Genomic DNA, 144,179 nt, shown 5'->3' with positions numbered 1-144,179 from the left:
CTGGCACATAATCAACCTAAGTCTGGGGGAATGGAATGAGTTTTACCCTGTGAATACTCCTGATCTGCATCATGGTACTCTCCACTGCCATCAAGGCACTGGGCCCTATGATGCAATGAGTCTGATCTGAATAAAGAAAGAAAATCTCATAAATGACTTCTACGTGTTAAACTGCTATGTTGTCAAAATTTGGTCCCTAGTTCTAAACAGTACCGTTGAGTAAAAAACAGGTTATTGCAGGAGCAGAAGGTGGTGTTTGCAGCTTTGGGATAGACTTTAGGCACATACTCATCATCTGCCTTCATGGCATTTTCTCAAATTTTCCTAAATATTAAGTTTATTGCCACTAAAACTTAAGAGTATTATGAGACAAACTACTGGGTCTCACATTCAATCAACCATTTTTAGTAGTGTATTTTTAGTCAGATCAATAACTTGGGAGGGCTGTGATGAGCATCTTCTCCCCATCCCAGAGCTACTCTGTTAAACAAATTCACTCTCTTTGTTTAAATCAACCCTTTGCTTTTTTCTATATAATATTATTATAAAATATGCAAAATATATTGTTTATAATGCTCAGAGGTTTCTTAATTATAGTGTTTGGGGTTTTTTTTTGAAAATGTATGTAACTTAATGGTGCTTTAAGTGCTCTCTATTACTTTGACACCTGTTTTTTCATTTGTTCTCCCATTGGAATTTTTGATTTTTTTTCTCCCATCTGAAATGAAAGAATTGCTTCTGCTATAGATGACTCAGTTGCCATGGTGTCTTTTCCAAGTTTCTTTCACTGAGAATTACCTCGTTTTCAATCAGGGTATTGGCCTGGCAACTAGATTTTTTGTTAAAGTATCTGGATTTTCTGGTAACTGGTTAATATAAAATTTTAAGCATATCTCAAAAGGGATTAGTCTAGAGAAGGTTAGCACTGAAAAATAATATTGTCACATTGTATATCCACAACCCATTTGATTTTGCATATCTCTGATTCCTGCATTAGATTCTGTTTTGCTTTTGATGAACACTTATTGCAAACATTTGGTCTTCACTTCTCACCTGACCTCTGATTGTTTCATAAAGATTTTATATTTTGAATCACAAAATGGTTTTGCTTGGTCTTTTTTTCAAAAATGGAAAGCCAAGCATTTTCAACCTGTTGTTAAAAAATACATTAAATAGCCTGTGTTCGAGTACTGTAGTTTTGTATCAGGCTAACAGGTGAACCCTGAATTCCCCAAATATGTTTTATCTTGAGCTTAATTTATTATAGATGTCAACTCTTTCTGTCCGTCTTATTTTTTTTTAATGATACACTTGATTATCTATTCACTAAGGGGAAATAATGCATTTTAGCTAAATGACAAAATAAGAGAGAGATCATGTTTTCATCTATGTCTCCAAGACATCCAGCTGGCACTAGACCAGTCTGATCAATTGGAGCAGGGCTTTGATAGTCAAGTCTGATTCATGTGGATGGTGTTTGTGGTTAAGTTACACGCAGTCACATGGCAGTTTTTGGTAACACAAATTATCACTGCAACTGGTTTGAGTCACTTGTCCTTGTAGACTTGAGCCTGGATTAATCTGGGGTGTGATCTGAGTTTTGCACAACTTGATGCTTACATCTCTATGGTTATTTTTAAGCAGCATCTATTTGTTGAAGGAGAATGATGTAATAGCAGTGTATAGACACAACAATTTCTTTAATTGCTTTACTATCACTTCTTGGAATCACACAACCCACAAATGATACACTTGTAAGCTGTTTTCTTCCATCAATCGACTTAAAATGTGGCATCAGAAATGCCACTCTCTTCTCAGCTGGTCCTGTGGTGCTGGGGTTTGTCTCCCTAGTGCCATGGGTTAGCTAGCCTAGTCTCGGAAGTGATGTTCTCGCAAAGGAGTGCTTACAGCTTTCCCCATAACCTGATAGAACCTATCAGCTGGCCAGTTTGAATATGGACAATTCTTTAAGCCACTTAAAGTTGTGACCGCCTCTGTGATACGCACTTAAGAATAGACAAACCCCCCACATCTCTCTCTCGTTTCCGGCGCTGGCACAGGTGGCTGCAGGCCCCGTGTGGGGGCCAGTGGGGCCGGCCAGGCCCTGCTTGGGCCAGGCCGGGCCGGGCCACGGCCAGCCTGGAGCCATGGGCCTGTTCCACCTGCGGAACACCCCCCCCCCCCCCCCCCCCGCCCCTTCCACAGCCTTGCTGTGGGCAGCCAGAGTGGCTCGGCTCTCCCACCTCTCCTATGTTGCACTTCGATAAGCAACATTCCAGCTGCAAGTCCTAGGTGAGATTAACCCTTTTAGTGCTGCGAAGAGCTGAAAACCTGAGGGAGAAGAAAGAGGAGATGCTTAAAGATGAAATTCTGTTGTAAAGCTATGATATATCAGAGTATCCCATTGTAATTTCATGAAGATATGGGGGGTGGAGTGTTCAACTTGTGAGCAAAAGCACCTGCGCTGAGATAGGCAGATGCTGACGCAGCTGTAATTTCATGAGAAGTTTGGACAGGGAGAGATGGAAGCGATGAGGACTTTTGTTCCAAATGGAAAAGGAGAAGACTTCAGTTCCTAGAGATGCTCCCAGAGATAGTCTTAGAGATGAAGATGAGGAGGACCCTTTGCTCCCAGGGAAGGAGAAGGGCCTCTGTTCTTAGAGATGAAATGCTCCCAGAGATGGGTGAAGAGAAATTTTGTTTCTGAATGGCTCAACCTTAAAATTGTAAAATTGAAGAGTGGATCCTCGAAAGCAGTTGTGGGAAAAGCTACAAGTCAGGGGGAAGGGACTCACATGCAAGCAGAGAGACCTCTTCCTAAATGGACTGAACAAAGTTATTTGGAAGAGGGGGGCTGTCTCATTGTGATAATGTTTTCATGGCATGAGCAGAGAGACTTCTCTTCCTAAATGGACTGAACAAGGTTATTATGGAAGTGGTAAACAGACTGAACATCTTAAGGGTCTTTTTACGTTTTCAGTGGGAGAAGGGAGGAAGGTGGGGGGAGGAGGAGAGTTCTGAAGGTGGTATAATTTTTTTTTTCCTTCTTTTAGGTCTGTTAATAAACTTCTTTATATTCTTTCAAAGTTGGTGCCTGCTTTGTGTTTCTCCTAATTCTTATCTCACAGAATATAAACAGTAATGAGTATTTTGGGCCAAACCACTACATTGAATTGATGTTTCTGCCCGGTTACAAACCCAACCCGTGACACCTAGATACAGCCTAGATATAAATATTTAGTTTGAACACAAAGAGGAAGCAAGACAGGCAGCCCGGTGCTTCAAGGGTTCTCGTTACTGGGACCAAGTCTACAAACAGATCTGTTTATCTGATTAAATACAAAAGTTTCTTATGACTTGTTGGACCTGAAACAAACCTAGTGGTACGTGGTGATGTGAGAATACCTACCCAGTATCACAGCTTAAAACATGGAGTGAATAAACCCCGTGGTCAAATGAAAAAAAGCTTACATGAACTGTGGAATGATATTTGGACTTCACACTTTAAGGAGAGTCAGACTGTTATGCTTATGCACATACAAAAAAATCTTAAAACCAAAAAAGTATAAAAAAAAATCTTGATAACTCTGCCTTAGTCCTAATAGTTGGGTGGGCTGTTCTAATTCAATGTGCTAGGACACAAATTCTGAATATCATGAAGTTATCTGTATGTTTAATGAGTGCTATCAGTAGGTTACTAATTTTTAATTAATTTATGGAAAAGATTAAGTGACATGTCAGGAATGTTTTTCAAGTTGAAGTGTAATCATACAGGTAAGTAGACACAGCAATATATATGAGCAAGGAAGATATATTAGAACATAGACATCATTCATTTAAAAAATTGCTTGTATCCACATTTCATGGAGTAAAACCTTCAAAATTCAATGCATTGTATCTGTAAATATATCACAGGAGCAAATAAAGCAATGAAGTCTTGCTGCTAAGGGGTTGATCACATAAAATGCTTAGTAAATCTATAGCATCAAATATTGTGAACTGTTATTTCAAATTCTAATTACTGCACATGTTATGCAAACTAGGTATATGTTATTTGATGACTTAATTGCTACAAGTTTTTTTCTTGATCAGGCTGTAAGACTGATCTTTTTTTCAGTATTCATGTCAGCAGATAAAGCGATATTAGCACCTCACTCTTGCATATTTTGTTCTTAATTACCATAGTTAATATTGATTAATCATTTTTATTAGAATATCCTATACAAATATATTATTCCTTTTTTCTATGTTGTATCTATATCCAGTCAGCTGTCAGTTTTGTTTATCAATATACCAATGCAGAATACAGCACAGTAGCTATCCCTAAAATTTCAGTGCATATGAAACAGAGAGTCACTACACAGGGCATGGGCACAGTATGTCATCTGAATACTCTAATGTCCAAAGGGAAGAAGCTGTTTCCCATAGTAATACGGAATTACTGTATCATATCTATGGTGGTTTGAACTTGGTTGGAAGCTAGTTGCCTGCACTCTATCACTCCTTTCCTTACCTGGTCAGGGAAAAGAACGTGGAACAAAAAGGTCATGGATCAAGGTAAAGACAAGGAGATCACTCACCTCTTACTGTTATGGGCAAAACAAGCTCAGCTCAGGGAAATTAGTTTAATTTCTTATCATTCAAATCAAAGTAAGGTAATGAGAAATAAACCCAACACTTAAAAACATCTTCAACCCATCCATCCCTCCTTCCTTGGCTTGATTTTATTCCAAATTTACTCTAACTCCTCCTTCCCACTGGTGCTGGGGGATGCGGAGTGGGGGCTGCAGTCAGCTCATCGCACATTGTCTCTACTGCTACCTCCTCCTCAGGAGGAGGGACTCCTCACACTGTTCCCCTGCTCCAGGATGGGATCCCTCCCATGGGATACAGTCCTCCATGAACCATCATGGGTCCCTTGCATGGGCTTCAATTCTTCACAAACTGCTCCAGTGTGGCTCCCTTCCACAGGGTGCTGTCCTTCAGGCAGTGTAGGTCACCCGCAGGGTCACAAATCCTGGTGGCAAGCCCTTAGCCCAACACGGGGCCCTGTGTCCCCAGGGCCTGCTGGCTAATCTTGATCCATAAGCTCCTGACTCATCCCAATGCCAAGCTCTGTGCATTTCCAATGGTAAGTCACAGAAAGGGTCACTCACCCTCTTCACCTTACCAGACTCTGCTGCCTAGAACTCACATATCCCTCCATTACAGCACTCCAGGCACTATCTACTTTCGTGTATGGGTAGTGCCAAGAACTTTGATATGAACTTTTGTTGAAAAAACCATGTATGCCTTACATGTTGGTATATTTTAATGTTTCTATTACGTTTTAACTGTGACCTTAAACTAAGATTCAGAATTGATTTGAGAAAAAATATCTATAAGACTAAAGCCCAGGCTGGTGTTCACAATGATGAAATCTTTTAAAGACTTTTTTGAGAAAAGCCGAATTAATAATTTCATGCATTCTTTTATTTTAACTCAAATATCATGAATATAAAATTTTTAGGTTTTTTTATAAACTATGGAACCTGTGAAAAAAAGAAAGAAGGTTTTCTTAGAAGGTTTGGGCCATATTTTTAAAGGGTGTTTATTCTATATGAAAATTTCAGCACCATAAGGCACAAAATGTAATCTCTCCCAATGTGTGTGTAAGATATGGGATATGAACAATTGTTTAAATTTTGTATGGATCATTACACAGAAGCTGTGGGTAAATGTGTTTACTGTCTACAGCTTTCTGAAAGCTGTTATAGGAGTAAATTTGATAGGCTTAGCCAACAAATATGTAAGTTAGAATGATTTTGAAAAATTACTTCTCCAGAACAATAGGCAATTTCACTGTCTCATTTAGAGAACAGTCAGCAGCTTGTGTCCATTATGTAAAACAGTCAGAAACTTTGCTTCTTTACCAAGTAGGCTATAAAATAACTTATTTAGCAAATGAAGTTAGAAGATTTCATTTGCTCAGTTTGCAAAATCATCCACCATGTGTAGTTTAAATGCGTTTTTAAATATTCTGGTAGAAATAATATGAATCTCTGAAAATTTCCTAAAGGAAACATGGCACTATATCTGCTGAATCATCATAATATCTTGTTTCTTTCTTTACAATGTAGTGTTTATAATTTTTTTCTTTCTTATGTTCTAAATAGTAGCCTTTGGCATGCACGGACTACCAATTTCCTCAGTGATTTTAATTTCTACTGTCTATCTATGCACATTATGTCAGACATTACATAGGTATTTGCATATCAATATTACTGGTTTTTTGCTACTGAATGCAGAAACACAGAAATGTTGCATATATTTTCCTTCTTGCATCTTTAATCAAATTCTTATTTCTGTAAGTATTGTTACTCAGCAGCAAGGCAGGGTGACATTTTAAACAGTCTTAAGTGATGACAAGATCAAGACAGATATGCAGATTTATCAGAGACAAAAGAGAGATGGGGGACATGCTAGGGACATAAGCACAGACATCTGTAGTTCAGAGTTAAGGGGTGTTCCCATTACTCTCACAGACCATGTGAATCTGTGCTGGCAGGACTGCTCTTACAACTACAGATGTCCAACAGCAGTCTGATCCCATACCTTCCCATGCTAGCTCCAAAATGATGATGGAGAACCTTCACTGGCAAAATGTGTCAGTTACTTTCTGTGGGTAGTTGCAGTCTGGGGCTTCTTGGAGCAGGTTAGCACAGAGGATACACAAAGACATTTGTCAGAAGTGCTTTCTTCGATGTGGTGCTCTTCTCCACTAGGAACTCAGCTGGCTGATGTAATTCTCTTATCTCCAAGGTTTTTCCAGTGATGGATCTTTACCTTCCTTCAGCCAAGCTGTATGCCTGCTACAGCCCAACATCCAGTTGACTAGTCTGGTTTCCAAAAAAGAAATAGGCTTTTAGAGTTGTTGAGCAAATAAACCTCAGGAATACCAAGCTACACTAAGATTTGTACTCATTGGAAGGTTAGAGACACAAACCTTTCTTTCTGCAATGAAGTAAAGGCCATAATGGGACCCAGCGGCCCAGTAGGTAGCTCACCCACTGAATGAATAGAGACAGTCACAGTCACGGGGAGTACAGATGGTAGGGGACTGCTTGGAAAACAGGTGGAGGTATATATAGAGATAAGCAGGTCTGTAAACTGCAGTGGGGAGAGGTGGTTTAAGGAGCACCATTCTGGTAGGACAGAATGAGTGTGAGGCTTTTCTGAAGCAAGACATTAAGAGGTTGCACAAGCCTGAAAGTGAACTGGTGGGAGAAATGAACCCCACACAAATACCTTGAGAGAGATTTCAGGTTGGAGGTACAATTTAACAGAAAGATAACAATAAATGTGATGATACACAGAAGAACTGGCTTAAATCCACAGTCAGAGCACAACCTGACACCTTCTTGGTCAGGATGGTGGTTGCAGTCCTGTTGAAGTGATGGTTGCAGCAGAATACTGTGGTCCTGTGGAAGGTCTGGTCCTCCTCTGGATCTGTCCAGTGGGTGTAATGTCCCAAGTCCCCAGTTTTATCTGCTTGGGTTCAGAAGGGAATGCTCAGTACCTCCCCAGGGGCAGGGAGTTTCACAATGGAATGATGTAATCCTGTGAGTCACAGGATATTTTCTGAAGTCCTTGATGGTCATTGCAGCTGCCTACTCTGTTGGTGCCACTGAGGTCATTATGGCCCATTAGCAGACATGGCCCCCTCAGGACAGGTGGGACTGTGCTGCTGCCTCCCTGGAGGGAGTTATCAGGGTTGAGTTACTGGTGTGAAGAAAAAGAAACATTACCCTGCCTGGCAGGGTTTGCCTCTTTATCTCATTTAGCATCCCACTTGTAACCTGAGGTGTCAGGTGTGCACTGGGCAGCTACTGTGAGCCACCCATTATTAACAGCTTTTCAGAAATGAAGTGGAAGGCAGTAGAATACACAGAGTGCATTACACACACATAGTGCTAAACTTCTCCAGGAACAACGACAGATGTGTACTCAAATATTCTGAAATGAAAACTCTCTTGGTCCTTCTGTTCATGGATGAAACTTAGTCAGCAGCATTTTTTTTAAAGCTTTACCACTCAGGGTTTTATTTGAAAGTTATTACGCATGATTAACTGAATTCTTGCATTCTGAAAGAGCCCAAAAGTACTCTCATAGTAACAAATAATTTGATTATTGCAAAAGAAGAAAAAGAAATCTTTTTGCTTTGGATGAAAAATATTCCTTAATTATATTTTAATCACATACTATTTTCTGTAGATTTTGTTTTCCCAAGTATGAAGGAAAGTTCTTTGCAGCAATTCTTGTAAAGCCATATAATTTTGAGCTTAAAGGTCAGGTTTGTTAGACTGTCTTGTTTATGCTTAGAGTCTTCTGATTTTAAAATAATTGCTATTTTTCTGCTGCAGTGATGTAAAAGAGCTTAACCTTGGATGTTAAAGTTTCCACTCTTGTCAAAAAGGATATCCATGGAGAATCCTAAAGTAAGCTTAAATCTTCTTGCACACTTTTCTTTCACCCCTGAATTTCCACTGATTGCAGGGAAGCCGTTGCTAATTATGGGCAGGTCTGTAATTTTGCTATTTGTCCATTGAAGGGAAACCCTCTCCTGAAGTGCTTTAGGTGATATCTAACTTACAGATGATGATTTGTGATATTACTGCCAGAATTCTTTGTCAATAAACAGCATTTCCTTTTTGAGCTACATTGTTCAGACATAGACTTGACACTGAACAGTTCTGCAGAAGGGAGATTAATAGTCTCATGGAAAGGATTCCCTAAACAGGACTGCCTGGAGTTTTCTGTATATGCATTGGTGATGATCTGTCCCTGCATGAGAGCAGAGTCTGTATGCAACTGACATTACTTCAGTTGTTAGACATACTGTATTTCTGCTCCCTCAGTCTCTGGTGGGAGTCCTTATGGCAGTATTCCTTGTAGCAAGAACAATTTTCTTCAACAACTAGTATTTCTCTCTGACTCCCTATGGGATTTCTTCCTTCTTACCTGTAGGCATTGTCAGCAATCCTGTATACGTGGTTTTTCTACAAGTCTCCAGTCTTTCAATTTTCCTTTTCAAGCTCCATTTAGCATGTCTCACACCAGTTGCAAAACTCTTATTAGCTTTCATCACTTCATATTTATTTTTATGTTTCTCAGATTGACTTTCTAGATCTTTTATATGATTATCTAGTCTTGTGCTTTCATTAAGGGAATGGTCTCTTGTGGTTCAAGTACTGAGGCTACCTGGACTGTTTCCACTTCTGTCAGGAATTTTCTTTGCAATCTTTTGTGCCATGGTGCCCTAGTATTAAGGTGAGGAAACAATTTTTTCATTTCCGGGCCCTAGGTGAAGTATGCTTTGCTAATGACTGTGATGAGATTACTGGATGATTGTGAAGCGCTATTATCCATGATTTTACTTAACTTTCAAAGTGCACTAGGCTTTTAACAACCATTTACTGAAAAGAGGTTAATATTAAGATTACTTGACCTGTTACAAGATACTCTTTTCAATGTTTTCATTTTGCAGCACTTCGGGCATTTTGATTGAAATATTCAGCTTGGTACCCCAGACTAAATAGCCTAAATACTCCCCAAAAACCCAAAACCTGCAGAAAAAGCAGTTCAATAGTTCTTAGAACAGAGTTAGCAAGAATATCTTGTCTTGTCCCATGTTACTAGCCCTACTGTTACTGCTGCTGCAAGACACAAAATCTTCTGTGGGGATACAGCTTTCCATATTTTTTTAATTTCCCAGGTTTCAGTGGCTTGATTTTATAGCCTTAATAGGTTCTTTCAATAGGTTCTTTTTATGTGAAAACAAAAATCAAGACCCAAAATTAGCAAAATACTGTCTTTGCTCTACCAAGTGCATCAAGATGAAAAAAATCAGTAAGTCCTTGTCAGTAAATTGCTTCCAAGCTATGTAACGAAGAACAATAGAGAACAAGTAAGAAAGGGCACACAGTGGGCAATAACACTGAGCACACACATTATTTTAACAGATGTTTCCTATTAATAAGGCTACTTAGCTGTTCTTTTAATGTGCTCTTTTATTCTTCCAAAAAGCAGAAAGTATTTTTGATTCAGTGCTGCTTTAATATTTGATAACAACATTAGTTGTGGAAAAATCTTATTAGAAAGAAATTCTCTTATGTGAATAGAAGGATGCTAAAGTGATGTCTGTCAGCACATAAAAGTAGTGGAGCAGATCAACTCCTTTACAATATATAATAATTCTAAAGCTATGTATGAAAACGTTTATAAGAAGGAATTATTATTTAGGGACATTGAGTTTGAAAGGAGTAAAGTGACTTGCTAAGGTTTTTCTGTCCTTTAGGCTAACAGATTTTTAAGCATTTATCCATCCTGCTGTTTTCTGGATCCTCTTGTTAACTGCTGAGGAAGATTGAAGCCATGTAATCAATAAACAACATTTGTTAGTTTTACTAAAACATGTCAAAAATAAAACAGAATTCTGTTACTAAAGAAGATGGTGACGGCATTGACTGATAGCATTTATATGTTCAGCTTCAAATCTTCTCTCCTCCACATTAAAATGAATGAAATTCAGCCAGTTGATGAAAATGAAGATGAAAACAAATGATAAGAGAACAGGCTCTGCATAAAATGTTTTAAAATAACTAGTTGCTAACAGATGTGATTAATGCTTATTAAGCAAACAAGGTTCAATGTGTATCTACAGAAAGTGAGAAACTAAAACTAATAATACCACCCAGAGGCGTGAGATATCTTATGAGGATAAGAGAATGAGGCTACGTTGTCCCTGGCCTTGCTGAAGCTGGCCACCGAGCCTCATGCACAGTCATATTTTTAAGAATGGGCTTGCATAATGTTTGATGCAAGAGCTTCTGTTCCAGCTGCTAAATGCTATTCTAATGAGTAGTCATAGTACAGTTTTAACCATGGATGTGAACACTGCTTTGGAAAAACTGTTAGGATCAGGAGGAGGTGAGATGGTAACTGAAGCCTGTAAAAAGAATCATCTATGTCAAAAATAGATATATCATACAAAATTCACCTTAATTTTCATGCTTCTGTATAGCATATAACTCCTTTTTGTGAAAGAATATATAAATAATACATATGATTAATAATGAAGAACTTCAGTGATAAGAAAAGAACATGATTACTGTTTCAATCCACAGAAACCAATTCTTGTCACAATATTTCTCAAGCCCTTTTTGAAGAGGAACAATTCTCATTCTTGAGACTGACAGACTGACTAATTTTCTCTTTTTATTGTACTTTCAGAACATTGTTATTCTAAATGTCTCTCAAAGTTCTCAGGTACTGACTAAGAAAGAAAGACTGAAACACCAATTGGCGGTTCATCAACCAGTCATGAAACCATAAATAGGAATTCTGTGCTTTGGACTGCTAAATAGTTTCCTCGACCTAATGAAAATATAGTCAGTGATCCTCATGATAGTTAGCTAAGGCAAAAGGGTTCTTCAGCTTTCTTCAAATTCCTTTGTGCATGACACCAGATCCACTAAAAACCTCAGGGTGGACAGGGAAATTATACTGAAAAAAACCTCAATTCAATCCAATCCAATCCAAGTGACTGATTTGCAAAAGCATTATGCCCATAAGCCAGGAGGCATTAAAAACCCACTAATGGAATCCTATCAACACATACAAAATAATGGCCCATATATTTGGATTTCAGTTTGCTCTCATAAAAAAATCAGTATTGGTAACTGACTTGGAGGAAAGAGGTATTATCACTCACTCATAGTCCCTTCCTAATTCTCCTGTCTGGCCAGAGAAAGATCTTAACAGCCAGTTGTGGTTTAGAGTTTGTTGCAGAAAATTTCATGCCAATGCTGTGTCTTTAACTGCTGCTGTTCTAAATTTTTCTGACCTGGTTGCTCTAATTCAGAAAGTGTCCCAATCATGGCTGGCAGTCCGGGATGCAAGAGATTTTTTTTTTATGGAAAGGGCACATCTTTTACATGCAAGATTTTCCCTGCTGGGACAGACTGGAGTGCCCATATACCTTTAACAGTCTCCTGCAGCAGTATTAACACTCACCCACAGTTGCACGCATGGTGCTTGCCAAAATTTTATGAACAGTCTCAATCTCTCTAGATATTTTGGTCCAAGGAGACCCCCCTGAAACTGTAGGAGAAGCTGCAACAGACATGAGGCAAGCACTTTGTGAAGTAGAAATTGAGATTCCACCTGAATCTCAAAACCTTCTTTTTAATTAACACTGCCGGTTGTATTTTCAACCAAGCACATTTCCATTCTTTTCTGTTTCACAGGAAAGCCAAGTGAACTGCACATGGATGGATGGGTTAGGCTACACCAGCTTTGTATGTATACAAAAAATAGTGTCATTAGTTTTGGCTGTAATACTATTTCTGCTGTGTGTCATCAGTTTTGGATGTAATACTATTTCTGCTGTGTGTAAAAATCTGGAAACCTAAATTTTAAGGACAGCAAATCGGCAGATTGAATTTATATTATTCATTACCCTGAAAATACAATTCCCTTTGATTCATAATCAAGACACAGAATGACTGTGGTCCCAAGCTTAAGATAACTATACTAGAAGTGCTGGGATTCCATCCTAAGGTAAGGCCAATTTGAACCTTGATGTTGTGGTTGTACATGAAGATGAATTCTATCTCCTAAGTGAGTGGGAATGAGGAAAAAATTATGAAAAAGAGATAAAAACCATTCATAACCGTGACATTTCTGAAATATTGGAAATCCAAACAATGTCCATGGAAGAAATAAAAAATAGGGTGCCAAGCAACCAATGGGTCTACTCAAAAAAATCCCACTGCAATTAAAATATACCATACCAATTTTATTAAAGCAAGTAACAACAAAAAATCCTGTTGTTAGGTATCAGAATCAAATTGTTAGTACAATTTTATAAAAGTAAAATTGCACTTTGTTAATGGTGAAAACAGGGTGTAGAAATTTTGATTTTCCTAATTGTAGAATGTAAATTGTGAAATTTGTGTATGATGTTGACTTCTAGAAATACCTCTGCCTAACCTAAATTTTTTTTATAGTGGCACTATACAACAACATCACCTTTTATGGGCAAAAGTAAATCATCACAGATGAGAGTGGAAATCAATACATACTATTTCCAAAGGGAATTAAAGGAGACATCATTTTGGTAGAATGCTGAATTCCAAATAACCTTAAATGCATGACAACACTCTTACACCTTGCTGTAAACTATGCCAAAGAAAAAGATGTTGTAAACTATACTGAAGGGAAAAAAAATTTACACATCTGCTGGTTTAATCACGAGTGCTGGCATATCTTTAAAATATCCCATCCAACACTTGTAATATTCCTTTGGATAGATCCCAACTCTCGACAGATTGTTGGCCTACAATTCAGAATTGTTGTTGAAGAGCCATATTTAACAACCTCAATCAAATCAAATTGTCTCCTCACATCTATAACTTTGGTCCTTAATAAAAAATACAGGTAAACAACAAATGTGTTTTAACACAGCATGGTCATTCAAATGAATTAAGCTGCTACTGCAGAATAATGTTTCCACAGTTCGATCAGCCTGGTTGCTATTGCTGAAAATCTCTTATGTGGGATGGACAGCAGGCAGCTATCAGTCACAACCAGCAGTGTCAGGCTGCCCTCCTCTTCTGCTTGGGTCCTGTGCATGGAGCAAAGGGAGATGCAAATAGCGGGAGAACTGCATTTGGAGGGGTAGCATGAGACAACCTGGTTGTTACGTTACTTATTGACTGTAAAACCTGCACCTAAATGTTTCGGTTTTGTGTCTGTAAGGCTAAGAGAGAGAGAGGAGAAAAAGCCAGCCCTTTCATGTCAACCTTTATTTTAGACACTCCGATCTCTGACCATCAGCATGTGGTAACCTTTCAGTAATCTTGCTGTGATGTTTATGGACAGACAAGTCATAAAAGCAGAACAGATCTGTTTTCTTCTTATCACTGCCCAATTCTTGCTCAGTAGTGTGTCTTAGAGCAGGTTTTAGCTTATCTTACAAATGGCAGAAGTCTGGTTTTGTTTATACTACACTTATTCATTAAATTGACAAGATTTTCAGGCATAACAACTGCCTCCAGTTTTCTGTTAAGAATTAATATACTGCCAGTCTTTGCAAGTGAATTCCTGTTTTAAGATTCTTGCATTCATTAATATATTAAGAGCAGTTTTGAATATTAAGTTGTAATATCATGTCATAATTGTAAATTTTGCTAGTTTGAATATAGTATTAATTTATAAAATTATTTTTGAAAATTCTACAAAATTCTTTAAGAGAGTGCTTTCTTTTTTGAACATTAGAGATGGTATCTTTAATAACATTCTCTGTCTCTACTTTTGGAATACCAAATTACTTTACTTCACATCACTCTGAACACACAACTGGAGTGGACTCCTTTTTTCTGAATCCTTCCAACTGAGGGTTCAGATTTAAAATTTGCCCTAAAACAAGTAGAGAGTTTTGAAATTTATTTGTATTATTCTGAGACCAAATTGAGATTTGTACGGTTTTTTAACTTCTTCAATGTGTGATTCTAACACCAAAGTATGCATTCTTCTGATCCCAGCTATGTTCTTTTCCCAATCATAGTTTTCACAGAGTAGCTTTCCACAACTTTTTCTTCTTTGTAGTGATCATCTTAAATAATAGCATCAAAATTTGTTGTGCCACCACTTCATGAAATTCTAGATTTTTTAAGGCACCAGAAATATCTGAAGATGACATGTAAAACTGGGTTCAACTTTGTTGCTTCACTGATTTACTTTTTCTAGCTATTATGCCTTAAGGCAACCTGAATGTTTTCTGTATTGTTACTGTTGCGAAAGGTAAAATTCAAAGCCCTGAGATTCAGTGTCTGTCCAAAGTCTTAGTTATAGTTATAAAAAGTCAGAAGAACAAGGGGCTGATATATAAAGCATTAATGGCTTTCAAAACTGGCCTAATATGATATAGAAATCAGACTTTTTATTAAATTGGGTCAGGTGTGGAAGCTCTCGTCTGTTTCCTATCAGGTCCATATGCAAACAATGTTTTCACTGATATGAATGCTGAGAATTGAGGAGGGAAAAAAAGAAAAAGGAACTTTCATACAGTTTATTACACACCTTGCTTTTTAATGCACAATTTTTACACTATGGAAGACAAGATATTCAGAGTCAACATGAATTTCTCCTCTCCCTCTCTACTCTTCTCAGATTTCACATATTTTTTTATCACGGTATGTAGAATATTCTGAAGGCATGTAAGACATGCTTGGCAAACATTCTTTGTAAGCTTTAATAGTACTGGCTGGTCAGGCTGATTACAGAATAGAAGATCCAATGTGAATGGTAAGGATTTTCTTCTGAGTAAATCTTGATGATTTACACAAGTAAAGATGACAATAATAGTCACCCAACATAGGAACTGATTAGGGTCTACCTTTGCACAGTCACTTCAAGTCTATGTATCTATGATGAAGATGTTTTCTGCCCCAACCAGGACCACTTTTGGCGATCTGACAGTTAGATGTTAAGAGAAAAGAGTGTGATGCCAACAGTCGAACTTAATGGGTTCAAACTACCAGTACACTGACAAATGCAATCAGCAGCTGCGGTCTTTAGAATATAGGCCTTAAATCTTTCAACTTTCAGTTAATTGTCTCTATTACATTCAGTGGTTCAGTGTTTCTGAGGTACTGCTAATGGTACTGCACGTGATAGACTAGTTGTGGTAATATGTAATGCATGCAATGTTGTTTATTTCCAACAGTAAGAAAGAATTATTTAAAAAAAAAAAAGTTTCTACTGTTTTATACTTACAGGGAGTGAAACAAAGAAATCATGGACAAGTTTTTAAACAAATGCTAAAAAGGAAATTCATCTTTGGAACTTATGCATGCTTGTGTATAAATCTGTTTCTGCCGTTTCATCTTTGCTCATGGAAAAGGTGGATAAAAACACAGCAGAAGAATGAAACTTTCTGCAGCGGATCTGTTGTGAAATAATTCTTGCATATTAGGTTTATGATTGCACAGGAAGAATTGCTGTCTTGGTAAGACAGAGAAAACTAGTGACCATGTAGCACAAGGAGATTTGAATGTTGGCACCCTAAGCTGCACCTTGTCAAATATCTCTCACTGTATGATGTTAAGCTCCTTCACAGAAGTGATATAAGTGCAAATATCAGGTCTTGTTTTATTAATCAAACAGCAAACAAACAAAAAAGTCCCCCAAAATCTCTTTCTTGGGTGATGTATTCTGTCCTCTAGAGTAACTACTACATTCATAGTTTCGAAGGAAAACCTTGAATTCATTATAATAACTTATTTTTAGATCTTATCAAACATTAATAAGGAATTTAAAAGTATATTGTCCTTCTTTTTAAGGTGCAGAATCATAAGATCATGTAATTTAAATCAGTAAGCTGCAGAATATATAAGCTAGTCCCATGAAATGGGGAATGTAAGCTTATATTGAGAAGAAAATGGACCAAGGAGAGCTATCAGACATAGTTCACTCAAGGAATGAATCCAATATCTAATACTGGCAATCTTGGCAATTTTACCAACCTAATATTTCTTCTTATGACATTGTAAATCTGGAGAATAATGAGGTGACAAGAAATCTACAGCATGGATCTGTCAAGATAAATCCCTTGTAACCAAACTGTTTTCTTCTCTTACAGAATAACTGAGTTAACTAGTAAGAGAAAAATATTTGCTCATATATATATATATATATAATTTACTCAAGTAAAAATTTAATCTAACAAGGAAATGCATGATCTGAAAGACATTGTTTTAAAATTAATGGACTGGGTGAAAAACTATAGTCAGAAAAAACTATCAAAGAACTGCTATCAACCTGAAATGAAGAAATTATGATCTTTGATGGCTTCAATTTTCTTTATTTCCTTAAAAGATGTAGTAGATATCCACATCAAAAGTGGAAGAGAATTGCAAATGCTTTGGGCACCATTCACAGAAAAAATATGATATTTAGTGAAGAAATGCTTCAAAAATCCATGGATGGCACTGGCTAAAGAAAGTACAAAGTGTTTCTCTGTAACAGAAAACTGCCACCTCCATTAAGAGGTGGAGGAAAATAGGGAGGCAGCGGCAGTTACAGTCTGTAAGTTTAACAAGTTAAAAAGGCGATGAAAGAAGTGGTCTGTTAGTAAAATAGAAAAGGAAAAAAAGAGAACAAGTGTTTGTGTGGACATCATCTGGAAAAAAACCAGTACAATAACTATGTAACCAACGGCAATTTTGCAAGAGGAACAAACATTTCCAGGAACAGGAAAGAGTCCCCTCTCAGAACGGTGCTATATAGTTGTAAACCAAATTGCAGAAACAACAGCTTTTGGCAGATGGTGCTTTACTTTTTGTTGAAGTGCCTTTTAAAACAATAACATGATTCAAAACATCACTGAAGCAATGTGAAGAAAAAAAGTGTACTCAAACAAAGAGAAAACAAGAAAGGCAAATTAGCAGATTTTCAAAACAATTGAATTTTATCTAGCAATAGCCTGCTGAAGGCAGTGGATGGTGAGTCACTGTCTTCTGGACAGAAGTCAAGGTGCAGCCTCACCAGTGCTGAGTACAGGGGAAGAATGACTTCCCTGGTCCTACTGGCCACACTATTCCTGATACAGGCCAGGACTCCTTTGGCCTTTTTGGCCACCTGAGCACAGTGCTGGCTCATGTTCAGTCTGCCAACAATCAGTACCCCCAGGTCCCTTTCTGCCTGGCTGCTGTCCTGTCACTCTGTTCCCAACCTGTAATGCTGCAGGGGGTTGTTGCAGCCAAAGTGCAGGACCTGTCACTCGGCCTTCTTAAACCTCATAGTTTTGGATTTGAACCATCTATCCACCTCTTCAGGTCTCTCTGAAGCACCCTCCTACCCTTCAGTAAATCAACACTCACCCCCAACTTGGTGCCACCTGAAAATTTGCTAACAGTAGACTTAACTCCATCACCCAGATCATCAATAAAGATATTAAACTGGGCCTGACACTGATCTCTAGGGACACCACTAGTGACTGGCCACCAACTGGATGAGTGTACTGCTATTCACACATTTTCACAGCTTCAGTTTTAGCATTGCTAAGTCAGAAAATTCCCTTGGGTGCTTTTCGGTCTCAGAGATATTAATTTAAAATCTGTTCATTTATTAGCAACAACTACAGAATGCACCTGGGCAGAAAAGCTCAAATCAACTCTTAATGATAAAACTATTCACGAGGCAAATTAGCAATGTGGGTGCTGTACTTCTGTAAGCTCTGCTTGCATGCAAGCAGCTATCAGTTAGCTGTTCTTTAATGGGTAGTATTTGTAAGGTTACATGTTGATTTCTGGGTTTTACTGAGAAGTGAGAAAGTTATTCTTGTAGGATTTGTTCACTGTTTTATTTTCATTTTCTTTTTTTTTTTATTTTCTTTTTTTTCCCCCTCTTTGCTCTAGTTCTTATTCAAAGTCTGTAGTACACAGAAGCTGGGGGAATTTCACTGTTAACTTTAATTCTTGTAAGAATTTAAGATAGGGAACTGCCTGCATCTTCCTCTGGTCACAGGACACTGCAGCAGATCACAGTTTCAGTGGTAATGAAAGTATCTGTAATACAGTTTGGGAGCTTAATTCAAACACATTTTTAGACTTCTGACAGATTTTTTTTTTTTCCTGAAACATATGAGATGATCTAAAATCTACTGGAAATATGTATCCAATATTATTCAGTAAAGTATCTGTATAGATGCAAAAGAATTTATGTGGGAAATGTCTGCACAAAAAAAAAAAAAAAAAAATTGGAATGTAACAGTGCCCACTTATTCTCTACCTAGATAGATAAAAGGATTTCTAAGCTATGACTTCTACATATTGACTCCTTTATGGAAGCTTGATAATCACACCCTTCCTAAGTTTGCTTTTGTGAGAAGAGAGGATACCTAGGATCCACTGTCAGGTTTTCCAATAAATAAATGTACTTCAGCCTTTGCTTTGTACTAAAACCTGCAGCAATTCTAATCAAATTCTAGGCAGAAATTCCTGCCATGGACACTGAAAAATTTGGTCCAGATTTTCTTATTGCTTTCTATACACTCATGGATCTGTTATTTTTAGTATTTCTACCAGGGCATGGGAGTCTGGTTATAACGCAGTGTTTCCACAAGTGTTGGCATTCAGTTTCAGTTAAATATGTGTAGCATATTTAATATGCCCTTTTTCCTATGTCCCACTCAGATTTTTCTTTCAAGTGTTCCAAATTCAGAGCCATGCTCTTTAAGGAAAATACTTGATTTAAGAAAAAGCTTGCTTTGTTATCTCAAGCTATACCAGAATAATCATTGCATCCAAAAGTTTTTAGCTGAAGAAAACTGCACCTTCTCTGGTTGTTTGTCTTTTCTGAGGCTGCAAATATGTTGATAGGTTAACAGCATTGCTTATAAAGAAGTACTGTCTTATAACAAGTTTTGGACGTTCTTGTGACTTTTAAAAGTGAAGATTAATAGAGCTGAATTCTGAATTGCATATAGATAGGGTTATTTGGGGTAATTCCTTTATCTTCTTCCACTTTGAGGGCTTTATTTTCCTTTGCTGTACTTAAAAACAGCTACCGAGTATTAATGATTTTCACACTTGATTTAATGTACTAGATAAACATACATATATTTTAAAAAAGGATGTGCTTATTTTATCTTAATGAAAAAGTTAAAAAAAATAATGGGGAAACTATTATATTTTCTCAGACCATTCCATTAAGATATTTCACTGTGTTTGGGGGCAGAGAAGCATAGGGTGAAGGGAAGAAGGGTGAAATATTCAGACACCTATTATTACCTGTATGCTGCCTTAGCTGTTTGTGTGCCCTTTGCAGATGCCATGGACAAAATCTGCAGGATTCAATTACTGGTGTTCTCTGGCTCCTTTTCATCTTTGTCTTTGATGCCCAATACATGCCTACTTAGGACAAAGGAAGGACTCATTAATATCGTAAAGAGGGGGCAAAGGCATTTTCTCAGAAAAGTACTCTTTGTCTCAGAAGAGTGTGATCTTTATCACCAGATGTACGGTTACTATTCTGCAGGCAAGTATTACTTGTTACTGGGAAACAGAGTTTGGTGACATAACAGGGGACAAGTGTGTGGTTTGGAAAGAGCATCATGAAGAGTCTTCATTTGCTAAATAAGGAGACTTGCCTTTTTGCAATGTGTCTGTGTCTGACAACAACAGATAAACCACAGTTTGTTAATCTTGGAGGTGTTACTTCCTTACTATAAAGCCATCTGATTCAAACCATTTCTGAAGTACCTTCCTTGCCTTTGGACCACACTGCAATTGATTTGTTTCTATGTTAGGTGGGAGATCTAATTTCTAGTGCCCTTAGCTTACACATACTGAAACAAACATAAAATGCTTGTATAATGTATTGGTTTGTTCAGTTTAGTTTAACAAAAAAAAATTGAGTTATGGGTGATTAACCTTGCCACTTTCTCCCTCTTCTACATGTTCCCAGCTTGAATCATCAGGTATCAGAAGACTGCAAGTCATTGGAAATTGTCTCTCAACCTCCAGAGTGTGTTTGCTTTGAATATATTTTTAATTTCTCCAAAACTTAAGAAAACACATTCAGATTTCATAAGTAATTTTTTCTTTTGTGCGAACTACTTTTGACTATAAATAGTAGGATACTGCAGTGGGTTTTTTTCAGGTTGGTATTTTTCCAGTGCAAAAGGATCAACCTCCCACTAAGATTTAAAAACATATATTAAATTAATAAAGGAGGCGGCAAATCATAAAAACTCCTCTTTTTACCTGAGAGTGACTTTTAGTATTTTCCCTTTTTCCCTTGTCTTTTCCTCTCTTTTCCTTTTCTTTTAAAAAATCTAAACCATGTGAAAGCATAAGACTCTGATGCCATGTATTTTCATCCTGAAGCACATCAATGACATTATGAACTGTATTATCAGTGTCATTAAATGATAAGGTGGGAAGCTCTATAGCAGAGTCAAAGTTTTTATACTTCTGTTTCAGAAAGGGTTTCAATAAATGATGAATGAGTCCGAAAAGTTTGTCTTTCTACATGAGAATTTTCCCACAGGATATTGTATACAGCTTGGCATCACCAAAGACATGTGAAAATCATCAAGTTAGGAAAGACCTAATATGAAAATGTATTCTGAGAACTCTATGCATTTCAAATGTAGTATTTGGAGTCTTAAAAATAAAGTTTCCATTTTCACCCATTTCCATTTGGTAGAAAAGGAGAAAAGAGATAGAGTGTGAGAAGGGAGGGTAATAGTATAATTTTGAAAATTCTTTTAAATCTGTTTCATAAAACTAGTGACAGATCACATTGGATGCCTTTTCTTTCGAACAGTTCCACATTTCCGGGTAGAGAACAAATATACAAATTAGACAAATAGTCTGGGGCCCAGGTTGTTGGTATTTCTCACTATCTAAAAGGGATTTGAATGTGAAACCTTGAGTAAATAAGCAGTAACTACAGTAAGAAACTACTTAAAACTGTACTAGTTTTAAGTACTAAAGAATTTTGTCATTTACAACAACAACATGAAACTTAACTGCATCTTCCAGTGTAGGATTCCCTGTTGATTCCAGATACAGAACCTGCTTTACCTCAGAGGTAATCTAACTACGTAATTTTCAAGTTCAATACTTGCCTTGCATTTGATGCAACTGGATATAGAACAAAGAATTAGAATCAGGTCTCTTGACCACAAGAGCTGAAGAGTGACTAGGAAAGGATGAAGAAGAGTTCCAGAAAAAGTGGTGCTACATCTGATCCATATTTTTGTGAGTGGTAGTTAAGGATAGCATAAATTCATGGGAGAATTTTAATTGTTTACTGTCACTTTCACTTTATGACTTTTAGCTTTGGTCCTACATTTAAGCCTTCCCAATTGGCATACATGGTTTCTATTCATAAAGCAATGTAACTCACTTGGGATGCTTGATGATCTGTTGCCTTTCTGCTGAGGGCTTTTCTGGTGATTAGGGGCTGACAATTCCAATCTCTTAACTCAGTGACTCCTGTGTTCTGATATGCCAACTATGGTATAATATCTCCTCATTTTTGTCTTACTGTTTTGGATCCTGACAAAAACAAATATTCCTCTGAGAGATGGAAAGGTAGGAGATGAGGTGGTATCTCAGAAACAGTGAAAACTTTGTTTCAACAGTATAAATTAATCCCATACCATCCAATGTAAGTGAAAATGCTATTTCTTGTTGTTAGCAGACATTAAACTTGAAAGCCACTGTATTCAAAAACCAAAAACCATATAAGTGATAGAGATACACTCTTCAAAGCCTTGTATGGTTACAAACCTTTACTTAGCAGTTACCTAGGTGAGGTATATCACAGCTCTTAAACTCAACTGAGGCAGCAGATGGAAACGCAGGTCATGTGTTTTGATTACTAGAAAATTCATAACTGCAGTATTTGATGGTCTCAGAAACACTCATGAGTTTGTCTTTGCAACGTCTTTGTGAATTATGGAAACTTGACCTTTGAAGTGTAGATATGAAAGTGGTGCACAGATTGATGAGAGGACTTCCTGCTGTTGCACCGTGAATCTGAAGCAGATTTAGGAAGAGATGAAGAGTTTCCCAGTCCCTGACTAGACATCTTTAGCAACTGTTGTAGGGTAAGAGCATGTCTTGAAGGAGGCACGACCAACACAACAACCTGATCAAGTAATTACCTGGAGCTTCCCCTGGTCCCACCCCACTGCATCTCTGTAGAGGCTATCTCCACTCTTGTACTGTGCTCCTGTCTTGTTCCTGTAGCTCGTTCTGTAAATGTTTTGCCCTCCCACCTGGGTTAGAACAGTGACGTCCTTCACCATAATGGACCTTAGGAACAATGACAAAACCTGGGAATTGTATAACCACCAAGCATCCTAGTCAGAAACACTGCAAACCCAGCCTTCTCATAAACGTGTTTATGCTGATAGGAGCTCCTGTGCACTCTGGAAGGCCCCTGAGTACTACCACAGTAACACATCCATGTCTCAGCCGTACGACATGTCCAAAACACTTACCAGTTCACAAGTCTTGTCATTCCTTAAATGTATAGGCTTTCCTGTTATGTTTAATCCATGATTCCCTTACACCATACAGCACTGCCGAAGTTAAGCAGCAAGTACCTTTCCCGAGTCTCCATAGGCTCAAAAGAAATTGCAAAAACCTGGTATGATATCTTGCATATGAAGAAGAAAAATACATGCATATGAGATTTTTGGTAAATTCAGCTTAAGCTTTCTGACTGTAGGCCAGCCTTTCAGACAATGCCTTGAGAGCTGCTGGAGCTCTTAACCGTCCCTGCTAGGACAGCTGATGTAAGGAATAGAAAAGCAATCAGACGAAATAGGCTCTGAAACTCATAAAGCAGATGTGGACATCATGATTCAGATTACATACTGTTGTAAATGGTACAATAGAATTGCAATGCTTTGCAAATGTGAGATAACCAAGCTTTATAATTTATATTTTTTCTCCCTTGCTTATAATGAATACAATTCCTTCACAAGTCAGCAGACAATAAGTTCTCCTTGTGATCTTAACATTTGCATTTAAATGTAAAAAAACATAGCTTGTTTTTGTATGGATTTCAGCAACCATGTTACACAATATGATGTTAGTACTTTACAGACTGATGCATATTTGCTTCCACATTTGTCCCTACTGTCACACTTTTATATGTGAACACCACACTCAATTTTTTTTAAATGGTAAGAGTACACTTTTGGCTGTGCATTCTTATTTGGCTGAAATATGTCTTAGGATGAGGGAGTGACACTTTTACTGAAGCAGAGGATCTTCCTAATGCATAACCAAGGGTGATGTTTTTCCACCCGGGTTTAATCACCCATACCGAATCTATAGGTTAGTAATAACTGAATGTTTTTCCTTTGTGGCTGGACCCACAGATCTATGTGATGGTTTCTTTTCAAAGTGATCCTTTTATAAATATTAATCTTATTCACTGTTGTGTAAAGTGTTTAAAGTAAGAGAAATGTTCTTTTTATAGATCCTGTCTCTGTTTGGCCATGTGCAATAAATGTCCTGTGTTATGTTAACTATTTCTAGAAATTTCTGTTTAGTGTCCTCCACTGCATTTTTGCATTTTAGTTCACATGTGTCTTTTGAAATGGTTTCACTTTTCTCTATCTTTCTGCTACCTTTTATCTTAATCTTGAACTGGATGGTTATAAAGACAAAAAAGTCTACACAGCAGCTTTTTTAGTAATAGTAATTAATGCAATCAGTTGTATATTGCTGCTGGACATATTCATCAAAGAAAAAAAAATATTGCTACTGTTTCTTAGAATATCATCAGACCAGTGTCTGAACTCCAGCCTTCTGCTCCAGCTGAAAAGAAATGTAAAACTGAGGTTTATGTTACAGGTAATTTTACCCATTTCAGGTAGTGCATATCTGTGCATGTTTAAGATCTTCTTATCAACACAAAATTAGTTTATTTGTTTTTTCTCTATCTGAATTTTGTTTCTCTGCAAGGTATAAGAGCAATTGCTGTTGTATTCTTAGCTATCAGTATTGCCCATGAGAGATATCATCCTTCCAAGGGCCCTACTTCATCTAATGTAACTCCCTTGAGCTATTTTAGCAACTAAAATAAGTGACTAGAGTATTTCATAGTTTAATTTACATACTATTCAAACATTATTTAGGCAATGCTTTCATTTGGTTAAATTTCCTTGAGCATGATGGACATTCCCTAGTTTTCCCTTGAAAATTTGAGTCTTCCATGATAGTAGTCTCTTCACACGCTTTCTGCGCAGTGATTTGCATAGAGTTGGAAGAGTTATGCACCTCTACATGCACCTATTACATTAGTAATAGGTGAAACTTTAAGGGTCTAGTGGAAAGGCCAACTGAAAAAAAGAAATTTCAGATAGTAGGACTTAAATTATTCCGGCCTTGCAGGTATACAAAGATGAGGTTAAATCTTGGTACAATAGTATTCCCTGTACTACTACCTTTAAACTAGGGTGATAGTATTTTTTTTTCTGTGTTTCAGCTCCTGCTGTTCACCACAGCCTTTCAAAATTTCTTAGTAACAATGACAACAGGACTTAGTAAGAAAGATAATTTTTATTAGCAGCACCGCTCCTGTAATGCATTCTTGATTCAGCCAGTATCTGTAATGTTGAAGAAGACTCTGTGTGTGCTTAGAAGATAACTAAATACAGCATATGTGTATTTTGCATTAAAAATCACAGTATCTGAGACAATACCTTGAACTGAAATTGTTCCTTGGTACTGCGCTGCTGTAATGGTGACTGTCATGGTTTAGCATAGTTTGGGTTTTTAGTAAAGAGGGCATCAGCCACAGAAGTGATTCTCTTGCAAAGATCTGCTTACAGCTTCCTCTATGGCCTGACAGAACCAATCAACTGGCTAGTTTGAATATTGGCAACTCTTTTAAGCCACTTAAGAAGCTTGACACACCTCTGTGATCCACATTTAAGAACAAACAAACCCCGGGAAAGCTCTCTTGCTTCTGTCTTTCGGACAGGTAACTGGGAGTGGCCCGCACAGTCCAGCGGGGCTGGGCCAGGCCCTGCTCGGTGCAGCCCGGCCGGGTTGGCTGTGGCACGGCTCGGCTGAGATCTCAGCCGCTTCTGCTCGCTGGACACCCGGAGCAGCCCCTCAGTGCGGGTCAGGCCAGCCCGGAGCCCCCGCAGCCCAGCTCCATGCAGGTGGCCCTGCAGTGTGGCTCGGACAAGCCCTCCCTCCCCCACCTCCTCCAGTGCAGCCAAAAATTCATCTGAGGCCACTGGCCCCGGCAGAGATCATGACACCAACAGCGAGAGGCAAATTCCAGCTGCGGGGCCCGGGTGAGATCAACCCTTTTAGTGTTGTAAGATTCTCCAGAACAGATGAAGCCTGCAGACATCAATTCTCTCCTGAGTCAGAGGAAGAGGAAAGGTAAAGGCACATGAATAAAACACCATAATGACACCAAAGTCAGTGAAGAAGGAAGAGCTGAAACCCTGAGGGAGGAGAAAGAGGAGATGCTTCAAGCCTAGGAGCTGAAATTCTGTTGTAAAGCTATGGTGGTGGACTGTGATACATCAGAGTACCCATTGTAATTTCATGAAAGCATGGGGGGTGGAGCGGTCAAATTGCAATTGTGAGCAAAAGTACCTGTGCTGAAATAAGCAAATTCTGAAGTAGCTGTGATTTGATGAGAAGCATGAACAGAGAGAGATGAAAGTGATGAAGACCCTTTCTCCCAGGGGAAGAGGAGGGCCTCTGCTCCTGGAGCTGAAGATGCTCCCAGAGATAGTGGCACAGAACCTTTGCTTCTGAACAGCTCAACCTTAAAATGGTACCCCAGTAGCTCAAGACTGGACCCTCAAAAGCAGTTGTGGGGAAAGTTGTAAGTTGAGGGAAGGGACTCTCACATGCGAGCAGAGAACCAACCCGGGCGGCTGGCTCGCTGTGACATTGAAGCCATGAGAGAACTTTTTGTGGAGATGTCTCCATAGCATGAGTAAGAGAGACTCCTCTCCCTAAGTGAACTGGAAGAAGATTATTATAGAGGTGGTAAACTGACTGAAAATATCAAGGGTTGTCTTTTTTACATTTTCAGTGGGAGAAGGGAGAAAGGTGGGGGGAAGAGAAGTGTTCTGAAGGTTTAGTCTGACTTTTTTTCTTTCTTTTAGTCTTGTTAATAAAGTTCTTTGTATTCTTTAAAGTTTTGTGCCTGCTTTGCTTTCTCCTAATTGTTATCTCACAGAAGGAAAATAAGTAATGGATATTTTGAACCAAACCACTAGAGTGACTCAGATTTTTCAAAGGATTTCTAGAAATTGACAAACAGGAGGCTGGGTGTAGACCCCTTTTCAAAATAGAGACTAGAAATTAAGTGAACTTATTCCTGTTTATCTAAAGAGCGAATGTAAACTAAAATGATTGTATTTTGTGTATGAACTGTTCATTCTGCACACATTTTAAAGATACCTGTGAAAAAAGTAATTCTTAGACGTGCTGAGACCAAACATAATACAATTCCCAGGACACCTTCATAGGAAATCTGGATGGGTAACAGTAAGTAGGGGTGAAGAAGCACATCTGTTCTGTACAGCAGGGTAAGAGTGTGGTATGAGATGGAAAGATGCTGCTGGTTTCTTCTGTGTGTGACTGTGTTGTGTTAACAGATTTTCACTGCTTATGGAACTTAATGATCACAACCTGCCAGGTACATCTGCTGCACTGCTAGCAATGGGTTGTCTGTGGTTTAAAGCTTGTGGATTTTTGTTTTGTACTTCTGTCTTGAGAGCTGGTCTTTGGGGGATTTGCCTGTCTTAGCTGGAGTGGCTACAGAGAGACAGAGACTCATGCAAGCACACACATGCATGCACACACATGCATGCACATGTATGCTGACAAGCACAGTTGGATAAAATAGGGATTAAGTATGATAGGAAACAGAAGGCCAAAATAATGACAAAGATAAAAGTATAAATGAGAATTTTAGCAGCTAGGCAAAGCTAAAGGCAAGAAATTCTCAGAAAAACTAAATCTTTTTACGTGGAATTTAATTAAAATCACAAAGCACATTATCTATCTGTGAAGTTCATCCTGGGAGATAAGCACTACCCAAGAAATAACACAGAAGGATATAAGTTAAAGTTGGCCTGAGTCAGGAAAATATTTTAAGCAAGTTTAAGCAGCTTGAACAGGTGACAGTCTGGGTGTTTCATGCTGAGACAATGAAACTTAGTTATAGCCATTTTCCTTGTTTATGAGCTCCTTCAGACATAAAACTCTGGTACCATACAGAAAACTGTAGTTTAGAAATATTTTTAAACCTCTTACACATCTGAATTATTTTTACCAGAGATTGTTTTTCCCTAAGGGCTTGGATCCTGGGAAGTATGGTTCAACTCCCACTAAACACTGCAGTCAAGGTCCTCAGCTGGTGTAAAACACTGTAACTTCTTTCATTACCTTGAGGCAAAGCACCCAAATTATTGACCTACAAGGATAAGTATCCCAGCTGTCACTTTCTCAAACTATTTTTGTCAATTAAAGTGTTTTTCAAACTAAGTTTATTTTTAATTAGTGCATTTATGTGGCTATATTCATCACGGGTGATCAGATGATTTACAGTAGTGGAAGACCTGGCTTGCTGAAAATATGCTTTGCTGCACTGTTACATGGCAGTAACAGCCTGTAGCTATCTCTTTGCAGGCCTGATCCCATTTTATTTCTGTTGAATTTCTCACAGTGGATGCTGTTACAAAAGAATCATGGAACATGTGCCTTTATTTTTTTTTTTTAATTGTTATTATTTTTTATTTTGCCTGAAGTCCTGCATTGAAGAACAGTGGGTTTATCTTCATCTTGTGAATATTTTGCTGAATTAGCACATTTCAAATTTCTTCACAGAGAATAATTTCTCTGCTATTATTTATTTTTAAAATCAATTGTGCCTAAAGTTGTATAGGAATCTTCCAACACTCTGTGAAACATGCACAAAGTGTGTGGAAGAGGAGGACATAAAGAAGAAACCCAACAATCAGAAATTCACAGGCATTAATGTTAAAAAGAGATCACATTTAACTGAATATTGTTTTCCCTTGATAATCCTTGTGTCGCTGACAACTCTGTTGTGTTTCAATCTCAATGTTTCACCCAGAATCACAAATTTTGCTAAATAGATTAAAGGCTAGATTTAATCTTGGATTCATTATAAAAGTGAGACCATTCCTATTGAATATAAGCAATGAAGAATGAATGTAAAATCTTCTGTGATGCCAGCTCAACACATCAAAGCAATAACTCCTCTGTGTGAAAAATCGACTACTCCTAAGACCAATGATAAGCAGAGACATGTGGAAAGTACTTATCAAACATTTTAATATTTTAGTAAAAGTTTCCTTTTCAGTTTTTTTTTTATGAGAAAGGAGAAAAACACAAACTACAGTATGTTATTTTGCATCACTTTATTACATTGATTGGAAGGACAGGGAAGTTAAAATTTTATCATTCTTACTGAAAGCCAATTTTAATCCGAGACTCAGCTCTAAAAGACCGAAAAAAAAAAAAAGTAAGCAACCTTATGCCCTATTTTTTTCACAAACTTTCACATAAAAATTCTTGGCAATATTGCTGTATTTCTAATGAAAATTAGTAGAGGACAGGAACAGGAATGCAGAATCCGATGGCAAGGTGAATGCTTTTACTTTCCTTGAATGAAGGATTCTCGTGCCAGAATTTGCCAGTCATCATGACAAGGATTTTCTTGCGTAATTTTTCTAGCTTTTTAAATCTTTTTTTCATCAAAGCATCTAAACTCATGGTGAGCTAGACTAAAATTTTGTTGCAAAGGCATTTGAATGGAGATTTTTTGACTTTGCTGAATTTGTCACATAGAGATCAAAACCAATAGCAAAATCTTTTTTTATGGTCTGCAATTTGGATGTGAGTTTTGTGGTAAAGTTCTGGCTTCTGAAATACTGTAAATTCTCTGTTAGCCTTTTAAGGAAAACAAATCTCCAAAATAATACTAAAAGTATTATGTAGAAAAGCTGAATGGCGTCGCTTACATATTCAGTTCATTTCATTTTCAAGTTAAAAATGATTCAGCTTCATAGGGCATTGTGTGAACAATTTCTAATTGTAGTATGAAATTTGCCAGCTTGAGGCTTGTTTTTTAGAATCTAGAGGAAACATAGTGATAATTAAATATTTGCATGGGTTGTTGTGTGCCTTAGGACTTGCAAGCAGTTGATTTTTTATTAGTTTTGTTGTTGATGTTGTTTTCTTGTGTCCTTCCATAAACCTGTTAAGATGAAAATTATCTTATTGAGGAATACACCATTATGACCATAAATCTTCCAGTTTAAAACTATTATTCTTATCCTAGTGCTATACTCCTTGTAATAGAGTCCCTCCTCATCTTTGTTGTAGGCCCCTTTTAAGTACTGTAAGGCTACTATAAGGCTTCCCTGTGCCTTCCCTTCTCTAAGCTTCCTCATAAGGGAGGTGCTCCAGTGGACTGATCATCTTCATGGCCCTCCTCCAGACTTGCTTGAGCAGGTCCATGTCTTTCTTATGTTGAGGACCCCAGAGCTGGATGCAGTGTTCCAGGTGGGCTCTCACCAGAGCAGAGAGTAGAGGGGCAGAATCCCCTCCCTCCCCTGCTGGCCATGCTGCTTTGGATGCAGCCCAGGGCCTGTTTGGCTTTCTGGGCTGTGAGTGTTCATGACTGTTTCACATTACGTTTTTCATCCAGCAACACACCCAAGTCCTTCTCTATAGGGCTGTTTTAATCCAGTTGAGATCACTCATAACCCATCTTGTATCCATGTCTGGGATTGCCCTGAGTCATTCAAGACTTTACTTGGTCTTGTGGAACTTTAGGTTCACACAAAGCACTAATATCCTGTCAATTTTCCTCTGGATGGCATCCTGTCCTTCTGGTGTGTCAGCTGCAACACACAGCTTGGTGTCATCCATAAATTTGCTGATGAAGGGCTCAATCTCACTGTCCATGTCCCTGACAAAGATGTTAAATAGCACTGGTGGACCCCTGAGGGACACCATGCATCACTGGTCTCTGCTCGGACATGGAGCCATTGACTGCAATATCTTTGAGTGAAACCATCCAGCCAATTCCTTATCCACTGAGTAGTCTACCCATAATATCCATGTCACTTCATTTTAGAGACAAGGATCAATTGCCTCCTCTGCAAGTTCACAGACAGCACCAAGCTGAGTGGGAGCATCGATGTGCAGGAGGGCAGGAAGGCTCTGAGGAGGGATCTGGACAGGCTGGATCAATGAGCTGAGGCCAACAGTTCGAGATTCAACAAGGCCAAGTGCTGAGTACTGCCCTTGGGTCAAACCACATGAAGTGCTACAGGCTGGGGAAGGAGTGGCTGTAAAGTGGCCCAGAGGAAAAGGACCATGGGGTCCTTTGACAGATGATTGAAAAAGAGTAAAAGGAAAAAAAAATAAAGAAAAAAGGTGTGGGGGACATATCAGCATAGGGTTAGAGATAGTTTGAAGAATATCACCAAGCATAGGGAGAGGGAGGTTAATTAACATCTCAGAAAAAACCACTAACTCAGTAGATATTAAATACATTTTTAGGAGTTGTCACATTATGTAATTCTTGTTACCACCGTACTGGAATGTCATACAAGGCTGAAGAAGTTTTATTTGGAATGCCACTATGACACAACAGAATCTGTCATGCTGTTGGAAGATATGATACGCCATGGAAAACAGGGAATTAAGTTGCTTTCCTAAGGGAACTGAACACCATCTCCACTGCTAGTTTGTGAAAGCATAGTATTTTTTTCATACATTTTTTCTAATTGAGAAAGAAAAGGGTCAGCAACATCCGTTGTGAAGTGTGCATTTCTGAGTTGTTTAAGTGTCAGTGAAGGATCCAAAGTATGAATACTTCTGTTGAGAAACTACCAAATAAACAAATTTTGTTCCAAAAATGGGGAGTCAATACATCTAATATCCTATTTTCATACCTGTGAGCCAGCAAAACACCGACTTACTTTTGGCAATCTTACTATTGAACTCAAATACTTTTGCAAATACAGTACTATTATTATCTGCTGTTCAGTATGCTCATGTCTGTTATTCTTCCTATGTCTGCAAATATAGCTCCAGAAAGCAAGAAACTGTACTCTTGTGAAACATTTTGATTGTAGTAGTAATAATAATAATAATAATAATAATAATAATAATATAATATTACTTAATCTGCTGCGTGCATCCAGACTGATACAGTAAGTTCAGCCTGGTAACATATTTCCTATGCACAACAGCACTCAAATCAAAGAATATGGTTTCCTAAAAACTCGTGAAGAAACATTTTTCCTTATGTGTGGCAGCACTTCAGTTAGGGGGTTTTGTATCACTTAAATATATTGGAAATGCCACAACCTATTTTTTTCCCCCCTCAGGAAGAATAAAAAATAAATATAAGCACAGTAATTATTACTGCCTGCATAAGGATATATTATCATGAAATGGAGGACACAGTTGCTGCATTAGATCTTCTTTTCTTTTGTTGAAAGAACTCACTCTGACAACTGTAAACTCACTTTCCGCTAAATTGCAGATATTTTAAACTTACTTAAAATGTAATGAGTAGATCTATTTGGAGCAATCTGAAAGAAACACTGAGTGCCTAGAAGGTCATTTAGGGTTCTGAAATGCCAAAAATGGTATATATGTTCATTCAACAATATGCAGTCTATATTGTGGTAGAAACTTCATGCTGCAGTAATATGAACTATGACTTCAGAAAGGGTGAAAGGTGTTTCCCTCTCTCTTTTTGTCCTTGTTCAAGGTCGTGGTGTTGTTAGAACATCTAGAATAGTTACAGACTGTGACTTTCAGGTATATAAACAAGACTTAAAGACTTAATAAGACTTAATAAATAAGAGTTAAATAACTATACTTGCTATTTGATTTAGTATGTGTACGTTCATATTTTTATACTAAATTCCAGGAATACAACAGAGCTGTAGTCTGTCTTTTGTGTCATATGTTGATATAATTCTACTGTATAGCTGCACCAAGCTTCAGCTGGAGTAAAACAAAAGGCCTGCCTAATGTAACAGAGGGTTACATACTATCCATAAACTCTCTTCCTTAGGACCTAAAATTTTCATCCTCTGCTCTTCCTTCTTCAGGTGGTATCCATAGGATTCTGAGCTCCTTGTATTGAACTCTATGAGCTGAAACAATTATTAACAGAACTAAGCATTGACTTAGAAACTTTTATCTTACTTAAGGCATGAGTCCCACTGGAATTTGCAGGCCTACTGGATTACATAGTTTACATTAATATCTGATTGTTATATTTCAAGAGATTTTTCTGATAAAGGAATACTTTTTTTTTCCCAGTTAGTTTTACTTTTATTTAAAGCAAAGCTATTAAGAGAAAGGGGACTACACTAGTAGTTATAGTTAATTAGAAAAAGAAAAAAATTAGCAAAATTCCTTTAAAGAAATTATAAATAAATTTCCATAGTTTCCAAAGTTTAGTGATGGTTGCATTGCTGAATGCATGTTTTGACTCCTCCCAGTGACAATAAATGTAGGATTAAAGTCATTACATTGAAAATTTCACTTTAGACTACTTGTTCTGATTGATTGATGAGAGAATTACCAATACTTCAAGGATTTTCAAGTCTTAGCTGTTTTAAATTACTTGAAAATGAAAAAAAGAATAAATAAGAGAGAGAGAAAGATGGAAATTGCAGAGTGAGCTAGAGAGAAAAACATGAACCTTGATTCTTTCTAGGAAAAGCAATAGAGAGATTGGCTAAAGGTCCATGATTGTGAGTACACTAAAAGAAGCTCTTGTTCAATAAAGATTTTTGATGATTTAATAGTTATGAGTTGACATGTAAACCCCAGTCATATTAAGTTTCAGAATCTACTATAGGCTGCCTAATTAATGTTAAATATGGCTTCATAGCACTAATTTCATAATTGAGTATATTTTTTATCAATTTTTCTCCCTCTCTCAAACATACCATGCACTGCTAGAATATGTCAGTCAACGTCACTGTTACCACCTTTGTGTTCACTGGAATGACCAGTAAAACCGACAGGGTTTAGTTGGGTAAATATATCTAGACCTGTATATACATGTACATCTGCTCATAAATATATAAACACATTGTGGCTTGGAAGTCCTTGGAAACTTGGGGGAAATTTCACAAAAGCCAACAAAATACCAAAGTCTTCTCAGATTCAACAGTTAACAAGCTGTCATATGAGAACCCTTAGAGACATCTCTTCCTTGCACACATCCACTCTTTGTATTTCTATTTAATTTAAACCAGGGTACAAAATTAAGAAGAACAAGCAAGAGAAGGGAACAAGTCAGTGAAGTAGGAACCTGCAGTGAGATCACACCATATATGTACTTATTTAAATGAGGAAATGTGGAAAAATTCTCTATTTTGGCTCCCCAGCTTGGCTGTCTACTAATCTGTGGTTACCTTCAGATCTTGCAGAAGATAAAATGTTAAGAAAAGCTTGGAAGAAAAGAAACAAATAGTGAAACGGATTCCCAGAGCAATTATATGATGTATAGAGCTTCCCCATATTTGGAGAATCTTTAATCTTTGGACCCCTAAATGCGTCTTCCAAAGCCTCACACTGTATTAAGTCTGACAGGGAGCAGAAACTTTAGTTCTACTGTATTGCCATCACTAAAAAAACCCAAAACATGATTCTTCGTCACTTGAGGTGAAGTTCCAATGCATTCAATCAAGCTTGAATAGGAAGTGCACATAAATCAACAGCCTTTCAGTCTCACATATTCTGTGCAGAACAGGATGATCTTTAAAATTTTGAAAGAATAGAGTCTTAGCTGTGTGGCACCTACATGACTTCATAAAAAATGGATACATTACTCAAATATTAAACCCAATTCCTGCAAAATTAATTATAGCCAGAAATACAAAGTATCGAAACATGAGACTCCAAGAAAGTACTCAGTGACTTCCCATTCTTACAACTCCCTTATATGCCATTTATGACTATCAAGGTTGTGGAAAAGAGGCACAATACTGTTGACTGGGTTTGATAAATCTGTCCCCAGCTAAGCAACCTCTCTTGCAGACTTCTTCCTGAAGGTGTGGTAATGTACACTCATCTATCCCTTTAGTTTACAAAGCCCCAGCCCAACCCCAATATTGACTGTACACGGATGTTGGTCTTACCTCTCCTCAAGTCCTAGTAAGCAAACACTACACTACCTGTTATGTGAAGACAGTGACCAAACATTTCCCATTTGGGCTTGTAAGAGTAGAAGACAAATGTCTTGCAACTGCACCGCCTATACTCAGCTCTGCAAGACAAAGGACAACTTTCCAAGTGTTAGAGTATCCAAAGTCGTATTACACTGATTTATCACTGTGTAAGTTCTCCCATTCTGTGGTGTATCAGAGAATACTCAACCTTTCTCTTTTACTTCTACAAGTAAAAGACACTTCCGTTCACTTTAGACCACTGACCTATCAAATCTAACACCTTCTTCCCCTGCAAGGGGAGGGACAGAAACAGAAAAATGAAAACCCCCTCCAGTGAATTAAGAAAGGAAGATGACCCAGTAATAGACCTTCTCTGTTGGAATTTAACAATGATGTAATGTGGTTTTTTATGTTCTAAATTGGCCCAAATTCAGATGTTTTTAAAGCTTTATTCCCAAATACCAACCATAAGCATTGCATATTATGCAAAAAGATTGCACTACTGTCTGTATCCACAAGTACCAGAAAATCTGTTAATACATCCCAAACTTATGGAGTAGGAGGGAGGGCTGAATCTGGAGAAAAACGCAAAGTAGTTTCTTTAATTTCTGGGGTTCCATTGCTGTTAGAAATGTGCAATTCAGCTTCAGGACCATGAAGAAAGAAAAATCAGCCTCTATTTTGCTCAGCACAGCACTCTGAAATGTCACAAGGTGAGGAGAACTTCTTGCCACATATAAGCTGCCTCACTGTTTCAGAGCATATGGTATGTAAGATCACACACTGTTCTGTGTCTCCCACCATGAGTAAGAGCAGCAGGACAAGTGGAGGAGTTGAAGGTAGCACTAATTTCAGACTTGCAAGCACTTATATTTGGATAATATTCCCTTACTTCAGTGACAATCGTACTAATCAGAAAATTAACCCACTGTGGCAAATAGTGGAAGAACACTAGGCTTTGAAAGGGAGGCTGATCTTAGGCAGGATAATTATCCAGCCTACTGGCTTTAGGAAGCCAGTGATTCATTAAAAGTGGAGGGATGACGATACAGACAGAGGCTAAATCCTCATCTTATGTTTCAATCCACATTTGGGACATTTGCAATTCCCTCAAGAATATCAAGCTGCTTATTTTCCCAAAGTACATATACATTTGTAAGTGTTGTTCCTTGTGTCTTCAAAACCTTCACTCTATTCATACCTTCACTGTAGTGAAGTGTTCATATGCAGTGTTCAACAGGTATGGCTTAAGCAAACAGTGTAGTTTATCAACAGAAGATTCAGGCTCTATTTTCTATTTCAGAGTGTTTATGGCAAAATGGAAGGACAACAATGGAAAGCCTTACTTTCAAAAATCCAGCCCCAGCCACTACACTAATTTGGACTGCTCAAACTATATACTCTGTGTAATGTTTGCGGTCTAAAAAAATACTCCTTTTGCCCTCTTTTCTTTCATGTTATAAGGCATGTTATGTATTTATAAACTGTCTCCCTCTGCAGTACCTTTAGGGTATTATCAGGCCACATTATACCTGAGGAAGCAATGCATCTATTTAAGATGGTTTTTGTTGCAACCCACCTCTGAAACAGGGTGACCAGGTTCATTGTTGAAGGATCCCATCAAAACTTGGGCTTACTAAAATCCTGGTTCTTCCAGTGAACACCCCAGTACCTCCTCTGTTCCGGACATGTGCAGTTTTCTTTCTGAAAAATTCTGAAAGTCTGGTGGCAGCAAGGGCAGGGCATGAGTGTGTGTGTGTCTGTGTGTTTGGGTGTGCCTGGACAAAGCTTCTGAGTGAATGCTCTGATTTTTGTGTCTGCGTTGCGGTGGCTCAAGGTATGATAAAGAGACTGGCATAAAAAAACGCACTACCCTGCCTCCGCAGGATCTATTGCTTAATGTGGTTTCCCCTTTAGTTTGAAAACAGCTTGTTTAAGGCAACATTTAGCCACAGGATCCAAGTGATTTACGACAGTTTTCAGAAAGATGAATAAGTGAAGCTGTACCTTTATACAGACATTTTTACACAAACTCATCAAATCTGTTGAATAAGTGGACTGCAAAAAAGCCCACAAAAAACATGGAGTGTTGTGGTTTGACACTGGCCAAGGCCAGACACCCATGAGAGTTGCTCACTCACCCTCCCCTGCCACAGCTGGGCAGAGGAGACAAAAAAAAATGAACAGAGGGTTCATGAGTTGAGATAAGGACCGGGAGAAAACACTTCAAGGGCAAAACAGGTTCACCTTAAGTGAAAGTGGATTTATTACTAACAGAATCAGAGGAGGATAATGAGAAATAAAATAAGCCCTTAGAACACCTTCCTCCGCCCCTCAGCCCCTCCCTCCTTCCCACCGACAGCGCAGGGAGACAGGGCATGGGGGCTTGGTCAGTCCATCACCGAGATTTCCTTCCGCTGCTCCGGGACAGGAGTCTTCCCCTGTGCGGCCGTGGGTCCCTCCCACGGGAGACAGTTCTCCTGAACTTCCCTGGCGTGGGCCCGCTCTCAGGAGCAGCAGCCCCACCGCCCCTGCTGCAGCGTGAGCCCCTCCCACGGGCACACGGCCCTCCCGAACTGCTGCGCCGGGGCTCTCTCTTTCCACGGGGTGCAGCCCTCCAAGGACAGGCTGCTCCCGCCTGGAAGCAGGGCCCTCTCTCTCCACCGGGTCTCCCGCGGGATCACAGCCCCCTCCAGGCATCCACCCGCTCCGGCACGGGCACCTCCCCCAGGGGCTGCGGGTGGATCTCGGCATCCCCCGTGGATCCATGGGCTGCAGGGGCACAGCGGCTTCCCCATGGTCTGCACCACGGCCTGCAGAGGAACCTCGGCTCCGGCTCCTGGAGCACCTCCTGCCCCTCCTTCTCCACTGACCCTGGTGTTGCCATGTTGTTTCCCTCACGTGTTCTCACCTCCTCCTCTTCTCTGGCTGGAATCCAAAATCTTGTGACTTTGCTTTGATTTTCTTCTTAAATATGTCATCACAGAGGCATTACAAACCTCTCTAACTGGCCCAGCCTTGGCCAGCGGCATGTCCATCTTCAGAGCCATCAGGGATTTGCTCTGCTGGACATGGTGGAAGCTTCCAGCAGCTTCTCACAGAAGCCACCTCAAGCTACTTAAAAACCAGGCCATGCAAAACCAATACAAGGAGTGAGAAATAAATGAACATATTGGAAACTGGGAAAACGCAGGTATTCTGAAAAGATAAAAGGAGGGATAATAAGATAGGCAAATACACTGAAATACTCTTCTATGAGGAAGCATTATAAAAAAGACTTTCAAAGAGAGCTCTGTTGATCAAATTGGAGGGATAGAGATAAGTATGTATTAAATGAGGAGGAAGATAGATGAGAGAGTCATGAAGACAGAGAGAGAAAGGAGAGAAAAGGCTTATGAGAAGATTGTTTTGATCTGGAGGAAAGGATGAAGGGATTTTAAGCAGAGATCTGAGGGGTAAATTAAAATAGAAACACAGTATAATGGATGTTTCTGGGGCCTTTCTCTACAAACAGGCTGGTGTTTCAGAATATCAAGGACTGAATGCATGTATTCAAATTCCTGTAACTTTATGATGATTAGTCAATAAGGAGTAGATTTTCATTTTAATATGACTGAACAGTTTTAGAATATAACTCTCATTTTTATAATATTTTTTTCAAATTGACATTACAGCGTCACAAGACAGTTCAGATCAGCAGGAAAGACTCCATTTTTACCTACAGCAAGCTCAGTTACATGATGAGATCAGCATTATAGGTCTTAGAGCATTATCTTTTATGTCCCAGTCTTGGAAACAGTACAGATAGTCTTCCATGATGACATGGCAGAATGGATCAACAAAGAAAGAGTGATGGTTGTTGCCCACCTTTTCTTCAGCAAGGCTTTTGGCACTGTCTCCACATCTTCATAGGTGAGCTTACAGAAGGTGAATTAGATGAAAGGACAGTGAGGTGGATCAAAAATTGGCTGAATAGCAAACCTCAGAGGGTTGTGATCAGTGGAGTACAATCCAGCTGGAGTGTTGAGGTAGAAGCTCTTGTTGCCGTTGATCTGTCCCACCAATCTCAGCTCCACCTGAGCTTTAACTTTCCTCATACCATCTCGGCATGCTTGGACAGTATTTCTAAATTCTTCCTTTGAATCCTTTCCCTTTCACCCCTCATATGCTGCCATTTTGTGTTAGAGCTTTGTCACGAGTTTCCCACTAACCAAGCAGCTCTCCTGAGATGCCTGTTTTCCTGCCTAAGCATGCATTTACTTCCCCATCTTTGAAACCTATTCCTTAGTATTAAGCTACTTTGTGCTTGAAATTTCATTTGCATTTATGATTGATGTGGTGTATTGTTTTTCAGTTTATTCTGTCAGTTGGAGTCTAGCACCCTGGGAATAATGATTTTATCATTGTTTTAATTCTACTTTGGTGATGAGCATGACCTAGTGCTCCAACGAGTTAACTGTGAGGCTTGTCTTTTTCTGGCTTGAGAACAGTTTTTAATATAATGATATATATTGCTAGGCCATGAGCATTGTTTTTGAAGAGTGGCAGGCTTTGTTCGTTGTTATCAGGGTTGCAAAAATTGCTTCTGAGATAGAAATTTGGTTTTTACAGATTGAACATGTACAAAGAATGAACTTACCTAGGATAGGGCAGATTCTCATATTCAAAAATTCTTGAGATTTAATTATTTTTTGTTTGGTTTTCATTATTACACTCCTTTTTATGGTAGCTACTCTGTGAATGAGAGGTATAAGCTGTGTGAAAAAAAGAGGACTTGTTCCATTTGAGGGGAAAAAAGTAAGCAACCATGTAAAGACAATTTTTCCCATTTTCCCCTCTTTGCTCAATCCTTTTTTCTGAGGATACCCTTGCTCTTGCCAAGAGCCAAGTATTTTAACTGAATGGCCCTGAGATAGCAGGGTTCAAGAACCATCTGTACTTTATCAGTGTAAGATTTCAATGAAAGAGAGGAGGGATTCCACAAATGATAGGCTTCTCTAGAAGGGTAAGTGACTGCTCCTAGTTGTTCCCATGTTAAGGGTTAAGATTAGCAGGAATTATAGACTTTTTTATTTAATTAGTTTGTTTAGGGAATAAACAATTTTTTTCTCCATTTCCTTTTCTATTCAAGTCTTTTATTGCTTTTTATTCCTATGATAAATAATAAAAAATACATTGATGAAAAACACTTTTCACTTACAGAAAATACTTCTAATCTAAGCACTGCCTTTTTTCTCCCCTCACTTGTTCTTTCTTTCTGATCTTTTTACCTGTCTACTACATCACATAAAAAAACACTATCAACATGTCAAGGCGAGGTTTTATAAGGAAATATTTATTTACAGAAATTGTGGTATTCATTCCTTTTGTGAATTCCTTTTGTCTAATAGTGTACATCTCACTTCTATGGTTTACTAAATCTTGCAGGATGTCACCCTGAATAAAAATTACTGTATATTTCATTTTGTTTCCATAGCTGAGAGCTGGAAATGGTTTAAATGCTCAAGGTGATTTTGAAAGAATTGGAGCTCGATATGCAATAAGGCTGTCGTTCAGTGGAGGGGTGTTTTGGCTCCTCGTTTTTCACACAGGGACCTGTGAATCACAGTAGATTTATTATCTAACAGCCTCAGGTCATTATTTTAGAGTTGTTTCTGAATTGCTGTGACACCAGTAGATGTACCTGTGCGCATATTAGGAATGGTGGTCAAGGAGGATATAATCTGGCTCTTCAGTTATGGCTCTTCCTCTCTTACCTATTGTAACCATCCTGAAAAGATATTAGGACATACTGTTAGTGGACTGGTTTTTTGTTTATAATCCTGTAAAGATAATAGGGCATGTTGTTAGTGGACTGTTTTTTATTTCTAATTATTTCTATAAGTTTTATGTGTGAGTGAAGTTATACTATTTGGCCATAATGTCCACAGGTAAAACATAAAAAGGAGAGGTTTGGTTTATTAAATACACAACCCAGACTAAAATACTCACCAAGCAGAATGAAATGCAAGAAAACATGCTTATACCTAGATCCAAATTTTTGTCCTTGTTTTTTAAGGAAGAGATCGGAAAGCAGCACCCACAGAGATTTCTGTCTATCCTCAGGAAACTATACTTTTGGTCACTTCAGATCTTTTAACATTTAGATTAAATACAGGGTCATTAAATTTTAGACCTGTTTTTCATGGTTCTTGTTACAAACTGTGTCTCAAATTTGATGGTATATTAAAAATAGCAGGAATAGCATCTGATATTATTATTCATCTCAGTGAATTCTAAACACATTAAGATTTATTCTTTTCTCATATTCCTTGAATAGTTTAGGTGATGAATGCTTTTTGAGAGGCGATTGCCATGTTCAGTATTTAACACAATTGGGCTATTTAGGAATTACGTGAATTTACATGTACATATAATGCAGTGGGAATAATCTGAATAATCTGAACTGTTAAAACTATATAAAATTATGCAGATTTCCTTGAGAACAGCAAATTCTACTTCGTAAATACTGTGAGTTTCACTAAAGCATTGCATGCTCTGAAGCATGTCCACATCACTTTGTAATAATATAGAGAAGAGTTAGTGGGAAGTCGTCTTGGCCACCATGATGATTCTGTGCTGTTTCTTCCAAGTAGTGGCACCCTTCATCAGATTGTAGTTAGCAGTTGGGGTCAGGCCTGCTCAGGGAACCAAGGTCAGATCCTAAAGAAGTTTTTGCAAGTTCCAATCACATTTTCCCTGTCTACGCCTTTCTCCACTGACTTGGTACTAGAATTTGTTAATTGCAGTATCCTCCTTTTATTTTCCTGAAGCTTGATATGGTGTCAGATCCATGTACATTTGCAGACTACATAGTATATTTATTAGTTATATATTTTTTCTTAACCATAACTCAGACCAGTTAGTTGAAATACACTTGCTATGTCCGAAGTGCAGCTGCTGACTTGGCATTCCTTTTTGTCCTGCAGTGCAGTATCTCTGTTGTGTGAGTATTGACCTTCTTTTTCTTTTCTACATCATCTTTGACTCTCCAGTTGAAGTCTTTCATAGTAAATGGTGATAAAACCTTGAGCGAACCATGTTTATCTCTCTAGTGCTGCATATAGTATTAGCTGATCACTTGAGACATCAAAGCATTTGCCCCCTTTTTGAAAGTGGGATACTGTGTAGTGTCATTTGTATTCACCTCGGGCCAATGCTAAGCCTCTGTTCATTTCATCAAAGGACTATTTATGAGGCTGTAAAAAAGATTAGTTTCTCTGAATAGTCTCCAAATTAAACTTTTAAAACTTTAATGTTGGCACACAAGAATAATTACAGTTATAAACCATTAAACATTTAAAGGAAACTTATAGTATTGGAAGAGAAAATTTGCAGCTGTGGTTAAATGCAATAAATTTCCTCTGAAGAGCATTTCCACAGAAACATTTCTTTCTAAGAATTAAAAAATGTAGTTCTTTATTAACAACAGTAAAATTCACAGATGATGTCTTTAGACATTAATAAGATAGTAAGACTCATATTTTTTATAAAATGCTGTCAAAACCATATAATACATAGTCACCTGTATTTTTGTTTGTTTGTTTGTTTTTAGATCAGCAAGTACAGCTCTCTGAATTCAGTTGTTACGTTAAACCACATATGCTATGTGATCTTAGAAGGGCAGTTCACAATAGTTCACAATTTTCTTCCACAAATTACCAAATGCCTTTAGAGCAGCTAACATCTATGAGGCTTAGTCCTTCAGACAGTTCCTAGTTTTTCTCTCTTACCATGCCTGTGATTTAACATTATGCAAAGTAATCTCACTTCGATTGTCCAAATTTTTCCAATCATAGAGAAAATTTTATGGAACTCTACCTCTGCTCAGCCTCTTGGTACCTAATAACTCTGTTTTCTAGAAACACTCTCAAGTTAAATTAGTTTCTTTGAGACAAAGTTAAATGCCTATGAAAGGAAGTAAAAGGGTTCACATTAGTATATCTGGTCTTTGATTCATGCTTATTTTGCCTTTAATAATTGCATGAATGACACTCTTGGAAATATTGGAAATTTGTCATTTCAAATAAAATAGGACAAAATATATTTCCTTTCAACACTTTATGTCCAAAAAGGAGCAGAACTATTTCAGATTCCTTGGCTAATTTTCAGGTTGACTGAGTTATAGGATTCATTATTCAGAGCAATCAATCGTATACATACAATTGTTTAAAGGGGACAGTAAAACATATCACTGAAATAACTAAACAGGTAAATTAGACTGTAAACATTTATAAACTGTACTTTTTATGAGTATATGTTTGCACATTACAATAGGACCATGGCCATGATCTTACAGTATAAGCAATGATGTGTTGATATTTTGCAGTGAATAATCATATAAATAAATATAGTTATATAATTTATTGTGCAGTCTTTGTGACAAATTCTGTTGCATGTTTACATTATTACAGGCAACGCTATCTAGCATAAAAATTTCAAATTTACTTTAACAGTTCAATGCTTTTTTTTGCAATCCTCTCTTAATGAAGGCCATGGGATTATTAAAATCTTATTGATAAAAAATACTGATTTGGACAGTATTTTCTAGTCTATTAATCTGTGAATGAGAAGTAAATGAATAAATTTGAATGGAGAATCAGACTGTTAGTTGTCTTCCCTAGGTTTAGATGTACTTTTTTCAAAAGTACTAGGTGTTAACACAGTATTCTTGCTGAGACAATTCAGATGTCACAGGTCTCAACCCAAGGTCTCTAAAGAACGTAAATGAAGACAACACAATGGTTTCCTGCAAAAATGAAGACAACACAATGGTTTCCTTATTATTGTAAGAGACCTAAAATACCACAATTTTAATGAAAAATAACCTCATACACTGTTAAGATCACCTAAGGATTTTGCCCGCTGTAGCAAAATGTGCAAAGAAGCAACTGCTCATCTGCACCACTTAAGCCCACTCCCTCTGTAGGACATGCCTCCTGGATTCTGGGAATTTGGACTGTGAGTTAAGCCACCTAATTGGAACTTGAGATAAGATAAAAGTGGTATTATTGTCCAAATATCTCAGGTCTAGGGAGAAGAGCATAAGGCTGGGGGACAAGTATGTATCCACAAGGAAAGCCATCTCAGGAGCTGTGGAGAAGGTCATCTCTGGCTGGGTCAAGAACAGGGAGGCCATAGCCCCCAGAATATAGATCGGAGGCCCACCCACATTTAAGACGAGAAAGAGGGAGCATGGGATTAATTAACTTGGAAGCAAAGAACCATTTAACAAGTAGATGAAGAAAATGTGTAGCCAATGTGCTTTAATTACTTTGTTTGCTAAAATGTGTAAGTGGTGAGAAGTTTTGAGACACGTCCGGAACACCGCCACTGAGAAGTCAGGGTGAAAATGACCAACAGAACATCATCTGCATCCACAGGATGGTGCCTATCTTTCTACTTAATCTGTCTCTCTCTCACTCTCCTTCTTACCCCACTCCTCTTTTCTATCTACCTTATATTTACTATTAAATAAAATCTATTGACTTCAGCATATGGTCTTATTTACACCTTAATTCTGGGAGGGACATCTCTCTCAAGTAACCAGATCTTAACAACTGTAAGCAAAATGGAGTGAACATAATGCATATTTACATACATGAGACCACAGCTCAAAGATTAATTGATGGACCCAACAGACTTTTGTATCATCTCATTTTTCCTTCAGTCCTGCTTTCTCTCATCACCTTTATTAATTTCACATATTTGCAAACTTTTACAATAGTTCCTAAAATAAAATTAATATTTTAATTTAAAAAGCAGTGAAAAATGTTTTGAAATTACTTTTGTACTCAAATGTGGAGATTTTTTCTGAGCAAGGATATAAGAGAAGGTGACTTGTCTCACATAATTTATTCATTTATGCCAATTGACAGAGAAAATGAATCAGAAATTGCTGCCTGGCAGCATTAATAAGGGTTCAGATTGATCAAAAGGTCTGGACAGGTGAAATCAGGTCATTCTAGGAACATATTGATAGGTATTGACTGTAGTCAGGACTTCAGGTTTTGTTTGTAGGGGCTTTTTATGATTCTGGTTGTACATTACATACACAATCAAAACCAGATAGACCAGATAAATACTGGTCCATCTAAATAAATAGAATATGGATATATTATGTAATGAGAATTCGTATCTCACTCTCAGATTTCCCCACACAGAAAATCAAGGCTTCAATACTGTGAATATTTTCTACTAGTCACCAGGAAAAAATTTCAGTCTTATACCTCCAGATCTAAAGGAACATGTATTAAGCATACTGTGGATGGATGTATTCTTTGTAGAGGATGGAGAAGAAAAATGAAAAAAAAAAAACCCAACTGGGAAAAAAGCCCAGTGAAAACAGTAAGTGAAAGACCTTCAAATAACCTCAGCACTTTAGGCTTACATTCTGGAAAAAAACAAAAGGAAAAGATAAGTGGAAAAGAGAACGTTGATTTTAACATTGTTAATGTTTACTTTTATAAGGTTTGTATGCACAGAAGTTGCATTACATATCAATATTATGTATTGTAATACATTTAGCTAAGGGAAATACAGTGATGGATGACAGATTACTATCATGTCTGTGCTGCAAAGCTATTGTAAGGCTGAGATGCTTTCAAGAGGTACCACAGTTGCAACTGATGCCATGATTCCTCAGCAACGATCGCAAAATTTTGCAAATACATATTGATTAGTACATTAATAAAATTCAACTTTGTAATCGAGAAGTAGGGCAGCTCAATTGTAGCTAGTGAATGTCCAGTCTGCTGAGAGCTGCAGATAGTCCTGTCTGTGAGGGCAGATGCAAAAGATCCTTTCACACTGATATAATTACAAATGATAAAATGAGTATCTCCGTAAAAATTACTCCTCTAATTCCTTCTCCTTCAAATAATGAAAAGAAACCTGTTTCGGAATGAAAACTGAGGTTAAAGTTTCTTTGTGCAGCAGATGGGCGAAAGTGTTGACTGACTGATTGAGCTAAGATAAAGGTAATAGTTATGGTTTTTATGTTCGTGTGATAGAAGAACTCCCAAGAAATCGATGCCTGATAAGGTTGAGCTCTTTGTTTTCATTAGTTTGATACACAGTCATCAGCAACGTGTCATAAATCTATTTCCTTTTTTGTCCTAGGGATGGTTATAGACTTTTTACCACGACAAGAAAATAGTTGTTTCCTTATTTACGCATGACTAGTTCTCCTTCTCTTAAGAAGTTAATGTATGGGAAAGTCCTATGTTATATATTGGCTTCCCTAATAATTGGGGAGTGAGGTGAGGATGTCAGTCTAATTGAAGTGCTTATTTATTACATTACTGATAATTTTTAAAATTATTTTCGTAATTAAGAGAACAGGCATATTATCTGAAGGGCTATGTTTGGCATATTCTGGTATCTTCTTCCCCTGCATAAGTTTGTGGGACTTTCTTTTCTCTTTCTTCTACACTAAATGCCAGGTTAGGGAAACCTGCCAAAGAGAAACAAGAATTCAAAGTTTCTAAACTGATTCTGTCTTACTTTTTCAATAATGAGTGTTACTGCATATTACATAATTAATCATATTCTTAAAAAATTACCCATGCCTGAAGTTCTTTCAACTTTAGGAAGATACTGTATGTACTACAGCGCTGAAACACAGGATTGTGCAGGGATAGTGGAGGTATGATAGTACTAACTACCTTAAGTAAGAAGATGCTGATTATTTATAGCTGGGCGTCCTGTTAGGAAACCAAAACTTTATTATCAAAGAACTATTGAACCACTAATGCAATATAATTAGTTATTGAAGACCGAGTTTCAAGCTAGAGTTTAGTTTATGATGGCATAATAGGTGTCAAACTTTTGTGAATTACATAGGCCAATATTCTTAGCAGACATATATAACACGAATGTGAGTAGATTAAGCTTCCTTTTTATTTAATGTGCATGTTAACAAGATAGCTACTACTCCTGTGGCCAAAACTAAAGAATGGTGGTGGATCATATTAAGATAATGCTTTTCATCCCAAGAGTTTCCCGCACTTCAAAAATGCAGATATTATGTTCTTTTTTTCCCATTTCATTAAAAGTGAATTGTAGAAGTATGTGTCTTGTGTAAAGGAGTATCTGTAAGTAATCCTAATGCACATGATGAAGTACAGTCATCCCTGCAATAAAACTCAGCAGCTACACCATAGGTCATGCACAGTGGCAAAGAACGATAGAAATAGAAGATGAAAACATTACTTTTTTTTTTGCTGACTCTCTTGTCACAAGATGAAAATACTAAACTTCAAGCAGTATGAAAGAAATTACTTTAAAGTCACGATTTTCCCCACTTCTTATCCTGTGCTCGTATCTAGCACATCTTGACAGGCATGTAAAATCAAATCTTACCATTTCAACAAGTTTTTCACATCAACATTAAGAGCTTTTGCAATTGTTTCATAGCAATCATGTAACCAGGAACTCATGGTCCAGTAGTTTCTTGGGCTTATTTTGAAGGATGATATTGTTTTTCAGTAAGAGTAGAGAGCAATTTTACCCACTAAAAGCTTTCCAAGCAATAATTAGCACCTGCTCAAATCACTGTCATTAAATATGGGAACTGAATTACATTTTCCAAAACAAGGGGTCCTTGCATGTAGGAAATGGAGGGAAAAACTAACTGATCTTCTTTAGCCTGTACAGTTAGCAGATAAATGAAGCAAGAAATCCTAGTGCTGGTCTTGTATTGGTCTACCTGTATTATGTCTGCAAAGCCACCTGGAGAGGCCAGAGGGATTTAGTGTCTCTGGGCAAAGTCAACTTCCATACAAACTTCTCAACTTGATCAGGTGAAGCTAGTGATTAAAAAATAAAACCAAATCTTGGGCAACAGTAACTCCAGGGCAAGCAGCAGGACAAGAGGAGAGAAAAATGGAAAATAATGTCGAGTGGAAGAAGAAGGTGCGGGGGCAACTGGGTGAGATAAATAATGAAGAAGTGGATTAGTAAATTTTGAATAATTTTATAAGTGAATTTTTTTTCTGTCCTCTGTGAAGGGAAATTTTGGACTCCAAGTATTCATGAAGTACAGCAGCACCTCTCCAGTTCAGCAGGATTGCACTAGTTCTAGATCACGATTGTTCTTCAAGTCATTGGTCTTCACCTGCACCTAGTTATTTGGGTCTGAAAGGCCAACTTTGTCCATCAAACCAATTAGGAATTAGGTTCATGAGGAGATGCTAGCAAAAAGCATTAGAGCATTAAAACACTGCAAGCAGGCCGTGGTGTTCATATGAACATGGAGGATACAATAGATCAAATTGTTCACCTATCCATGAAAGGTAAGAAATGTCTGTGGTTTTATGACAGTGATGTCAATTAAACATCAATTGACATTTGATCAAGATTAAATGATTAAAAGAGCATTTACTGAGACTTAATAGGAAAGATCATGTGTAATCAAGTCAAAATATAATTAGATTTTCCACACATAAAAATTGTAACGAATATTTAGACTTTTAATTGGATTTTTAGAAGCTGGGTATATTGAGTTAATAATTGTGACAACTAATAGAGTATCTAAGTAAATGTCAGTATTTTTATTAATTGATATTTAATTTTCTGTAGGCTGTCTTGGCAAATGTTAATTAAATGCCAGAAAATTCCTTACAAATTTTTAACATATTAATAACCTTATATTATGCCTTTATTGCTTACATAATTGGAAGTTAACTACACAGCTACGTACTTTCTCTCTACCATTTAGACACAGCTCAGGAGGGTGAGGTTTCTTATGGGTCAATAAACTTACCTGCTTATTAGCTACACAAAGGAGAAGTGAAGGCTAATGCTATGTAACTGTGTGGTGTAGAACATATTAATGTCTGAGGATCTCCTACTTCCAGCCAAAGGAATTTAAACCGGGCACAGTGTATATTTTTTGTGGTTTCCAGAATATATGTGGTAAAAGTTCATTAACTGGGGCTGTAATGTCTGGGATTCAGAGCAATAAGAAGTTAGAATACTTACATTCTTAATAATCAGAACCTTGCGGTTGTTTTTGATGTAACACTGCCATTAACTGGTTTTAGCATTTGTAGTTTAAATCATTCAGGAAAAGAGAAGAAAATTCAGGTCAGCATGACCAAATACTTTGTCTTTTGTCAAAATACAGCACATATTTATTACTTGTAGAATGAGTATTTCTGAGAAATTCTTTACCTCAGTCCAGAAGGTACTTCCAATCTCCTGACAAAGCAAGTTCCTCACAGGCAAGACTCACTACTAGCCAAAAAATGCAAGCAGGTCCAGGGCTCTTTTCTCTCTTATGGCTAGAAATTTTCAGGATCCTTGTTGAGATACTTAGGGTTCCACATCTAAGAGGCAACTAGGATCATGAACTTTTAGTGCTGTGTGTTAGATATTTTGGGACTTCTCAGCTTATGTCCTATTCATTTTAAGTTGTCTTACTTGCAAAGGAGAGGACTTTACAAATATTAACTTATATCTGAGTCTATTATGTCTCTACATACTGTTTTCTTTAATTAAAAGATGGAATGCAGAAAAGGAGACATCAGAAATGTAGACCTAGGCTTTTTTGGAGTAATTGTTTTTTGAACTTTTATTGTGTGACTTAGCAGTGGCCAGTCATATCAGTGATTTACATGAAAAATTTCAGCACCTGTAGTTTGATCTTTGTTCTCCAAAGATTCTGTGCCAGAGTAAGCCATGGATATTTGCAGATGCACCGGTGGTCCTCTATGAACAATGGGCAGTCAACAGAGAAAGTAGGTGATGTCTTAGCTAGTCTACGTGGAGTGCGCTGGGCATGTATACTCTTCTCTCATAAATACCTGAAAATATTGAAAGAAAATTTCACATCAGTGCAAACTTTGCTGTCTTGATTGGGAATTTAGCAGAGGGAGCATCCTTTGTGTTAAAAGAACAGACTGCCAGAAAAGTCACTTGGGTGCAGTTATTCTAGTCCGTATACCATCCCTTTTCAATGAGGCTGTTTACATATCTTGTATTTTGCTCCCCAATAAATCACTTCTTCTTTCATTTCTAGCTAAAATAATTTTCTTCCACTTGGAGAGAATTAATAATAAATGCATCCTTATATTATCTTTTTGTTTTGTTTTGTTTTGTTTTGTTTTGTATCTGTGCCATAGTAAATACATTGCTACTGATTACATGTAGAAAACTTTAGTGGACCAGATTTCTGCTTCCTTTTTTTTCAAGATGGCACTTTGGAATTCAGGTCTGAGTTCTTGTAGGTAAGACATACAATTCGAAGTTGGGGAAAAGATATCTCTAGGGATATGGATGGTGCTAAAAGCATGTTCTGCTGTCTTCTAAAGCTATCCTGATTTTCATTGATGCAAGGTGATATATATTTGTGACAAGGTATGATTTGTGTGATAACATTATCCTATTATTTACTCTTCTTTCACCTTCCAGCCTAATATCTGTGTACTTCTTTTATAATTGTTGTGTTATGTATTGTCATGTGACTTTTTGTAGTCTGAATAATTTTGGCTAGTCAGCTTTCTTATATTCCAGATTAATGAGGGCAAACACTGTTTCTTGACCTGTGTAATATATTCTCATGTTTAAGGGATTATATTTTTATACATCTCAACCCATATTTTAGAAATGATACGTGGCAAACTCACTTTGCATAAATATTAAAAGATAGGGTTCCAGATGTTTGTACATGATTTTTCTAATTATGGTGTTTAGATGAAAATATGCACACAATTTATATGGAGATAGTTTGTGATGTCACAATATGCATTGTGTATGTTGATATCAATCAGATGTTTTTGTACCTCATTTTGTTAATTAAGAATGAGTGAGAAAATCAGAGATCTCTTGGTCATGATACACAGTAGGAGATTCAAAGCACGCTGAAGTGATGACTTTCTGAGCTTAAGGAATGTTTTACTCCTTGTTAGAAATACTTTTAAGAACTTCCACTGAGATCTTTACATTAATGTAATGACATTGATGGACATTGAAAAGGAATTTGTACACAGAAATACTCGAACAAGCAGTTTTATCTGGTGTAAATCTTATAGGGCGAATGCAATTATTGCAGTTACTTCAACTTTAAACAGGCTAAGATTAGTTTCTGTATTCTGTCACATGAAGACACGTGATAGGCCTTTAAGTCAGTAGTACTAAGGGCTGTCTTGCATATGTATATTTTTAATAATTTTCTTGTGTAATCAATATAAGAACTGAAACTAAAAGGTGTTTTAGCAATACATTCTTAGGGAAATATTTTGAATAATACTCAACTTGTGGGATAATCACTGCTTTGCTTCAGGACAAAATTTCAAGTTTTTTTATTTAAAAAACTTGCTTTTTTAAACAAAAAACCAGGGTATTGAAATTTTCATGGTTTATTAAAATTAATATATCCCCCAAGAAATTAGATTATAGTAGTTTTATTTTCAGATCAAGTAGTTCCAGAGGTGCAAAATACAATATTTAGGCTTTTTTTTATCTCTGACCTCCAGATAATTTCTAGCAAGAAAGTATAATTGTTCACTGTTTAGGTAAATTTTACTGAAGATAACTTTGAGGACAACAAAACCATAGGCAAAGTGTACAGAATATTTAAACTTATATTATTTATCTTTACACGATAAGAGTTTAAATATATCTGCAGGATTAATCTGGTGTAGCATAAATCAGTTCTGAGTAGTAAAACTATCTTTAAATTTCAAGAAGTGCATAAACATACATTTTGTTTTCACTCTGCCTGATGTTCATGGGTTCTTAAGGACATGGTTTGCTGAGTTTGGGTACTTTGTCTTTTTTTCCCTAGTCATAGGGGAAATATTAGTGAAAGAACTAGTGTGTTATTTTGTAAGAAATTTTTTAAAGACCATCTCCTTGTGACATTTTTTCTTCCTAAATCCTCCATGACACACTTGCAAGAGACTGAAATCCATGTAAACACAGTAAACATCTGTTACTCTGCAATACTGATTCTGCAGAGTCCAAAATTGGGAAGACTTTCAACGTAATTCAATTGTCTTCTGTGCCAATTTGCATTGCCAGTGCTTTGGTTTTACTTTCAAATGCATATTAAAAAAAAAAAAAATTAATTACCATGAAGAAAGGCCCTTTGTATATATACATTTAGATTTTATATGTTAGAATATCACATCAGGCGTCTTGCTCTTCCCTGGAATAAACAAGGCAACCTTCTTCATGATACTGTTCTGACATTTGAGGAGATTTTTATTTTCTATGGTGACAGCACCAGTTAGCTTATTATAAGAACCCTGTTTCACTCCCAGCTACTTATCAGCAGTTTAGGTGTTAATTTTATGAGTATATAATGTGATCTTGATTTTTTAAGGAAAAAAATGGCTGCAGTGAATGCAGAAGTTTGGTATGCAATAGGTAAGTACCAATCACCGTGCTCAGTAGCAGAGGCTAGGTTCCCTCTACTGAGGCACTACAAAAGTATCTTGTTAACATTACAGTCATTCAGGACTACCTGCCTCCCTACTGAAGAATTTCTAGGGATCAGCAGTACATGTACGAAAGGTCTCACGAAAGTGGTTAATCCTCTACTAATCTGAAGTGACTGAGACAGCAGAAACATCACTGCAGTCAGATGGGTATTTTTGCCCTACATGGATATTTTTTAAAATTTTAAAATTTTTTTAATGCTGTTAAATAAGAAATTTCAGGACCTCAGACTTACAGATTTAGCAACTGTAGGGTTTCTTATTTACAGTGGTATATCAGATGTGCAATTTAAAGTGAGATAAGAGCTCTGCAGTTTTGTTACAACTGCATTAAAAAAGGTAAACTGCTGAAGATAAGCCATGGAAGTAAAGGAGTATTTCAGTGACAATTCATAGACGACAATGATGTAAAGTAAGAAAAAGAAATTGAGAATGGTTGTTTCAATCTGTAATTTTTTAACATGGATGAAAACAAAAACATTTTAAAGGTTGTGCTGGATAAGTCTATGTTATGTGGAAAACAGGAACAATATATAAACCAGATGGTTATCAGACATAAGAAGATCTAAACAAAGATTGAGCAAAACTATTAAGTAAAATAACCAATTATTTTTTTCTGTCAGAACAATAGGTAGCAGAGGCCAAAAATTAGAAAACTGGATCAGAGAAGTTGTTGCTGATGGTAATGAAGTGATATTTATTCTGTTGATTTTTTGGAACTCATTACCTCATACTAGACCTGCTCGGGCGAAATTTGAGCATAACTATTTCTAATGAGAAGATGTAAACATGTCATGGAGAACAGAGGAGTGAATACCTTCTTCCTCCTTGCAGACTTACCCGAATTCATCAGCTGCCCACTGAGACCAATAGAGAAGCATGCTTTCTGTTTGTGGACTGTGGATGATGACCTGAATGAAATAAAATATTCAACTCAGTAAAACAATACTATACTGCGTATATAAAAGTCCAGAGCTACTTGGCAATGACTCATTTAAATTGCAGGTATAAGTGGGTTGCAAAATATGAAATGCACATTGATCTTGAAGAATATATGCAAGAAAAGTGCCTTTCTTGTCTTTTTCCCAGCCTTGATGAGAATAAGCTAAAGATTGTCCCTTTTCAGAAAACAACATCCTCACAACTGTTTAGGCAAAGAGAAATTTATTGAAGTGTTGTCAATATCTGCTCCTACCCTTGAAATAAAAATGATTTCACACCCACTGCCCTCTTTTATAGGTGAGAGCTGAACGTGTTCTCTAAACCACTGTGATACCACCTGAAATACAACAGTCCACTGGTCAGTATTGTATTATCTGCATGCTTTAAACACGAATACACAGGGTGTTCTTTCTCCTCCAATTTTCCTCTCTCTCTCAACTATGCTATAATTTTTTTTTCATTTTTCCCCCGCTCCCTTTTTGTGGGGATTCCTCTTAATTGTTCATTTAATCTTTCTCAACAGATGGTTAAGGAATGTTTATCTCCTGGTTTGCATTGGGTGGTATGACTGTTGTCAGAAACTGGGACCTGCTTTTGCTTGTAGTGTGTGCTGCAAAAAAGGTATAGGAATCTGTTGGAAAATAAACTCCCTTTCATTCCAGTTGGAGCTAACAGAACTGTTTTCCTGCTCCAGACCTTTCTGCCCTGAAGCCCGCCTTCCATACTAGGAATTTTAGCCTGTCCCATGGATATGGGACAGTCATATGGCATAGATGGGTTTGATGACTTCAGGGGACACATGAATTTCAGGGCAGGTTTTCCTTCATTTGCATCTCAAGGACTGTGTAAGGTAACATGGTAATGGGGCTTAATGATTGTCTCAGTTACTTCTGGTCAGAATTTATAGTTGACAAAAGAGGTAGAATCAACACTTTGATCCTCCTACAGGGTACTGGGGCAGCAGTCAAGGCTCTCTGATCTTTGTCAGCGGGTATTTGCAGGCATCCTTATCTCCTTAACCACCCAGACTTATAACAAGGGTTGTTTTTCACAGTAAGGGGAGTGTGGCTGTTGGCTGCTAGAGAGGCACGGTGCTTTGTGTGCTTCACTGAAGGAACATCAGTGCATGAGGCCTCTGCTTCACTCCAGGCATTTAGGCACTCAGATATTAGGCCTTGCTTGAGGCTAGTGCAAGACAAGAAAGAGGACCTGCTCATGTTTTTCTCAAACAGTCTCATCAGTTCTTCACTGTCTTGAAGCCACACTGTAGGGTTCTGATCATTTACAACCACTGTACAGCAAGAGGAGACAGTTATTCCTGTACTTTTGCACCTCACTAATGTTTTGTTTTATTAGAAAGCAGTTGTTGTAATTGCAACTTGGATGTGTCCTTCCCACCATTTTCCTGTCTACTGGAAAACCATCTGCATCTCATTTTACTACCATTGACAATGCCTAATTCATTTTTGTGTTCTTGCTGGGGGGAAGGAAGACCACCAGTTTCCAGTAGTATGTATGCACAACACTCTGTAGCCTGGATGCTTCCCCTATGACATCAGAGATAGCTTAACCTAGCTGTTTAAGTTGTTATCATCAGATGTAAACTAAGCTGCACTTGGAACTGTTTTTTTTCAGAGGATTATCCCTTTAATTTTTCTCATCACTGTTGATGTACTGACATATAGCTGGTCTTGCAAAGGACTGTTGATTTGAGAAATTATCCATCTTGGGTTTTTTGTATTCTTTTTTTCCTCCCACAAATGGGACTGGCCCCTGACTGATGTGTGTTTAGACATATCTAATCTTTTCAGCAAAGCAAGATTACTTGACAACAGCTGAGAATTGTGCTTGCCTTTCTTCTCTTCTTTTAGCAAAATGGTACAATCTGACACTGGATTACATTCCTTGAAAGACTGGAAAAGGGTGGGAATTTTCAGGGAGCAGACACAAATGATTAGTAGCTGAAAAGGAATACTGAATAGTACTGTTGTCTCTTTGTCCAAGATGAAACTTTATTATGTCAGTCACACAAAATCACTGGTGTAGAAAAGTCTCTTTTCCTCTCTCATTCCTTAAAGACAGAAGAAATTCAGAAGGTTTTCTATTATTGGTTCTGCTGCACAAAGAGAGAACAAAAGTCAACAGGACTCAAAGCAAAATACTTTATTGAATAATAAAAGGATGAAATCAATATATTTTTATCTGTTCAAAAAATTTCTCCATAATGGCTTTTTGGGGCTCAGTGCTCTAATATTCTATATAGCCACTAATGGCTTTCTAATTTCATAATCTGCAATGCTAGCGTTTTAAATCTATTTGCTTTAATTTCATGACATGTATCGGGGCAAAAGGATGTATTTAGTGGCTTCATGTTACATGTTTCTATTAGATTAGAGGGTGCTCAAATATCTTCATCAGGAACTCACATTGCAAGTTCTCCGGGAGAGAAGGAAAAGAAAGGAAAGGTTGCTTTATTAATCATTTCAGTTGTCAAATTAAAAAAAAGCCAGATCCTTCCTGTACTTTTGAATTGCAACATATCTGGCGTTGTTTTCAGTCTGAATTCTTCTTTCAGGAGGTTACATCTTGCCTGTGTGGTGCTGAAATTTGCCACTTAATTCCCTTCCCTTCCCTTCCCTTCCCTTCCCTTCCCTTCCCTTCCCTTCCCTTCCCTTCCCTTCCCTTCCCTTCCCTTCCCTTCCCTTCCCTTCCCTTCCCTTCCCTTCCCTTCCCTTCCCTTCCCTTCCCTTCCCTTCCCTTCCCTTCCCTTCCCTTCCCTTCCCTTCCCTTCCCTTCCCTTCCCTTCCCTTCCCTTCCCTTCCCTTCCCTTCCCTTCCCTTCCCTTCCCTTCCCTTCCCTTCCCTTCCCTTCCCTTCCCTTCCCTTCCCTTCCCTTCCCTTCCCTTCCCTTCCCTTCCCTTCCCTTCCCTTCCCTTCCCTTCATAGATTATTTAAAATATATTGAAGAATATGGATTAAATATGTTTCCTGCTTCCAGTGATTAATACATGAAGGCAAATAGTCAAGAGAGACTGATGCAGGTTTAGCAACAGTGCAGACAAACCCAGTAACTTATGAGTGATGATGATTCCACCTTTTTCCCCAAGGAAATAAATATAGTCTTAAATGGTTCAACAGGCTGCATTTGGAGTAACACATTAAAGCTGTAAACAACTTGGCCATCTAATCATGAATATTGCATTTCCTTGCATTACCAGTGTGATTGACTATCTCTCTAAAAGGGGCCAAAGTGTGAGTGGAAGAGTGGCTTATTGTAGCAATAAATGAAGAGCAAACAAGCTATGGCGGGATGAATTCAAAGACTTTGTTTTGGATGTTAAACTCACCTGCCATAGCTGCCTCTTGTTTACACCCCAGTGAATAAATGAGTATCTCTTCCCTAAAAATTCCTTTCATTTGTTCATTCCAATATTCTCTGAACATTTTATTCCATTTTCACTAGCAAACACTAAAGGTTGAAAAAAGAATGTTACTAATTAACCACTTCTTTTCAAATACTGTTCTAAAGAAAATTCCTTTTTGATCTTCTTTTAAAATTATTTCATTTACTGAACTTTTTTTTTAGATGTTCCTATTTCCTTATTCAGAATTTGTGTACCACCACTATAAAACTAATGTGCTTTTTAACTGAGGCACTGCTAAAATATTTAAATTCAAATACAGTTTTCCTTCAAACTCATAGGAAAATCTGTACTACTGTTTTCATACTGTTAAGCCTTTGTGTTGCTTATGATAAATATAACTGGTCATAAGTGTTATACTGCTATTACTTTCCAAAAATACATTGTGAATTTCTTCAGTGAGTTCACATCTAATGAGTGGGATTTTTCACAAAATATTTTTTATTCTGCAAGATAGAGACTTCATTGAAAAAAGAATTCACCGTCCATGACACAATTCCATTGCACAATCTAAGAGAGCTAACTGGAGACATCCAGGGATTGGAGACAACCTGGGATGCAGTAATCATGATTGTAGAGTTTGCAGTCCTGAGGGATAAGGATCAGGTAAGGAGTAAGGCTAGGCCCCTGAACTTCCAGACTTCCCGTTCCTTGGGGAGAGAGTCTGTGGAGTTTGCTGGAAGACTGCCCTCAGGGACAAGGGAATAGAACAGAGCTGGCAGACCTTTAAGGAAGTCTGCCATAGAATGCAAGAGGTAGCGATCCCAAAGAGTGAGAAATCAGTCAAGGAATGCAAGATTCTATTGCATATTTCAATTTTACTAAATTTTGCTTAATTATTTTGTTATAGGCATCTCATAAAAGAAGAAAAATACCAAGCCATGTAACATTGCTACCACACCTAGAATATAAGTACAAATTCTAAACTGAAAAAATGGTTTCAATATAAAAATTGATTCAATACAAAAAATTGATTCAATTTCTTTAAGAATATTTTCACTAAGCAAGTTTAAGTATGCTTTGAAAAGCTGATTTCCCTCTTCTTTATTTTAAAATGAGTTATTTCAAAACAGTAAGTTTTTAAAAACCAAGAAGAAACCATTGCTATAGAAATGATATATCTGTGTGCTTGACATAACATGACCATTTGCACATTATTTTTAACCTTTTTTCATTATATTCTACATTTTCCACCTAATTAATTTTGAGAAATTTTTGTGCAATATTTTATGACCAGCTGAGAGTGACCGATGATCCATTTTGTGTGGGGTGAGGGGAGAAAAAATATGGCTGAAATAACTTTAATCAGGTTAAACATGAATCACTGACCAGTTCAAATCTGATGTGCCCTATCAATAACCAGGGCCAGTTTTATCTGTATCAATTTTCCAGTTCAGTAAACTATTTAACCAGTGCAGGGCAGGGGAACCAGAAAGTATTTCCACACATCGCTTCACCCAGAAGGTTCTGTTGTCAAGCACTGTTGAAAATTACAAGGAATTGTCATAAAATGTAAAGAAATCTGAGGCACAGTGGATCCTTACTTGCTTTTTACTTGGAGGTTCGTCTGATGCTCAGTGTCATTGCAGAAAGACCAAATGCTTCAAAGCAGACAAAATCTAATCCAGACTATATTGTGCCGTATTGTGAGGAGTTGGAAAAGTTCCTTTATGTAGTCTCATGTGAGCTGCAGCAAAGGAAGGATTCCATCCATTTTGAAAGAGTCCTTGTGAAAAACTAATTTTAACAAAAAAATTCAACTCACTTCATGTTCTCTGTCTCTTATCACGGCTGGAATTTCTACCAGTTGCAACCATTCACTGGTCTTCAGTAGCTGCTGCTATTCAAGGCTTAAATGTCCTAGGTGATAACTACTCACACTTTAGCCTATTAAATACACACATGCCCCATCTTGAAAGTAGAGTTAACATCCCCAAAATGCAGCTATGTGCACGGGGAGGGGGGGGCTGTGATAAAGGGTTTATTACAGTGTTCTCCCTTGAAGCTTGGCCATTCCAGACCAGTGTTGTGAAAGCTTATAGCACTCAAAACAAAGGCAGTAACTGTGCTCCAGGTTAATATTCTGTTTCAGCAACAGCAGGGCCTTTCGGGCTTTATTTTTCCTCTGCAGGACTAATACAATGCCACTTAAAGATACTGTTTCAGTTTCTAGACTGAAGTGGAACTACAATGTGATTAAAACTCTGCCTGAATAAAAGTGGAAGTTTAAATAAACAAGTTTTTCAAAATTCTGGAGTGATTTTGGATTCCTAAAGGCACATCCATTCCAAAAAAATGAGTAACGACTGGAGGTAAAAGAGTATTATCTAGTATTATTTAAAAAGAAGTAGTAACGAGCTGGGTCTTGGTTTTAGTTTTTGTTTGCTTTTAAAAATGCCCTTAGCCCTAAGAAAATGAATGTTAATAGGAAAAGGAACCTTCAGTCAGCTCAGCCAAAGATATGCATGAGTTTGATGCTTAGTGGCAGATATTTGGGGCAATCCAATTTAACATGGGAAGAAGAACAGAACAGCACAGCAGTTTTTATATAGTAGTAGTATTTGTTGTTAGGCTTATATCCAATATTTAGACCTAGGAAATAGTCAGTGACATTTCTGTGTATTATCTAGAGGTAGTACAGCATTATTTGATAAAGTCTGAATATTGTAGCCTTATTAACATGCAGGCAGATAAACTGCACAAGCACGAGGACTGCCTCCGAATAAGAAGCACTTGTTTTGCTGTGCATGATTTGTAAATCCACCAAAACAAAATTATATTAACAGGTTACACCAAAGTAAGCCAATAAAGTAACGTGTGGAAATGTAAGATTTTAGCTCTTCTTGTAAAGCAGCTCAAACCTCAATCAAGGAATAAGAAAAGAAGATCACTTCAGCTGTAATATGGGCTATTAAGATTCTCTGCCATGTAGTGCTTTGATGTAGTCATGTCAGATGCAGAATAAACTCAATATTCTGTTCAGTTATTTTTTATCATAGTTTTGAATTTAATGTCTGAAAACCTTTCATCATTTACATCCAATCTACAACAGTTTTGTACAGAAGGAAAAAAAAATGAAAACAAAACAAACCCCTAATCAAACCAAACAAAAACCAACCAACCAAAAAAAAACCCCAAAACAACCACGCAGCCCTAATTGTACTATACACTGGTCTCAGAGGCATCATCCAGGTCCTCACCAAAATCTGAGCCTCAGTGGGAAGATGGCAGAGAGAGCCTGGGGCACACAGTATCATGGCTCTGCAACACAGACTTTCAGCACTATAAGCCTTTGGGCACCTCTGGGTCAGGCAAGGTGGCAGTGATCACAGTACCTTCCAAGTCTTTCCTACAGTCCATTCCCTGCTGGCAGCCCTGCACTAGTCTCATGGTAGGTTTCTGTGATACTCTGGTGGAGCAAAGCCCAAGCATACTGAATTATTAGAATGTCCTCCACCACTCTCTTTCCAAATTTCCAAGGAAATCAGTATAGCGGAAGTAAAATGGCATGTTGTGACAATTTATAAAAGTAATTTTGTCACAGGTTGATTATTTTATTTTAAAAAAACAAAATATCATTGAAACCAATTGATTTTACTCTGTGTCCATCCATCCTATTTGCCTCATGTTACTGTGGTGTGTTTTTAGTTACACAGCTCTTGTTCTTGCCTGCCAGCAAATATATCAGTTTGAAACCTCAGGAAGTAAAACTGCATGCAGTAGAACTATTACGTATAGTTGCTAATCATAAATGTAAAACCAGACATACAGAAACACTTCTGTCCCAGTCAGAAACGCTTCTGTCCCTCTTATAGATGCTGGTGTATATAACTGTGTGACCTGGTGGATGACAATCATATTGTAGCTCTGGCCAAAAGCCCTACAGACAGAGCAGTGTCATTCTGTAGCTGCTGCTTGACCTAAAATTGCACACTGCTATCACACACCAGAAGGTCAGGACAGAGTCAGAGAAGACACACTAAACAGTGATCTGACTTTGTAACTGTACCTGCAGGGTATAAAATATATGAATATTATAAATATGAATATGTGAATGGCTGTTTATGTCTTCCTCCCTGTTCTGTCTCCATGACAGTGTTGCTGAAGTTAATTACTATGGTGTTTCTAGGTTTAGCAGCACTGGAATGAAAAAAAAGTCACTCAAAATTTGACACATTACTGAAATTTGAGGGTGTCCTAATGCTCATGAGGGTCTAACTGAGACAGACTTAATTCCTTCATAGTAGCTCATATGGTGCAGTGCTTTGAATTTCTGATCAAAATAACTTTGGTAACAGCATAGTAATCAACTACTGCTGAGCAACCTTTGCACAGCATGAAGGCATTTGTGCTGACCTTCCAGCAAGGTGCTGGGAAGGGGCTCCTCCAGGACAGCTGACCCAAACTATTCAAAGGGATATTCCATACTTCATGGCATCATGCTCATCAAGGAGGGGAGGGTGCTTTTAGGTTGGGTAGGTATTGCTTGGAGACTGGCCGTGCATCATCTTGGTCGTGGAATGTGATGAGTAATCGCCTTGTTACTTGTTTGTTTGGGGTTGGGGTTTTTGTCTTCTTCTCTTTCCTTTGCATGTTAAAATTTCTTTATCTTGACCACTGAGCTTTCTCTCTTTTGTTTTAGTACCTCCCTTGTCTTTCTAAGTGTGGGGTGGGAACGATCAGCTCTGTGGTGCTTAGTTGCTGGCTGGTATCCAGTCACCACAGATGATGAGTACAAATTGTTTGCTCTGGAATTAAGAAAGTTAAAACAAATTTTTGCACAACATTTTAAAATGTTTTTTTCAGCCTTAGAGGAGAACATGGGAGGGAAAATGAACACTGTAATCTCCCCAAACACAAGACTTAACAATAGGAATTTGCAAATGATAGAGAATTTCTCTTGAAAAGGGACTCTTTTCTCCCTGTTTGATCACTAGCCATAGGCAGTAGTAGTTATAAGCAAAACCGTATTAAACTTCAAGATTTTTACTAATGCATTATTTCTGAGAGAAGTTGCTGCTTTTATGTTATATCAGGCTCCCTAAAATGTTTTAAAAAATCTTTAGCACTCTCTATAAACTGAGCAGCTCATTCAGACCTTCATTTTCTACAGTGTCCATAAATATGGTAATTTTAGCATTTCCCACTTCTTTCTCTCCCAGATATGATCCTCTCAGTGGGCCTGCCACTTCTGACATTTTCCTTCATTTTATAGAGATAAGTAGCAACTTGGAAGTGCTTTCCCCAGGTCCCTTGCGACCAGAATTCATAATATTAATTGCCAAAAATTACCAGCTGCAAGTAATTTTATCTAACAAAGCTGTTCTGTGGCGTCCTCAAGACAATATAGTACTCTTTATGTTCCAACCAAGCACTTTAGCATGTTAATAGGAAGAAGCCCAAAGTATAATTAATATTTAAAAAGCAAAATGTCAGGCTCAGCTAAAGAGTTTTTAAGCATCCATATATTTTTTCTTAAATCACATTTTGCTCAGAAGAATGTATTTTGGGACCTAACTGAGCAACTTTCAATTGATCAGGGCTTAGTGTTTTACTGCAAAGTGCTGAGAATGATAGAACTATGTAAGCCTTGGGTCTAAAATGGGGGAAAATGCCATTAACTCTTCAATATCTGATCACATAGAGTCATGTGTGTTTTCTGCTTTTTTAAGGAATGCAGAAGCAAGGAAAAAATAAACAAAAAACAAACCCTAAACAAATAAAGAAGAAAACATAATTGAAGGAAATTCTGTTACTAGACACATAAAATAAAGAGAACTGCCTAATAAGTATATGTAAATGAAAATCTATATTTTATAATCTCCTGAAGTCTGTGGTAAAATTAAAAGATCTTTTTGCAGATATATGTCAACAATGACAACTTTTGTACTGCCAAGCTACCGAAATTTAATTTTGTGTTATAGAACAGGAAATCGTAGAGCAGAGATCTTGAATGAGGTATCCAACTTTCTGTACGAGGTCAAATGTTCTATAATAGAGTCTGAAGATAAAGCAAAGCTGGTGTGCAGTTCTAGCCTTCAGATACAAACTTAACTCTTCTACTAAAAAATGTGAGGAAAAAAGTATCTATTTCTTAGAAAGAATTCAGCCCCTCCACTACCCCTTGTGAGGATGTTGAAGACCACGATGAGGTCTCACCTCTCCGCATCAAGTCTTCCCGGACTCCACTGCCCTTCAGGACTGCCTCCCAAGGGACTCTTTCAATCAGACTCCTAAACAGGTGGTCAAAGGCAGCCATTCTGCTGCCATCCCTCTTTACTTCTACAAGAATCTGAAAGTTATATCATTTCATAACCACCTATGCCCAAGACAGTTTCTGTCAGTCACATCACCCACCAGCCCTTCTCTATTCACAAACAACAGCTCCAGCAGGTGCTTTCCCTAGCTGGGTCTCTCATCAGTTGTGGCAGGAAGTCATCTTCCTCACACTCCAGGAACCTCACTCTCTGTGTTTGATTTCCAGCAGACATCAGGTAAGTTGACATCCACCCTGAGGACAAGCCTAACAATCATGAGACTTCTCCCAGCTGCTTATAAAATGGTTCGTGTGCTCTTTCACCTTGACTGGGTCATCTATAACAGGCTCCTCCCTTGATATGTTAATGATCTTTTGTCTGATTCCTGTCCATAAATGCTTGACCTTTTCTTTACCATCATCAAGCTCTAGATAATCAAAGCATTCCCTAACAAGTAGGATCACCTCACTCTTTCTTCAGCTACCCCTTCTGAAGGGTTCATAGCCACTCATTCACTCATAGCAGCACTCCAGTCATGTGAGTTATCCTACCATATTTCTATAATTGTGACAATATCATAATTTTCCATCTTCACAATGATTTCCAGCATCTGTTCCTGTTGGTGTAGTGACACTTCCAGTGGGCTATTGATCCTGACACCTTTTTTGGGGGTGAGACCCTAGTTTCTGAGTGAATGTTCTCAGGTACTTCTGTGGTTTCCAGCACATCAACAACCCTTGTGTTGTTGTTGCCACATGGATCTCCGTCCCCTACCCCCACTGAGATGGCTAGGGTGTTGTGTGCATTAGTACAGAGACATTCCAGATGTGCTCCAGTGTGCTCAGGACTGTGTGGAGCATGCTGAAGGACCTCACTAGAACACCCTTTCTGAAACACTGGCATGCCATCCCCAGGCTCATCTCTAGCAAGCCTGGTTTTACCCCTTTACCTCTTCAGACTTAGTTTAAAACTCTTTCAAGAAGTCCTGCTAATGCTTGTGCAAAGATCCCTTCCCCTTTAGGAAAGGTGAGCACCCCATTTCTTGTCAGCTGGTTTGATGTCTTGTAGACTAACCCATGATCAAAAACCCAAAAATTCTTTCATTAACACAGGTCTCAGAGCCAGGTGTTGTTCAGCTGGGTCTTCCTGTGTCTCCCAATATTCCCTGCAATTGGAAGCATAGAGGAAAACAACCTTGGAGCTCCTGATCCCTCAACCAATCAACATTCATCCAACATCTTTGCAAAGCTGATGAACAAGTTTGAAATGAACATGCACAATCCTTCTCTCTTTTAAAAACTAGCATTATTATGAATACTAAATGATTATTATGATTAGTAATGAAGTTCTCCCAGATAAAACTGCATTAATTTATTAATTTTTATTTTTGAAATCATACAACTACTCGGGTTTTGGTATTCTTGAAAAGCAGCCTTGAAAATCCTTGGCAAAGTTACACACTGGTCGGCTCCCCCGTTGCTTAGAGGCTGTCTCGTGGGAATAGGGCATGAATCTTTGCAAAGTAGATATAAGTTAGTGAAAGTCAACAATAAAGTGGATGCTCAAATCGTTATCGGTGTTCGTGTCGTTACTCTGGCCGCCTCCTCTGCACTCGGAACCACCCCCTCCCGCAAAAAAATGTGAATATTTTGCGTGACTTGGAAATAACAATTGACAATGGAAGCTATTGTGCATAGCAGCCACTCTCTGTGGCAGTTTGAACCTTAAAAATATTTCCTTGATTTAAAAGTAAAAAGACTAAAAGTGAGTTGAGACTTTGTGCATATCTAAGAGATACACCATACAGTATGTATCACGAGTTTTAATATCACACGCACAGAAAATTCTATTAAGAGACACTTACTACATTTGCAAAATATGATTCATAGCAGTAAAAACACAATAGAATTACAAAATGTCATGACAGAAATGTCAGTGATTTATTGCTACAGAGTTGTTGTTACTGTCCATTTGAAGCACTTTGCTAAGTGGTACAGAGCATTTGTGGTTAAGCACTAGACTAGAAAAGGAGAAATGTGGTGAGTCATGTATGATCTTGGACAAGGCCTAGCCACTTGTCACTGATTGCTCTTCCCTAGATTACATAAATTGATTATGTGCATAATCTCCACAGATGTTGCAACCAGATGCTATAATGGTAGACTTGGTTAATATAGTTACTATATCCACTACAAGATGAGACTGTTGGGAAAAGGAAATTAGGCAGACTTTCTGGTCGATTCCTAGCAGAAACCCCCCAAAAGTCCCAGTAGTTATTTTTCCTTGTAGTATACATGCCATTATAGTGACACAGCTTCTATAATAGATGTCTCAGTATTGAGGATGTGCAGTATTCTCCTAAGGTAACAAAATAATATTAAATAAAATAGTTTTTCTTCTCTTTGTCATACTCTGAGTAACTGTTGGGTAACTTGGGAACATTTCTCTAATGTGATGGAGGCAGTTAGTGCTGATAAATGTTTTTTTTAAGAAGGATTTACTTTCCTCTTGTATTAGATAAAGCTACTTTTCCCCTGGATATTTACAAACAGTAGATAATTAGCAGAATAGAGGACTCATCATCCATGTGATCACCTATGAGTCAAGTCCTTAGCTCATGTTAATGGGCTGATTTTTCCTTCTGATGGGTCTGGCACTACCTCTTAAGTGATAAAGTTATTTCCTTCTAGCTTACAGTAAATGTGCTCAGTAGATATTTTATACCAATCACTGTTGCAGAATAGGAGCTATGTCTGGTGACATACATGATGATATGCAGAGCTCCATCAGAAATATTTAGACTTTTCTTGTAACCTAACAAGGTACTACATGAAATCCTTGCAATAAAGAAATATTTAAACCACAATACCAAACAATCTTCTTGGAATCGGGCTATGGCAGTTTCATATGCACAAAATTAGCAAAGTTTGAAAGAAGATGGCAAATTATTAAGAAACAATCATAAGCAGTCTGACCACATTTTAGCTGGATGCCAATGGCCGTGCTTATTCCTTCCTAAAGTTCAGTTCTAGTCATACATATGCTGAGGTGTACATGCATATATATGCTGGTGCAAGTCCCTGTATTCTGATTTTGAAAAAAATGTTTATGCCATCTCCCCTGTTTTTTGAACCAAGATGACGGATTTAAAGTTGCAATTTAAGTCCAAACCCAATTTATGCCTCTGTCATCAGCAATATTAGTCAAGCCATGCTGGAGTGTAGTTTCTGGGCATGACCTTGCTTGTACAGTGATTCAAACTTGCTGGATCAGACAGAAAAATAATATAGCACAAAGTAATTGCCCTGGAACTGCACAGAAATCCAGGTATGCAACACTATGTTTCCCCTAGCATACCTAGAGAGCAATAATGGACTGGGATGTTCCTCAGAGTGTGTATGTGTTTGATCCATGAGTTTTTGTTGGGGTCCCTCCCCCGCGCCCTGTAGCCCTGAGGGAGGCACGGGGTTTCCCTGCCCCTGCTCAGCCTCGTTCCCCATTGGTTGGTTTGTGTTCCCCTGCGCGGGCAAAGCAGCTCGGGTCCTGTGACTGTGGCAGAGTCTCTCGGCAGATCCCGGCCATGCAGCTGGGGAAATAAACATCTCTGAAACATCTAGCAAGAATCCGTCCGTATATATTTCTTTTCCACGGGACTCCTGGTTGGATATAGGCGTGTTGCAGTATCCCCACTGCAACATAATGGTGGAGATTTGAGGGCAGAACGATCCCCGATCCCTAAGCGACTTTGTGTGAGTAAACCCTGGAAACTTTGGATTCTTCTTCTTGGTTTTGTTTTGCTATTCCATATCTAAACAATGGAGGAACCGTGGGAAGACTCTTGGCTTTCAGAGCCGCATATGGACATTTATCTTAAACTTAAAATGATTCTTGAACAACGGTTTGTAAATTTTAGCTTGATTCAAGCTCAGAAAGAACTGAAACACTTCCTGGCATGGTTGTTTAAGAACTTTTTCTATGTTTCTTGGGATTTAATTCTTACCAAGAGCTTTTGGAAGACCGTTTGGACCCAGTTAATATTTGAGTCAAAATATATGCCGATGGAAGAATATTTTCATGAATATTATTTAATTACCGAGACTGTTGAGCAACGTCAGCTGTGCCCTGGCGAAGGGAAGCCTGCCTCATGGACCGTGCGGCCTCGGCCACGTGCGCCGAGCGCTCTGCGAGCCGCAGCGAGACGGTTCCCGTGCGCGGGCGGAGCCACGCGAGCCGCAGTGTCGGTGGCGGAGCGAGGCGCGGCAGGAGCGGCGCGGCCCGGCAGTGCCCGCCCGGCCCCGCGCAGCGCGTGGTGGAGCGAGCCCCGAGAGCGCCCGAACGAGAGGGGCGGCGCGCGGGCGGCGGCTGGCGGCAGAGTGGAGCCGTGCCCAGCCGAAACGCGCGCTGGAACAGGGCACGGGGGGGTCACGCTTGGGGGCCTGGCCGAGATGCAGAGCCTGGCAGTGGCAATGCAGCTGCGACCAGAGGAGGCGACGCACGGAGAACGGAGCGGCGCGGCCCGGCCCGGCCCGTGCGGCCCCGAACACGACCCTGGGAAAAGCGCGCTGATAATTCCAACACGGGAGCGACTGAAAGAGAGAGCAAAGACACAGCGAGACAGAAAACAGCAGCCACTCGGAAAAAGGAAAAGACCATAGTAGCTAAGATCTTAGGGACAGTGAAATGGTATAATGTTAAACAAAACTATGGTTTTATAACAAGATGTGATAACCAGCAAGACATATTCGTGCATAGAACTGCTATTAAAAAGAATAACCCTGAAAAATGCATCCCAAGCTTGGGAGATGGAGAGGTGGTGGAATTCAAAATCATACAAGGTAGAAAAGGGTTACAAGCATTGCAGGTCACTGGGCCTGATGGTGTTCCTGTAAAAGGCAGTATATATGCAAAAAATCGTAGTCATGTTAGACAATATCTCCATTGTAAACCCCCCCTACAGTCTCCCTTTCCTAATCCCACCTTTCCCTTTTACCCTATGTCCTATTACCCCCAGTGTATTCCCAATCCGTTTTTTCATCCATGGTTCCCCTCACAAACCCCTGCCTTTGCCAATTGTTTCCCCTACAATTCCTCTCTGATGCCGATGGGGGGATGAAAAGGGGGAGGGAAGAAATTAAACCCTCTCCTGCCTCAGTTTCCCCACAAAGCATGCTCAGAGAGTTCTGTCTCCCTTCTGTCAGCCCTAAGATGTTCCACAGAATCTGTTTGGACATTTAAAGACTCAGGAGGGTGGCTTGTTTTGTTTTGAAACTGTTCTTGTTATGTTTATCCAGTTGTCTTCATTCTCCTTTTATTAAAATAAAACGGGTGAGATGTTGGGGTCCCTCCCCCGCGCCCTGTAGCCCTGAGGGAGGCACGGGGTTTCCCTGTCCCTGCTCAGCCTCGTTCCCCATTGGTTGGTTTGTGTTCCCCTGCGCGGGCAAAGCAGCTCGGGTCCTGTGACTGTGGCAGAGTCTCTCGGCAGATCCCGGCCATGCGGCTGGGGAAATAAACATCTCTGAAACATCTAGCAAGAATCCGTCCGTATATATTTCTTTTCCACGGGACTCCTGGTTTGATATAGGCGTGTTGCAGTATCCCCACTGCAACAAGTTTTGGGGTAGACCTTGTGCTCTCTGCTGAGACTAATGGAGAGAATGTAAGACAGAGGGACTTGCAACTTGCAACATTGCAACATTGCAATATTGCAAGCACCTTGAGTGAGAGAAGCCTGCAGAATGATCCAGGACTAGTTTGGTTGAGTGACAGCGCTGACCAGGTGGGACGACACATCTCTGGGGATGCAGGTAGCAGCACAGATGCCTGCTGTGCAGCTATTGCTAACAAACCCTTCTTAGACATGTCCTTCTGAGCTGCTATGTTAAAATATGTATTTAATCCCTTAAGGAACCTTTGGGGGGTTGACTGCTGGAGGTGTAGCCATGTAGACCTCAGGGCTCTGCTTGAAAGCAGTCCCTGCTTACCACACTGAGGTTGCTCATGGTTTCTGCTTCACCAGGCTCTGGAATGTCAGTGAGAAAATGCTGAGGAAACTGGCATTTTCTGACCATGGGGAGGTGACAATACTCTGCATCTTTTCTTCATTCTAACACAAGTCTTTATCCTGTTCAATATAGAAAAGTATTTTTCCTCCCTGCCTGAACAGCAGGAATCACTGCAGGTGGTTAGTGACAGGTGTTATTCCAAGATCATCCCAGCTTCTGCAATATCATCCTTTGCTTCTGCCACTGGGTCCCATAAAGCAACTCATGTCAGAACCCCCAAAGAGGCTGGGAGGTTTTTGTGTGGTGCCATATGCCAGCTGAAACCAGAGGGCATTATTTTCTGAATTTATCAGCCTCAAAAGAGATGCAGCTGCACCAGTTATTATCTCTTCTGACTATAAAGCAACATTTCCTTTTTCCACTCAGTGGTTTGATATAATGCTGCAATAATGGCAAAGCCATTAACAAGCTGAAGTAAAGTCACATGTTGATTTCCATTGCTGGCCCAGAGTTACTGTATAATTTAGTTTTGCTGATCCTGTCTCTGACCTGTCTGTTTCGCCTAGTTTGTTTTCTTCCGTCTTTTCAAATAACTTTAAGTTACTACTGTCATCTGGAACGAAATTTACATTGTTTCCTCTTCCCAAAGCCAAGCCTAGTTACAAAGTTTGGCTCGGTCTTAATAAAATACCGATGGTATTAAAAGCCCGTTTTCTGTCTTGATACTTGCTCTTGTTACTTTACCAGACCAAGGAACCTTAATATCCTTTTTTTCTGAATACATATAAGAAATTAAGTAGCTGCATTTGGTGCTTCATAAGCAAAGAGGAGGATAAAATATTTGTTTGTTTAGTTGATGATCTTGCTATGCAGACTGATGTGAGAAACTTGAAATAATATATACAACATAGCTTCTAAAAGAAATGGAAAAGACACAGAAATGCTGAATAATTAATGTGTCTTTCAGTTATTTATTTGTAGAATATTGCATCAGGTAAGCCTGTTGCACTGTTTTCCCTAGAATTTTTTAAAATTGCATAATTAATTCCCAGTAAAATAAGTAGTATATTACTTCTATAGCTGATCTGTCTAATTAGTAGATTTTTTGTTTGCAGCTGTAAGATTAAACCTTATTAGTATCCTTTGCTTATTAAAATAGTTTTATAATATCCTTTATGAAATTCAAGCCATGAAAGCTTAGGTAAGTCTTAGCTTACCTATCACCTAATTTTAAAACAATGTATACAGCACAACAACCATGGTTATCCCAAAAATATATACTTTTCTAATTCACCTACGAGGCTATATTCCTAATCATTACACTATATACCATGTTCTTAAAGGTTTCAAAATACTGTTATGATCAGGAGGGGACTGAGATACTGTAGCACAAGACTGATGTCTGAGGCAATATCAAAGCAAGCAAACACATTTTCTGGAGTGATTCATTTGTATTCCTTCATTTTAGTAATTTCTCTAATTTTTTTTTAAGAATACTATGGTTTTGAAAGAAAGAACCATCTCCATACTAGAAAATGGAAGTGGGAAAAATTATTTGAGAAGCAGTCCACAGAGCCCAATATCTAAGCATTTTTTTTAAAAAAAATGAATTATTCAAGAAAGATGTTCAGAAAAGGAATTGGCTCTGAGGACCAGAATTTTTTGCTTTCTAATGTTTTTTCTCTGGAAATTTTGTCTAAGTAATCACATTTCTAGCATCAACTGACTTCAGGATGTTTTATTTGTCAAAATACAAAGCAGAATTACATTATCACTAGCATTTGTCCTTTGCACTCTACAGTGCTCCTCAGATAAAGAGTCATGAGACTGTGATTTAGTAATTATTTCTTTCCATCTCATGCTGCAAGTAGATGTGATTGATTGAACTTGCAAAATTTCTATCTGGATTTTGGTTGTCTCTTTGCTAGAAAATTTCTGATCACAAGTTTTGATTCTAATTTTGATTTTGGTCACCATCTTGGAATAGGACTGAAAGAGGTTTTGAGTCTGGACTCTGGCAAATTCTTTCTTGCAGTGTGTCCGGACATTTGGAGGCAGAATTTGCCTTCAGCCAATATCTATTTGTTACATGTCTTCCAAATACAATAACTGCATAGAATATGACTGTCATTGTACATCATATGTAGTTTTCTGTCAGCTAACTCAAGTTATTTCTTATTGCTACAACAGATTTCTTTGGCACAAAAATAACAAAAAAAGTATTTTCCAGAACCAGCAAATGTCAGGTTTTAATGCCACATAAGGTAGCTGTGACAGTGACTGTGCTGAATACAATAGATTCTACAAGGTATGGGTCTAGATGTTTTGTGTCAGTGCCTATGTGTCAGATTCACTTTGTCCAGTCATCATTTTATGGTGAATGCAATTGTTTAAACAAGAGCTGGGAGCTGAACTGCTCTGTCAAATCTATCCAGCAGTACAGTCAGTGGTGCAGTTTGTCTCCATCAAATGTGGCAGTTTAACCTCCAGCAGCAGGCAAGCCCCATGCTACAATTCTGTCCTCCCCAGTGAGGTGGGAGAGAGTATGGGAAGCCTAAAAGGGCAAAAAAATTGTGAGTTGATGGCAGTTCAAACCAGTCAGCAAGCAGGTGTTTGGCGATTTGCAGGAAAGAAAGACTTCATCACACATAATGGTCATCTGAGAAGACAAATGCTGTGACTTCCAATGTCCCCTTTCCCTCTTCTTTCCCATCCCTTTAGTGCTGAACATTGACATCATATAGCAGGGAATATCCATTTAGTTCTCAGTCAGCTGTGCCAGCTGTGTTGCCTTCCAATCTAGGGCACCCTCAGCCTGTTCACTGGAAGGGTAGCATGAGAAACAGAGTAGACCCTAATGTTGTCCAAACAGTGTTCAGCAACAGCAAGAATGTGGGTCTGTTATCAACACTGTTTTGGTCTTAAGCCCAGCATCCTATCAGCTGCTATGGGACAATTAACTCTATCCTAATGAACTCTTGAACAATTGAAGGGTTTTTATTGGCTTGATTTTCTTGTAATAAGTTTGTAAATTGGTAAACCAATATTTAAGTGTTCCCTTGACTTAGATTTTTGAGATATTGAAGCTATTCCAGTATATGTAATACACCTATCATCTAAAGTTTGTGAATTCAGGACCTCACAGAGTTCCTTGTGCCAATACAGTCCTGTTTAAGTTTCACTCTTGTAAAACCTGAGGAAAATAAGTGAATAAAATCTCTCATAGACAATAAACATGAAAAAGAAATCAATTACATCTATGAAAATAGACCTATTCTACTTTTATTACAGCCTTAAAAATATTTACTTTCATTTCTTTGTTTTAGTGAAACATTCAAGTGAATTAAATAGTCCTATCATTAAGGCATAAGGTAAGAAGAAATATTTTCAGGGTGGAATATGGGATAAGCTAGGATAAATTCTTGAAAACAGCCTCTTTTTTTTGCTTTCTCAATAGAGAGAGTGGCCATGCACATTTCATCCCTTCCTCTATCAGGCAATTTGATATTGGTCATGTCTGTGCAGGCAGAGTTATATATAATTTATGTTACCAATTACCTAATGTTTAATATACATAAAACAGAGTTAGAGGAAACATTGGTACATTCACTAATGAGTTTCTACTGGAAAGGCAGACATCAGCCTGGATCATGCTGGCATTCATCAGATCAGTTTCTGGAAGTTGTTGTAAAGTGTGATCTTTCAATTTTCTCTGTTGCTTTTTTGACTCTGTTGGTTTTCTTGGAGCTCTACACACAATTTTGTTTCAATATTAAAAAATTTTGCCAGTACTGTTAGTCAGGAGCATCATGGGGTTTTTTGGACTTCTGTGACAAACATCTCAGCTCTAGCCAACTCGCTGCTGAGTAAAGTAGCAAGAGAAGCTGAGCCAACCCCCAGAGCAGTGCCTTACAGAACTGATCACGGTGTCAAGACTGCTAATACCCCAGACCAGGTGTTATGGAAAAGGAAGCACACCAATTCACTGAGTTTTAAGCACTGTGCCATACCTAGTTGTAGTGGGTTGGATTTGTAACCAGGCAGAAACCCCAATTTAGTGTAGTGGTTTGGTCCAAAATACTCATTACTGTTTATCTTCTGTGAGATAAGAATTAGGAGAAATGCAAAGCAGGCACCAAACTTGAAAGAATATAAAGAAGTTTATTAACAGACCTAAAAGAAGGAAAAAAAAAAATTATACCACACCTTCAGAACTCTTCTCCTCCCCCCACCATTCTCCCTTCTCCCACTGACAATGTAAAAAGACAACCCTTAAGATGTTCAGTCTGTTTACCACTTCCATAATAACCTTGTTCAGTCCATTTAGGAAGAGGAGTCTCTCTTATCCATGCTATGAAAACATTATCACAATGAGACAGCTGCCTGGGTTGGTTCTCTGCTCACATGTGAGTCCCTTCCCACAACTTGCAGCTGCTCCCACAACTGCTTTTGAGGGTCCACTCTTGAAGGTTTTTGGGGTACAATTTTAAGGTTGAGCTGTTCAGAAACAAAATTTCTCTTCACCCATCTCTGGGAGCATTTCATCTCTAAGAACAGAGGCCCTTCTCCTTCCCTGGGAGCAAAGGGTCCTCCTCATCTTCATCTCTAGGACTATCTCTGGGAGCATCTCTAGGAACTGAGGTTTTCTCCTTTCCCAGTTGGAGCAAAAATCCTCATCGCTTCCATCTCTCCCTGTCCAAACTTCTCATGAAATTACAGCTGCTTCAGCATCTGCCTATCTCAGCGCAGGTGCTTTTGCTAAGGAGTTGAATGCTCCACCCCCCATGCCTTCATGAAATTACAATGGGATACTCTGATATGTCATAGCTTCACAACAGAATTTCATCTTTAAGCATCTCCTCTTTCACTTCCCTCAGGTTTTCAGCTCTTCATAGCACTAAAAGGGTTAATCTCACCTGGGCCTTGCAGCTGGAATGTTGCTTATCGCAGTGGAGAGGGGGAGAGCCGAGCCGCTCCGGCTGCCCACAGCAGCTCTGTGGGGGGAGGGGGGGTTCCACGGCTGGAACAGGCCCATGGCTCCAGGCTGGCTGTGGCCCGGCCCAGCCTGGCCCAAGCAGGGCCTGGCCGGCCCCACTGGCCCCCACACGGGGCCCGCAGCCACCTGTGCCAGCGCCGGAAACGAGAGAGAGCTGGGGTGGGAGTTTGTCTATTCTTAAGTGTGTATCACAGAGGCGGTCACAACTTTAAGTGGCTTAAAGAATTGTCCATATTCAAACTGGCCAGCTGATAGGTCCTATCAGGTCACAGAGGAAGCTGTAAGCAACCCCTTGCAAGAGCATCACTTCTGGGACTATGCTTTGCCAACCCATGGCACTAGCCTACAGAAAAGATGACTGAAATTAAGAATGTGAAGTCTAAAACAGATGTATCTTTTGCACAAAGCAGAAGGGACATCTCAGGCTTAGCTTGGGTGCTGGATCCTCCTTTTGACTCACACAATGCAGCAGGACTGATAATGACAGGTAAATACCAGGTTCTGACTCCCCTCAGAGTCAACAAGAAATTCAGTCTCAAAGGGAACTTGTCCCTGTCATCTCTCACACTCAGTTCTTCCCCAGTGCATATGGTGGTCATCTGGATGGGGCTATTACAACGAAATTTCCAACTGTTCATCCTGGAAGGGAGAATCATGACCCCAGGATAGGGTAGATAAAAATGTAAGGTGTCCGTGCACAAACATAAAAATTTTGAAACAGTGTTGATCAGGTAATTTTTCTTTTGAAAGACCTCCTAAAGAGGTCAGAGTCAAGGTACAACACACACAGGATTTCCTACCCACCGTGCTTCGCAACCACAGGCAGGACTGACACCAACTTGCTTAGTAACAGATCCTCACTCTCCTCCTGTCTTGGATCTCCTGTTTTGCAGGTATTTGTGCTGTCAGAATTGATTCCCTCTGAGGAATTTCCAGTATCGGGTTATCTGAATGGTCAGGTTATCTTCAGAACACATAGGAGTACATGGGGCTTGGAAGACCTATGCATGTACCGGTATAGACGTAATCCACTCTCAAATGGTTCATGTATATTTGGGGTTCTTGAACCTTGCCATTGGTGTCCACAAACAGCATTATACAGAATGCATGAGTACAGAAATATTTTTAATTGGCTAATTCACAGAGCATGTAGCAGAGAGGCAAAATAAACATTCTAGCAGACCACTACTGCAGCACGGTTGCCACTCCCAGTGCAGGCACTCAGTGACTCTCTGATGCACACACACATGACAGCTGACTGTGAGCATGTGCTCTTTGTACCAGGCTGAACCTCAGTACTTCCAAGAGGCTCTCCTTGTACCATTTGGTGTTTTTCTTGGGTATTTTATATCCCTTTATATCCTTTACATCCTTTTCTGTTGGAGGTTTTCTCTGACCTACTATCACCTTTATCTCTAAGCTACAACTTCTTTTAAGAGGCCTGTGACTGCCTTGCAGCTCAGTAGGACATTTCTCATGACAAAATACAGGATTTGGTCCAAAGTCACATATCTTGTCTGAGGCACTTTGTCACACACCCATGAGCTGTGGGATGAAGTTTCCATCCTTGACAGCTCAAGGACAATGACCTTCTCACGATTTCCCTCATCCTGTAGGTTTAGTGTCAAGGGCTTGTATCCTACCACCAGTGAGCTGTGGTTGCAAATCATCTTCAATGTTTTAATGTGATGATGATGGCTCCATCCAGACTTGCTCCTGTCCCCTTGGTTTTCTAAGGAGGGTTTGGTGCTCTTCCTTATGGGTCTCACACATGAGTATCCTCCGGTTTTGTTAGCAAGTCGTATCAAAGTTTTAACTCAAAAAGTGGAACATCATCCCCTACTGTAACATGGTTTCCAAAATTGTATGAAAAATAACATTTTGATTAATAAGGAATGCCAGTAGATTACAATTCATTTAAAGCTAGTACTCTAACATGGACATAATTTTATAGGATCACAGAATTGTTCATCTTGGAAAAGAGCTCCAAGATCAAATCCAATCTTTGGCTGAGCACCATCATATCAATAAACCATAGCACTAAGTATCACACTGAGATGTTACTCAAACACCTCCAGGTATGGTGAACCCCATCCAGCCCCATGGACCTTTGAGTGCCTAATTGGAACATGTCACTAACTACTTCCTCCTGGGCTACAGGAGGTCTGTGCTGCTCCCTGTCTACCAGCTCAGGGGACTGGTTGCCCTGTGTGTAACTGGTCTTTTTGTTAAAGACTGAGATAAAGAAGGCATTAAGTACCTCAGCCTTTTCCTCAGCCTTGGTGTCAAAGTTCCCTGCCCCATGCATACTTATGCATATTTTCATGACCCTTTATTTTTTTCTTCTAAGTTTCCAGAGTCTTGATTACAGAAAATTCCCAGCTATGTCTTATGCTGAGTGTGAAAACAGGTGACACAAGTATTGCCTATTTGTCACAACTCCCCAACATTCCTAGTGCTCATACTGTAGCCTATGATAGTACAAAGGAGTGTCACTTCACATGAGACATTTTAAAGCTGCAATACAATTATAAGAATGGATCTTATCTGTTACCACAAGGAAAGTCTGGGTTTTAACTGTTGTCAAAATATCTTTTAGAAAATATTGTAATGGTACTTGGTGTTGATAAGAGTTTTCATAAATCATTAAGGTGTTATCATTAGCACAACTCTGGAAAACCACTCAGGTATTTATTATATTTAGCTAAAGAGCTTTTTTTTCAATCAGGAAGGAAAAAAATCATAATGGTTGCCACTGAAAAATGGGAAATAAACTCCCCAACCGACTTTACTAGCTTAGAAAGCTGATACTACTTTATTAGCTGCACTGGAATTATGGGGCTGTCCCCTCAAAGCATGCATGCCCTGTAACCTAACAGATCAGGTTATATTTCTGAAAATAATACAAATCCATCACATTTCCTGAATACATGCATATATGTTAATTATTTCTGTGGATTTGTTTGGATATGGTTCCAGATCTTCTGATAAATCTTTTCTCCTTGAGCGTATCTCAAATATGTGGCCAGGTCATAATGTACCTCTCTAATCATTCTTCGCTCTGACACACAATCCTTGTTCTCAAAACTAAGCTATCAGCTAGTACTCATTAATCACTGATATGAGTAAACAAGGAAGCATTAGCTGAAACAAGACTTATTACTCACAGATGTAGGGAGTTAAAACAAGGCCACATTAATCTCTGACATTTGTACCAAGTACTGAACGGTACAAAACTAAGAATTAACCATGAATATAGGGATCATACACTATGTGTTAAAAGAATTTTCCGTTTTCTCCCACTGCTGCATAGACTTTTTCTTAAAGGAATATAACTTGTTTAATAACAGAAGGGTTCCCTTTTAATCTTTATATGCCTGAAAGATTTTCTGCCCTCTTTTTCCCAGTTCTCATTTATACAATAAATTAGGAATTACGTATAAAATGTTACTTTCTTTTCAAAATATTTTTATTATATTTGTGATCCTGCTGCTATATATTAAGCATGGGACTAATAAACAGATAAACTCAAGCATTAGCTATTCATTTGAAAAAGCAGGTGTTTGAATTCATATGAACTTACATCTTTAAATGATATCTATGCAATTGTCATGGAAGTCATTTATGATTCAGGTAGACCATAGTGTAAAAACAGATTATATTCAAAATGACTGTAATACTGTGGAGGTGCCCTCTGTGTCTTCTGTGGTAATAAAAGAGCTTGAAGCTTGCCAAAATTTTCTCTTCGCTAATAAAAAGACAGCAACTGGTAATCTATGTCTTTTGGTATTGTCTAGTACTGCTGTGTTGTGCTGAAAAACAGTCACTCAGCACTGCACCTCAGAAGTATCTATTTCTTATTAACCCATTTCTAAATAAGGACAAGTTCTGTCTTCATTCAGACATTTAATGCCTTTACATTCAGGGAGGATATACAGATTCCTATGTGTTCAGAATACAGGCCTGGCTGTAAGATTCTTTATGGCCAGTTCTTTGTAATCTTCAAAAGAGCAGCGCTTTTTTTCACTTTTGTGCATACTAAAGGACCTAAAATTAGGTCCTTTCAGACCTTGAAAATATTTTTTTCTAAGAATTATCAGAGCTCTATTATGTGATCTGTTTTGATTTCACTTGATTTGGAGAACTGTTTAAATCTTCCCACTGAAATAAAAGGCCAAAAAAAGAACATTTTACTCTGCCTGTACTCTCAGTTTGTCTGCCCTGCTGATGTAAACATAAATAAGAAAAACTTTTATCTGACATATAGTCACAATGAGGATGCCAGTGAACTGAAGCTTTATTGGGTACTAGGCATTTGCATTGGATTGCAGCCAAAGGGATTGCTGAATTGTGGATGACTGCAGGTGCAGACTCCACCAGACTCAGGCATCAGGTGATGACTCAAGGCATGTGCCTACAAGAAGTCTTATTTTTAAAAAATACTGTTATGTCTTCCAGCTGTACAAAAGGAGATGTCACAACTACACATAGCAGACCCGCAGAAGGTAACACACTTCAAGTAATGCTATCACAGCTTTTATCATGTTAGAAGGTAGAGCAGCAGGAATCTCTAGTTTAGGGAAAGTGTCCACTGACATGGAGATTTAGATGTTCATTGTTACTTTATTTGTATCTAGCAAAAAGAAAAAAAAAAAGAATAGAAAAAAATTACCTATACAAGAAAGAATAAAGAGAAAGGAAGGATTTCAGAAAGGGAGTGATCATATTTTTTATAAAGGAACTGGTGTTGTCACTTAGAACAAGTAACTAACATCCATCCACTCTGAAAAATGACATGTAATGGAGATCACAATTCCAGCTCTAAACCAGGAGGAAAACGAGGCCACAAGAGAAAGTAAAGGATGTATGTTCCTCTCCTCATGGAACAGAAATATGATTTTAAAAACAACTAAATACAAAATCCTGCCCAAATATTGGAAAACCAATCATCAAAAAAAAAAAAAAATTCCAGAGCCAAAGAAAACCAGACCTTTTAATTTTTATTATGTGTTCTTTTCACTATTTGAGCATTCTCTAATTCACAAACCTATCATATTTACTATTAGTTTGTGCCCAGATCTTCCAAGGCATTAAAGAGTCTAAGCTGTGTTTAGGATTTCAAGCGAAGTTGGACTCCTACACAAGGATCAAAACACCTTAGAGAACATAAGACTTGAGGGAAGATTTTGATACAGTTGTTTTTTTCAGTTGCTTTATAATTTTCCTGATAAAGGCTTGATCTTGCAACACATGTATTTTTCACTTAATGCAGTTTACAGCATCAGTAATGGATATCATGTTACCTGAAGTGCATAGATTCCCATGGCTCCAAACATGTACTAATTTTCGTTTTATGTAGCTCAAATGGGAGCTGTTTTTTTCTTGAAATAAAGATTTCCTCAAAGATGAGATCCTCATTCTCTTTGTATGTAGTACAGAATATCTTTACCTTCCAGGAATTCTAAGATTCCAGATGAAAATATGACTAAGTTGGTCTTTAATGTGTGAAATAGAAAAGCAGTACATTAATGAAAAGCAGCTTAAGCAACTACACTTTCCTGGTTTCCACACCATTAATTTAGCTGAGTCAAAGCACTATTAAGTACAAAAGATAATTTGTGCATTGCAAGTCTAATTTTAATTCATGTTGCCATTTGTAATGCATTTGATTTAGGTTCAAGTTTAAATGATGCACTGTCACAACACCTGACCAAAGATCACCTAACATGTTCAGGACAAACTCATGAGGCCACAAATTTCTAATTTCACTCTGGATGGAGATGTGGCTTTTCGCACTGCAGTGAAGAATATTCTAGATGTTGAATGAGGTTCAGGATGCTTAGTGAAAATAAACAGCTTTAACATGACCTAAGAATACTGACACAAAATCCCAGTGTGCTGTTTGCATGAGTCTTTTTCTTCTGTAAGACTGTCAGTACAGTTTGATGGTTTTAGTTTCCCCATAAAGGGCCACAGAGCTCTCTGATGATGGCAAAAGGTACTCAGTGGTCCTTCTGGTGAATCCTTCCCGCCCCCACAGACCTACACACTCTGCCCCTTTAGATGTCTCTGATGAGCAATATGGTTTGTCCTAAAACCACCAGGAGGGAATAGCAGGAGGAACTGTTTGGCTACTTAAATAATGTGTTGATTCCAGGGATAGAGGAGTTGTGATCATTCTGATCGACTTTGGCACATACACTGGCCTGCAAAAGGGTTTAAAATACTGCTGGAGACTGGCTCAACTGGTTACAGGCAGCTCCCAGGTGCACGTTCCCCTTGGCAGGGACACCTGCAGAGCATGTCCAGCCTGAAGACAGTGAACAAGTTCTTTTGGAGAGGTGAGTAAAAATACTAAGATCCAGTTATGTATGGGGATAAAATCCTAAAGGAGCCCCAGAGGAGCTTGTTGATTTGTAACTGTTCATTCTGTAAGGCCAAAGACTGCAAACACATACATTTCTAGATGAACCTGCTTATATTATAGCCCTTTAGACCTGCTTATGTTATATTGCATTGACAATATTTAGACACTGTACTAGCAATAAATATAGTCATAATAATCCACTTAATTAGTGTTGTACTTCTCACACCTTACTGCTAGTCTTCTCTCTACTACTCTGTTACAAGTTCTCAGTGGCATGGTTGGCAAAGTCTTTTATAGCATGCAAAAAATGTCTAAACCCCTTCTACATATCCGTCCTCAGCACAACTGATGGTAGGGTAACCAAGGTGGATGGGTTTTTTTGACTCTTCTAACTCCTTAAAACGTGTGGAACTCCTTCTTCCTCACCTCAGGCTATCCTATTGTTTTGCTTGTGTGCCCTCTCCTCAACCCTGGTGTAGATGGTTTTGACTGCCTCACATATGTCAAAGCAGATTTAGACAATGAATGATGCTGTCAGGCACTGCCACATTGAAAATCGCTCTGAGCAAATGTATTATTTTTCAAGTGATGAGGAATCAGGGAGGAAAAAAGAATTCATAAACATACAAAAATGGAGGTGGTTTCCATGAACGTTGCAGCATGCACAGCACTATGATCTTGTCAAGTGGCTGCAGAATGCTCATGCTTTATCTTCCCTTGCATTCCTTCTGAAGCAAACAGGACTAATAGAAATGTGAATTCTATTAGCTTTTGCACAGTGCTCATAACAGCCTGTGCCAGTCAGACCTACTACTTGAGAAAGAAATTAATTTTAAACGCAAAGGCTCAAATGACCTTAAAACACTTCCAGTAAGAGAATTTCGTTATTTCAAGTATATTTGAAGCTATTTTTCTGAGTATTCAGGGTTCATCATAAATCAATTTGTGTCTTTTTTAGTATAAGTTGATGTAGAAAACTGTAATTATATCTCATTGTACAGCAAAGATTTTACTGTCAAATTTGACAAATCAGATAGAGGTTACAAGTTCCCATTTACTTTGAAGAACCTGAGTATCAGTGAGGGCAAGAGTAAGATATTCATGAAGTTTTTACGTTCCCAAAACATAGCATATAATAAAAATTGACATTTTAAAAAAAGTCTACAGTGTGGCAGCATCTTGAATATAATTAATAAGTTTATCAGCACCTATACCTTAAGGCATCCTTCTTTGCATGGAACTATGACTAAACACTGAGGGCTGCATAAGCTGAGACAGGCTGAGAATTCATTCCTTCTACCTGGAGTGTGGCAGAAACAGCTCTGAAGAGCATGCACATCAGCATGTCTACATGCCTTGGCCTGGCTCCAACCCCTGTTATAACTGTACTGCAAGAGAGAATGAGAGCAGCAATAAAAGGCTATCAACTAAGGTAAAACTATGACCATAAATAGAGATTTCAAAAGCAATTGCAAATATTTAACATAGCTTTAAATAACTTGTTTGATGTATTCTCATCAATAGATGAGAATAGATAGGCTTTTTTTCATTGTCATAATTCTGAATTTAGGTCTTAAATAAATTTACAATTCCAATTACAAATTCTTCCCAATTTGAATTTTTAAACCATATAAGCCAGAAATTCAATATATGTTTTACATTCAGGTACAGAGACTGCTTTTCCTTAAGAACTTTTTGGCAATAAAACTTAGGTAGAGTTTTACTTCCTTTGGTTTTTCTTTGAATATTTTCTGAAGATGCCCTAATTGTAGCACTCCAATACAAAGGCAAAACTTCTGGGGAAAAGCATTCAGATTAAGACTGAAGAGTATGTAGGTAAAAATGAGCAATAGAGAAAGACTGAAGGTGAGTACATGAAGGCAAAATGAGTTGATAAACTCATTACTGCTTTGCTGTTCCTCCTGTGAACAGAAGGTATACTGAATTGTATTTAACTTCAAGTCTTGTGAAAAAAATGCAACAATTTTGTTATTAAGGAAAGCAAAGTAAGTCTAGTGTGTTTGAACACTCTTTAGAAGATAGATATCACTGTCCTAGAGCTTGTCTCACTTTCTGGTTTAATGACTGATATTTCATACTGGTATATCAAAAGTGAACATCATTAAAATAAATGTATATTGGTATAAATATACCAATACTAGAAAAACAGAATCACTGAATTTCTCTCCCAGGAACTCATATTCTGTGAAAGAAGTTACCATATTTACATTAACTCTTTTGAATGGTAGCAGCAGTTGGTATATTTAAGCCAAAGCTTCAAAATAATCTTAAGGGCTTTGCAGAAAGAAATGCAATAACAATGGAGGAACAGCTGCTGGATTTCTTTGGAAAAGCTTTGGCCTATTTAAAAAGAAACTCTATAACTTAAGCATTATCATTAACTTCAGGGAAGTTCTTTGATAACCTCTGAGAGGAATTTTAGTCCTTTCAAGGTGTACAGTAGAAAAGATGTGTATGAATTATGATCTGACTATGCTGTCATTGCACTATTATTGTCAGCATAAAAGCTGATTAGTCAAGATATTGAAAGAGTTTGGCCCGAACATAGAACTCTATCTGATCATTCTGCTCTGTCAATGGCAAAGACCTGCGTGCACAGTGATTGGTTAAAACCCCCACAAAATCAAAGACACTATGGATTCTGGTGCTGAACTAAAAATAATTTTTTTTCCCTGAAGATCAAAATTACAGAACTTGAACTTTTTATCAAGATAAGCAGTATTAATGGTTATAGTGTAGAATACTAGTAAGCTAATTAAACATCTCTAAACAAACAAATCCACTAAAAGTCTCAAAAAAAAAAAAAAAAAAAAAGTCCTGAATCACAGCATTAAAAAATACTTAAATACTTGGATAAACAAGTAAATTAACAAAAAATAAAAAAAAAAAATAAGGAAAAGGGAAAAGCAATATGACAAGTAGAGGTTCTGTCAGTGTTTTTGGATGAATGTGTCCCACAATTTCTGCAGTAATAAGACTGAGATCATGACAGTTGGCCTGTATGTACAATGCTGTGATTCCCATTGTTTCTTAGCAGCTTGTAAGTGACTGTGGTCTTTCTTGAGGGGTCAGCTGGAAATCCAGCCTTAGAAGAATTGTCCCCAGAGATAATAGCTAAGTTTCAAAGTTAAAGAAAAACATATCATAACTACTGCCCTTTTAAAAAGCCCACATAACCTCTCCACTTCCAAAACTCTTTGCTGTTCTTTTCCATGCAGGTTTTTGTGCTGAGCCTTTACTCCCTTTAAAGAGACATGCTAATCTACGACTTCTTTTCATTGGCTTTTGACTTATTTCTTGTGCCAGATCGTTGAAGATGAGGAATTCTTGCAAATCATCCTAACTTTATATATAACTGCAGATAGTTTTCTTTAGAGATTTGATATATTCGGTGAAGCCTGAACATACTGTTGATTAGTCACAGAGGAGGTGTATTTTTAAATTGCTGAAGTTCAGGCGAACTGGAACAGAAATTTCGTTGATAGGATTTGTGTATCTCTCTCCCACACAGAGTTTTGCAAATCTCCCCGAAAAGAAAAAAGAAAAATAAACCAAACACAGGGCACAGAGATATTTCACACAACTTGTTTCTTGGACTTCAAATTAGTGGGAATTAGTTTAATGGCAAATTACTTTGGGGAAAAAACCTTAGTACTCTACATTGTTCATACATACAATTTAAAAATCCTCTGTCATATTCCATAAGTGTTTTTTCTGAATTTGGGCAGGGTTTGGCTCTTAAAATGCCTGAATTTGCTCAGAGAAGGAAATACCAGCATTTACTTACAGAAGGACTTGAATATTTGATTATAGGTGACTGTCATGATATTTTTTAAGCAGAATTATTATGTGTCAGTTCAAGTTGGTCCACTACAAGCTTACATGTACAGAAATTGAATAATATTGTATTTACACATCTTTATTACAACCTATTACAAGTTGTTATTGTCAACACTAAATGAGATATTTCTTGTGATTCAGTGTCTGGATGTAGCTAGAATATTATGCCACATAAGTTTTTTGTATTGACAGTATAATTAAACTGCTTTCATATTCTTTGTTGACTCAGATTTTGAGGTGCTGGTGGGTATAAATCTCCATGTCAGACTGTAAATTTAATTTTTACTTTTCAACCCAGTGTTGTACTCCTTCTCCTGAGTTTAAATTGATAGAGCATCTTTGACAACAGTTCTCCCTGTGGATGTTCTGTCTTCACAGCAGCTGTAATATCAGAAGGTTTGGTACCTACAGCAGAATGCAAATAACTTCTCAAGTTAAAAGCAGCAGTATCAGTAGGTAAGGAATGGATTCCATACTGCTTCAGTACTGGTAGTAACAGTACAGAAGCTCATTTAGAGCTCCAAGTATAATATTTTTCCTGTGGCCCCTTCCTTTTGCTTTCTCTGTGATGCACTTGCACAGGAAACCCTCTTTGTATGGGTAAGGGAGAGCAGATGTTTCTGGGCACTGACCCTTAACATGTCATCCAGGGACTCCTTCGGGAGCCCAGGATAGGGAGTGGGCTTCTGGACCTCAATTCGTTATTTTACAGCCACACTGGGCTGACTGTTCCAGAAGTAAAGCAATCTTTTAGTTGGTATTTCTCTAAATGGAGGGAGAGAAGCATGGGCATCTATCATTTTTCCAGGAGTAGTCGCAGTGGGAGAAGTCCAGCTGTGGACAGAGTACCTCATAAGCATTAAGATTCAACAAAAGTGTGCATATGATTTCATAAATGCACATTTAACTTTGAGACTTAGAGCTTTGTTGGTCCAGAGAAAGTGAACAGGTCTGCAGAGAAGTGATTCATTGAAAAAGCTTAGAACCTATAGAATGTGTCCTATAATATGAAAGACTGAAGGTAGTGCAAGATGAAAAACAAAACAAAATAAATTCCTGCTTTCTGTAGAATTTTAAAAATATCTTTTTTTCTTTTGTCCAGCCTTATAAAAATAAAAATCTATTACCGCAGGCCTGGTTCCTACGGTATAGCACCGTGTCCCGCAGCCATAGGGAGGCGGAGGAGAGAAGATCCAGCAGGCAGGAGTTGTGCAGCAAGATTGATTTATTTAATTATTTTACAAACTCTTTTATAGACTTTTTTCTTCATAGCCTAATTTGACAAAGGGCCAGCCACCCCCTTGGGGGTGATTGGCTAAAATCCTAAAACATCCATTGTCAAAATATTTTTCTACTATACCATAAACAAGACTTTTCAAGGTTGCAGGTGTCTGGGTTGTTTACATTCCCTGCCACCTCTTCTGTGAGAGAGAAAAGTCTCTCACGGACTTAGAAAATAACAAGAAAATCCTCGCTAGCAGCATTTTTGTATCTACAAAAATCCAGTTCCAGTTTTTGGGTTTGGATTCGTTTATTTTCCCTGGTTTTTTATTGCTTTTCTTTCCATGCCTCTGGAGGGAAAAAAAAAAAAGGCATTTTCATTAGGTGACTTTTTCATTTATTTAATTATTTTTACTATTTAGAAAAAGTTGATGAAATATCTCGACTAGTCAAGAAATAGATACTGGGAAATGGCTTCTTAATTAAGTGGGACAAATAACATTTAAATCAGTGAACTGCAGAAGTGTTTCCTAATGTAAAATCTTAGCATGTATAAGTTCTTGACAGATAGTTGAGTCTCTGAGAAGTGTCATCTGAGAAAAAGAATTGTGACAATAGCAGAAGGGTTGGAAACTTCTTTCTTCCTCATACAAGCATGATATGGCAAGACAAAACAAGATAATATCTGTTTTGCTAATGTAATTGTATATTGTGTCACAATAATTTCCTAATGCAATGAATGTGAGTAATATCAATTTGTGATCCATTAAATAAACATAGTGACATAGAAAAAAGACAAAAACCTTGTACAAATTTTTTTCTCAATCAGAATACAAAACCACAGCTGCCTTTCTGAAGTTATGTTAGGATTATGACTACATTGGTAACTTTCAAATTTTACAGATTTCTAAAGCTCAGGCAAATTAGTAATTATTTTTTCATCCAGTCCTAGCCAGAATACATTCCATTAAACTGGAAGATAAGATTTATGATGTTGTCTCCTTCAGAAACAATGACTGCATAACAAATAGAGAAATAAGCTTTTGATTTACATTTTTTATATTTTGAACAAGCTATGTGCACCGGAGTTGTACTCTTCCTGTTACCTGCCTATAAATCCTTCTCAAGTTTAGCATGAAAACTGTGATTAGGAGAAGTTAAGAAGGGAGTTCTGAGTATACATGAGTAAAAGTCACAGAGCAGATGAAAAGGACAAGTGTTCCTTCTTGCATCCTGTCCTCAGTGACACTTCTTATTGCGTATTGCTGACTTTGCTGAGTTAAGCTTAACTCTTCTCTGAAGCTAGTACCACTGCAAGAGAAAAGAAAATACTTAACGTGCATTCATAGAACAGCTTGGACTCTACAGCCTTTTGTACTCACTTATTTCTGCATGTGTTCAGACACAGAAAAGAAACCATCACTGTTGTGCACTAGACATATTCAGAATAGATTACCCCTCTTCAGACCCATTTTTAGTAACTAAGAAGCCCAGGGAAAGTCTAACTGTTACAGATTCAAGGTACTTTATCTAGTGTCTTAAGGTGTCATCAATAATGCTGCACAATCAAACGGTATCAAGCTTTTCTTTTTCTTGCAGACTACTACTTATGTGCAGCAAGCTTTTAAGCAGTAAACATTTACAGGTTATTGGAGGAAGCAAATACCAGGACTTTAGCTTGTCTGATGAGCAACCCACATGCACTCAACAAACTCCTAGATGCTGTTAAAGACTAAAAAATCTGCTTAAAATTGTTTCGTACTATAATGAACTATGATCAATTATTCATTCCTGGACATCTTGGCCTATTATTCAGCACGGTGTAAGTGCAATTCTCTTACTGTGAGGATGCATGTAGCAGTGCACAGATATAAGCAGATTAATGTTTCTCTCAAAGACAGCTACATCCTATTGGAAATTAGCAGAAATGAAGCAAATTCAGTTTTTATTACAGACAGCCTCAAACAGTTACATGAGCGGGTAAGAGGGGAAGGGAGATGACAGTCTGATGTCCAAGTCCCTCTTTGGCTGGTTTTCAGCACTTAAGGGACTTGTAAATTCAGCTTTGCAAAAGACCCTCTTTCTCTTATCCAAAAATCAATATGTGTTACTGGTAATAAATATGATGGTTTGGTTTTTCCTGTCTGGACTGGAGACTGCCTACTTTCTAAATAAATTTTCATCACCACCTACCGGTCATTAGTGTCAGGAATCCACTTTACAGTTTCCATGAATCTAATATGATTGGCTTAAAATATACTCTTCTCTCTTTCACGACACCCTTTTCAAACAGTCTTATGCAGTAAGCAAATTTATTACATATCAGGAATCATTGCTAGGGATTTAGGAGTCTGAATTTTGTTGCATATTTTACTATCTCACCACTTACTGTTGTTATATATGGTAACATTTTGGGAACAGATGTATACGTAAACTCATGAGCCTCAGAAAAATCTATAAACTCTGCTGATAACAATATAAGCCCACTACTAGTAGTGCATCAGTAACCCATATTTAAGACAGGAAGATGTAGTTATTTATTCAAAGCGAATTCTTGTGTTTAAAATAACTCCATCATGAGATTTTTCTCCAGTGAATTTTACCCATTCTCTTGAGCTGAAAAAATATGCCTCTAACTCGATAAAATCTTCTATGGAGCTCAGCTGAATGTAACCCATTCTAATGCAATTATCCTTGTTTCATTTAGAAGAGTGATCATCCTGATGGCTCAGAGTATTTCTTCTTTAATACGTGAGAGCATTTACATTTCATTAACATGCAAAGGATTTCCTTAGAGTATTTTGTGATAACTAAAAAAACCCCAACAACCATATCAAGGAATCCAGACAATCCTTTCTTTGTGCAATCTCAGCAGAGTTAATAGGACAGTAAGTAAAAATGTTACACTAGATGTATTTTTTTTTTAACATGGATACTGTCCTTTCCTTATGTAGGTATAAAATTATAAAGATGTTGTTGGGTTAGGTTAAAGATTTCAAGAGTTTTTACTATAGGAAGCCTATAGGAACTTTTATTAGGTACCAGTAAAGTAATATATATTTTGCTACCATTTGATACAAAATTCAGGTGTGTGTAATAATGTAAAAAAGTCATTGTTGGCAATGACTCCCTTTGTGGGAATCCCTACGTACCTGTGGAAACTATTTCCTCTCTTTACTTCTGTGCAGAATTTTGACAGCATGGATGTGCAGCAGATATCTTCAATTCCTTGCCCAGAAAGAGCAAGCACTTTAGTTATGTGGAAAGTTAAACTGAATGCAAGATACATGTCAAATTTTTTTAAAACATACTTATTTTAAATATGTGCAGGTAGCTGGAGTCAGCTTGCATACAAGGTCTAAAAATAACAGTATTTGAATTTCTTCTCTGAAGACAAAGAGTTCCTATGTGTAATGCAGATGCTTGACTATCTGCAAGTCATCTAACAACAAGTCCTGGGTTCTCAGGACAAAACAAACTGGAAGGAATCCTTATGAGGGTAAACATGATGCAGGGCGAGCTGCTGGGGGTGACACAAACAGCTCATGTCAGTTCTCAGTGTTACTCTGCAAGGCATCCAGGACCTGTAGGACACCATGGTGGAGCTTCCAGAGTGCTGGAATGAATACAGCCTGCTTCATGATTATCACACTGAAGTATTGATTACAGCTCTTATTCTGTTGCAGGTGCAGCACAACAGAGATTCTGCTAGAACAGAAGTACAAAACAGCAATCCTGTAAGAAGACGGCAAAAGTTTTGCTCCTATGGAAATATTAGAAATAGAGTTTTCTAATGTGCCTCAGTGTGCTTTTGGTGGATGGGAAACACTTGATGTGTATTTTATGGGAAATGAAGGATGGGAAGTGAGACATAATAGAAACCTTTATGGTTTTTTCTGGACTTTTTGTTGATGTGAGGGTCACTTCGCAATCACAGTTCTTCTTGTTCTTTCTGGTACAGTTTGTTTGTTGTCTTGTAACACAGTGTGATTTTTACACTACACAAAATGCTTGCCTCTGGGAGTAAAAGATTTTTTTTTTTAAATTAATGTTTCAGTGCTTTGATTCCAAAGGATTTTTCCTTCTAACACTTACTTAAAGAGCAATAAAGAAAACTAGATGGGGTTCCCCAAGATAAATGCTGATATTTACCTTCTTGATTATCTGACATGTCATGTTTCTCATGCTTCTTCTGCTCTTGCTGTACTTCAGCTTTTGCTATTGGAAGAGGCATTTTGATGTGGATTTGGACATATTGTGTCAGCAAGGTATATAAAAAATGGACACTGAGCAATAACATTTTCCTTCATCACGATGAAGCTAGAAAGGAGCACACTACGAAACAGAGCAAATTAATTTTACTCCTAAACTCCTATCTGATTAAACTTTATGTTTATAGTGTGCAAGACCTCTTGCAGCCAGTCCAGAATCCTTAGGAAATGGCATCTGCATGGACAAACTTCCTCAGAAGAAGGAAGTTGTCCGAGGACAGTTTCTGTCAATATTTTCTCTGTTTCCCTCGTGATTTTTGAGATTTTCTTGGGTGGGAGGGGTGCTGATATTCAGTTAATTTTCTTCACATGGATGTGTCTTATTAATATAATCAGCAGTAATTTCAAATGAAACATATTCTTATGTTTGCCTAATATTAACCATTTACAACCATTACTAGTAAGTGCAAATGCTGCTGCCTGTGGAAGATGTTCTAATTTTCCAAATGGAGTAATTCAGATCAAAGAGAAGCAATGAAGAGCCTTTTTTCTACAATGATATAGGCCCTGTAATTTAAAGTCTAGTTTGCACAGATTCAAACTTTAAAAATTCGATTTTCCTAATATATATAAATTGGTAGAAGCTAAATATTAGACAAAACGGAAATAGAAAAGGAAGAGAGATCTAAAACTCTGCAAGTCCTATTTGCTGCAGAAAACTTTGAAGACTTGATTATTGATCAGCAAAAGGGTGAAAGAAAACATAGAAGGCAGAAATAATCTGACTACTGATGAAAAATTTGAATTTACTCTTTACTTTGGAAGAAGTTGTATATGAACAAGAGAAACAATACTATGTCAGCTGGAAAACCTGCTGTCTGTGACTCCAGCTTAGTGGGAAACCAAATTTTGGGACCGTGTCATTCATAAATTGTTAGACATGACAAATTCCAGAATGACTGCTGCCAATCCAGTGAGATCAAATCTTGTATGATTAGGTAAAATTAAATGGAGATCATGCATGGCTTACTGTGAATACAGATATCTCCCTGAACTTTGATGTATACAGATATTGCAAATTTTTATATATGGTTTTCAAGAAAAAAGGTACAAATGTATTGTAGATTAATTAATTAACGCAGCCCTTCAGAGCATGACACATGTAAGACTTAACATATTTACTAAGCTGTTTATACCAACAGCTACTGTTAAATAACAGCAGAGGTGGAATTAAATTCAATGAACTCTAAGCCAAGGCTGACAATTTATTCTCCCTTTGTCCTGAGGAGTCAACACAAGCTACTTGACTATAAGGGCATCTTGACTGTTGAAGCTTTATTATATTCCTGCCTACATATTTGTTGCTATTCAAGCATTGTCTTCTCTATTGCTCTCAAAAACCATAATAGCTACACTTATCTAGTCCTCTCTTCTTAAGGTGTCAATGTTGACTTCTTACAGCTGAAGTTTTAACCTGCATAAAACTGCATAATAAACCTACTCCAAATTAATTGTAATTTAATATCCTAATGGAATGTTACTGAGTCTTAAAGATTATGTTGAGCTCTTAAACTTTTATTTGTTTTCAAGAGGTGAAAGCTGTCATATAGGTCTGTGGTTGTCACACCAAAACACACTGGTTATATTTAATGCAGGAGCAGACATGAAGATAATCTCTAGCCTGCAGATAGTAAATCCCAGTTTTGAAAGCATGGCTACAGTGGAAAGCATGGCTACAGTGGTGCGAGTTTTGCCAAGGTAGTCACTGCAATATTGATAATCACTGCTTGTTTCAACTCTCAGTCAGTAATCACACAGTCTGAGTTATGCTGCAAGGCTGTACAATACATTCTGCAAAGAAAGGTCTTGCATATTTTTACACTTCATCAGAGTCTAGTCCTGTCAAACAACTTGCTATCCTGTAATAATTTGAAAATAATCCAAGTGATATACTAATCTGACTTCTTTTGTTGTAGTTTTCTTAATAGATCAAGAGAAACAAACACAAATTATGCTTCTGCCTCATAGTGCCCAAAATCAGTGGTAACACAGTGCTGTTTGTGATAGATTTTTCAAGTTGTTCCATCTTAAGAAAAAACATGTAGACTTGTTTGAATTTTATTTTAGGCAAAATCCAGAGACACTTCACAGGAAATAATAATTGAAGAATGGTGTTAAGATGATGACATTCACATGGTTTGGAGATGTCTAGGAAAGAAGTTGAAGTTAAAACTTTGACCTAAACATTTTTTTATGTAAGTACTTATGTTACAAGGGAACCATTTCTCACTTCTTGTAAAATCTCAACTACTATCAGGGCTGTCATTATTTTGTTCAATATCTCTGTATTGCTATACAGGCATGACTAAGATATAGTTCACTTCTGAAGATATTTACAGGCTACTACTTTCTCTCTTGCCTTTTGATGGTTTAATGCTCATTAAAAACTCTCTCCAATGCTGCTGCTAAATCCAATATCAGTTTTCTTCTTCAGCCTCAGGGTTTTTCTCTTTGCTTTTTATTATTTTATTTCTTTTCAGCTTGAAAATGCATCTTTAGAGTCTGCAGCTGTATAATGAATAACATAAGCAGTGGCAGGATTTTCATATATTCATTAGTATAATAATAATAATATTTCCTGAAGGTATCAGGAATTTGCTTTAGCCTCAGACTAGTCGAAGTATCTTTGTCGATATTTAATCTCTATTGACTCATGGCTTGATTATAATGCATAATGCTGACTACATCAATCTTCCCATAAAGCCTGGCTTCTGCTTCTGACAAAACTCTATTGACACATTTGATTCATCCTGGCGTTGCAACACTAAAAATCTGCTGAGATTTTCACACTCTATAAATTTGTATATGCTTTTGCCCTGAAAGGACATGTAGTAACATCTTGCTAGATTAACTGCTATATCTGTTTGTCCTTCTTTGTTTGAAATGCAAAAATGAAACAAAGAACAAATATAAAAAACCATGTGAGTAAATAGTATCTTCTCTTTTCAACAACTTCTCCTTCCTCATAGAAACCCAAAGAAAACCAAAGCCTTTTATTGCTTTTTTTTGGCATTAAAAAATGCTCCCCAGCGAAACATCTTGTCATGTGCTTAACTTTGTGATACTATGAAGTTCCCTTTTGATTAGGTGTATGAATATCTGTTGAAAGCTTTTGTTGAGCTTTGTCCAGCTTGTTTGTAGTCTGAAGTATTATAAAGTAATATATTCTTTTGCTGTCTCATTTTTAAGAGGAAAATATATATTCCAAATTATATAAATGCATTAGTCAATTTTATTCATTTATTATTTTCCCTTTGGGGGTTTGATCCTTGAAGTCAGTTAATTTGCATGAAAAATACCACATGTTCACATGAACACACAGTTCATCAGAATGTCTCTGTTCTAAGGTTAGGATCAGGGGGTGGGTATAGATGGGAATAGTCCAAAAAATCAAAAATATATTGCACAAGTATTAATATATGAAGAACTGATTTGTTAGATGAAAAAAAATTCAAAAGCAACAAGTTAAAACTAATAGGAGATAAATATGTTGCTGCCACAAGATATATTTGAACACATATCTCAGGCTTTCAGGTCAACTAGACCACTTAGTTATTGTAGTAAGTATCTAATTATTCCCACAGTATGACATGAAATATGTAAATGAATATAAATAATTTTCATACTGGATAGGCTCTTGTATCATCACTTCTGGGTGAAGAATCAACCAGTGTAATAAGCCTTTCCTCCTAGTGACTAGAACAGGGTAGACTACATCTAGGGCAAACTCATGGCTGGTCATTGTGAAAATTTTCATTAGCTCTTGTTTTTGTAAGTGAAAATATATTTGTTTTCTTACTAAAATATATTAATCCAGGTCTAGAGTAGCGGAAGTCTCCATGGAAAACAAGAAGCATGGCTTAAAAACCAGTGAACATAGGCCGGGTTTTTTAATGTAGAATTTCATATCCTTTGAGAAAACAAGTGACTTTATGCCATGTGAAATAGAGTGAAATCCTGTTCCTGCTCATGGTAATGGGAAAGTTACTTGTTGTCCAGAGTTACATATTCCCTCAAAATTTATTTCATGTTTCCTGAATGTATTGTGAGCTATATATATGAAAATGGGTATGAAATTATCTGAATTTTGAATATAACATGCAAATTGCACCTGGAAAGCCAACTAACTACTTATTTTAAAGTGCGTTTATGAGGTTGAGGCTGAAAATTCACTGCAGTTCTCATACAAGCATTTATAGATTTTCTGCAAGCTTAATCTTGTGTGTCAGCAACACGGTGACAGGCAGCAGTGAAAATGAGAGGGAATATTTACGGTGGTTTTTTCTACCTTCTTTTTATAATGTTACTATTCTCTGACCTTCAGGGACACAGCCATTTGGCACTGTTGGATGAAGTAACAAAATGCCTCATACTCCAGGCAGGAAAGATAAATTTTGAAGTCTTAACTATTTGGGACTATACAGAAAAATTGTGTAGATTCTTATTTAACTTAATTCCATTCTTTTTTTTTTTTAATAAATAAATAAATGCAACGGGTACATATGTGACAATACAGATTTTTAATTTATACAATTAACATTGTAATAATGAAATACTGTTTTTAAAATAAAACATGATCTCTGAATTAAGGGTTTCGGCTTATCTGTACACTGTAGTGTCCAGCCTGCATGTAAGGAGCAATTTATACTAATGTCATCCTGACTGCAGATGATTTTCTTTTTATCTTGAAGACTATCAGTTTAAACAATTTAAATATATATTGGTTTGCTGTAATGTTCTAAATTTGTGTTTTGATGTCATAAACACACTTGGCAAACTGTTCTCTGAGGAGTGAACATTTATTTTCAGCCAGAAAGAAGAGCTGCATGCATAGGGGGGGCTCCTGCCATACATAGGTGTCTGGGGAAGTCCAAATTTTGGGGGCAGATGAACTGGTGAGAATATAATCTGGCCCTGAAAAAGTAAAATTGTGAGAGGATATTGTTTTCAACTGGTAACTGCTGAAGTAGGGGAGCTAACACCAAGCATATCCAGTTTCAATGTAGAATCTGCTGGATGGTCTACGCAAAGCATGGGCTAAGATTGAGGGTGACATAGGATATGGGTGAATGCCCAAGAACTGGAAGCACAGCACACCCTTGAATTTACCTATAGTTACTTGGTTTTAGGACGTTCTGAAACTTTAAAAAATTAAGGGGTTATCCAAAGCCTACAGATCCCACAAGTGATGTTTTACAAGGAAAAGGAGGAGGAATTATAATTTCTCCATACATGGGAATGGTCTGATGTTACTCCAGCAAAATTAGAATAGAATAGAATAGAATAGAATAGAATAGAATAGAATAGAATAGAATAGAATAGAATAGAATAGAATAGAATAGAATAATTTCAGTTGGAACTTACAACAATTATCCTGTCCAACTGCCTAACCACTTCACAGGAGTGATCTAAATTTAAAGCATGTTTTCAAGAGCACTGTCCAAATACTTTGGCCACTGACAGGTTTGGGGTATCAAAAAACTTTCAAAGAAGCTTTTTCCAGTGTTTGATCACCCTCATGGTAAAAGATACATTTATGAATGTCCAGTCTCAACTTCCACTGGTGCAACTTTTAACAATTCCCATGTCTTATCATTGGATCCCAGGCAGAGGAGCTCAGCGCCTCGGTCTCCAGGTTCTTCCCTCAGGAAGCTGCAGAGAGCAATGAGGCTGTCCTTCAGTCACTTTTCCTCCAAATGAAACAAAAGCAGTGTCCTCAGCTCCTCATAGAACACAACATAGATTTTGGGGTTGAACTCTAGAAACCAGCTCTTGGAAGCAGAAATGAATACTGTAGAGAAAGAGGCAAGTCTCATATTTCAGACCTAAGTACTAATTGAACAGAAAAAGGAAATAACTGAGGTAAGAGTTCTGTGCTGAGGGGAGATCCTGGCAGATTTCATTTGTTCTGAAGAGGAAAGAAGGCTGAAGTAGCTTGTGTACAGATAAATATGAACAGCTATGCTTGGTTGAGACCAGCAGACTCACAATTGTACCCATCAAAGGAGCTGAGCCAGGCTTGAAAGGTACCTGAAAGCAGAAAAACAGAGGAAATTATTAGTTTAATTCAGCAACATAAAAAATGGGAACAAAGTAAAAGGGATTAAGATGGAAACCTGACAGAATATCTAATATAGCAAGATGCAGATTTTGTAGGAAAAAGTCAGTTACTGGACCGAAAGTGGAAGATTATACAGTTAAAAAGTTAAAACATCAGACAAGTGGGACAACTTTTTAAAAGTATGCAGTAGTCATGCTTAGACAGGCAATAGGTATGTGAAGTGCAACAGAAATTTCCATCCTGTACTTGTAAGAGACCTTCATTTGCAGGGCAATGTACATTGTAGATTCTGACACAATATGTGGTCTGTTTAAACAGATCAAACACAAAATATTATGTTCTGTTATGTCCCTACATACATGGGTCATATTTATTTTGAAATAAAAGAGAAAAAGGAGTGTAATTTGAATGTTTTGTATATGTATATAAATGAAGACACATTAAAACACTGGGCTAATATATAAAACCAAATATTTTTCCAGCAATTAGAATATTTTAAGGAATACTTTTCAACAATCTTGGTATCTTTATGACAGCATTGTTATATACACGTTGAACTCTAGAAGCATTGATGTCAGTTTTATGAAACCCTTGCTTCTGAGCTTTGAGTTTTAAAAAATAGAAGCCTATAAACATCACAGAAATACACCTCCTGCTTAGGGCTTCAGCTGCTATTCTTAGATCATAAAAAAATATTGATCTCTGCAAGAAACTGCTGCTGTTTTGCTAAAGTTTGCATAAGTTTCTTATGTAAATTAACACACCAAGAACACTGCAGTAAAAATTAAAATGAACTCTCAGTATTTTGATGCACCTGTTGGCAACTTCTTTTTAATGTATTTTATACCTAAACCTTTTGTTTTCAATGGTCAATTCTCACATTCTAACTTTTTATTTCCAATGGTCAATATGTTTTTACAATCTTTAATGGCTGTACTGGTCTGCTGCTTCTAATATATCAAAATCTGATTTCAGAAATCTCTTTTTACTTGCCAGATGGCTAGAATACTTTAGTTTATTTATCCATGTCTTGGGAAATATAACTTGAAGGATGGTACAACTTTGGTTTCCTTGGAAGACAAAGAGGACCTTATTTGGAGAAGTTTAGTTGTGAAAAAATGAGTGAAACTCAAGTATTTTTTCCAATCACTCTAGTTTCTGTTCAAATTGTACCAAGATTCCCAGCTTTAAGGACTATCCTTAGAATCTTAAGATGTGAAGAACAGGTTTCAGCTCTTTCAGCCCTCAATCATGTAAGCTGTACAAGATATTGCAAGAAACTATACCTCAAGCTAAAGCCTACTAAGGCTGTTAAAAGAATCCTTATTGCTTATGGACACAGAACAGAGTGTCAGTGCTGCTGACAGCTCGGCACGCCTGGCACTGGGACATATTTGCAGCAGTATTGCTGCTAGGAGTTAAAGGAAAGCAAGATTTTATCACAGAAGAGCGAGGCATATGCTTAAAGAGAGCAATCACTGGAACCAGCCGAGGTGCTAATAGGGACCAGAGGGTAACAGCTCTGAGACTTCAGGAGTGGAGCCAACATTCAGGAGTTAAATATCGTTTTGAAATAGGTGTCTGACCTCTGAGACCTGACCATGTCAGTCATGCCACATCTTTGGCTGAAACAAGGAACAGTGATTAATGACAGAGAATGAACATTTGACTTAATGCACCTGATCCACCTCAACACATAATACTGTCAGAATCTCTGACTGCAGGGGTTTGATCTGTTTAATTCTGAGACTACATATTGGTTTCTTTAAATTTATTGTAAGTGGTTTTTTAATTCCTTACACCAGTTATTTTCTTTCCAGATTCACTCTCTCATAAAATTTCATATGTTTTTATTCAAAATAAATCCTATTTATACTTTCCCAATCAGCTGAAAATAAAGTATATTTATGTCTATACCTGCAGCTCACTCCTGTTTGTTGGCTATAAATGCAAAACTATATGTCATCCTTGCATTGCCTGTTTGTTGATCCCCAGTTGTTTTCCACATCATTGTTGATTAATTCTAGATTTAGAACCTTGTTACTTTTAAAACCTCCCAATTTTCACATTTTCCAGGAAAATTTAAGCATAAAGAAAACCATTCAAATGTTTGAAACAGATGTGTTTCAATCAGTGAAAATCCACGCACAAGGTGCAATTGTGCCTTCCTGAACTAAGTGACATAATGAGAAAAGGATACTGGAGATTCTTGCAGATCTTGCATGGCAGTATGGATTTTTAAATTAATTTTTTAGAAAGGAAGCCATAAAAGAAAAAGTGACACCAGATTCAGTCACCCCTACTCATGCTCCATTCCAGAGCATTTTAGTCACCTACTGCAGCCCAAGTGGATATGACAATAAAAGAGAATTATCTCTTGTCATATCAAGGATACCAGGATACTTGGCATTTAATATTCTTGCTTCGCCTCACATATGAGGCTGGATTGAACAAGTACTGCAGCAGATGCTCATTCTGCTGCTATGGAAAATAAAAGCAATGTGCTGAATTTAAAGTGAGGACCACTATAAGGTAATAAGACTATACTTCAATTTTCCCATGTGCATAAATAATACAAGGAATTAGTCTACTTCTGGATGTTTATATCTTCTTTTTAAAAGCTAGCATACAATATTAATGCAAAAGACCTGGGTCAGTTCAGGCTTCACAATGTTAGAAAGGAAAGACATTATTTGGGATTAAGAAAATATTTCTAGAAATTCATATCCTATACTTCATACTTATGATGGAAAGAAAAGAGATGCATAGACAGTCAGAAAATACAACTATTTTAATGAGCAAGAGCAAGGAAGGGAGAGAAATATGAAGAGAACTCCCTAGTCACATAATATTAATAATTTCTTTTAAAGAAATGAGAAACAAAGAAACACTCACACAAAGAAAAAAAAATTAAAAAGTAAAAAAAAAAAAAAAGAAAAGGATGGACCCAGGATTCTATACATGGAAAACTACTTCTTCAAAACACTGTACACAGAAAAATCTATATCAAACTTGTATCTTGTCTGTTGAACAGAACTTGAATTGTTCGTGCACTGAGAAGTTTGATTAGGTAGTGGTCATGTGGAATTTTCCATCAAGAGGAAGTATGAAAGCAAGACCTATTTAATGACAAGATAATTTGATAGTGTGAACCTTACTCAGGTCTAATTTCTGTGAAATATATAAAGGAAACAGAGTAAGATTACAATATATTTTTATAAGGGGGAAAACAAGTTTTAGGAATATTTGGTTATATTTCTTTCTGACTTGTCTTAGGTCAAGTAAAGGCACTGGTCTATCTAAAAAGGGTTGCAAAAAGTACTATGGAAGTAGCATTATACATACAGTCCTCTCTTGCACAAATCTTGCACCCTTCTTGATGCAAAAACCTGAAAAGTAAAGGAAACTGGTCATTCAAAAGGTGACAAACAAACATCTTGATTTCATCAAGATTGATTTTGGTTCTCTTTCAAATAATGTAAAGAAAAAAATATCTCATTAGATAGAAGGAATTAAAACTTCTGAAACTAGTAATACATAACTGGTTTTGAGTAGTTTAGCTGTCTGTGGAAAATGGATCTGTTGACACTTGTTGAAAATATGTTGAGGGAAATTTCCTTGCAGGTATTACAGCCTGGGGTAGAACTCACGGTAGACACAATTTCCACCATCAGACAACAAATCTGGCTGCAGGAAGGCTGATATGCCCTAGTCCAAAAATTTCTGCCTAATAGCAACTGATGTATGTAGAAGAATGGATATTAGCTATCATCAGAATCAGAACTACAATAATCAGGAGCTACAAATGTATACATAATTGACAATATTTACTCACTTATACTTCCTTAGAATGAGTTAAAAATACCCTAACTTTGGGAGTGGTCTCATCCACCTTTTGGGTTTTTTTTCCCTCCAGAAATAAAATGTCATCAACAAACTGACACTATACAACTTCATTTCCACAGTGAAACTGAAGAGTCTACATTTCTTTGAAACTAGGAGAATTATTTCAGTATTGGATAACTGTAATTCCAGTCCAGAGACATTATTAAACCCCCTAATCCACAGTTAATATATATAGCTGTTGAGTCAGTAGAAAGATTCACAGATTCATTTTAATGCTGTATTTCAAAAAATATATGTGAGTAAAAAGTGGATATAAACAACCAAGTACATCAGTATATATTTCCCAATATTTGCAAAGTAGGGTTTCAATTTCTTACACTTACCTGTAATGTTTATGCATTTTACAGATATTGAGAGATCAGATTTCCTTCACAAAATTAAAGTCATTAAAAGTCTACAACAGAGCACTTGATTAAAAGTATCTTAATTTATCATGACTGATGCCCTCATTCTATTTATTGGTAGCACAGGCTCCTGTATTGGCCAAAAAAAGTTTCATTATATATCTGTGTCTCTAAACACGGTTGTGTTTGTGTGCAATTATTGGAAAAGTGAAAAGAGGAATTATTGATCTTCATATCCTGATATTTGTAAGAATACAGCATAAGGAAGGATCTATGCATGCTTGAAAGAGAAATAAAAATAATATTCTATTATTCCCCCATTCTGATTATCTGGGGTTTTTTGATCTGAATTCCCCTACTGTTTCCTCTTTTTTTTTTTTTTTTCCCATAGATTCAGATTGTATTTCCTGAAATCTTCTTCTAAATTTTAATATGATAAGAAAAAAAAAATTAAATCACAGAGGGAAAGTATCACATATATTAAAAAACCCCTTTATTAACTAGTCAGCATTAGTGAAGTCTAGCAGCACAGAATTGCCGTAAGAAATTTATATATAATTCATAGAATTTAAATATATTTGAGAAGTATTAGTCTCAATAGACACTATGAAAACAGAAAGAGAAACTAATTTCAGGGAGTATAACTCAGAATTATCTATCCTAGGTATTCATAACATTTTCATCTTTCATTATGATTTAACTATATTATGTGTCTGATAATTTTGAGGAGAACAGCAGAAGGGATGACAACCAGTCCAGTCTTTTGCTCAAGGTGGAAATTCTGCTTACACTAACATTCTGAGTCTCACCAAGGAAATTCTTCACAATAATAGTGACAGTAGGATAAATAGTAAGCTGTCATTTTATATGTGTACTAAATCCTTATTTGATCCTCCAATGAAAATGTGACTTAATGGAGACACATTGACAAAGCAAACACTAAATATTCACTGTGTGTCATTATTTAACACAGGTTTTTCTTTAGATATGATGCATTGGGACTCTTCAGTCCTTAGTGACCCCCAAACTAGCACTTCAATTTGTGTGTAGAAATAGTGAGATGTCAGTATTTTGCATTGAGTTGTCACATAAAACACTTTGTTTTACCTAAGTTTTCAAAGTCAAAATCACTCTTGCAACCAATGGAGTATTGCATGAGAAAAGAGGAAATTTAAGAGAGCATAATTTTTCTCTTTGCATGGTGATTTCTTTGTTAATTGACATCTTTTCTTTCAGCATGTCTGTATTCTCGGTTAGAGAATACATTTTTTTTTTTCACAGGGAGACATTATTTTTGTAGATTAAATAACTTTGCTATATTCATGGAGATCCATGCCTGCAAACACAAATATTCACATTCAATCTCTTGCTTCTCTCTGCTTAACCCTCTATTCATGTAGTTCACAGTCACCTGATTATAAATTATCAATTATCACACATTGGAAAAGCTTTGATACTGAATAGACACATCAGAAACAGAGAATTTAAAAGTGAATTTGGGGAAATCTTGACCCCTTCATTGGAAATGCATCTATAACCATGCAAATCTTCATTAAATTGCATTGTATTTGCAAAATTTTGTCCAAGACAAAATTTCAAGATTTATGGACAAAATCCAGATATCTAAAACATTGAATTTATTTAGCTAGGCATTTTCACGTGGCTGAAAACAGATGGTATTGTCTCTAACTCCTGATTTGCACTTTCTCAAAGAAATGGGAAGAGCAGGAAATGTATCTTTATCTTCCAGAGCTCTAAGTTTATGGTTTTCCCACACGCATCATAAACATTAAAAATTTTTAAATAAGGTGTAATATGTACCTATCCTCTTCTTATATTCTGTCTCTTAATAGGTTCTGTACCTTTTAAGCACTTCTCAGCCTCCTTTGTTTATTGACACATATTGAATCCATATGAAACTGGAATATGGCTTATAACTCTTTTTAGCAACCATCACCTTGTTAATTGATAATTGACAATGGCAAATATGTTCACTAAGATTTATCTTCTAAAGATACCAATGGATATGATAACTTCTGTGTGGAAATAATGGTTTTTTATGCTGTAATATTGTTTATATCATGTCAGATGACATAACAAAAATGCACATAGCAATTGAGAACAATGTTTGAGTTTTACTTTTAGGTGATGGCAGGATGACTTTGCAAAACTATTTCTGACATGTCTAAATTAATTTATATAGTCAATCTGCTAGCAGCATATGAAAAAGCAGTTTCCTGGGATGAAAGAATATGAAACTTATTTTATGAAACATAAACCAATTCTTATATTGCAATATATTTAACTATAGCATTAGGGGGATGCCCCCTGACAACACTTAGGACAAGTTGACTGTATAAAATACTGATTAAATTCAGCTCAAAAAAATGGTGTAGAGACACTGTTTTACCTTCATGAGGTAAATTTTCACTTGGTCAGCTTAACTTAAAAGACAGTTTTGCTTTTTTTGCCAAAATATTTACAAACATTTTTGCTTGCTTTTTCAGTCATTATGTGCCTTACAGGTTTTACAGTGGTGACTACGAACAGATGCATACCCATTTTTATTGTTATTTTTCAGTAAAATTTTTGGTAACTTGACACTATACTGGAATAAGATTTGCACCTTATTCATTGACCTTTCCTCGGCTTGTGACATTTTTTGTTTAAGTTTTTCTGACTCATGCTGTAACTGGAAAATAATTTGAGTAGCAGTAATAATTCTTCAGTGAGTGTTGTATTTATGCCCATGGTTCACCTTTGGTACTAATACCTAAAGGTACTTCAACAGAGTAAGCTAAATTTCGTCTTCCAGTCTCCTCTCTTCTCTCTCGTGTGTCAGACTGCAGATATCACACGTTCCTATTGCTCATCTGAAAACTTCATTAGTCTGTGAGCTTAGTCTGTGCCTCATGTACTAGTGTGTGCCCACAAGCTGATGTAAGTACGTCATGTCTGGCAATTTTTGGTCTGGTGGGATTTACAGGCAAGGTTGATTTAAAAACAGTCTTATTGGCAAAAGGATGAAGAAAGAACCTCAGTCTACAGTCCATCTGTAGATTACAGCATCGTGCAACTGGAAGAGTGTCACAAGCTGGTACATAAAAATAATATATAAATATATAAATGTATATATATGTACACACACACACATACATATATATGAAATATTTCAATAGTTGCATCAACCATTTCCAGCTTAGAAAGGTAGATATTAATATTCTGAGAAATCTTCAGGTATGACCAAGCAACTTTCATTAAAAAAAAAAATAGGATGGAAGATTTTCCACCAAGAAGCTCCAGTTATGGAATTTAGAATAGATTTAATTAGTTTTGGGCTCTCTATCAGCTTCCTTTTGTTTTGGAAAGAATGTTCATTTTTTCCTTCTTTTTATGAACTGAAAGAAAAGGCTGTTTTTCCTCTCATAAAACAGAACAAAAGGGTTTCCTATTTCTTTCTGGGAAATTTAAAATTAACAGGCTTTAGAGATTGTTTGAAAGTAAAACTACGTAGGAATATTTTATTCTCTCTTTATTCAACCAAAATGCAGATATACAGGAAATGGCTAAAAGGGTTTAGTGATTGCAAGGGGTTTTAAATATTGATGAATAACATTAGAACTATTGATTTTCATACAATAACTTTTTATTTGCATATGATTTCCTCATGGAAACAGTAATATTTTGATTACAGGATTTTCAGGGTTTCTCCAATACACCTGTGAAACTATTCTTATCTCCACCCACCCACATTTGTCTCTTTAACTGACTGTTGGATCATACCACAAAAATACTGGTCTCCTTTAAGTTTAAATGGGGTATTTTATTCCGTGGGAGATGCCTTAAGCACTTTTTCTAAGTCAGTTGCAGATGTGGTGATGACTCAATTCAGTCCTAGCAATGTAGAAGGAATAGCAGGTCTGGATAGAAGACAAACAAAGAATACTGTACATGTGCACAGAGAAGTGGCAGCAGTAGTGACTGCATCTAGTTACTGTAGACTGAGTCCAGATTTTTGGCTCTGCTGAGACAGCATTGCGTTGTTTTGTTGAACAACTGGAAGCTAGAAAGTCTTATATTCCCATTTCTACAGAGTGTGAGGAGGTTCAAAGAATCTGCTAGGAAGGACAACAGTTTATACAGTATTCCTATGGTTTTGCAAAACAATTTAGAATCACAGAATCATGGAATCGTAGAGCATCCCAAGCTGGAAAGGACACCTAAGGATTCTCAAGACCAGCTCCCTGTTTCCTGCAGGATTACTTGAAAGTAAATTGCATAACTAAGATCATTGTCCAGATGTCACGGTTTAGCATAGTTTGGGTTTTTAGTAAAGAGGGCATCAGCCGCGGAAGTGATTCTCTTGCAAAGATCTGCTTACAGCTTCCTCTATGACCTGACAGAACCAATCAACTGGCTAGTTTGAATATTGGCAACCTCTTAAGCCACTTAAGAAGCTTGACACGCCTCTGTGATCCACATTTAAGAACAAACAAACCCCAGGAAAGCTCTCTTGTCTTCCGGCTTTCAGACAGGTAACTGGGGGTGGCCTGCAGCGGCCCAGCAGGGCCAGGCCTTGGCCTGGCTGGGTCAGCCGTGGCGCGGCCCTGTCCCATCCGTGGCCCCTCCCCCACAGCCCTGCTCCCTGCAGGCAGCCCCAGTGTGGCTGAAACCCATCTGAGGCCACTGCCCGGCAAAGATCATGTGGCCAACAGAGGTGAATTCCAGCTGCAAGGCCCGGATGAGATGAACCCTTTTAGTGCTGTAAGTTTCTTCCAGAACAGATGAAGCCTGCAGACATCAATCCTTTCCTGAGTTGGAGGAAGAGGAAAGATGAACGTACATGAAAAAAACACCATAGAGACACCAAAGTCAGTAAAAAAGGAAGAGCTGAAACCCTGAGAGAGGAGAAAGAGGAGATGCTTCGAGCCTAGGAGCTGAAATTCTGTTGTAAAGCTGTGGTGATGGACTATGATACATCAGAGTACCCATTGTAATTTCATGAAAGCATGGGGGGTGGAGCATTCAAATTGCAATTGTGAGCAAAAGTACCTGTGCTGAAATAAGCAAATGACAGTAGCTGTAATTTGATGAGGACCCTTGCTCCCAGGGAAGGAGAAGACCTCTGTTCCTAGAGATGAAGAAGCTCCCAGAGACAGCTGAAGAGAACCTTTGCTTCTGAACAGCTCAACCTTAAAATGGTACCCCAGTAGCTCAAGATTGGACCCTTGAAAGCAGTTGTGGGAAAAGCTGTAAGTTGAGGAAGGGACTCTCACATGTGAGCAGAGAACCAACCCGGGCGGCTGGCTCACTGTGACATTGAAGGCATAAAGAGAACTTCTTGTGGAGATGTCTCCATAGCATGAGCAAGAGAGACTCCTCTCCCTAAGTGAACTGGAAGAAGATTATTATAGAGGTGGTAAACTGACTGAAAATCTCAAGGGTTGTCTTTCTACATTGTCAGTGGGAGAAGGGAGAAAGGTGGGGGGAGGAGAAGTGTTCTGAAGGTGTGGTCTGATTTTTTTTTCTTTCTTTTAGATCTGTTAATAGACTTCTTTATATTCTTTTAAGTTTTGTGCCTGCTTTGCTTTGCCTAATTGTTATCTCACAGAAGGAAAATAAGTAAGTAATAGATATTTTGAACCAAACCACTACACTCTAATTGGTGTTTCCGCCCAGTTTACAAACTGACCCCGCTACACCAGACATTCCTTGAACTCTGACAGGCTTCATGCCATGACAACTTTCCTGCGAAACCTGTTCCAGTAGCTGACCATGCTGTCAGTGAAGAACCTTTTCCTAATCTCCAATATGAATTTTCCATGAAGCAGCTCCATTCTATTTCCTTGTGTTCTTTTGCTGGCCACTAGACAGAGGAGATCAGTGCCTCCCACTACAAGTAATTTGTGCAAAACTTTCCCTCTTCTTCCTTCCCAGCCCCAGACTCACCAACAGCCTTTTTATCTGGATAAAGACATAATTAGCAGGAGCTGTTGTTACATCACTGACACTTAACAAATGTTACCTGAGTCCTCATCAGTTATTTCAAGACGAAAAATTCAAAAATTTTTTGCTCTGTAACAGAGGAAGACACAGTTCCAATTTTCAGAAACATCACCAGCTCAGCTTGTTTGATCTAGGAAAGATGCTGGGGTAAACTGTGTGGTTTTCACTGCCACACTGTATTACCAGAAGCTGTAGCTCGAGGAACTTTAACATTTATTTACACCCCTATATATCAAATAATACCGTGCATATGCACTGGTCTGCATAGAGGAGGAAATTTCTTCTATCCTTTCAATCCTTTCACAGCATCTTTTCACTGCTCCATCAAACCAGAATGGTGCTTAAAAACAACTACTGGTTTCTTGTTAAAGACAGTCCTCTTATTACTGGCATGTGTACCATTTTCTTCACAGACCCCATGCTCATTAGTTTTCCCATTTCCTCCACTATGATCTGACTGATAGAAATGAAAAGTGGTTATTATGCATCCCACAGCTATTATTAGAGAAGAAACAGGAAGTATAAATGATATTTAATAGCTTTCTTAAAAGTTTTATATTAGCTTCTATGGGAGGAGTATTTGGTCAATCAGTCAAACCTCTTTGTAGTCTCAAATTACCTGTCAGCTATCCCAAAACACTACCAGTATTTTTGCAATGTCCCTTCACCTATTTTCAGAAATGCTTTTGATAAGATTCTAATTGACATATTTATGCAAGCAGGCTTCATAAATAAATAAAAATTACTTTAATGGTTCTATTTACTAGTACATTATCAGACAGATTGAAGTGTTCTCTTTTCCAAGGCACCTCATTCTAGAAAATCTCAATTTCTTTGTCTGCTGAATTGTGCAACAGCTCACACACTCTCATCGTGCAGTTATCATTATGAGAGAGAATTTGCTGTGGCAGATATCTAAAAAGCACTGCCAGCCAACAAACCTTTAAAAGTCACATTTTCCTCCAGAGAAATTCACTGAGTCATCATAATATGACAAGTGTGTGATTTCTTCTTAAACCCAATAGCTATTTTAAAGCACTAAAATTGCAGACTTCATTTCAATGAGAATGAGTGAGATTGAGGTATTTGAGAACAGAAAAAGTTTAGATGGCAAGTATGGAGAAGAATTAGACAGCACAAAGTGGGAGGAAAATCCAGAAACAAGAACAGAAGAAAGTAAAAAAAAAAAAAAAAAAAAAAAAAAATAATCTCAAACACACAAACCAAAAAAAATCTGCTTAATTTGAAAGAAAATCTGAAGTAGGATCAAAAATTATATATTTTTCAATCCTCTGAAGTGAAAGAAATAAGAATTTTGGTATAGTTTAGAAATCTGTATCACTTTTGAAAATCTAAAAATTATAACCACTTCAAAATTACAAACAAAATCTTAGGAGGTTTTAGTGATTGGTATGTTGAATTTGTATCTCAGTTCAATATGATTATTATATTATGGAATTTCTGTCTTATGATAACTCAAGTTCCAAAAATTTATAAGAATTTTCAAACTACCACACACCTTAAAGTAAACATGTTTCTTTTCGTGGGTCCTTTTAATTTCTTTTCCCAATATTACTAATGGGGAAATCAAGTTGTATTTCATACATTTAGCAAATGAGTGCATTTGCCTTTTATTCTAAATTTTTTCTTCTGATAGTCTTTCTCCACCAGGAATCTGCTGGCTTGTAAAATCCAATCCTTTACTTCATGACTATGCAGCTTTGCAATTCTCTCCTTTATTCTAATAGGCAAAAGGGAAAAATTTCTTTGTCCAGAAGGTCACACAAAACTTATTTCAAGGACTGGAGCTTTCCTCCTGAATATGGAATAAGAAATGGTCCTTTCCCCATATTATTTAGCTATGCAAAGGCTATCTCTCCCAGGTGACCTGACACAGACCTAGTCAACACCATCCATAATGAAAATCAATGGCACCAAGTCACTAAACAATTACTCCATCTTCTTTAAAAATGCACGTGTCTTCAAAAAAGCAAGGATTCAGAGACTGATTAATTTGCCACTTGCTTTGGAGATTGCACAAGTTGCATTATTTAAGATGTTGCCTTCACTTTGTGTTCTCAAAGGATGGACCAAGATCAAAGTCTTATAGTATGTTGTGTCTCCTAAACAAAAAAACAGGGTGACTAGGTGACTAGATGATGGGAGATACAGATCTGAATCATGGCTGTGGAAGTTTCGTAAATACCTGTTTGTGTAGGTTCTTAATAAACATTTTTCTTTTGAACACAAACCCTACAATTATCTAGCTTTTCAAACTTCCAAGTCTGGGTTGATATTAAGAAGGCATTTTAGATAGAATAATTTAAATGCAAACTCAGAAAAATACCAACAAAAAATAATTAGAAATTGCAACCAATTTTGATTAGAACCAAGCACTAAAGAACCCTTTAAAAATTATATTTTCAAAAGTGTTTTTAAACACTGGGAATTCAGCAGACTTATACTTTTTGTAGTCTCCTAGTACAGTCTCAAATCCAAAGCAATTAATGACTTCACAATTTTGTCACAATCTTCCAAATGGGGAGACAGCATATTTTTCATTTCACAAAAGATCATGTCTAGAAGCCTCTGCAATCATGTATAACAGATAATTGGAGGAAACTGTATATCTAAGGTAATCTGGGTACTGAATGTAAAAACTGAGTGGTGGTTTCTGTATTTGCCTGGATATAAAACTAATTCTTAAACCAGCTTTTCAGAATTAATGCATTACATTCAGAAAGCAGCCTACCTTGCTTTAAGTAAAATTATGCCACAGGATCAAGAAGTTTTGTGACAAAGAATCTCAAGATGAAGGTGAGATTTTATACCAGGGCCTGGTTTAGCAGGACAAGGGATAATTATTTCAAACTGAAAGAGAATAGATTTAGATTGAATCTAAGGAATAAACTTTTTATGGTGAGAGTGGTGAGACAGTGTAACAAGTTACCAGAGTCATGGGTGCCCAGTCACTGGCAGTGTCCAAAGTCATGGATAAGGCTTTGATCTAGTGAAAGATGTCCCTTCTTGTGGCAGGGGGTGGTGGAACAGATTACCTTTAAATATCTTCCAATCAAAACTATTCCATGACTCTGGGGTTTCATGACTTTTCAAGTTATTTTCACTTATCCTTAACACTTGAATAAACAGGTCTGCTAACACTTTGCAGTGGTAGACATGTAGCAGTTCAAGTCCAAAACTACTTTCAAAATCTAAATAAAGAATCATTAAAAGATGTTGGATATGGCTCTTAAATGGAAAGAGATCAAGACAGAATAAAAACAGGTTCTTGGACTTTGCTGTGTTGCTGAGCCTGTACAGCACTGAAAGATAGAGATGGACACATTTTTTCCAAATTATGTAAAAAATCTGATAAGCCCTGTCTAAGACAGAGAGGGCTAGAAGTGTAGATTGAAGTGTAATAAATAGTTTCCTTGGGAGAAGGATGGGCTTCTTCCTTCTGCAAGCAGCAATATAATGATTGACAGACTGTTAATGTCAAGGTTTGCCCTAGCTGGAAGGAATGGTCCCAGCAGGGAACAGAGGAGGCTTTCAGTCTCATATAACGTTTTGGCTGTTCACTTCCTCCCCACCTAATTTCTCTCCTATTTCTTTAAAGTATCATCTAAATCACTGTGGATCTACTGTTCACACGGAGTTTTTCAACAGGAGATCAGAGGTTTTAAACAGCAGCTTTCTTTCCAGTATGCTTGATTTTTGTCCTTACTCTCCACATTTACACGTACCTCAAAAGATAGATACTAGAGATATTAGGATAAATAATAAATACTTATGTACATACGTATATGTATATATGTATTTTATAATACATATTGTATATATGTGTCTGTGTATATAAACTTTAATGTCTATGCAGTTATTTCATTCTCCTTTTTCCTAATTGCTCTCAGTTCTTTCCAGAGCCTTACTATGCTCTAAAACAGCTTATGTAACCTTCATACTATTATAAAATCTCTTCTACTATTTATATCATACCCAACTTCTTCTGATTTTTCATTTGTAGTTTGGATACTAATCCCTCTCAGCACAGAAAGGTGTATTTGGATGAACTTGTGCTTTTGTTCCTGAGATTATTATTTCTGCCTTTCAACAGGTGTGCAGTTTAGTACTCAGTGACCTTTTCTGTGGGATCAATTTTGTAACCATTACAAAGGCATCATCACTTATGTGATCTGATTTCTGTAATATCTGACAAATTTACTTCAGATTCATTATGCAGAAATAGGGCATGATCTTGCACTATTGTTTGCTGCAATCACAGGATTAGGACACAGACTGGTGTACTATTACAATGAAACATCATGTAGACTGTGTAGAGACAAGTCAAGATACCTTGTCACCATGATATGGCATTACCAGAGCCACCAGAACTACTAGAGCCTTGATGTTGGGATATATTTAGACATCTAAAAGTATTGATCATGCACCATCCAACCCTGTCATTAAGTCAGTGAGAATTGCTTGATTATCAAGGCTTTTGTAAAATCAAGCTGTCAATTCAGAGATATAAACATAGATTTGGAAATCAAACTTAGGCACCATTTTTTTTAAAAAAATTGGCATTAGGAGACAAACATGACAATATTAAAGGTCATCTGCAAATCAAAGAAAATTGACAAGAATGCTGTTTCTGACAGATTTTAATGGCTGACTCCAAAGCAGTAGAAAATCCCAAGTTTTAATGTAGTTTCTCTCCTAAATCAATTTGTCTATGGTTCATATTATTAATACACATGCTTGAAATGACACTGAATGCAACTTTCAAATTAAGAGCATTTCTTATTTTCTTTTAGAAAGCCATAGTAGCTGATTTTGTTTGTTTGTTTGTTTCTTTGGTGTAAATTTGAGTGAATGTTCTTGCTATTTTCTTCAGTTAAAATTAACGCTGCCAAAAATCTTGGACCTTTGCTTCTTTGAAACTATATTAAATAATTCATGCTGCAAAAGGAACTCTAAGTCCTTGCTCAGAATAATAAAAAAAAAGGTCCTTAGATATCTGCATTTTGTCAAGTTGATGCTTCCAGACTGCTGTCTAAACTAAACAAGAGCTGTGAAGGAACTGTGGTGACACAGCACTCTATAATGGTGGTGTAAAAGCCTCAAGTGCAATGATATTACAGGACTAATCCTGTAAAACTGATGGATTGCAGAACTGAAGCTATAAATCTTATGAGGAGTGGCTGAGGGAGCTGGTGGTGTTTAGCCTGGAGAAAAGGAGGATCAGGAGGGACTGCTTCACTCTCTACAACTACATGAAAAGAGGCTGTTGAAAGCTAGGAATTGGTCTCTTCTCCCTGGTAACAAGCAACAGGACAAGAAGAAATTACAAGTTGCATCAATGAAGGTTTAGATTGTTTATTAGGAAAAGTTTCTTCATTACAATGGTTATTAAGTATACAGGCTGCCCGAGGAAGTGGTTGTGACACCATCTTTAGAGGTATTTTAGAAAACTGTGGATGTGGCACTTGGAGACATGGATTAGTGATGGACTTGGCACTGCTGGGTTAGTTGGACTCAATACTCCTAAAGGTCTTTTCCAACCTAAATGTTCCTATGACTGTGAATCTATTTACTGTGTGCATAATCAAATGGGTTTTCTCCTCTGTTACTAGGTGCACACATATTTGTTCCAGGGAAATGCCCGTAACGGTAAGATTTTTTTTTATACCAAATATGCTTTCTAGCTGGTTTTGCTCATAGGGACAGTAAGGAGGAAATCAAGATTGATCTTGTTGTTGGTTAGGCCTCCACAAATACGACAATAAATTTCTGTATAGATTCTTCTAGATAAAGGAACCTACTCTCATCTGAGGAAGAGAAATACTGCAAGTATCTCAAATAGCTGGACTGAAGAGAGAGAAAGCAGTCTTTCCTTTAAGACACATGACTGGGATTTATGTAATGGGTACTTTGTTGTTGCCTTTACCATTTTTCTCCCTCAGTGTGGATCTCTGTTTGGTGCCTAAACCCTTATTTGCACTGTCGTAGCTCTTCTACACAGGGCTTAAGGCTGCAAGAAAAGAGGAAAAAATAAAGGTATATATTCAACTTTAAAAGCTGGGTTGCTCCATGCCGTTACTCACAGACTTTGAAGAAGAAATTAATTAAAAATTTGAGTAGCTTTCTGAGAAATCCCATTGTGTTTCCAGGCAGGTAGGCCCTGAAATCCCAGTGCTGTGCACCCAGGCACTTGCCCTGGACACAGGCAGTCGGTGGGTAAGTGCACACCTGCATGTGCCCCACAGTGTCTGTCACCAGCCCTGCCAGCGGAAACCATCCTGCTCCCACACCCCAGGGTGCAGAGGGATGGGACACATTCTGGCTCCTGCTGATGGCTGGGGAGACAACAAAGTGTGTGTGCCTGGAAACACACACTGCACACTGCAAGCTTTCTGTTGTGCTTTCATGCAGTGCCCAACACAATCTTAGCTGAATCATTTGCAGAATGTTTGTACTACTTGTATTCTGCTTTATACTTGCCAGTTTGTAGCATCTTAACCTTTTTTGTTGTCCTGAAATACTAAAATAAATACTAATACAAATCAACACTAATGAGGTTATTTGCAGAAATTACATCGTGTATTCATATTGCAGCTTTTGCTTGTAGCTGGATCAAATAATCTACATAAGTTTAAAACATTATTACGAAGTAAACCCCAACTCTTTGTAACTCTATTTTACACAGAAAAATCACTCTAAGAATGTATAATCCCCATATTTATAAGTGGCTTTACTATCACCAGGAAAGAAGAAGCAATTAAAAATAAAATTAATAATTAAAAGTTCCAAGCCTATCAAAGCCATTATAAAAAAAGTAGCAAAACAGTATGTCATAGATCCTCCAAAAGTTATCTTCTTTAATGGAAGATTGATTAAAAATTAGAAGCACTAAAATGAATTGCCACCTCTAAGGGATCCATATAATTCAATCTAAAAATACTTTTATATCAAGAATTTCCCAGCTCATATTTCTCTTTACATAATTACACTATAGACCAATAATTTTCATTACAATATAATAGACCTGTCATGAAAGCACAGTAACATCACAGTCCCATGTTTCAGCAATTCAGGATATTGTCTTTGTTTAGTTTTCTTTGGCAAGTGGTGCTTTTGAGACTACTTTACTTCAGTGGAAGCATTTAAAAAATAAGTATCTCATTTGCTTCTTCATCTCCCTTTGCTTTTTAAGATTCTGGAGGTTTTAGAGTTTGTTAAGGAAAAAGACTGAGCTTCCCATGGGCATTCACATTTTTTGAGGTGTGTTAATGAAACTCAGATTTCAAAAAATTGTCATGATATCCTTTCTGAGTGTCATGTAAATTTACTGTGTACAACAAAGGAGACTCCTACTATATAGCTGGGTACAACTGAGGTGAAGTTACAGACTCCAAGTTGTAGATCTTTGCCCTGCTTCTTTATGGGTCCTGTATTGATGACATTATTTCCCAGAAATACAATTTGTATCTCAGTATCCTCATGTCATCACAAAACCTCTCTTGATTTTTGGCAGTTCTGGGAATCTGGAGAGGTCCCAGCTGACCGGAAGCTTGTGTACATTGTCCCAGTTTTCAAGAAAGTCAAGAAGGAGGACCCTGTAAACTACAGATCTGTCAGTCCCGTTTAAGTGCATAATAAATTTAAGGAGAAGATTATTCTGGGAAGTAATTGAAAACACCTGAGGGTCTATACAGCCACTGATCACAGCCAGCATGGCTTCATGAGGGGAAACTCCTGCTTATCAAACCTGATTTCCCTTCGTGACAGGATAACCTACCTAGCATATCAAGGGAAGCCAGTTGATGTAATCCTTTTGGATTTCAGTAAAGCTTTGGATATTGTGTCTCACAGTGTCCCACTGGACAAAATATCCATTGTCCAGCTGGATAAACACATCATGTGATGAGTGAGAAACTGGCTTACAGGTTGGGCACAAAGGGCTACAGTGTATGGGGTGACATCAGACTGGTGACCTGTCACTAGGGGGGTTCCACAGGGCTCCATCCTCAGCCCTGTGCTCTTCAGCGTCTTCATAAATAACCTGGACACAGGACTGGAAGGGATACTTAACATGTTCACAGATGATACGAAACTATGAGGAGCTGTTTACTCTTTTACTCCCTCAAAAGCAGGGAAGCCCTGCAGAGAGACAAATAAGAGGGCTGGGCAATCACCAGCTATATGAAGTTCAACAAGGGAAAGTGCCAGATTCTGCTCCCGAAATGAGGCAACCCTGGATGTACAGACAGACTGGGGAATTTGATGCTGGAAAGCAGTGATGTGAAAATGGACTGGGGGTCCTGGTTGATAGAAAGTTGAATATGAGCCAGCAGGGAGGGCCACCCATGTCCTGGGGGGCATCAGGCACAGCATCACCAGCCAGGCAAGGGAGGGGATTGTCCCGCTCTGCTCTGCACTGGGGCAGCCTCACCTTGAGTGCTGGGGGCAGGTCTGGGTGCCACAACACAGAAAAGCCATGGAGCTGTTAGAGAGTGTCCCAAGGAGGGCACGAGGATGGGGAAGGGCCTTGAGGGGAAGCCGTGTGAGGAGTGGCTGAGGTCACTTGGTCTGTTCAGCCTGGAGGAGACTGAGGGGAGACCTCACTGCAGTTACAACTTCCTTGTGAGGGGAAGAGGAGGGGCAGGCACTGATCTCTCCTCTGTGGTGACAGTGACAGGACCTGAGGGAATGGCCTGAAGCTGTGTCAGGCCAGTTTTAGGTTGGATATTAGAAAAAGCTTCTTACCCCAGAGGGCAGCTGGGCACTGGAACAGGCTCCCCAGGGAAGTGGTCACAGCACCAAGCCTGGCAGAGCTCAAGATGCATTTAGACAGAGCTCTCAGGCACATGGTGTGGGCTGGTCTGTGCAGGGCCAAGAGCTGGACTTTGTTGATCCTTGTGTGACCCTTCCAACTCAGCTTATTCTGTGTCAGAAGTTTTTGTACTTGTTCATTTCATGCATCTTCATTGACCCTCTGCTTAAAAGGGATTTTCTTGCAATTGTAATGTTTGTAACCACAAACATATTCTTAGTTTACAAAGAGTGACTAGCAACAGATGCAACAGTCCATCACACTATGAGCTAGTCACTTTTCCATGACCAGCCCTTTGCAAATATAAGTATAGACAAACAGGCATCCTTTTAAGAAATCATTGTATTGCACTTTCCTTTTGTAAATCATGTCAACATACTTCTTAATGATAGGCCTGCATGACTCTTTAAAATAAAAGTAATACATTAATATTGTGACAGAAAGTACATATCATTATCAATTTTAATTTTCTGTAGCAAGTCATTACATTTCTAAATTTCTTTCTGATGTTTAAAATAGAAGGGTTGGTGGGGGCTAACAGTTGTTATGACATGGTCCTGAAGAAGTCTTTGCACCCCAAACCATATTTAGTAGGTGGATCCTTTTCATATAAGGCTGTAAATATATCATTTATTTCATATTATTCATGGTAGTGCCACCAATCATAGACATGATAAAGTAATCTAGGATTAGGAAAAGTGTCAGTTTTTATTCCCTATTCTTTCTTCTGTGGAAATTGCTACCCATGAGCCACAATGCAGACTGACCTACACATTCCTCTGAGCAGGAAAGGAAGTCAGTGCCCTGCGGACCTCTTTGTTTATGTAACCTGAGTGGTCTAAAAATGTAGGACGAGGACCAGCTCTGTAGCAGCCCTTTTATCTTTCCCTAGAGTAGAGTGCTGCAGGAATCAAGGAAAGTTGTCCCTCTGCTGACCCCTAACTGCTGAAAATTAAGTGAGTTAGAGGCAGCAGTGTATGCAGTACATGCAAGCTGTGTCTCAGGAACCCACCGACAACAAAAAAGCAGCAGCAGAATTGTTCCTTATCTTGAGGAAACAGTGCCTCCCTGGGCTATTGAAGAGCTCATTCAGTTTCTTCTCAGTTCTTTGTCCTAGACTGAGCCTGAAATCTCAAACAAGGAATTCCCTGATAGCTACTATGGCATGTTATCACAGTCAAATCTCAGGAAAATTCTGCAAATAAATGAGGTGTTTCAGAGGTGTGAGCTGGTTTGAAAAAGACTGATTCTACTACAGTAGCAATAAATGTCTGATTCCTTGTGTTTAAGGTTTACAAAAATGGTTTTATTTTAAGATACAGCTTTTCATCTCCATCATACCAATCTCTAGGCATGAAAAAAACAAATCCAAAATGTCTCCTAAAATGACAGCCTGCCTGCCCCTGACTGTGGAGCTTCTGAAATCATGCTGAGCATCTCATTATAATAGGACTCTCAATTATGGTTGGCTTTCTGCCTGAAATTTACTTGTGAAGGTTGATTGATAACTTGAAGGAACTGCTTTTTTTCTTTTACACTGATAAATGACAGCTTCTGAAGAGACTACTTCGCAAAATGTCTACGCTTATAGTAGGCCAAAGTGTCTTCCTTGCTGTTCAGGTCTGATATCTAGAGGAGTATTTATAGCCAGAGGATGAAGAAAGGGGAATGTAATAGAAAGTAGTTCCAGTGCCCATGAGGATGAAAATGGGTCTTTACAGTTTTACTACTTGGCCCCAAGCCTCATCAAAGGAAAGAGGAAAATTCATTCCAAAAAAAAAAAAAAAAAAAAGGCAAAAAAACCCCCCAAACAACCAAACAACAAAAAACCCAAACCCCAAAATCCCAAAACCCTACTACAGTAAGCTACTTCACAGAAATATATATATATAAATTTTTTTGGCTCAGCACTCCCAAACTGCACTCACCCTTCTCACAGGAAGCAGCAGGTGAGTGCTGACCACAGAAGGGTGTTTGTCAACTCCTTTTGGCAAACACAAAAGTGGTGCAGGGTGTCTGCACTACTCATGTCAGCGTGTCTGTGGATTTCACTGGTGTTCCTCACAGGAAGAAGGCAAACATTGATTTAGGTTGCAATTTTGCCCATATTTTTAACATCCCTCTTTTGCAGAAAGATGAAACTTCTTCATTTCAAAATTGCTTCATCCTCTTATTTCAGATTACTACCGAAAGACATCTTGATATGAACACTATCTCATGTGGAGTGGCAAACCATAACCGACTACTGTTACTATTCCTCTTAGTAAAAATAAATTTTTTAATGTGAGATGTCTTTCTTGTAAAATAATTGCATAATTGCATCTGACAGGTGATTATGGAGAAAATATTAACAGGTGGAGTTTTTCCTTTGCTCATGAACAGGAACAATATTGATTTCTTGTAAAATGGATAAAAGAGTCTTAAAAATTACGAATTATTTAATGGAAAAGAAAAGGGATGAGATATTATCTAATGTTAGTTCTATGTTACTATTTTATCAGTGCTAGACATTTTTTGTGCATGTTTGTGCAATATCAAAGGAGAAGTAAGGAACTGCATTTTTTAATTTGATTTTAACAGCACCATTCCCACTAATACTAGTACATACTAAAATTTAAATCACATGCATGAAATGTAAAGAGAATTTAAACTTAGATTTCCAGATACTACAGCTATATTAATCTTTAAAATATTGAAAATAATGTAAATCTCAAGATTACTTGTATTTTACAGTTCAGTGAATTGAAGCTGAGGTATCTACATGAAAATCAAATTATGTTTCACGTAATTTTGACTTACAATAATCTATATTTTTTGGCAAAAATATGCATAAAAGACATCTGAACACTCTAAATATTTATTAGATAGATTATGATTTTGCCAGTGTAAGCTGTATGCTTTTTGTCTCTGACAAGACATGGTTTTTATTCTTTCCCTTCCACAAACAAAAATATCCCTTTTCAGGAGATAAACTGAGCTGTTTTGACTGTAACTCAGCATTTTAAAGGATATACTTTAACGTTTTCAGATAGTACAAACCATGAACTGATTTAGGGACAAAACAGTTCATTTCATGCATTTTCTCTCTAGCCATTTTTTCAGTAATTTTGAAAGAGGTTTATGAGGAGGCTTTGGTATTGTGTTTTGTATTTTTTTAATTATGTTTTCACACTAAAGTAGTATATTTGAATGTTAAAATTCTTTAATGGAAGATTAATGATGCAGAAAAGATGCTTCTTCCTTTGATTTTGGGAAAATTTATTCAGTAAAATCTGATTGCTCTTCTTTTGGAAAGCTCTTGGTTTTTCTGGATCTTCTTAAATGGCTTTTGATAATAATCTGTAAGATGTTGTTAGGATGAAAAATTCACCTCATCAGATATTCTGTACAGAATGCAAAACCTTTCTTCTGATAAATCAGCTCTATTCTCAAAGTGACAATTCTTACTTTGAGTCTCAGGCTGTACTGCTGCTCGATAAATTTGGGGAACAGAAGAAAAAGCAGAGAAATACCTCAGAATGCAAACTGTAGGGGGAAAAAAAAGGAAGCTCTAGGTAAAGCTATATATATGTTCTGTGTTGTGTAAGGATGAGAGTTTTGTTCTAAAATTTAGCTTCTTTTAGTTCATTTTGTATTTTCATTTGTAAGTGCCTAGCAGCTATTGCTGTTGACTTTAAAGAAACTGGTTGGAATGAAATAAAACCACAGAAATGTCTCCTCCTGCTCAGCTCAGCCCAGCCCAGCCTGTAAGTAGTCTGCCTGCAGCAGATGTTTCTGCTTTAAACTTAAGGCAGATAAAACTACAGGTCACTATTTTAATTACTGCTCTGGGTGCAAACATCCCTACAGAACAGCACAGAAATGTGCCAGATGATGTCCACAACAAATTACTCACCTTTGTGGCCATATCACAACAGGAATTTTGAACTGTGAACAACCAAACAGGTTTATAAAGGCATGATGATTGATTGACTGTGTGTTTGAGGGATTCCTCTGACCATTGCACAAAGAGGGTTCTCCACCAACCCAGCCCTGAGAGCTGCCATGTGCCTTCAGTCCATGGGGCCCACCGAGCACAGGGGCACTCCCCATGCCCTTTGATACCACAACTTGGATATTTAGAGGGACAGAGAACAGCAACAGGGTCTGGGACGATCTGTGCTTTTGCATCTGCCTTTGATGATGACCAGTCAGGGTCAAAACAACCCTTGAACATTTTTAATACGAATAAATTTGATCTCTTTTGTTTTATGATCTCTGAGGCCACAGAGGAATTTTCATTCTTTTTTTCACATAAGGAGCAGAGATATGCCTCTAACTATTTTATTGGGAAACACAGAAGAAGAAAGAACTAAGGTTTCTGTTTGTCAAAGAGCACATATACGTATTTAATTTCAGTGGGATGCCTTTAAAAATTATGATTTTTATGGACTAGGTCTATATTTTAGTTTTCAGGAAGTGAGAGGAAACAGGATCCAATGGCCAAGTAACCCAGCATAAAAAATAACTGTGTTAAAATTAGGTTAAGTTTTGGTCACCTATTTTTAAAATTCTGAGTATTGAGTTAGCACCAATAAGTATATTTTAGAAAATGCCCCTCATTTTTTTCCTTTTCTCATTTGGTCTTCAGTAGATAGCAAACCCTTTGGATATCAGCAATTCTTTGGACCTCAATGAACACAGAAGCAGAAGGATTCTTCTTATGAAAACTATAAGCATCTGAATGATACACAAAATGCAGAAAGCATGTACTAAATAGAACTGGAATATTTCTTTAGAGGAAAGAAAGGATAGCACAGCTCTCAACACATGATAAGACCCAATCACAAAATTATCACAACAGGTAAGTTTTTGCATGACAAAGGATCCATGATTTGGCTTAAGATTTTATTCTGTGCTTTGATGTCCTGTCTTTAACCAAGTATGTTTCCTTACCCCAGTCTTCTCCCACTGCCTTGTAATGCAATGAAAATCTTCATTAACTTGTGCCAAAGATACAAGAATACCTTTAAAGGGTTTTGAAAGAGTAGTTCTTCTTAACAGTGGTAGTATTCCCCACAAAGTAAAAGATGAACAGGTGAGAGAAAGAGACCTATCTGAAAGTATGACTTACAGTCTGTTTTCATTCTGTATTTCATCATGACTGTACAACAACAAAACAAGTTATTTTATCTTTCATAAAAGAGTACCATCTATTAATTCTGGTCTAATTATTTCTCATTAATTTTTTTAAATTGTTATATGAAAGGAAGTGGATTTTCCTGACGTTTGTTTATCAGAGAATTGTTTAGTAAAGAGGATCTGACTGAGAATGGCACTAATTAGGAACAGCTGTACTCCAGTTTCTATGGAGCCAAGGAATTTGATGCATTTAAATGAAACTAAGAATTAATGTGGTTTTAGGTAAATTTAGGGATGCCATAATTCATACCCTTGGAGTTAGATATATACTTGGCATTTTTCTGAGTTAAGATATACAGGTCAAAAAATTTGTTATCATTATTTTTCTATGCACTAACACTTTTTACTGGTTTATTCTGTTTATAGAACTTGCTTGACATTTCCTTCACATCTGTGAATAATCTAAGCAGCAGCACACAAACAAAGCAGCATCTTGGCAATGCTCTCTGTTGCTCATGGGAGAACTTCAGGAGGAAGAAGTAGCTAGAGACTTTTCTATGTAACTCACACAGGGCAAATATTTCTTGCCAGAGTAGCCCAAGGGCTGAATAGGAATGAAATACTTAGAACACCATCTTTTGCCAATTATTTTAGTAGTGTTAATTTGAATATTTATGCATGGCAACATATAGAACATGACAATAATCTTTTATTTAGATCTTTGACAACCTATATAATCCCATCACTTACATACCCAATTCCAAGCAGTTAAAAGGATCTGAAGTTTTATGAAGGACAGGACAGAATATGCCAAATAAGGCAATACTTATCTTTAAACAGTTGAAAGGGATACTGAATTTTCTCAACTATCTACCAAATCAGTTCCATAAAAGACCAAGGCTAACGTAATATCTTGGTTTCAGTTCTCAAGTTCAACAAGATATCATGGGAGTACATCATATGTAAAAATTTTCATCAGTATACCTATGGTAAATTACAGATAAGAAAAATTCTTTTACTCTTTCACCAGTAATGACATTATGGATTCTGTCTGTACATACTGTTTTAGGAGAATTTTTCATATCTGTTCTCCATATTATTCAGTATCACTCTTGGATAGTTCTGTTCCTTCTTTCACTCCTGTCTTTCCATCTATGAAGAACTGTGAAGAAAATTTCAGTTATTCCTTCAAATCGTCTGAATTCAAAGTATTTCCCTAGATAATTAAAAGTTACACAGAATTACAAAGTCAACAATGTGAGAGAGAGAGCAAATGATGAAGGTATGACCCAAAGAAAGAACATAAAAGCCTTCACACAGACTTTGAATCTTCATTTTTTCAGTTGTATTAACTTCATTTTAAGACAAAGGTCTTGCAAAGGTCTCATAGTGTATTTAAACAGTACTGCTGAGCACAGAGCTGTGTCTTTCTCATTATTTTTAAATATATTTTCATGACTTAAAATAAACAATGAAATTTTAAAGTCTAAAATTTGTGGAAGAAGCATTCAGTGAGTGAATGCACTGTGGAATAACATTCCATGATACTGGCATTATAGTATAATGCAGAATAGAATGGAAAGCATGGAATGATAACACATAGACACTTATTTACAACCAGTCTCCAGTCTTACCCTATGTTTGAAACTCACCAGTGGTCCTCAGGACCAGATGCTTTTGTAGTCTGAAATACTTAAAGGGCTTGTTGATTTTTACAAGGTGGCATTGAATTGTCTCTCTCTTTTCATACTGGAGCCTTTACAGCTATGTAGACAGAATCTTAACGGGGCACAGAAGAGCCTAAAATTGATGGTGTTTATCCCTGCATCTAAAATCACAAAGCATTTTTCTTTTAGTTTCTTTCGTTTTCTATTGTGTTGGGCAGCCCCTTTCTAACTTAGGTAACTGCAACCCTTGGCTTTCTGTCTCACTTAGATGCCTTGGCATGTTTATACAATTAAATCCTTGAAGAAAGTTACCAATGGGTATCACAATAAATATTTTACTCCCTAAGAACACTATAGATGTGAAGATAGGGGCTGAAAGTCTGTAGCAGACATCTTAGATCTGCCAAAAAGAAAATACTTCAGGTACTACAAAATAGGTCCTTTGATCAACAGAGAAAATTTCAGTTCAAATAATAAGGGCTTCATACATAGTTTAAGTATGTGTTAATGGCTGGCTAACACTGCTAGTTAAAATCAATGAGTCTCCTGTACTCTTTCTTCTTTTTAGTTTTTTGTGTAAAATACAGTTTGCTTTGAAGGCTCTGCTTTCCAGATGAAGAAAAAATTTGCATTTTTAGTTGGTACTTTTTTTTAAAAAAAAGTACCAGATTTCCACTCCATTCTCTATTTTTACTGCCCAGAAAAGCACCTGGATTTTTCTGCACATAGTTATCAGTATAATCAGATTTATTCTAAACACTGGGTTACCCCTGAGACCTATAATGACAACAGAAGTTATTACAGAAGCATTTCTAGAACATTAGATTTACTTCTTTGACACAGTCATAGCAGGACTTAGAAATCTGGGGGGGGGGGGGGGGGGGGGGGCTGTTTATTTATTTTGTTGGTATTTTTTTGAGGACAAAGGAAATAATAACATTGCAACAGGTTAGTAATACCAGTGGAAAGATGTTACTTTTTATATCTACTGCAGTAAGTTAATTACTGCACCTGTGTTTGTTTGTATGTTTGTTTGTTTGTTTAATTTTGCTTCCATATAATCATATAATTATAGAATCATAGAGTGGCTTGGGTTGGAAGGGAGCTTAAAGATCCTTAATTCCAATCTCCCTATCCTGGGCAGGCACACTTTCCACTAGATCAAGGGCTCATAGTCCCATCCAGCCTGGTCTTAAACATGTCCAGGGATGTGTTTAAACTTCTCTGGGCAAGCTCTTACATTGTCTCACCATCCTTACAGCAAAGAAATTCTTCCTATACATATAATATATATTCTAAACCTACCATTCTTCAGCTTAATTCCCCCTTGTCCTATCACTACTTGACCTTGTTAAAAGCCCCTCTTCAGTCTTATTATTAGACCCCTTCAGGTACTTGTAGGTGGTGTAAATTCTACCCAGAATCGTCTCTTCTCCAGGCTGAACAGCCCCAACTCTCTCAACCTGCCCTCACAGAATTAGTGCTCCAGCTCTCTGATCAGCTTAGTGGCTATCCTGTGGACTTGCTCCAACAGGAAAACATCTTTCTTCTACTGGGGACTTCAGACCTGGACTCACTACTCCAGTAAAGCTGGACAATAATTATCCTTCACACTGCAAAAATCTTTGATTAATACTCTAGTTCAGTACTGGTGTAGCAGCTGGAAATTGATTTTTTTCTGCATGGTCATCATCACATTTTTCAAAACAATACACTCAATCCCACTGTCAATCCCTTCCTGTATCAGTTTGATACTTTTTCATACTATTTCCATACTACTTCAAAGGGATGGTTCCAGGTAATAACATTCTGGATAGGTCTGAATTAGGCAGAGCCTAGTTTTTCAGCTCTGTTTCTAGGGGAAGTGCACTCAGAGATCACCAGTTCTGGAATCAGAATCCAGGTCCACAATCAAAAGTCGCTTTCACAGAAAGTGAAACTACCTAGAAGAAAAAGCTGCATTAGTTAAAACAGATATGAACATAGTTTCTTACTTAATCACAAACAGGGAATTCTATGGGTCATATTTGGGAAAAAACCTCACAAACAACCTACAAAACGCTTAAAACCCTTGCAACCCAAAATACCAAAACCCCCAACAACAAAACATATTTAATTTTAATAGTATTATGAAATCTAGAGGATTTAATTGGTCCCAGTTGACCAAATTCAGCTACTAGTAATGTGCAACATTCATTTCTGTAAATCTGTCTACACTCTTTTAAAACACCTTTTTTTTTTTTTTATTCTTCCCTGGTTTTTACATTCTACAATGTCTCTTTTGTATATATCTGATAAGCAGTTGAAAGTCTTGCTACTAAATATTACATTGTCCCAATGAGCCTTCTGTTGTTAAATAAAGGTTTTAATTTCAAGTTACAGGATTTGTTTTTATGGATAACTTGCAACCTTTACTATAGTCAAACCACTACCAGGCTTCCATCCTCTGTTTTTCTTTAGAATTATTTTCTTTACTTTTTAGCTTCTACACCACACTTTTTGGTATTTGGTTCACAAATTACAAAAAAGACCTCTTTGAACCAAGCTTCTGAGATGAAACTGATATTAGAACTAGGGATATTAACCTGTTAACCTTCCCCTTCTCGCTCCTCTTCCCTTTCCTCTTCCTCTTTCCTTTTCGCTCATCACCATGTCATATTACAATTTCTCCTGTGTGGTATCTGCTCTCAAGGCTTTCCTTTATGTGTGTGTATCTCATAATTTAACCTCATCCCAGCAGCCAAGCCCCACCAGCCATTCTTTCTCTCCCTCACCTGTGGGATTGAAGATCAAAAGAGTAAAAGTCAGAAAATTCATGGGTTGAGATAAAGACAGTGTAATAGGAACACCAAAAGCCATGCACACGAGCAAACAAAAACAAAGAAAGGAATTAATTCAGCACTTCCCATGGGCAGGCAGGAGCTCAGCCATCTCCAGAAGAGCAGAGCCCTATCACACGTAATGGTGTCTTGGGAAGAAAAACATCATAAGCCCAAATATCCTTCCTTCTTTCTTCCCTCCACTTTATATACTGAGCACAATGTCATATGATCTGGAATCTCCCTTTGGTCAGTTGGGGGCAGTCACCTGCCCCAGCTCTGTCTCCTCCCAGCCTCCCATGCACCCCCAACTTCCTCACCAGCATGGAAGTACAAACAGCAGAGAAGGCCTTGGCTCTGTGTAATCTCTGCTCAGCAATAACAAAAACATCTCTATCAACCCTGTGTTCAGCACAAATACAAAACATAGCCCCATACCAGCCACTGTGAAGAAAGCTAGCTTCACCTCAGCCTAAACCAACAGAGTGTCTTCTGCCTATTCATTAAGACTTACTTTTGAACAGACACAATACCTTCCTGTTGTTAAAATATTGCCCAGTCAAACTCTGTGAGATCATGATATCCATGATCCCTTAAAACCAGTGGAGAAGTTGAACACATCCTTCTGTCCTGAGTGAAGGCCAGAGGCTTCTCTCTTCAGGCAGGGGACAGCCCTCACTCTTCCTTCACCCCTAGTGAAACACCCTTTGAAATAATTAGGGAAAGTGTTTAACCTATTATAAGACAGCAGCTAGAAAGGACAAGAGAGAATTAAGGTAATGGATAGATCTGACTTTTTATTTTTCCTAAGTTTCTTTTGGCTTACTGGGAACTAAGCAGAAGAAGACAGTGCAGAGACAGGTTTTTGCAACTGCAAAGACAGTTGTGTAACTACAAAGAGTATGTAATTTCTGCCAGGCAGATAAGAAATAAAAAGAATACCTATTATAAACTAATTTGGAGCTAGTGGCTTGATTTACTAAAGACTCTGCAACTGCTCACACACTGCTATCAGAGTTAATATATATATAAAGCTCCTTGTATGGGATAGTGAAGTATTATCTCAAGAAGTAAATACAAAGTTGAGCCAAGTCAATCCCACTGGCCTATCAGCTCTCTAGTTTTTCCTGCTACCCAAAATTCTAAAACACCCTGAGTACAAGTATCACCCATTTCAGCTGTTGTTCAATCTGTTTCCTATGTCTCAGAGCAATTAGCCTCTGCCAAGTGGAACCTAAGGGGCTCATGTGTTTCTGTTGCTAGTATCCTGAAGTTTTGCTCTGCCAGATCATGACTTGCACTAGCTTAGTTCGGTGTGTCTGAGGTTACTCAGAATGCAGGGAGAACTGCAGTATGTAGTAACCATAAAATTGCAGCATTTATGTAGACAAGCCAGACTGTTTCTGTTTAGAAGAACTGAAATTATGCTGAAATGATACATGGTTTTAAGTAGTGATGCCTGTGGCCAAAGTAACAATTCTGGTTTTGAAAACTGCGATAGTATTTTAAATGTGCAAAAGTGTTACAAAAGGGAAAGCCTAGATGGTAATTCCTAAGATTAAAAAAGTCAAGACCAAGTTCTTAGAGGAAATCATCTTTGGGGACTGCAAGATAGAACATAGAGACTAATTTGTGGATTGAGTCACATTTGAAGAAGAGTCTAGTGCTGTTGTGTAATCGAATGTACTTAGCAGATCTTCCTCGTACGACAAAATTATTTCTCATGGCATAGCTCATCTTGTGCCATACAGGCCTGTGAAATAGGAGTTTGAAAGCATAACTTATCAACATACCGGCATGTGCAACATCTAAGCATAAGGTACCACACATTGCACTACAGATGACTTTCTAGATCACTGGGAAGGGGATTTACTGGTGCCATTAATGCAGGGGTACTAGATCCCAGATTTTAGGCATTTGAATATCAGATCAGATCTAATGTAAGATCAGCCACTTCCATGGAATTATAGCAGAAATAGCATTGTTTCATTGTAACTTTTCAGAATTAGAAAACAAACACATTTTCTGGAGTAGATAGAAAGTCTGTCTTCAGCTGCCCTGACATGAGAAGTTTAAGCACAGGACTAAGTAGTCTAACACTGCAATGCTCTACGAGAACACATACAGCACAAGAGCAAGAAAATGCCCTTCTACAGCTGACACAGTATTTCAAGTGAATTTTGAAGTACACATTACACTGAATAAATTTCACATTTTATTAAGATTAGCATATCAAATTTCATTTTTTGGGGTGGTGGGAGAGAACAAGTAAGAACATGCTCGCTTTTAGAGAAAGACTGTGCCATACCATTGATTTAACACAACTCCAAACACCAAGGTAAAAGAGATGGGAAAATCTCTGCTATCAAAAAAGTCTACATCTTGATAAGCAGATATATACTGAATTTCCCTGAGTATTTTTTTGGAAAATGCCACTAACTTTCTGTATGAATACACATTCTAAATAAGAATCTATATGGCAAAAGGTTTTCACATGAGTGTAACCTGACTGAAACAAGTTGCCCCATTCAGCTAACTTCACAACTGGCTTCTAATATTGCAAGTTGTTTCTTTAAAATTCAGCAATAATTTCCAAAAGCAGATGCCTTTTAAAATAACTAGATGGTGTCTGTTTCTGACTCCAAAACTGCACCTTATAATGCCTGAGCAAGGGATAAAATATTTATCATCTTAACAAGGCAGTGGTATGTTATAGAGAAATTGGGGTGCCGAACAGTGAAATTATAGACTACAACAGAAGAGATTGGCATAGCTTCAAATATGATCACATGACATTTCCATATGTGATTCATATTTCTTTGAACATATATCTTCAGTTAACTTTCTGTGTCTGACGACCCTTTCATTCCCTTTTATCTACATCCTTGTTCTATCTTTTTGTTAAAAGGAGAATTGTCCTTTTGAAAATCAGTCTTCCGTAGTCAGTCCGAAGCAATTGGTTTCCTTTATGTCAACCTTTTAACCAAAGAAAAAAGGTACAGGGCACACAGAAATTATCAAGGCAATTGAACCTGAATGTTTCACATAGAGAATTAACACTGTTAGGTGAAGCTGTGAAGATAAAATCTCTAGCCCTGAGAAGTTTTTATTGTGAAATGGTTTTCTTATCAGTGAAGTTAATGAAGATGTCAGCAAATGGGATGAGATTTTGCCAAATGGAATTGCTTTCACCTCCGATCCAACTTGGAAAAGGTGTTAATCAGTACATTAATCTTATCAGCAGCTGAGAAGATGGCTTTGAAACTGGCCATTTCTATTTTTCATTAGGAAAAGCTGAAAAGATAATTATTCTCAAAATCCATATTACCAATATAATTCTTCCTTCTCACTCTGCTTCAAGTGCATACTTTTTGCAAAGATATGACAAGGATGAATATGTGGGAAGTGAAAAGGTAGGTAAAAGGATTACTTGCAAATGTGGCTGAAATTTCCTTGCAGTTTTCAAGACATTCTTGATCAGTCTTTTTCACTTAGAGTTATGAAAATATTGGGGAAATCTTTGTATGTGTAGCCATGCATAAAATAGCAATTTCTCTTATATAAAATCTATAATATGACTGCTTAAAATTATAATGATAGCATGACTTGATCAAGATTTGCAGGATCATGCATGCCAGCCAGTATAGTGGTTGATTAGCAAGAAAAATGAAATTTTAATTGATCCTGTGATTGTGTGATTCTGTTATCTTTGTGAAAGACTGTTGTTATGCAAAGTGCTTAATTCCAAGTGTTTAGGAATAACTTTACATTCCAGAATACTGGAATATATTGAGTTTTGCTTGTGTGATAATTTCAGATAGCTTTGCTACAGAAACGATATTGTCATTTACATCTGTCCATCTTTTGTGAATCTTATTTTATGCTGTGAGTGTTCCTTGAAAGTGAGAAGATACGAATTCATGAGTGCTAATCAAATCCTGCTGCTGCTGAAGGAGGTATTACACTTAAGTAATAGATCAGAAGAAATATGATGTTATGTTTGTTTTGTTTATGTTAACACAGGGTTCTTTCTTTTAAAACTAACACACACATGAATAAAACATCACTTTAAAAATGTTTGTTTGCTTTGCTCTAATTAAAATACCGGAAGAAAAAATTAGATAAGGTCTTAGTGTGAGGGCAAATAAATCAGGGTCAAAACTCTAAATCTGCCGCTAGTTTTTTGGCCCTGAACAAGAGAGAAAATGTTTTTGAAGTATTTGAAATGGCTGGCAGTGGAGTGGGAAGAGGTTGTCCTAAGGCTTCTGCTTGAAAGAGCATGTAAAGGAAAACTCAGAAAATTTTGGGAGATTTTCGGAGAAATCTCCCAAATAATGCATGTTGAAACTCTGACACTATTCTCCACCTCAGTTCCTTCTCTGAGCAATGAATATGACAGATCTCATACAGACAGGAATCTTCAACAGAAAAATTCATTCATGGTTGTAAATTACCTAGATAGGTTGATCTAAGTGAAAAGAGAGGATTCTTCATCTCAAAAGGAGGATGAAGTTCAAACTATTTAGTAATATTTAGGATTTCTAGAACTAGTTATATTCCTTTTACTCAAGGGCCAAAATAGAACAGTTTTACACCTGGAGGTTCCTTTCTGCACTTCCAGAATGAAGAAAAAAAAAAAAAAAAAAATTAAGACTTCTAATTAAAAAACACAGTGATCTTGTCAAGCAGTGAAATCATGTTTTGTCCCATTTGAGCTACCAAAATCCAGTTGTAAAGATTAGTCTGCAGATAGGATAAAGCAATACTAAGAGTCACAGAAATGAAAGAGAATTGCAATTCGTTACTAATGACTCCTGAGAGGAAATTATGGCAATTTAATCTCATTTCTTCTTGCACAGCATAGGAATTACTTCTATGAGAGCATCTGCTTTTCCATCTTGTGCAGAGGTGATTCTAAGTTGCCACCAAAGTGATGTTTGGATTTGGTAAATCACGCAGAAAAAACTCCAATTTATTAAAATAACGTTTGCCTTTAGGGACTTCAGAGCTCTGAGACTCTAATTGCAGTCTACAGCTTCAGCGTGATGGGCTGACCTGGCTGAATGCCAGGTGCTCACCAATGTTACTCTGTATGTCCCCCTCATCAACTAGACAAAGAACAGAAAATAGAACAATGGGCTCATGGGATAAGGACAGGGAGAGATCACTCAGCAGTTACCATAATGGGCAACATAGACTCTACTTGGGAAAATCAATTTATTTACTAACAATCAAATCAAAGTAGGAAAATGAGAAGTAAAAACAAGCCTTAAAACACCTTCTCCCCAGCCTCCCTCCTTTTAGGCTTAACTTCACTCCTCATTTTCTCTACCTGCACTCCAGCAGCACAGGGAGATGAGGAATGGGGGCTGCGGGCTGCAGTCAGTTCATCACATGCTATCTCTGCTGCTCCTTCCTCCTCACAGAGAGCTCTCCTTGCGCTGTTCCCCTGCCCCAACATGGGGTCCCTTCCATGAAGACAATCCTCCACAAACTTCTCCAGTGTGAGACATTCCCATAGGCTGCAATTCTTCATAAACTGCTCCAGAGTGGGTCCCTTCTGTGGAGTGTAATCCCTTAGGAACAGATCACTCCAGGATGGATCCCCTGTTGGGTCACAAGTCCAGCTAACAAACCTGCTCCAGCATGGACTCCTCTCTCCACAGGGCCACAGGTCCTGCCAGAAGCCTGCTCCAGTATGGGGTCTTCCATGGGCTGCATGTGGATCCCTGCTCCAGCATGGACCCCCATAGGCTGCAGGGGCACAGCTGACTGCACCACGGAATGCAGGGGAACCTTAGCTCCGGCATCTGGGACACTACCTCCTCCTCCTGCTCCACTGGCCTTGGTGTCTGCAGAGCTGCTCTTACATTTCTTCTCACCCTTCTCTTCCCTGGTTGCAGTAGATTCTGTGCAATAACTTTTTCTCCCCTTATGTATATATATATGTATATAAAATATATTATCCCAGAGGCACTACCACCACTGTTGATGGGCTTGGCCTTGGCCAGTGGTGAGTCCATTTTTGAGCCAGCTGTCATTGGCTCTACTGGATATCGGAGAAGCTTCTAGCAGCTTCTCACAGAAGCCTCCACCCTTCTTGTAGCCCCTGCCAATACCAAAATGTTGCCATGAAAATTATAAAATCAATTACTACTATGGTCTTTTTCACTTAGTGCAAGACTGAAGTCGGCTCCTGAACAAAGTTAATTATTTAACCTTGCTTATAAAATGTCAGTGTATTCACTTGAGTAAGAGACTCCTGAGTACAAGTTCATGTTTATGGCTTTCAAATTTAAATCTTTGAATGGGCTTATTGGAAAAATATAATGTCATATTCTGTGTAACATGGTACTAATCCTATTATGCTTAGAAAATTTACGCTCATTGAGAATGGTACTCAGAAGTTGGGATCTGTTTCAAGAAAAGTTTTAGACACAAAGAAGCGCCAATAGAATATTTACATCAAAATTTCCTAATTATAAAATTTCCCTGTTTCTTTTCTTTCTTGCCTGTCTTCTTATTATGGGTTCATTGGAAATGCAGCATCATTATTTTTTCACAGTCCCCAAAGTAAAATGTACCTGGTGGCTTCTTTGATTGGTCAAACTATAAAGCAGAAGACCTGATGTCTTCTGATACAGGTGCTTTAGTGTCTAGAAGTACGTGAGATACATATTGCATTTTAGATGTATTTTATATGTTCATTATATAAAGGGAAAAGCACAGATTTGATTCAAAAGCTGTATAGAAGAGGGTGCACTAACTGAAATTTCAGTCCACTTTAATTTCCAAAGAGAAGAAGGAGTAACGGAGATTGAAGGTCAGAAAAAGGCACACAGAGAAAGGAGAATGACCCTGCTTTCTAAAAAAAAAAAAAAAAAAAAAACAGAAACAAAAAAAAACAAACAAAAAATTTAAAAAAAGAGAAAAAAGTATACATTTTTAAATATATAATTAAGAATGTACATTTAAAGAGATAAGAAACATAGTAACTTTAGAGTTAAGGGATAAGCTTAGGAACACACTGTTTTGGACATGAGTTAGTAGCTGACACAAGAGTGGTGAAGACCAGACTGACAACCCTAAGTTGATCTGGTGGTTCTTATTAGGGTATTATTTCATAATTTCCATGGGAAATAAAAAAAGCGGGCATTGAAATCATAACTGAACTGCACAACACAAGGGAATAGAAGCTGTAGCACACAAAACAGACTTTTCACAGTAGATATCATGGAGAAAATTGCCTGCTGGCCCGTCAGCTCACCCTGAAAAACTTCGTAGACCATCTATGGAACATTTTTATTATTTCCAGCTGTAACTAAGCTGTGATAGTCCCTGAAAGTTTTCAGAAAGGCTTTTGTGAAATTCTATACCTACACATATCCTTCATTTCATGACCTCCACAGTCTTACTTGGCCTGAAATACTCTGGAGACAAGAGAGGCAAGAAGGACAAAAACTGAAACAATATAGGATTTAAGGGCAAAAATCACTGCTCCTTGGTTCTGCAAATGGCTCTGAAGCATATAATTTAAGGTACACACAAGAGTCTGCTTATCAGAATCAGCAACAGGACAAGAATATCCATACTTAGATTCGCAATGTTGCTACTAATCTCATTTCCTCTCTCCTCTGCCTAAATGCTGTCTTGAATCCTTTTTTCCTACTATTGCACAAAGTCCTCCCACCTGAAAATAAAAAGGCCAACACCGAGTTACACTAAATTCAGCAATCTGTCTGATGATTATAATGTAAGAATAGGAAGAACAAAACCCTAAATCTCAGATTCCATTTAGTCTCTATGATTAGGATCTTGAGTCAGAGGTGTATGGTTGTGTTTAGTAGCCCCTCAGGTATTTTTCTTTCTTGAATTTGTTCAATGGCTTTGAGAACAACTGTTAAATTCTGGCAAACATCAAATCTCACAATGAACATTTTACAGCTCGTCTACTTAGAATGTGAAGGAATACTGTTGTAACTGCTGGACTCTGCCTAGCAGGCTGCTGCTGCCTGACAGCTCAGTGAGGGTTTCCTAGGGCCATGTGATCGGTCTCATCCCAGAGTCCATTTCAGACAGCCCTGCAATCTGGCTCTGGCAGCCAGCAGCATTACAACACAGTGGTGGAAAAGAAGGTAGAGAAGGGTCTCTCATGAGGGTTTGAGTTGGCTTTAATCACATCTCCCCGTGATATTCAGAGGTAGAGAGACAACATGGTCCAAGTGTGGGGTGGTTTTGTCAGGGGCCCAAAGGCAGTCCCTGGGCAAGGTTGGGGTACAGGAGCCAATAGTGAGAAACCGAGGGAGTGGCCAAGGCTAGGGAGGGAACAGGGGGAACATACAGAATCAGGGGGTCAACAGGCCACCACAGAATACCATCTTTTGTGGATTAAATCTTCAGTCTGACGGTTACAGTTTATACCCAGTGTTTCTTGTATTATAGGAAGAAGTAGATAACATGTGTCTGTTTATTCTTCACTGTATTCATGATTTAAAAACGTTTAAAATAACCTTCTCCCCACACACATAACCACAACTGAAATCACAAGGTTTCATCATTCCCCTTCTGGAATCTGTGCCATATAAATGACTACTCTTTTATTTTCTCAGTGTGCTTTGGAAATAATACCAGAACTGATCCTATCTTAGAGATGTAGGTAGAGTATATGGTTTGAATTCTTTTACTAAAATATTTAGTATTCTATTTTCTTTAAATGGCACTAGAGGTTTTCATAAATCTATATGTCATTTCTCAAAGATTCCAATTCTATGTTGTCTTGGGGTGAGTTTATGATGTGTATCCCCTATCACCGCTCTATGCCCAGATGGGGTTCCTGTGCCTTTCTGTCTTTAAAACTGGGTGCGAGAGAATGAAAAAAAAAGGCCAGACGAACTTTTCAAAGCAGTTTGTGCTCCAAGGTCACATTATTCCTCTGTGTGCTTCTACGGCAGCAAGAGTAGAGGAAGCACCCTCTCTTGCTTTTCAGCCAGCTTTTGGCTCTGTTTCTCCAGAGGGAGACAGAGAGTTAAACTTTTTTTTTTTCCCTGGGACTTCGGCTACTTCTTCTCTTCTGGAACTGTTCAGAACACAAGAACTTGCTGGGAGAGTTTTCCACTGAGACCTGGAGAGGGCCCATGCCAACCCAGCTCCGAAGAGGGGGGAGAGAGAGAGAGAGAGAGAGAGGGACCACACCCAAAGAGAGGACTCTGAGAATTTACCAGGGTTTCTCCACAGTGAGAGGTTTTATTATTTAGCATTATTCTTTTCCCATCGTGCATTGTGTCTGTCAAATAAATAGGTTTTTTTCCTTTCACTTTGAGGAAAACTCTTTTCGAACTTGGTGGGGAAGGGATGGCTGTAACCTGCCTTTTATCAGAGGATGTTCATTTCGGATGTTCCTCTGAATTTGTTTCAAACCAGGACATATGTAGAAAAGTCAAGGTTTCTCACCCATCACCACCCCAGAAAGGTAGGGCTGTGTTCTGCTTGTATGTAAGTGACATCACTCATCTCTGCACTGAATGTCATTACCTGCCTGTTACCTAATTGTTTAGTGGCAATCTTCTTCAACTGTTCACAGTTAGGCCATGTGCTTACCAACCAAAATAGCTCAAAAAACTTTGTCTGCTCTTGTTTATTCTGCCTTTATTTTGATCTGCATTTCTTAAGCATATTTTAATTCTGAAAAATACCACTTCAATTAATTCCTTTAAATTGATAGCATTCACCACTTACTACTGGTAGCAAAACACTTTAAATTAGAACAGCTCAACAGAAGTGAACTGCCTAGGCACCCAGGAACTACTCTGCCAATGATTTGTTTTCCTAGCTGAATTAATTGACCTTTATCTTTCAAGAGATGGATTCTTGATCTCTTTGAAAGTCAGACCCTAACTAATTCCATTTTAAACACTTAAAAATGAAAATTAAAGCATGCAAAATTAAATTAATGTAGAAAATTTTGCATAATTATGTGCTTGAGATATCAAAGCAGATCAGTAACAGAGTCAAGAACAAAGCACTGGCCTCCTGAAGCCAGGAGCACTGGCATCACATGGTAGCTGCCAACATTCCTGACCAGACCTTCCACTTGGGAAAAACAGCCAATAAAGCAAGTCCTTCCATTAGGCAGAGAAATTCCTCTTACTTCAAAGCATGTAATCATAACAACCCCACCTGTCAAAAACTTCATGATTATCACCATTACATACAATTCCATACCACAGAAAGGAATGGAAAAGCAGCATTCATCTGCCTGCCTGGCACAGGACTGGCAGAGGACATGTGACCTTTTGGCCCAAACTCTGCTCCAGGACTGAAGAACAGGGGAAAAGTCATTATGGATAGCATGGGCTATGAGTGCCTTTAGATTCTGATTAAAATCTTAGAAACATTCAGAGAAAAGGGAACCTTTGCTGCCTTGACTTGATCATGAAGTAGTTTGCAAGAGTACAGAGAGATCCAAGCAAAATTCTGGTTCCATAAATGCATTACAAAAAAAATACAGAAAAATTGTATTGAGTATACTGAAAAAATAATAAAATTGACCATTTTTACAAAAATTAAGGCACCTTATCTTTTATTGGTATAATTTTAAATTGACCAGAATGGAACAGTGAAAATGGAATGCTGTAGGAGCTGTCAGCTACACAATGTTATAATGGGCACCATGCAGAAAAAATAGAGGGCTGGGACTGTTCTTAGCAGTACAATGATTTGATTCCTTAACACTATTAGAATGCTACATAATCAGATATTGGATACTCTCCCCTAAATTCTACTCTAATATTTTGTACTGCTGATGTGAAACAAATCCTCCTGGTGTAATCTGGAGCAGAATCAGACTCCATCTTCATTACAGCAATGCTTTGACAGTCCATATTATTTTGCCTTCACTGAGTAATAAATGCTAAAAATCGAACAGCAATTTTTTTAAATTAAACCCTCCTTTATGGTGTGTACCACTCAGGTGGAGAAATGTTTGTTCAGGTTTTCTTTCTCAGTATCATCAGGGACCGCCAAACAGGAGACACAATATCCATGGAATTGTAGACTTTGCACTAGTGGCCCATAAATACAATTGGCACGGTAGAGTGAAACTGCAACTTTTTCCAATTTGTGTTTTGGTGAACTATTCAGAATATTGATATGAAGGGAATGAAAGGCCTTCAGAATGTCTGATTCCTAGGGTCAACTCAGGATCTGTGTTGTTCAATTTCAAAGGGGTCCTGTCAGGTTCCCTGTACTGAGAAAAATATCTGGGGTAAATCTCCTAGGAGATGCCTATGCAGTGTAGTGAGATAGTCTTTCTGCCGGCTTTGACAATAGACTAGATGAGTACAGGGAAGAAAAATACTTAAAGGAGAAATTTTCTTTTCATTTTCTGAAGCACGGGGGGCAATTTCAATCCAAGTATGCACTAGTAATAGTAATCATCATTTTTTCTTATTAAAATGTTAAGTGCTTAAGAACTTTTTATTCAATATTGACAAAATATGATCCCAAAAAAACAATTTAGCACAAAGTTCATCTGCAATGTTCACAGTCCAATTATTTTGGACATTGTGCCATTTCCTGAACAATTGAGTTATTTCATTCAATAATAACCTTTCAAGCATGGTAACTACTTTTTATTGTGTTGCATCAGAGAAGTGGTGATCTGATGAGGCAGTGATTTCCCAGCTGAAAAACTTGATAGCTCAGCCTTGGTGTGATACGCCATAATGTGCATTGGAAGGATCATTATAGTTTATCATGCCAATGGAACTGATACTGATCTGTTCTACACCAGCTGCATGGGGTTACTGTCAGTGCTTTCCTATAAGCACATCCAGACCCTGTGGATGGAGATTTCCTCTTGCACAGGTCAGCTGATTCACGCAAAGGTGATATCATGTGCTAACTTCAGGATGCCTACTCTACCTCTTCCTCCAGATTATTAATAAGCATGAAAAGTCCCATAATGGATGCCAAGAACCTCTACTTGTGACATTTCTTCAAGCAGAATATAAAAAATTAACCACTATCCTTGAGTCTGATGATCTGGACAGTTTTTTCAGTCCTCCAGAAGTGACTATAAGGATGCTGTGTGAAATCAATCCTTCCAAAGTCAAGGCAGGGAACATCCATGGATCTAGTAATCTTACCATGAAAGTAAGTAAGGTTGGTCAGATTGCCAGTCACCAACATTCGCTTCTTCATATGCCCAGAAAGAACTTCAAAGGGCATTTGCACCATGATTTTTGGCAGGAACAATTAGAGAACTCTGTAGTAATGTGACTGCTACAGAATTCTGTAATTGTTCACCTTGAGATTCTCAAATATATTGCAGTATTTGACTTTCTGGGCTGACTGGACACTTTCTCTGGCCTCTATGATTCCTCATAGAGACTTTTTACAAGCTCTTTCAGAACTTTGCTTGCATCTTTTCTGGTCTCAAGGACCTGTAAATGTAGAAATTTCTCAAGACATACATTATTCAAATCTTCCTACTCTGAGTACTTTCTTTCCTTCTTAAAAGCCTTCTAGGTGCAAAGGTTTGTGAGACACTCAGAAAGACTCAAAGAACCAAAATACCGGTTTTCTCCCTCTTATCTGCATTTACTGTCATTACATCACCTACATATTTAGCAAATACACATGTTTCTTATCCTTTAACAGTTAACAACAGAAGCCCTTCATGTTGCTCTTGATGTCTGTTACCAGTTCTGGCTGTAGTTGAGTTTAACACCATTCATGCATGCCCAGACAACGTTTGTAAATTCCTTTTGGTCTGTTCCTGCTTCAGCATCCTGCATGACTTTTTTTTTGCATTGCAGTTGTGACAGAAATTCTGTGTTTCGTCAAAATGGTTTCCTGATAGGTCACTCACTTTCATGAGGATAAGATGGGCTGTTATGATTGTAAGAAGTTGTCCTTCTTGATCTGACAGCTCCCTTGAGCTCTTTTACAACATGAAGTGTCTGCTCCCTTCAAGTCGAGGGTCTGTACTCTGTTAATATCTTTCCTCATTCTCCTCAGGATTTTGAATTCATGTTTCATAGCCAATATGGTGCCATTGTGCCATTAGCTAATAAGGTTTATTCCATTCCTAAGTAGTAGATCCAAAACCATGTCAGTCCAGCTGGATCATCTCATTTATTGTTAAGGAGCTCTCCCTCTCCCTGACATCCTCCTCGAGCTCCTGGACTGCTTTTGGTCTATGACTCCAGGAAATTTCAGGAACATGAAATTTTCCCACGAGGTCCAGTCCTCATCAAATACCAAGAAGGAGATCTAGTCCAATTCTGCACTGTAATTACTCTGTGATGCTTATCAGTCAAAGTTTACAGAATTTTAACATAAAAATCAGTGACTTCAAGATTAATTTTTCTTCAGTGCTTAGATTACCAACTGGAGTCCATTTTTCAAGGGAACATGAGTGTGCCATGACACCTGTGCTGACATATTCATGAAGCAATTGACATATATAATTGCCTCAAATATATGAAATAAGTAACAGTCTGTATTTGCACAATGATGCAACTCCTTCTGTAGAGAGATATGATGGCCCCCTTGATACAGCTACAGAAATCAGTATGATCAAGTCTCATAAATGTCAAGGAATAACACTGACTGGAAAACACTAGTCATGCCTGCTTCCATCACACTGAGGACAGTTGGGAAGGACAGTTGCATTGTCATTCTAGTTACCATGCTGTTTTTCAGCGCAGTTGGTAATGTACTGTTCTGGCTGGACCCATCACAAAGATTGCCTCTCTCCTACACCACTACTTTATTTGTATCAGTAGTATGAACTCCTGCTCTGTTCTAATCAAATATTTTAGTGTCTTCTAAATATATGCTGCTACTGAGATCTTAACTCATGAAGAAAAATTTTGTATTGTTACTGTTTTAGAACATAAATGTTTGACTGTGCAGGAGAATAACTAGTATAAACAGGTGCTAGATATTTTTATTAACAAATAAGGTCTGTGTATGGCATGTCAGCGAAGATGTTATGGGACTCTATCTAAACCCGTCTCATAAATTGGACATAAGGGCCAGAATACCAGCAAGGGACATGGTGCAGCAGTGCAATTGTACAGTAGTTTTTTACTTTCTTATTAAGAAGTTTGACATTTAAGAAAAAAAATGGAGGTAAAAACAAGTTAAAATTTTATTTCATCCTTCTTTTTGTTCACCTCTGTTCACATTTTTAATTGCTCTTTAGTTTCAGATGTGCTTTAAAAGAAATTTCACTATTTATAATACTAAACAAAGATCAGTAAAAGTACCTCTTTCAATCTTCTTAGACTACTTGATTATTAATAATTGGCTTCAGAATATCAAAATAATTTTTAATAGTGTTGCATTCCTATGAATTGAATTTTGAACACTCTTCTTATGAAGTTAGATGCTGAGATCAAGACTAGTTCTGTTATAATCTTCTATGCAAATTACAGTTCATTTCAATAGGGAAATGAGGTTGACGCAGGTGGGAGTCATTGACAGTGGTGCCTCTTGAATATCAGACAAAATTAGATAAAAATTTGGCCAGATGGCCTCCCAATAAAGGCCCATAGCAGAAAATGGTAAGTGTGGAACTGAGACACTTTAGGCAATCATCTAAACATTTGTCTGTTATGCCAAATTCTCCTATACATCTCATGCATAAGAGTTCTACCTTTCCTTGGGCACATCTACTCAAACATCTCTCATTGTCAAAATATTACTATCTCCAAACTCTTAATCAGCTTTTGTCATCCAGGAAAAATAGTGTAGCTAATGGAGGGTAAATACTGTCTTGCTGAAAATCCATTTTGCTCTCCCTAGTTGTCAAATACTATAATCTGACTTCTCCCAACAATGAACGTGAAGGAGGTCTCACTGCCAGTGTCACTGCTCTGCAATCTGATAGGGAGAACTTTTTCAGGTGTTTTGCTGTCTGGTTAAGTTCTTCGCAAGAATAAATAGACTTCTGCTGGAGGGCTTTTTTTTTTTTGGTCATTTCCTTTATACAAGGTGGAATATCTTTCTTTTTTTGTGGACAGATCCTTAATTTGCCAGTAACATTTCCTCCAAGATATGCAGCTCACAAATATAAGTTCAAATATCACTCAAGACTCTATTATCAGGCAACGCAATGCAATGAAAAAATTCACAGCTTTTAAATAAGCCTTCTACACAAATCCTAAGTCCCCTCTGTCCCTGTGGCCGGTTCCCTGATCCTTAAGCTTCTTTTTCCTCTGATCTTGAATGCCTAATTTGGGACTCAGTATGGGAAGTTGCATATTACCGCTGAGAAAATTATATTGTATTTGCCTGTGAACAAAATATCTTGGGTTTTAGATGGTTCTGGTTAAATATTTGGGCCATGAAATTATAAAGAGGAAATTATGTGGATATCTTCCTAGTAACTGTCAGAGTCATTTTATAGCACGAACTACTGACACCTCCACTGGTTTATATCTAGATGGGTATGGCTCTATGAAGACATAAAATGAGGAGCATTTTCTTGACCAGGCACCAGATATATGCATTGTGCTACTTCTTTTGCTTTGGAAATCAGCTGCAATACCAAATGGCATTTAAATCCAGCCATTGCCAATACAAGTCCCTAACTCAATGGCTGAAACTTTTGCAGATTTAATCTTTAATCTGGAAGTGTGTCAGTACTTCACATTCTGAACTGCATACATTTGTAGCAGGATAAATTAGTCAATGGCAGAGCAAAGGTAAATTTAGTACTTACTGTAACTAAGTCAAAATTCCAGTTTTACTGAATCACATCATGGTCTACAGTCACCAAACCCATGCTCTCTAATGGAATTTTAATTGACAGCCCTGTAATAAAGCACTGCTACTTCCAGCAACAGGCCATAACGTTTGCAGCAAATTTGAAAGGCCTGAGAAAGGACACATCTTGGGCTTACTCTGCCTGTAATTTTCTTGACCTATAGTCAGCTTTGTTTTTATTTGGTTTAGCTGTGACAGGAAACTAGTTAGTGAACCTGGTGTCTCTGGCTGATTTGTTTTACTTTTGTGTATCTTTGGGTGGTACAACTGTATTTTTACATCGATAGAAGTAACAAAAGGTGGATCTGTGAAGAATTAGATATTTATAACCCTAATTTAAACCATGCAGTGCAGAAAAATTCCTGATGACATTTTAATTAGATTGTTATGATTTCACTTACACTATGGACAAATTCTTGGCTACATGCATAAATATTTACAGATATATATGGCATTCTTCCACTCTGTCTGAACTTAACAGTTGCAGCAAACACAGAAAGTGGACCAGGGATATTAATTTTCATTCTGTTATTTTATTTTCAAAACCATGTTTGTCATTGTTTAGCAGAAGGGATTCTAATTCAGATAATTAACACATTTTTGTTTGAAGCATTTTGAAAAAAAAAAAAAAGTCACAGAAAAAATATTCCAAATAGATCATTGTAAATGATACATTATTCTCAAGCGGTTCAAAGATCACTAGCTGTGCAATGGCACTATATTATATCTTTGTCTGGGTCTTTATGACAATTACTCAAAGTTAATATCTTCATCTCAAAACCTGAGCCACAACTGGAAGCCAAATTAGGCTGAAGGATAGCTTGCCAGTGTCTCAAGGTATATATTACTCTGAACTTACTATCAAAATCACCTTTATCATTTTAATCTACATAACATTTTCTACTATATTTCAAGCAGGTTATTATTCCTGAGTTTGTGTTGGAAGCCGCGCAGGATGAGGAGCCCGGATCCCCGGCGGGGGGGCGGGGGGAGCGAGAAAACAGAAGCCCAACCAATATGGTTGATAAATGAACTCCATTTTATTAGCAGTCTAAAGGCACTTATATAGTATACCAGCTTGTTAGCTCCTAAGTGGCTTAAAGCTTATCAAGACATATTTCTAATTTTACATAATTGGACTACATTGGCAGTTTTCCACAGTCTTGTTATGATCAAAAGAATTTTGTGCTCACCCCCCTCGCCCCCCCCCCCCCCCCCGGATATCACACCTGCAAGTTCTTTACTCCCTGAATTTTCTCAGGCCAAAACTGTTTACTTTCACACAGGGACTTTCCCATGGAAAATGTCTCACACACACAGGCCCAAAAACCTCCAGCCCAATTGCTTGCACAGTTCTTTTATTGATCCCAATAATTCTATTCCCCAACAAGTGTGATATGCATATTTTTATGTAGTCTATTGAGATATTCTTTTGCTTCTTTTTTTAATGAAGAGTCCATGGTTTTGAACAAAACAGGAAAAAATATCTCTAGCCAAATATATTGAGATCTTTCTCAGGCTGCCAAAGCAGGACCTGAACATCTCCACATAGAGTAAATATTTAGCTCTGACTTTACACTAATCTGAAATTTCCCAACACTACCATGGATTATAAAAAAAAATATTCTCTTTTCATTTTATAAAGCTGGAAACAAACCCATATGTTAATTATTCAAGGAATTCTCTCGCCTCATAAGCAGAAAAAAGGATCAATACAGTGGACTACAGATTCCTCACAGTTACCAAAAAATTTAACCTTATAAAAAAGTTCCTCTTTCCCTAAATTAAGTGGTGAGAACAACAGCATCTTTTAAACAACCTCTTTTTCTCCTCTGCCCTCCTCCCTTCTGTCTGGAAAGTTAACTTTGAAACAAGCAATTATGAAAGGAGCTTTATATCCTAAAGAAAACAGCTGGGAAACTCTTTCATTATTTTTTGAAGACTCTTTTAAAGGTGGTTTTACTCTGATCATAAGTGTCCATTTTCAAAGCTTCTCCAATCCTGCACAAGAAGAACTGAGAACTGTACTCTGATATTAAGCTACAGTATTTTTCCAACAGCATTTGGATCTTCAGTGTCAATACATGAACTTGAGTGGAGCAATTATTGTAGTTCCAGCAATTCCTAAGTGATGCTTTTAACAAACTTTTGCCTGAGAACTTTGATATGAAACTATTTATATTTGAATATCTGTAAAGAAAACAGTTTTTTATGTATTACATGCATTAGGAGTTTCAGGAAGCTCTCACAAAACTGTCTATGGTCTTTAGGTTTAATGTAGTATCATAACATATCTATAGATGATACAGATATAGATAGAGATATAGGTATAGATATATAGATATAGATATAGATATAGGTATAGATATAGATGATATAGAGATATAGATATAGATGATATAGATAGATATAGATATAGATATAGATATAGATATAGATATAGATATAGATATAGATTAGATATAGATATACATATACATATACATATAGATAGATAGATATAGATAGATATATAGACATAGATATAGACATAGATACATATAGATACAGATATAGAAATATCTATGTTTAGGAGTTTGCTTTTTCTTTACCAGAAAGTATTTGGTACGATGCAAATATTTTCTGGGTGGAAAATTGCTAAACTAAGAGCTATGGAAAAAGAGGTAGGAACAAATCTCACTATAAGATAGAGCTCTTCTTCAGCAACTTTGGGAGGTCAGTGAGGGTAGATATTTATAATTTAGATCTGTTCCAGCTATTTATTGTATATCGTGTCCCTTAAAATATCCGACAGGTTCTTGTCTGCTGTTATCTCTGAGAAACATTCTGAGAAGCAGCAGCTTCTTACACAACTGTGCTACAACCTCAAATGGATTGAAGCTAACTTGAATAGCAGCTTCCAGCTGAGACATTCCTACCATCTCTGAAACAGTGTGTTTGTGGAGGTGTAGGGGGTGAAAGTACCTTCTTTAATGCAATGAGTTTTAGCATTTTGCTGATGCTAAGAGAAGGAAGCCACGGTGGACATGCAAAATGCCTGTCCACTGCATCTTGTGTGGAGATGCCAGAACTGCTGTAAGGAGCTTCAACTACCCCCTAATCTATTTAAAAATCCACACAACTCATGACAAAGGAAATCTAGGAAGTACAGCGCCAAACTTAGATGATATTCAAGAGGAATTCTAGAAGTGTAAAATTATAGTGGGTTTTGAAAGATTTTCTTAGGCATATTTGTTCAAAACCCACAGATCCTTGTTATTCAGACATTCTGCTTCATATGCTGTTTTGTTATGTGCCTCACTTTAACATTTTTTGTTAAAATGTAACTTCTTACAGATATATTTGAAATGTTTATCGGTCTAGAACAGTAAGAGTTCAACTCTTGACATGAGCTTTTTGTCAGTAAATAAATATTGTAAATTAAAATAATTGTTTCATTCATCAAAAAAATGGGTGCACAGGAAGAAGAGTTGTTTTGAAATCAGTCAAGAATAAGCTAGCTGTCACAAAATAGTCACCAAATACCTCCCCCCTTTAGACTTCTTCTAAAATATTTATAAACTTAAGTAAGCTATAAAATTTTGTTTACAACAAATGCAGCTTAAAACCTGGTCTCAACCTGTATCTCACTGCACCAAACTCAGCTGTTGTTCATAAATTTTAGAAAGCAGAAGGAGTAAAGAGAAGTGCCAGCAAATATGTGCAGCAAAGACAGCGTTTTTCTAAAAAAAAACCCGTTGCTGTCCTGAAGCCTGTGTTTGTTTACTTATGAAACCTCTAAAAGCAGAAGGGCACTAAAAATGAAGAGGTTTTGTTAAAATTGTTGAAAATTAGAGGGCATATCACATTTCATATCTAGATTTTCTTCTTTCCTCTTTCTCAAACAGTTGTACAATCAAGATGGAAAGCTAGAAAGAATAGGTCTAAGATGCAGATGAAGAAAATTAAATTAACAAGAGCATCTGATACCCACTTTATCAAATAGTGTGTATAGTTTTGCCATTTGTTAAGCAAGGTCTTATAAGGTGC

The sequence above is a fragment of the Aphelocoma coerulescens genome, assembly GCF_041296385.1.
Source record: "Aphelocoma coerulescens isolate FSJ_1873_10779 chromosome Z unlocalized genomic scaffold, UR_Acoe_1.0 ChrZ, whole genome shotgun sequence".
Taxonomy (NCBI): Eukaryota; Metazoa; Chordata; class Aves; order Passeriformes; family Corvidae; genus Aphelocoma; species Aphelocoma coerulescens.
Note: the sequence above shows the minus strand (reverse complement) of the source record.